The 119,380-nt window shown below is 41.8% G+C and overlaps 4 protein-coding genes across 18 annotated transcripts in view; 2 read left to right on the top strand and 2 right to left on the bottom strand.

Moving 5' to 3' along the window:
* The first annotated feature begins 8,915 nt into the window (after positions 1-8,915).
* Positions 8,916-29,616, top strand: TGS1 (trimethylguanosine synthase 1). Of its 2 annotated transcripts, XM_083451018.1 has the most exons (13): positions 8,916-9,389; positions 11,251-11,315; positions 13,152-13,336; positions 13,817-14,648; positions 16,383-16,503; positions 18,156-18,242; positions 19,636-19,810; positions 20,640-20,982; positions 21,913-22,083; positions 22,308-22,451; positions 23,059-23,277; positions 24,320-24,396; positions 29,315-29,616. In XM_083451018.1, exons 1-13 carry the CDS (start codon positions 9,271-9,273, stop codon positions 29,429-29,431), a joined length of 2,655 nt encoding a protein of 884 aa, XP_083307144.1. In that variant the 5' UTR covers positions 8,916-9,270; the 3' UTR covers positions 29,432-29,616. The 2 variants fall into 2 exon arrangements, with proteins under 2 accessions (XP_083307144.1, XP_083307143.1); XM_083451017.1 differs by lacking the exon at positions 8,916-9,389 and having other exon boundaries at positions 10,366-11,315.
* Positions 29,617-45,818: 16,202 nt separating this feature from the next.
* Positions 45,819-88,143, top strand: LYN (LYN proto-oncogene, Src family tyrosine kinase). 6 transcript variants are annotated; one of them, XM_083451169.1, is made up of 13 exons: positions 45,819-46,242; positions 63,080-63,208; positions 66,508-66,550; positions 66,647-66,755; positions 67,301-67,399; positions 67,497-67,600; positions 69,577-69,726; positions 71,161-71,313; positions 75,811-75,993; positions 79,159-79,235; positions 83,974-84,127; positions 84,838-84,969; positions 86,338-88,143. In XM_083451169.1, exons 2-13 carry the CDS (start codon positions 63,086-63,088, stop codon positions 86,538-86,540), a joined length of 1,530 nt encoding a protein of 509 aa, XP_083307295.1. In that variant the 5' UTR covers positions 45,819-46,242; positions 63,080-63,085; the 3' UTR covers positions 86,541-88,143. The 6 variants fall into 6 exon arrangements, with proteins under 6 accessions (XP_083307295.1, XP_083307297.1, XP_083307300.1 ...); XM_083451171.1 differs by having other exon boundaries at positions 45,948-46,242; positions 66,650-66,755; XM_083451174.1 differs by having other exon boundaries at positions 45,949-46,242; positions 63,080-63,145; positions 66,650-66,755.
* LOC310682348 (kinesin-like protein KIF20A) lies at positions 57,368-113,036 on the bottom strand. 9 transcript variants are annotated; one of them, XR_014513878.1, is made up of 20 exons: positions 112,064-112,368; positions 110,939-111,016; positions 109,800-109,919; positions 107,342-107,480; positions 107,076-107,260; positions 105,119-105,215; positions 104,230-104,403; positions 102,322-102,433; positions 99,665-99,736; positions 96,733-96,879; positions 95,324-95,489; positions 93,083-93,253; positions 92,188-92,327; positions 90,734-90,899; positions 90,073-90,178; positions 89,935-89,990; positions 89,473-89,592; positions 88,762-89,021; positions 82,009-82,093; positions 57,368-57,478 (listed from the first exon to the last, which is right to left on the bottom strand). XR_014513878.1 is itself a non-coding variant. In XM_083451030.1 (19 exons), the coding sequence occupies exons 1-18, from the start codon at positions 112,172-112,174 to the stop codon at positions 88,779-88,781; spliced, it is 2,403 nt and encodes an 800-aa protein (XP_083307156.1). In that variant the 5' UTR covers positions 112,175-112,368; the 3' UTR covers positions 67,978-68,346; positions 88,762-88,778. The 9 variants fall into 9 exon arrangements, 5 of the variants coding, with proteins under 5 accessions (XP_083307156.1, XP_083307155.1, XP_083307154.1 ...); XR_014513879.1 differs by lacking the exon at positions 57,368-57,478 and adding an exon at positions 67,978-68,346; XR_014513880.1 differs by lacking the exon at positions 57,368-57,478 and adding an exon at positions 80,062-81,192.
* A 4,701-nt stretch (positions 113,037-117,737) lies between these two features.
* RPS20 (ribosomal protein S20) overlaps positions 117,738-119,380 on the bottom strand; it is a 4,000-nt gene continuing 2,357 nt past the window's right edge. The window contains exons 3-4 of the mRNA XM_083451470.1: positions 118,823-118,896; positions 117,738-117,962 (exon numbers count right to left, since the gene is read on the bottom strand). Of these exons, the coding sequence (XP_083307596.1) occupies positions 117,780-117,962; positions 118,823-118,896 (257 nt within the window). The 3' untranslated portion in view covers positions 117,738-117,779. The remainder of the gene's footprint in view (positions 117,963-118,822; positions 118,897-119,380) is intronic.

The following is a 119,380-nucleotide window of genomic DNA, read 5'->3' as shown; positions in this document are numbered from 1 at the left end:
CCTTCTAATTCCTGGGATCAGCATAGGTTCAATTCCTGGAACAGCCTGGCTAGCTTCCTGATGAAATAATGGCTCTCTAAGTATGGGCCATACTTAGGGGACGCGGGTGGCGCTGTGGGTTAAAGCCTCAGCGCCTAGGACTTGCTGATCGCATGGTCGGCAGTTCGAATCCCCGCGGTGGGGTGCGCTCCCGTCGTTCGGTCCCAGCGCCTGCCAACCTAGCACTTCGAAAGCACCTCCGGGTGCAAGTAGATAAATAGGGACCACTTACCAGCGGGAAGGTAAACGGTGTTCCGTGTTCTGCGCTGGCTCGCCAGATGCAGCTTGTCACGCTGGCCACGTCACCCAGAAGTGTCTGCGGACAGCGCTGGCTCCCGGCCTATAGAGTGAGATGAGCACACAACCCTAGAGTCTGGCAAGACTGGCCCGAACGGGCAGGGGTACCTTTACCTTTACCTTAAGTATGGGCCATTAAGGTAACAAAGGGAGTGCCTCTGTGCCATAAGACAAATAGGATGGTGACAAAGGCCAAAGTTGCGCAGTTATGTGAGCTTAAAGGTAGAAGCTGGCAGGCTGTAGGTTGGGCAGCCGGGAGACTGAGCAATAAAAAGAGCCTGTTGAAATAGGAGAAGCAGAAGTGCTCTGGTCCATAGGGTCACGAAGAGTCACACACGACTAAACGACTAAACAATAAGGAGAAGCAAAACCCTCTTTGGGTCTTAATGATGTGAACCCCTTCATCATAGGTTCGGGTTGTGTGTGTGTGTGTGTGTGTGCGCGCGTGTGTGTGTGTGTGTGTGTGTGTGTGTGTGTGTGAATAAACCATATATCATAAAGACCCCACAGTCTCGACTGTCCCTCATTCTAAAGGAAACACATACCCTGGATAAGCACTCATGGAATCACACACCTCTCAGATATTGGAGTTGTGTGCAACAGAATTATAAAAAGAGCCTATCAGACTTCCGGAGGCGGCGCGACCGGTAATGGCTGCCTTCTCCGAGTAAGGAGAAGGGAGCTCCGCTGTAAACGGGTCGTCCGCTACGGCGAAGCGGAGACCCATTCAGGAAAACCACAGGTGGCAGAAGCCTGTGGTCTCGGGACCCGGCGGGCGCCAGAAGCAGCCCCCAAAACGCTGAAGGGACCCCGTAAGGGGCTCCGGATCGCGGAGGGGGTAGCGGCGCTGTGGGTCGTTGCGCAAACAGCGAAGTGAAGCCGCGTTGCTGTGGCCGGTCAGCGCTGTCCTTTCTTCCTGCAACTTTTCTGAACTTTGGAAACTACAACCCGTGAGTAAATTTGGATATTGAAAACTTTCTGAAACTTTTGTCAACTTTCTGAAACTTTTTGAGAACTCTCTGAAACTTTTAAAACTTTTTTAAAAAAAGTTGAAATCTGGCTGAAAACGGAGTGAGGATAAGCAGGAAGCCCATCTCCCGCTATACTGAACTTTAAGCAAAGAGCAGGAGGAGTGGAGACAAAAAGTTATGCGCTAACTAAATGCTGGCACCCTGTTAAAGCAGTTTTCTGAGTGAAAGACTTTGAGCTATTGACTTTTGCTGGTCATATTGGGGGTGCATTGATATCCTTCTTCTGTGGCACCAGTGGATTACAAAATAAATAAGAATCTCTGGTGCTGGAGCTGCCTGGATGAACACCAGTTTGCAACTTTGGATACATTGAATTCAGGTTTTGAAACATTCTGAGTTGGAACTGGATACTTTGAAACTGTTGCAGTCAAGGCACTGTAAGAAACACTGTTTTGCTTTAAGTTTTACTCTGCTAAAAATAATACATTGTGGAGGCGATGGACATGGATTTAAACTTATAAGTTTAACTTGGATTTGATCTTTTCCCTGAAGACGTATTGGATTTGATCTTTTCCCTGAAGACGTATTAAGCTCCCTCTAGAGGATTTTGGATTTACAGCAGTGACTTTGTTTTACTTTCCCTTTCCCGGCCTCTGTTTGACTATTGTATCTGGGACTCTGCTTTCTCATGGGAACAACTTGGATTGACCTTGGATTACAGATAACTTTGGAATGAGTGGCGCAAGGAGAAGAGGAAGGACCAAACAAACAACTCTAACTTTATCTGCAGCCTCACAGCGTAGATCTTCTGTGCCGGCCTTGCCTTCCACTTTGCCTCCAGACATAGAGGCGGCCTCCCTAATACAGGCAGGGGAGGGTGAGACAGAGGAGCTGCACCTGGGAGATATGGCTTCAGGGACAAGTAGCTCTGTCTTGGAGAAAATTTTGGAGAAACTGGAGGCTCTGGACAAGAAGGCTGATTTGCATACAGCTAAAATTGAACAGAACACAGAAAGCTTGAATAAGCTGACTGGACAAGTTGCACAGAATGCCCAGTCTATTGGAGAATTAAAGGAGGCTGTAGGTGAAAATCGTAAACTGGCTGAAGATACTAGTCAAAGACTGGAAGAACTTGAGAAAGAAGTAAGACCACTCAGCAAACAAGTTGGAGAACATCAGACTTACTTTTCGATGACAGAACTGCGAAACAGGGAGACCAACTTGAGGATACGGTCAATACCAGAGGTGGAAGAAGATAATTTTATTGAATTTCTAACTAAGGAATTTGCCAAGTTTTGGAAGTTAGAGGAAAAAGACTTTAAAATCGTATCTGCTTTCAGGCTTGGCAGAGTCAGAAGGACAGAGAAGCCCAGAGATTGTTTGATAACACTGAGATCAAAGGAGGAAAGGGACAAGATTTTGGGCCTGCACTACGAAAAGTCACTAGGCATTTTGGGCAAGAAAATTGAAATTTACAAGGACATTCCTAAGCAGTTGCTGGACCTTAGATCTAACTACACGGAATTGGCAAGACTGTTGAGAAGCAACGCAATTATCTTCAGGTGGGAGTTTCCACAAGGATTATCCTTTACCTACAGAGGGAGAAAGATCAAAATCAAAACAGTGGAAGATAGAGACAAGTTTTTGGGAGCACACGGAGAAGACCTCCACAAAGGACTTGGATTGCCAGCGCCAGAACCTCCAGGGGAGCCCGCCCCCTCGGATCCTCAAGGACCGGAGAACAAGGTACCACCCCAGAAAGAATAACCAGACCTATCCAGGATGTCTCTGCAGCTTTTGAGCTGGAACATAAATGGCTGTAACAGTCCTGAAAAAAGGTCTAAAATTTTTCATATTTTAAAAAAGGAACAATTGGACATTATATGCTTACAAGAAACACATGTGATTAGGCTCCATAGAAAGGTGTTAATAAATAAAAGGCTTGGTCAAGAATTTATATCATCGGATACAGTTAAAAAGAGAGGTGTAGTGATCTATGCAAAAGAGAGCCTTTCACCAAAATTTCTTTTTAAAGATGAAAGTGGAAGAATCCTCGCAATAGAAGTACAGTATCAAGGAGAAAAAATTTTGATATTAGGAATTTATGCTCCAAATGAAGGTAAATCGGATTTTTATAAGAAGTTGCACGAGACCATGCTGGATTATCTGGATTACAACAACGTCATCATGATGGGGGACATGAACGGGGTCGCATCAACAAATATGGATAAGTCACAGAACCAGAACATTACTAAAGAGGGAAGACTACCTAAGACCTTTTTTGAAATGACTGACAATATGGACTGGGTTGACATCTGGAGAGTTAGAAACCCCTTGGGAAGAGAAGGAACATTCTTTTCTGAAGCTCAACTGACTTGGACACGAATCGACCAAATATGGATAACTAGAAGTCTGGCACCTAAGGTGAGGAAGGTGAAAATCTGCCCTAAAACATGCTCCGACCATAACGCCTTGAGAATGGATATGACATTGATCCCAACCGGCTCCTTTAGATGGAAGATGAATGATGGCCTGTTTAGAGACCAAAGAATTGTAAAGAAGGCCCAAAAAACTTTAAAGGACTATTTTGAGATTAATTTGAACACTACGGTGGAAAAAAGAACTATCTGGGATGCAAGTAAAGCTGTGATGAGAGGGTTCTTGATTCAACAGAATTCTTTAAAGAAAAGACTGCAAAATGAAAAGAAAGATAAAATTCTGGAAAGTATCAAAGAGTTGGAGAAGAAGTTAAGATCTAACCCGAAGTCCCAACCGATTCTGAGAGAAATTAAACTTTATCAGGCACAATATTCCAAACTGATAAATCAGGAAATAGAATGGAAGATTAAAATAATGAAACAAAAAACTTTTGAATCGGCAAACAAATGTGGGAAACTGCTAGCCTGGCAGTTGAAAAGGAGACAAAGATTAAATACAGTAACAAACTTAGAGGTTGAAGGAAGGAACATTCAGAACCCGGGAGAGATTAGAAAGTGCTTCCAGAGGTATTTTAAAAAGTTATACACTCAAGGGCCACAAGATGAAATAGAGATTACACAATTTTTGGAGAGAAATGGATTAGCAAAGCTGTCAGAAGAAAATAGAATAATTTTGAATGGCAAAATAACACGACAAGAGATTGAACAGGCCATCCAGAGTCTGAAACAGGGCAAATCACCAGGGCCAGATGGACTGACCTCTAACTACTATAAGACATTGAAGGATTATTTGATACAACCTTTGTTGGAGGTCAGTAATGAAATAATGGAGGGGAAGAAGGCGCCTGAATCGTGGAAAGAAGCATTTATCACATTGATTCCAAAGTCAGAAACTGAAAAGACACAACTCAAGAACTACCGTCCCATCTCCCTTTTAAATGTGGATTACAAAATATTTGCAGATGTTTTGGCACGAAGATTTAAGAAAGTTTTAAGTGAGATAATCCATAAAGACCAGGCAGGCTTTCTCCCGGGCAGACATATGTTTACTAACACGAGGAACATTATAGACATATTGGAACTTTTACAAACAAACATAAACACTAAAGCAGTTTTAATTTTTATAGACGCGGAGAAAGCCTTCGACAACATATCTTGGAAATTTATGAAGGGGAATTTAAAAGAAATGGGAGTGGGACGGGGGTTTGAGAACGGGATTGAGGCAATATATTCAGAACAAAAGGCTAAACTGATAGTTAACAATGTGGTTACAGAAGAGTTTAAAATTGAAAAAGGTACACGACAAGGCTGCCCGATTTCCCCATTACTGTTTATTTCGGTTCTGGAAGTGCTCCTGAATATGATTAGGGGGGACCGGTTGGTGGAAGGGATTCAGGTCGGAGCGAAACAATATAAACTTAAAGCTTTTGCAGATGACCTAGTTCTGACATTACAGGAGCCGGAGTCTAGTTTGAAAAGAGTACTACAACTGATTCAAAACTTTGGTCGAGTGGCAGGATTTAAGTTAAACAAGCAAAAAACTAAAGTTTTGGGGAAAAACTTGACAGATACTGAGTTGGAACAGCTTCAGAAAGAGACAGAACTAAATGTGGTTAAAAAAGTTAAATACCTAGGGGTAAACATAACAGCAAAAAATCTGAGTTTATTTAAAGATAATTATGAAAAATGTTGGTCAGAGATTAAGAGAGACTTGGATAGTTGGTCAAGACTAAATCTTTCTTTGTTAGGCCGAATAGCTGCCATCAAGATGAATGTATTGCCAAAAATGTTATTTTTGTTTCAGACACTGCAGATTGTAGACAAGACAGAGTGCTTTCGGAAGTGGCAGAAAGATATTTCTAAATTTGTCTGGCAGGGCAAAAAGCCCAGAATCAAATTTAAAATATTAACAGATGCGAAAGAAAGAGGGGGCTTTGCCCTGCCAGATTTAAGGTTGTATTATGAAGCTGCAGCTTTCTGCTGGTTAAAAGATTGGTTACTTCTTGAAGATACGGATGTCTTGGATCTGGAAGGTTTTAATAATGCGTTTGGATGGCATGCATATCTATGGTATGATAAAGCTAAGATAAATAAGGCCTTCAAGAACCATATTGTCAGAAAATCAGTTTTTAATGTCTGGACAAAATATAAAGACTTACTGGAGAATAAAACTCCGAGGTGGCTGTCACCCCTGGAGGCTAAGGCTTGGAAAAGAGCCAATATGGAGGCCAACTGGCCAAAATATTGGGAGATAATAGAAAAGGATGGTGACAACTGGAAATTGCAGAGTTTAGAAAAGATGAGAGACAAAGTGCGAGACTGGTTACAATATGCTCAGATTAAAGAAGTGTTTAAAAATGACAAAAAGCTAGGATTCCAAGTGGAAAAGTCAAAGTTAGAAACTGAACTGTTAGAACCTAAGACTAAGGTACTTTCAAGAATGTATAACTTGCTGCTGAAATGGAACACACATGACGAAATGGTAAAATCAACAATGATAAAATGGGCGCAGGATATTGGGTATAATATTATGTTTGAAGATTGGGAAAGGTTGTGGACCTCTGGGCTGAACTTCACTGCATGTAATGCGTTGAAGGAAAATGTGATGAAAATGATGTATAGATGGTACATGACCCCTGTTAAACTGGCTAAAATATACCATTCGTCTGATAGCAAATGTTGGAAATGTAAGGAAAATGAAGGAACATTTTTTCACCTCTGGTGGACCTGCCCTAGAGTGAAGGCCTTTTGGGAGAAGATATATAATGAATTAAAAAAGGTGTTTAAATACACCTTTACTAAGAAACCAGAGGCCTTTCTCCTGGGTATTGTCGGCCAGAGTGTGTTAAAAAAGGACAGAACATTCTTTATGTACGCAACAACAGCAGCAAGAATATTAATTGCCAAGAATTGGAAAACTCAGGAGCTACCCACTGTGGAAGAATGGCAGATGCAACTGATGGACTATATGCAATTAGCCGAGATGACCGGCAGAATTCGAGACCAGGGAGAAGAAAGGATGGAAGAAGATTGGAGGGAATTTAAGATTTATTTACAAAAATATTGTAATTTGGCTGAGTGTTGAATTGGATGCCAGTGCAGATAATTGTCTACCATTAAATTAGATTTAAGGTTGAATTATATGTCAAACCAAATTAAGATTATTAATTAAGATGAGTTAAATGATAATTTGTTTGAAATTAATTTAATAATGATGTAAGTGTATGCGGGAGGTGTGGGGGAGTCCCATGTAACAATTGAGAGATGTTAAATGGACAATGACAAGTTGTGCTTATCTAATATATGCTTTATTTGAAAACTTCAATAAATATATTATAAAAAAAAAAAAATATATAAAAAGAGCCTATCAAACACAGTATTGAAAAGAGTACCCAACTTTTCAGTGTAATGGACTCTGCAGGAGGTAAGACACACTCTGATGGTCCAAGAGACCTTGGGCGGGTACAGGTTCTCATATGTCATGACTGTCTTTACAATTCTGAGATTCTGCTTTCTATGTGTCTATCATAGAATCATAGAGTTGAAAGGTATCCTGAAGGTCACCTAGCCCAACCCCCTGCAATGCCAGCAACCTCAACATTCAGTCCCCCATCCAGCTTGAAAGCATACCAGATCCTGTTAGCTTTGTACATGTGCTAGCAGTTTTATTGCTGTATCACTAGGAGGTTGTTAACATCCATGTGTATGGGAGAGTGGAGCCCTATTCTCACATTCATTAAACAGAGGGTGAGGGATTGAACTGATTGGTCCCACTCAATTACAGTGTGTTCAACAGAAGGTGTGAGCAGGGCATTAAATTCATACAGCTGTATACGTCTTTCACTTGAACTTGTGGAGGTCAATGATGAGGTCACTTGGCACAACCCCATTCCTGTTTTCCATGCGTCTGTGAATGCCATTCGAAGCTGAGAGCAGGGCTCTCTCTCTTGAAATATCCTCCTGAGCAGGCTCTCTATAGGTGCAAACTTAAATTTTTCAGATACATGTTCTAAGAATCGGAAATATTAACAGTGTTATTAGAGCAAGCGACAAACTGCGGTACTGTATAAGGATCACACTAGACATGATAGGAAACAAAGACCGCTATCACTCTTTGCTTCTTTGTAACGGCCACATTCCCTTGGTGTAATCAGGTGAATGTACATGGGTGGGACTGAAGTCAGTGGTAGACAAAGCTACATTTTCTCTTTCTGCCACCCCAGTTCCCTCACTCAATTCCTCCCCCTCCCCACATTCTCTCTGGGCTGCTAGCGGATAGACAAGATTAGACAGATTGTTCTTCCAGAGATCTGGCCTGTTTAGGCTTCCTATTTCCTCCCCCAGTTCCCCCCTCCTGCCCACTTTCTGTTTCACTGGGCTCCTCCAATCCGTATGAATTTGAGCCATGGGCTCCATGAAATTTGGACCCTCATGTTCCCCATCCCTGGTCTAAAAAGAACAATGGGTAACAACTGTGCATTGCACATTCTTCTTTCTTGACTGATCAATGTGACACAGTGTGGAGAAGAAGGGTTATGTGTCTTTGCTCATGCATTATTTTTATTAGACATGATGACAAGGATGCCCAAGTAGAGAGACAGGGGGCAACTGTGGTTCTGTCTTGGTTTTAAAGAGACCAAATGAGAGCCAACGTGTGTCTGGTATGGTAAAGAGATATGGGGTATTTGTAAGGGGAAAATAATTTCTGATAATGCTCTTAAGCACAACAACAACAAAATCCAGAAGACACCACGACATGAAACATGTTTTACTGCACAAGGGTTAATTTGATCTTTTCTAGAGATTAGCTTTGGGACATGTGAAATAATAGCAGCGCTTTTGAGCACGAGTACAATCTCCACGAACGCCTATTTTGCATCTTGGCGAAGCGCTTCCGTAACCGAGGATGTGGTTTCTAGGAAAACTAGTAGCCTGTGTGGCAGCTCACATTTTAAAAATAGAGCACTGTGGCTTTTGGAAATGGAGGGCGTGAATTTACACACAGAGAGAGAGGGAGGGAGGGAGAGGGAAAGAGAAAGTTCCTTGTAACATGGACAACATTAGAAAATGGGAGACGGGCTGTCGTTAAGGATTGATGTTGCGCCATCCAGCGGGATAAAGTTGCATTTCTTATGACACATCCCTTTTCTTGCCTCTGCCTTCCTGTGCCGGAGGCGGAGAGGGAGGGGTAAACCGGCCTCAAGAACACCTGGCAACAGCGCAAAACAACTGCACGGCTGAAACAGGACAAAATATTTTATTGTAATTGTAGTTCAAATGTCCGCAGAACAGGGAGGTGTTCCCCACCTCCTTCCAGCCTCGCCAAGCAAATTCTCTCTGCTCCTCAAAGCGGCCCCGCGCGCCATCGCCTTTTCCCCCCCGCCGGACTCTTATGGGGTGCAACACTCGCGGAGGCGCACTTCCGCCGGAAATACCCGTCCCCGTTTGGGTCCGCCACGCTCTTTCTCCCACGGGGTTCTGAGCCTTGCTTGCCTCGAGTCCTTTCGAGGGGCAGAAGTGGCGGCATGTTGCGCGAGGTGCCGCAGACCCTGGTGGTGGCCGAGCTGCTGCTCACGCTGCGGGGCGAAGGAGAGGCGGAGGCGGGAAGCGACATCCTCTGCCTGTGCACGCGAGCCTTCGTGGAGTGAGTCGGGGAGGGGGCGAGGGGGGGGGAGCCGGTGTGAGCGGCCAGCCTGAAGGTCTCACTCGCTTTTTTTGCTTGCTCGTTTATTTCCCGCCTTGTTCCCTGACAGGGATTCGAGGCGGCTTAATTGCGGGAGAAGTGGCGCCGAGGAGTGTCCTTTTGAATTCCCGCGGCGTCTGAGTAGTAGCAACCTGGTGGTGGTGGTGATGATGACAATGGGTTAGATCCACCAGTTCACTGTTTCCCACCAAACTTAGAACAATAACATGCCGCTTTGGAGAGCGCAACCTTTACTGGTGTAAAGATCTTCACAAGCGGAGATATATAGGGGGGCAAGGGTTAATAATACTTTTCTATCTTTGAATTGTTTTCTGCAGCACCCCAAAAAATCACATTGAAGTGGGGAGGGGGAGTCATGCACCCATTGATACCCCCAGGGGTATGCGTACCACACTTTGGGAAATCCTGTTCCTGTTTTAGTTGAACTTCAAGTACCACTGAAATAGATGGGACATGTTAGTCACAAGTAAGTCTCATGTACTTTAGTGGGGTTCCAAGTTCAGCTAATTTAGCCTGGATTTTAGTAATTATGAGGTTCTGCCACACTTTTGCTATCTAACAGTGGGGTGAAATGCAAGGGGTGCCCCCCCCCTGAGTAAAGTAAGGTAAAGCTGCTATGTGTTAGACTTCTCATGTTGTTGGCATTTGTCTGTCTCAGGATACAATGGAAGTGTGTGTCTTTGGGGGTAAAGTCAAACTTTTGGAGAGTCGCAGCACCTGCTGTGGCTGTAGAGACTGATATGGAACAGGCATGTTTTGTGGCAGATTAGGCCGTCTGGTTTTGTTGCTCCAAGTGCACCGTGGTGTTTCTTCTCTCTGTGCTCCTCCCAGTGGTCATTCCTCCATTGGTCCCTGGTGTGGATTCACCTGACTGTCCGTCTCCAGGCACCGTGATTGTCTGGAAAGGATTCCCATACTACGGGGTTAATGTTGCCAGCCTTCATGTCACGTTTGCAGGCATCTTTGTAATTTAGAGTTGGTCTGTCAACAGGCCTGCTGCCTGAAGGCAGCTCTCCATAGAGCACATCCTTGGGGATTCTGCCATCTTCCATTCTGTGTACATGAGCAAGCCAGCATAGATGCCACAGAGACAGAAGTGCAAACATGTTGGGAATGTGAGCTTGGGAGAAAACATCTTTGTTTGAGACTCTGCCCTGCCATGTGGTGCCCAAAACCTTCCTGACGCAGCACTTATGGAAGGCATTGAGGTATCACTCCTGGCGGGTGTAAGCTACCCATGACTTACTTCCATAAAACAGGATGTTGGTCCTTGTCAGGCTGCTGGTGAAGCCAAACTCCATGTAGGCTTGGGGTTGATGAGTAGGCTGGGGGGTTGATGAGTCTCTGCAGAGTTTCCTTGCGCTGTCAAGGTTGCATTATCTACAAACCACATCTAGTGGATAAGAACCCGTTGCATTTTTTGTCTTGGCATGGAGACGTGCCAGGTTGAACAGACCCCTGCCACTTCTTGAATGGAAATACACACCGTTTTCAGTCAAGCTGAAGGCATATGAGAGCAACAGAAAGAAGAATATGCCAAAGAGAGTTGGGCTATCTATACCTTGGGACAACATTTCATACATTTGATGAAATGGAATGTAGCCCAAGAAATAAATTCTTTAGTCTTTAAGGTGCCTCAAGACTCTTTGTTGTACATAATGACTAGTTTCAGGAAAACTAAAATTATAGCATGTTGCGTAAAGAAGGCCTTTTTTGCATGCTTTCTCTGTCATCTCCTATTTTACTTCCATATTTCATTGATGGCCTTAACAGTGACATGTATTTTTATTTTATTCCCTAGGGATCGAAAACTTTACAAACTAGGCTTGAAGGGATTTTATGTCAAAGATGAAGGTGACAGTATAGGTAAGATGTGCGCAAAATGTTGAATTAACATTGTGTGCATTGCAAAATAAGTTGTTTGCACACCTGTAAGGTAGAGAAACTTGAATTAACAAATTATAGTTGTATCCCTGCTGTAAATTTATCAACCCAATGCTCAGATACAGATTTTTCAAAGTCCATATAAGAAAATGTAGGTGAAGACTTTTGGAAAAGTGAAGAGAACGTATATATGGAAAGTGTTACAACAGTAGTTTTGCTTGAGTAAATATATTGTTCCAAACCACATATGAAATCTGCTTGAGAATCGGCAAGATAGGGTGTCTTTAAGTATGTGAACCAATGTAGTATTACTTATGAACTACATACACATCAACCTGGGAGTGAGCCTAGATTAACTTACTTCTGAGTGAACGTGCACAAAATTCCACTCTTAGTGTTACACATTTATGTGAATAAACATGGATTCAAATCACTGCTAAGCACTTCTACCCAAGGCTATCCAATACAGTGGTACATCAGGTTACATACGCTTCAGGTTACATACGCTTCAGGTTACAGACTCCGCTAACCCAGAAATAGTGCTTCAGGTTAAGAACTTTGCTTCAGGATGAGAACAGAAATCACGCTCCGGCGGCGCAGCAGCAGCAGGAGGCCCCATTAGCTAAAGTAGTGCTTCAGGTTAAGAACAGTTTCAGGTTAAGTACAGACCTCCGGAACGAATAAAGTACTTAACCCGAGGTACCACTGTATCTCGTAGCCTGATTCTAGTGATTCTTATTAGATGGTTACATCAGTACCTGAAAACAATTGTATCTCAGAACTCGCATCTAAAAGCCCGCAGCCATAAAACAGTAGGAGACTGACCAACAACCAGTTGGTAGGGCATCTCAGCAGTGCCCCTTTCCTGCTTTCCCCCCTATCCCAAGAAACTGCTGTACAAACTGCTGCATGTGAATTCTGTTTAGGTTTCTTGACTGGTTCCACAAATAATTATTCATTTTCATTAGTTTACTGTACAATTCATACTCCACCCGTCAATGAATTTTTGTAGTGATTGTAGTGCTGCCCTGATAGTATTCAGAGCAGCATTGCAATCGCTACAGAAGTTGAATGATAAAAACAGCAAGTTGGTAGCAAGAGCAAAGCAACAGAAAAAAACATAGCAGCAACAAGAACAGGCTAAAAATAATTTAGCTGATATTTGTAAAAGGCATGGGAGAATAAGGAGGACATGAGAATAGGTGCCTGTGAACCTCACATGGAGATAACATTTCACAAACAGGGACATGGACAAGGGAAACATGGTATGGCTGCTGGCTGCCTTCTTTGTTACATAGTTTTGCATTAAATAGAATTTCAGGCTTGAAATGTTTTGCAGCTGGGTTCTCATATAGACAGTTGTGTGCCTTTGGTATCTAATCTTCATGACTGTGAGATCCTCTGGTTCTTTCCCCCCTTGTATTTGTGCCTGTAGGAAGAAATCGTGTCTGCAGTAGGAAATTGTGCTTTTAATATTTTATTTAAATTCAAGCATTTTGGGAACTTTAGCTTTGGACTAACAGAGTTAATCTAAGCATGGAATCAATCACTGAATATACATTTGAATCGATTATTCACTTACATTTGGTATTTTCAAGAGAGCATCTTCTCAAACTTCAATAAACATCTAATGCAATTTGCTTTAAGGGAAATTAATCATTTTTCCTAAGGAACTTGGTGTTCTCTTTTGAAACGACTGCCACAGGATGCTTGTTGGGGAAAATAATTTGGTATTGTAATTCTTCTGCATTAGAAATCTATGACTGACACAAGTAAGAATGAAAATACAACTTTGTAACTTAGTATTGTGGCTTACAGGGGAAGATCAAGTAACCACCGAGGATGAAGAAAAAGACAAGAAACATAATTCCTTTGGGACTGCTGATTTATCTAACAGTCATGCTTCTGGAGTGGAAGACATTGAACTTGATTCAGAGGCTGAACTCATGAAACGCATGGGCTTACCTGTTCAATTTGGCAGTGCAGCAGCCCATAAGACATTGGTAATAAAACCCAATGTATTTTCTATTCCTTTGTGCTATTTAAAGTTATTGGAATGTAAAGTAAATTTAGTATGTTGCATTAACAAACCCCACAAAAGAATTTTCAGGAATACATTTCTTTTTCCTCCTGGCTCTAGAATTAAAAACCAAAGTTAAATGAGAGAGGGAATAGGAAAAATGGGCTTTTAAGAAGTGTGACAAAAGAAAAGTTGAGTTGGAAATAATAAATTGGAAGGCAAATGCATTCTTGGCTGTTAATCTAAGAGCACACCAAATAAGATAGCAGTTGAATATTATGGGGTAGAATCATAGAATTGTAGAGCTGGGTAGATGTGTCATTTCTGATTTTCTGGCTGGGTTACAACCAAGCTATAACATGAAAATTTGTGAAATGAATTAACTAGGTAACCATATTGAATCAGAATCTGTTGAACAAAGTACATAAAAATTGCATTTATGCTTTTTCATGCTGAATTTTAGGCACTTGAGAATATTAGTAAGAAAAGTAAGAAAGTGAAGAAGAAGAAAAAGAAGAAAAAGAAAATGCTGCAACAAGATATTTTCACAGTAATGCATGAATCATTGAAAGAAGATCTTGATGAAGATGACCTGTCTCTTTCCGATGATCACTCTTCAATTAAAAAGGGATCTGAGAATGACAAGAGCTGTGAAAATGGAGACCTTTTACTTGATGAGTTTCATATGAAAGAAAAATGGGAAAAGTATTGGAGTGAGTATGGAGAAGGACTTCTCTGGCAAAGTTGGCAAGAGAAAAATTTTGAACTTTTGTCTATTACTGAGCCTTGGAATAATCCTGAAGTAAAGGAAAAGTGGGAGCAGCACTATAATGAACTATACTGGTATTACTGGCAACAGTTTCACTACTGGGCAAGTCAAGGTTGGACTGTTGACACCACACATAATAGTGACCTGGAAAATAGTGCAGGGGAGCTGGAAACCAAGCAGCCAGCAGAAATGCAGAACATTGGTGTAGACAGTGTTTGTGTAGAAGTGCTACGCTCCAGCTTACATTCTCAACTCGCGTCCAGTGCCAGCTGCAAGGAAAATCCTTCTCCAAATGATAATCACTGTAATAGTGACATTCTTCCTGAAATTAGTAAAATAAATCTAAACTCTGAAGAAACAGAACGGATCAAATTGGAAAATGCGGATGATTGTAATGGTCAGAGAGGACTGAGAGTAACAAGCATTGAAAGGTGTTGTCCTTGTGATATTGCTCAGACTGTGAAATGTGATGAGGGAACAAGAGGAAGTAATGCGTCTTCTGAAAATGGATGTTCAGACAAGCCAGGTTGGTATACTAGGTTCCCTTTCCCAGAAGACATAAGACCCTGTGTTTGCAAATGCTAGGAAAGAAATTCCCTTGCAGCCACCCCATATTCTGTACTGTGCATTTCTCCATTGAGTGGCACATATAAAAGCTGCATTATTTTGGATGTTTTATTCCCCATTCTTTGCAATCCTGTTTCCCTTTCGCTCCCCTTTCCCCCAATCCTGCAACTCACATTCTCAGCTGAAGAAGTGTAGATGACACATTGAAGACTTTGTGTCTAGAGCTGATCACTTTGTCTTTCAAGCATCCTAGACTGCTTTGGAACACAGGTATAAAAAGACCCTCTCCCTGTGCTCTCCGTTGACACCACACATAATAGTGACCTGGAAAATAGTGCAGGGGAGCTGGAAACCAAACAGCCAGCAGAAATGCAGAACATTGGTGTAGACAGTGTTTGTGTAGAAGTGCTACGCTCCAGCTTACATTCTCAACTCGCTTCCAGAGCCAGCTCAGAGATATTGTCTGTCTACTACATTCCTGCACTGAATCCAGTAGAGAATAAATAAGTGTGCATAAGCATCTACTTCTGCAGCCTGGAATTCTACCTATCATTTCCAGGGCAGGTAGGGATTAGGCATTTCTTCTCAAAAGGGATGTGTTTTGGACTCGGAAGAGTCATTTGCAAAATGTGAATGGTCTTTAGAATATTGTTTACAAAGTGAGCCTCACATCCATATTGTGGTCTTGGGTTTCAAAGGTTATTTAGCACCCAGATGTCTCACTTTGAAAATATTAATCTAATAGAGTGATTGGTTCCATTTTGCAAGATGTACAGGTAATGACCTTTAGTCTGTGAGGTGGTAAAGGGGCAAAGGGTGTGTGTGTTCCATCCACATCCACATGAAGGGAAACTATTGTTCAATCTTCGCTTAAGACAAAGCCCAACCTTGCTTCTCTGAAACACCCCTAATATTCTACCCACAATTCCTCTGATCTTTCCACAGAAATGTTTGGTTTTCTTGCAAGGCATTTCTACCAATTTGAGGTGCTATCAGAACATACTGCAGTGCCCAGGCACCTCCCAGCCCTGTCACTATTTCAGGAACAGAAACCCAAACATTCCTGAGATGCTGATGTTTTCAATTCAGAGCTGGCTACTTGGACTTTGTTATACTGTTGTTTGGAAAGAGGCTCTGAAAGAATGGCTTTCTGGTAGTTTTGAATTTTAAATGCCTAGATCAGATACTTAATGAAGCAGAGGCTTTCAGATTGATGGTAGATTGATTTGTTTTGCCAAATGCACAGTCAACAGTTTTGTCTTAACACCAGATAGATTGATGAGTGCAGTTGGGTTCCTAATGAAAAGCAACTGGAAAACAGTATTCCCACTGTGAATTTGGTGAAAATGTAATTTTTTAAATTGAAATTGCTTTCCTCATACAGGAAATGAATGACAGCGTGAAGATTGCTGTTTTATTGTATTTTATTATATTTTGCTGTGTTTTGTATTATTGTTGGCCATCTTGAGCACCCTTGGTGGGATACAAATTAAGCAAGCAAACAAATAAAATTCATTAACACAGGGATGAGGAACTTGTGGCCTTCCAGATGTTGTTGGATTTCAACTCCCATCATCCCTGACTATTGACCATGAACGATGGAGCTGATGGAGTCTTAAAAACCTGGCGGAAAACAAATTTCCCACCAGTGTATCAAAGCAATGCTTTCTCCCCCCCCCCTTTTCCTTCTTAGTTTCACAGGGGTCATCTAGATCTTGTTCAGATGCCACAGGAGGCAGGGGATCGCATAGTGATGGTGATGATGGTGATGATGATGAGCCACCTGAACGCAAACAAGTCAGATTAAAGAGGAGGCAGGTTATCTATCATATCTTTCGCTTCTCCCATTCACATTTGCGTGCCTATATGGTTTAGTGTACAGTTGTACCTTGGAAGTTGAACGGAATCTGTTCCAGAAGTCCGTTTGACTTCCAAAACATTTAGAAACCAAAGTGCAACTTCTGATTGGCTGCAGGAAGCGCCTTCTGGGTCACTTCCAGGTTTGTGGCATTCGGGAACCAAAATGTTCACGAACTAAGCTGTTCAAAAACCAAGGTATGACTGTACTTAATAACCCTTACTGGCTGCTGCTGTATTGCCTTTTTCAAAATGTTGCTGCTTTCATGCTATTACTAGTGATTTGAATATTCTGTGAAATGTAAGGCTGTTCTCTTGGGTCTATTTCTATTGAAGAATGACTCACTATAGTTTAGATCAGGGGTCTGCAACCTTTTTCTGTTGGGGATCACGTATCAGTGTTGGAAGGTGCCAAAGCCAGCATGGCCAGGCATTTCCTTCTCTTCTCCCTTTCTGCTCTCACTTCTCTGTCTTTTCCCTGCCCTTCCTTGCTACTCAGCAGGCTGCTGATAGACAGACACGGTTGCTCTGGCCAGAGGGTTGAACAGATTACAGAACAGATTACTTGTACTTTTGAAAATGGGCCAAAGGCCACAGACAGTGGCCTTTGGAGCAGCAAAAAAAGCTAACACTATTCTAGGCTGCATCCACAGAAGTATAGTGTCCAGATCCAGGGAAGTAATAGTACCACTCTATTCTGCCTTGGTCAGACCACACCTGGAATACTGTGTCCAGCTCTGGGCACCACAATTTAAGAATGATGTTGACAAGCTGGAACATGTACAGAGGAGGGCAACCAAGATGATCAGGGATCTGGAAACGGAGCCTTATGAGGAGCGCTTGAAGGAGCTGGGCTTGTTTAGCCTGGAAAAGAGGAGACTGGGAGGAGATATGATAGCCATCTTCAGAGATCTTAAGGGTTGTCACATGGAAGAGGGAGCATGCTTGTTTTCTCCTGCACTGGAGAGTAGAACTCGAACCAATGGCTTCAAGTTACAAGAAAGGAGATTCCGACTAAACATTCAGAAAAACTTTCTGACAGTAAGAGCTGTTCGGCAGTGGAACAGACTCCCACGAGAGGTGGTGGACTCTCCTTCCTTGGAGGTTTTTAAGCAGAGGTTGGATGGCCATCTGTCATGGATGCTTTATCTGAGATTCCTGCATTGCAGGGGGTTGGACTAGGTGACCCTTGGGTCCCTTCCAACTCTAAGATTCTATGAGATCTATGAGTCCAAGGTTGTCCCCTCCCTTCCTGGTAGAGATAGCCAGACTAATAGTTTTGTACAGTTACTTTTTACCTTTCAAGCAAAAGGTCTTTATGACAGTTTCACTGAAGACCCTAAGTCTCAATTTGAAACAATATTGGGCACAAAACCTCGGGTAATGCTGAGAAGGCATTTATTAGGCATCATTGGGGAACCCGGCTGTGCGAATTTCTGACCTTGTAAACAAGTGAATTATTTGAATTCAGTGGACACTTGTTTCTTTTGCTTAGCTGCTTTATAATCATTTAGAAATCGACTTACCCTTCATTTGAAGTCAAAATAGGCAGCTGTTTTGTCTCAACTTACTGTGAACTGTAGTGACAAATATTTTTGTTCCTTTCTAGCCATGAATTGGATGCTGAAGAACATTCCCAGGCTGATCCAGAAAAGATTTGCTGTCTTTTGGGACTCAAACATGGCAGAGGACAAAAGTAATAAGTGTTCTAATGGTTTCCTTAAAGCAGGGGTGAGGAACCATTTCAGCCTGAGGACCACCTTGCCTCTTAGGCAACCTGCCAGGGGCTGCATGCCAGTGGTTGGCAAAAAGTGGGTGGAGCAACAGGTGTGGCTCTTGCCTTTTTACAGTAGGCTACATTCAACCCATGTAAAATCTAGAGGTTTCTACACACCTTTGCCATTCAAACAAGTAAGATGCAAAAGCACTTCAGGAGCAGGCAGAGCAGGGTCAGTGAGAGGTGTGACTTGGAAACTATCCTGCGGACCAGATAGAGAATTCTGGAGGTCCACATTTGGCCATCAGGCCTAAGGTTCCCCATCCCTTCCTAAACGTGATGCTGCTGTTGGTTGCTGGTTTTATGTGTAGAATATGTCCTTTTCCTAGGTTGCTGTTGAAATACTATGGGTGTTCACTTCCTGCATCTTCTTGATATACTAAAGTTGTCACAAATGACGGCTACTTAGCCTTGTTCATAATTACAAAAAAAAAACACAACCTAAGACCATCTGGAAGAATGTTGCTTGTTTATAGTAAATAGTTTTCTTTTTCCACTAACAGTTCCTACGTGATCCATTTAGATCAAAGGTAGAGAACTGGATCTGGCCAGTGGGCCAAATCATGATCTCCCTCGCTCTGGGAAGGCAATGTTGGGTAGCTTACTTGTCAATCACTTGGCTTCACATTGATGTTGGGTGACATTTATGCCCTCCATATGTCTTGCAGAGTGCTTTGCAAAGTGCTACTCGGTACCCTCTGGAGAAACCCCTTTCAAAGTACTGCACAAGTACTTTGTTCACTGTTGCTAAGTCCCTTTCAATCATCTGATCAAGGTCTTCTGGAGTGATTTGAAAAGGACTTCTAAGCTCCTTTCAAAGCACTTATACTTGCAGTACTTTGCATAAACTGATTGGTTGTGCCTGCAAATCACCTTTCAGCTGAGCCGGATTTTTACCTGTCCCATCCCCAACATTAATATATGACATCAGGTATAGGGCATGTGGGCATGGCTTGGCTGAAATGTCATTGCAGACCAAATGGGGAGACTTGATGGGCCTAATGAGCTAGGAGGCTTGAAGGTCCCCCAGGCCTTATTTAAATACTTGAGTGTTTCAACACAAGATATATTCGTACAAAATGCATTAAAGCCTTTTGGTAAGCTATAAATGTATCACAGTATGTATAAAAGCAAAGTTTACTGCTGTGACTCCATTAATTTTTTAGGCCTATTTATGTGGCAATGTTGGCATGCTTATAAAGGGGGCCTTCAGTTGAAGAAGGCACAGCTAATAAACACACTGTGAAGCTGAGCAAAACTTCTCCCCCCTCACTGAAAAGGTTGTTTTTAACTTTTATTCTGTTTTCTCCAGATACAGAGACATTCCTGACTTCAGTGAAAGAAGAGTGAGTCATCTCAATAAAAATATGAAGTTTAAATCAAAATTCTTGGACATGCACAGAACAGTCAAGACCAAAAGGAAACATATATTTTTTACAGAAGAACCTGAGACAGAGGCAGTTAAAAAGAGCAGCATTTTGATTAAGGTCAGTATTGTATATGGTATATTAATAGTCTTGAACTTGGGATTCTGATGTTAGAACCTGTGTGTCTGTTGGCTCTTAAAAATAGTGCAAGATTGTGTTCATAATTTAGAATGCTCTTAGTTGCTAGTGAGAGAAAGAAGGTAGGTACAATTTTACGTTTCTTACTGTATACTAGATTATGTAAGTAATTAAATTCATATTAGTCTAGTAAGGACTGTATCTTAAGAAGAGACTTCAATGTTTAGGAAGGACGCAGCCCCATTATACCATCTGGGATTGTTCCCAGGGCATATACAGGACCTGAGATTTTACCCTGTCAAAAGCTTCCTACATATAGATACCCTGCAACTGCCAAGGTCATCTGATGTGGTGGTGTGTCATGTGATGACTGCACTGCATGTCCATCCTAATGTTTTCATTGGTTTGCATATGTGCAGTGAAAGGAACTGCAACACAATGTACCCAAGGACCAATTTACGCAGATAAAACAGCTTGTTTCTCTCTGCAATGGCATTGTCCGCTTACATCAAGGTTCATTGTAGACATAACATGAAACTATCAGGATTAAGGCCATAATTTTTCAACAACTTGGATATCACAGTAAGCAGTGGTGGAGTGGAGGAAGAGCCCTTCCTGGGGGTGGGGGGAGTCTACAAGCCTGTGAGGTGAAATGCTCCCGAATGTCAAAACGTAGTGTTCCTTTGTAGGGTTCTGTTGACTTCTTTCTCCTTTTACTTAGACTGCTGAAGTAGTGATAATCTCCCTTCAGTAGCAAGTCACATTTCTGCAATTGTTTGAAATGTGGTTCTGTAACACATGGTCTTCCTAGGTAGAAAGCTTCTTGAAACAAGTGAATGAGCCTGCGGAAGAGATGTCTCAAGACAGAGTTCACCCTCCTTCTTCCAGTAGTGATTCAGAGGAACAGGAAAACATTGCTGGCTCACAAAATAATTTGGATTCTCCTAAAAGTGACCTGCCATTCTCCAGTTCAGATTCTGGTAAGCGTGGAGGAAACAGCACTGAGGAAAAAGGCAAAGAAAATCTGGTAGTAGCAACAAGTGACTGGAAGTTCCAGGAGCCTAAGGAAGAGGCAGGAAGAGAAGATGCACATCCTTCAGGAAGAGAGTTAGTTCCTGTGGATATTCCGGACTACCTGCAGGTGGAAGCAGAAGGTATGTGATAATTCTGAGTAAAAGCTTTAAAAAAGTGTGTGTCTGTGTGTATGAATGAGAAACTGTTGATAAGCCCCCAAAGCCTAAAAAAAACAAAATTAATCCCCTTTTTATTTGCAAGAGGAATTGTTTGGCATTGAACAGAGTGCTACTTCACCAGCTACTCCTTTGAATAAAAATCCAGCTAGCAACAACTTCTGCTGGAAATAAATGTAGCAGGCTGGTGGGGGAGCATGGAACTCTGCCTGCTTCTGTGAGTTTGCTTTACAAGAGAGCAGTTCCAACCTATAGTAGAGATCTTCTTGGTCCAATGAACAGTTTCTTTCTCAAGAAATGTTATAGGATAAGCAACATAGGTGTTAGGGGGAGTTTTGCGTAAAAGGTTTTGTTGGTTGGTTTAAGAGAATTTCTGTGTTCTCTTAAATTTCTGAAATCTCTGTGGGAGAAAAGAATGTTTTGGTTTTCATTGTAATAATTTTTGTTGAAATGTCTGTGTATGTTTTCAGATGCTTCTTTTGCTACTTTATTTTTTTTTATTTCTTATTCCCAGTGAATAAATTTGTAGTGAATTTCACATTTGATTACTACAGTAGATGTAGCAATAAAGCTGTGGCTTTTTTGTTTCCCTGTTGCAATATCAGCAGCTGAAGTGAACAATTACACTAATATTTATTTCAGTTTAATGGCTTTTATTGTATGCTATATTTTGCATGCTGTTGTCCCTGTAATCACTTTGGGATTCCTCCTGGCTCTCTGAAGCAATGCATAAATTGAACTGAAATGAGTAATAAAAGTAGTTTAGATTTTTCTTCGTGTTCCTAAATCCATTTGAGGGGAAATGAGCTAATTGCATGGTCCATGGAATCACGAAGAGTCAGACATGACTAAACGACTAAACAACAACAACAACAATGGTTTTCTTTGGTTTAGGTGAAGTTAAAACTACAAACAAGAGGAAAATCAAGATAATACCGAAGAAGACAAACAGGTGTGGGCAGCCCCTGCCTCCTGAAATAGTTGCTGATCCTGAGTTGGCTAAATACTGGGCACAGCGGTATAGACTGTTCTCTCGATTTGATGAAGGAATTCAGTTAGACAGAGGTAAATTCATAGTAATGATAGAGCTGAATATATTGCTTGGAAGCTACTTTGTTTTGAAGTGATTGGCAAGTTCTGTAATAGACCATTCTACATGTAGATCATCACTTGATACTTCAGTTGCTAAATGATGCTTGTGCATGTGTGAGCTATATACTTCACTGATTTTTATGTTCAAGCTTGTCCTTTTTAAGTACAGAAATATAACTAGTTCTTTCTTCCATTAGAGGGATGGTTTTCTGTTACGCCTGAGAAGATTGCAGAGCATATTGCGGATCGTGTAAGCCAATCCTTCAACTCTGACTTAATAGCAGATGCATTCTGTGGCGTAGGAGGAAATGCTATTCAGTTTGCCTTGGCAGGGAAAAAAGGTAAACATTTCTGTTTGCTTCTTTTCTCTTATCCACTGTGTGCGCATTAATAATGCTAGCGTTGTGGTAGATATATATAGAGAGAGAGAGATTGTGTATGTGTGTGTTCTAGTTAAAGCTAAAGATTCTTACTAGGGGACAGATCTAGTCTTTGCAATTGGCTAAATTCCTCCCTCCAGTTCCCAGTGTCACTTTCCATGTTGTCTTGGAAGGGTTGGATACTGCCTCCACCCTCCACTGTGTGGATGTAAGAGGAGGGAGGAATCTGCAGAAGTGCCTTTCCTGCTTTCACTAGTGAGATCCTCCAAGAGATGGAGTCTTTTTTCCCATGACGATCTGAGTTCAGCCTTACACTTTGCTTGCTTAGAAAAATTAAACCATTATCAGCTTAGTTTAGAGTTACACAATATACACCGGCCAAAAAAATTATACAAATGCAGAGAAAATATAGTGGCGTTATTCCAGCTAAGGTGATTGGTTGTTTATGTGGCACAAGTACTAATTCCCACTGCTTTCTTTCTTTTCAACATACATGACTGATTGATTTATTATTTTTTTTTAAAAAAAAACCCTGCATTTTGAAAAAGACCTTGCTCATTCTTTTTAGTAATTGCAATCGATATCGACCCTGTGAAGATCAGTCTTGCTCTCAACAACGCAGAAGTCTATGGAGTAGCAGATAAAATAGAATTCATCTGTGGAGACTTCATGAAGCTAGCATCCAGTTTAAAAGCAGATGTTGTGTTTCTGAGCCCTCCGTGGGGTGGGCCTGAATATGCTTCTGCAGAAATCTTTGATGTTCAAACTATGATTTCTCCCGATGGATATCCTTTTTCAAGTCACTTCTTCCACAAAAGTAAAACAAATGCTGTTTTTTCTTACAGGGTGACCGCATATCACATATTATGCTTTCTGCCATATATCATTTCATCTTATACGTTAAATTAATACCCCACCCTTCCTCCCAAAGAATTATTTCCAGAGAACAGGGTCCTTCCCCCTTACTTTGTAGTTGCAAAGGGCTCGGATGATCTGAAAAGTGTAGTCTTAGTATCAAGTTGCTTATATTAAGCTTAAGTTCTATTGTGGGGGGTTTTTTTCATGACACACCTTGGATAGGAATTCCTGGGTCATGATTTAAGATTTTTGTACTGTTGAATGATTGGTGATGACCTTCTTCAAAGCAGCTGATGACAGTGTTGCAAACTGATTCTTGTAAATCAAATGTTCATTGCTGTTTCTCTCAGGAGAGATTTGGGTACTCTGACTAACAAGAGATTTTATTTTTAAAAGTGACTTTCTTTTCAGAATTGGTCCTATTTAGGATGTTGCCTTTATAATGCTGACAACCAGATTTCTGAAACACCACCACATTTTGACAGTTCCTTGTTCTTAGTTTTGACTGTCTGTTAGACAAAAGATGTTAAATTGGTTCATAGACTCCTAGGGCTGAAAAGAATCAGATACTTATCAAATCTCGCTCTTGGTCCTGTGGCGAGATAACCGGGCGGCTTTCTCCCAGCACGGAGCTGCCCAGCGTATTAGATGACTGGACTTATAAGACGAACTCCCAAATTGCAGCTGCCAATTTGGGGGGTCGTCTGATACACCCAGTCACCTAATACGCCGGAACCTATGGTACTTAATCTGAGGTACCACTGTACCTATCTTGCATTCTGAAGTGGTACAATCCACTCTGCTACCTCATCCTGCTGCTTGTGTAGACTAGGGCCCTGATCAGAATATCACTCATAGTATTCTGTATATACCTGTGGAAGAATGTGTGTTACCTTAGTGGACTGTCTTACTAAAAGAGCCATCCCCATTGAAAGAGTATTTGCTTTTTCTTCCTTAACACATCTGTACATTTGAAATTTTCAAGCTGTCGCAAAAGATTACCAGCAAGATTGTGTACTTTCTTCCTCGTAATGCTAACATAGATCAGGTAAGTTTTAATTTGCAGGTTCAGGAGTAGTGCTGTACAGTTGCTAATCTAGAGACGTAGGGTAGAATTCAGTGTTGCGCATTTGCAGCATGCCAAAAGGAATGATCCCCCCCACACGCACACACTGTTCTGGGGACTCTCCCCATACCTACTCAAGCCATTTTGGGGGGCAGAGGTGGGGAAAGCCCTGTTGCACAAGTGAAAGTCCTTATGCAAGGCTTCTGCTGACTGACTTCTGCCCCTGAGCTGCGAACAGACATTTTATCTCTGCCCAATGGGCTTAAGTCTCTGTCTTTCACCTTCCATTTCTTCCCACCTCCATGTACAATATGGCGATAACACTGACCTACCTTACACGTTTGTTGTAAGGAGTACTGAGAGCCTATGTAGAATGTGTATGATTGAATATTATTGTTATCGAGCTTTCTCCTTGTAGAACAAGGATGGGGAATCAGGTGGCCTCTACATCTCCAATCATTCCCAACCTTGCCCATTACAGAGTGGAGCTGACGGGAGTTGGAGTCCAACACCTGGAGGGCTACGGGTCCTAGAATGCTAAATATGTATTTTTGTTGTAAAAAAAAGTAGGCTCTTTGACATTCAATAACCTTAGAAGTTTGGGCAGAAAGGACCAAAGGGAAACATGATAGAGGTTGAACAGCATACACAGTATGGATAGTGTTTATCATTCTCTGCTAGAAACTGAGGTCACTTTGTGAGATTGAGTGGCGGAGCAGACAGAAAGAAAAACATAATTTATATCAGTGAGTACACGAAAAGTTAGCAAGGACCGCTAGCTTAGATAGCATTTTTAAAGGGTTAGGCCAATCCATAGGGGCTAGGTCTGTTAATGACTACTATATAAATGGATTCTCTTTGTTCTGAGGCAACGTAACCCTAGATACTAGTTGATGCGGAGCAAAGAACTCAAGAGAACTGGACCAGGTGTAATTTTTTGGCAAAGACCATCACTAAATGTTTTGCTGTACTGGGCTGGTGCAGTTGCAACTTTTCCAATGCTAGTAATTATTTAAAAGTTGGAAATTGGATTATTAGCTTTCTCCCTTTGCACACAGATCTCCTCTTTTTACTTAAGGATTTTTGACTTAAGGATTTTTGACTTAAGGATTTAAGCATTCTAATGATGGTTAAGGGTGTTCCCAAGCCCTGGTCATTTAGCATTAAAACCTTGTTTTAGGAATGTCTTCAAGCACGGCTAGCAATGAAAGGCTTGCAGGCTGCACATCAGAGATCCTGAACTATACCTGTTACACTACCTTGTACTGGGGTCTGACATTACACTTCAAAAGTTTGGGCACCGTTACTTTGCATTTTCAGTTTTCTTACAACATTTACATTGCTGTAGATGTAGCAATATACAAAACCCCACAAAGTTTAATATAAGCAGTTAATAACCAAATCCAGCCTTAAAATGTTGAAGATATATAAACACTGCCTGAAGGGGCAAAGGTGATCAAACTTGAATTACTGTCAGTTTCTTTCTACTTCCTCTAGAGGGAGCAGTCATACCAAAAAGATACAGATAGCATAAGTAAATTATGCATGCTGTGCTTTTAAACTAAGCAAAGAATGAACTGTTTGGTGTTTGCTGCTGGCTTTCTTTATACACTTTTCAGGACAGAGTTTTCAGGTTGTGGGATACTTGGCATGAAAGTATTTTTGTTTAAAAAGCTCAGAACCACAAAAGCAAAGTGAAGGTAAACTAGGTCAACAAATGTTGCTTTTGTGGTGTTTGTTATTAGACATAATTATGTTTGCTCATGGGTGATGGGGACTTAATAGCAACTTGCTGTAAAAAGTACTACTTCAAAGGCAATTTATATGGATGTACACACCTACCCTGGAATAGGACAGACTTTTATTAAAAGTTCATTGTATGTATGTTTGCACACACACATCCAGACCACTATTCCCAGTGTGCTGTCATTTCTGGGACTGATCTTTCTAGAAGCTGAACATTTGGGCTTACAGTCTAAGCCATTGTCTGTTCTTCAGTTGCAGTTCTAGGTTTGTTGCAATAACAAAGTACATACAGAAAAGCAGATACTTATCCCCTCAGGATCATGAGCCTTTTCCCAAGTTTACATAAAAGTCTGCTGAGATATTGCAGATTCCAAAATTCCAAAAGTTTCCCAAAATGTCAGATCCTGCTAATGTTAACAGAGATAAAAAGTGGTAGCACATGAAAAAGCATAACTTAAAAATGTCAGTGATAGCTTGTACAATCAAATAGGAAAATGGTCCCAGATGGGCAGGTGTGTCAAGTTAGCGGGATGTAATCACAGGTAAATGTGCCTAGGATGGCATCTTTGTGGTGAGGGACCTGTCAAGTTTGGGATGCTCAGATATGGTTTTCCTAAGTAATCTTTGCTGCACAGACTAGACAGATCTCATCACTGATAGCATTATTTGCACAAGCATAATGGATAACCCTTTCAAATATCAACACAGCTTCCACATCCAATTCTATCCTAAGAAGCAGGAAGATGTTTTTGTGTGTGTGTGTGTGTGTGTGTGTGTGTGTGTGTGTGTGTGTTTCAGATATGTTAACTCAAATTTAAACCATTGGAGATGATCATGAACAAGTTTGACTGGGTTCAGTAATCTATAGGCAGGCACTCTGGAACTGTACATCTCCATGTCCTACAGATAGAGAACATGTACACTGAGAACAGAAAGAGTTGTGAAATTTATTCCATTAGGCACAGCCCAGGCCTTGCAGCAAATATGGGCATTTCACATCCAGATGCTCAAATTTGTGAGAAGGTCCCATTGAGCTTTACAGCTCAATGTCCATCTGAGGCTTTGAGATGAGGGTGTCCTCCAGACCATTTTGAAATTTCCATGTAGCACCTTGCCATAAGCAGCTGGTAACTGGAAGTGACGTATATTTGAATGACGATCCCTCCTTCTTTCAATTGATGGGGTGAACAGAAATTCATTTTCTCTAAGAATGTTTATTTTTGACAGTTGCATCTCTTAAATATAATCCAATATGTTTTTCCCTAAAAGCCTGCTGTGCTGCCTACATGCACGTGTGTTGTAACAAAACGAGTGCGCATAGGACAGGAACTGAGTAAATGCAGTTTCCAGAAGCAGTTAGATTGTATTGAGGGTCTTGTGTAATCCAGTTTTTCCCCTTAACTCTCAGGGTTCAATGAACTTTAGAGAAATCCACTTGCAGTAATATAACCAGTCCACACAAGTAGATCATGACTCCAGTCATTTGTACAAAAGCAAAAATGGAAACTGCTGAGATATTTTGGGGTGTCAAGATAAGTTAGTAATTCCTTAATGAATCACTGCACCACAGACAAGATTTTCCCTTATCTAGCAAGGAGGTCAGGAAGTAGCACTGGGAAATGGGAGGGTTTTAGTAAACGTAGGTTTGTCACTGGGAGGCTTTATATTCAGATATGCTTCCTTCCAGTTTACTCTTTTACTACTTAAGTGCTTATGCTGGCATGTCATGAATTGATATTCTATCCAAATACAGCCATGGGAGGAGGCATTAGCCACATTCACATGTCACATGGTTTGCAATGCACAAATGAGTCACAGCTGCTTTCCTTTTCCCTCTGAGTGTTGGGAGAAAACAAACCATCATTCTGGTTTGTGTTTCATTTGAACCAGGGTTTGTAGGTTTGTTTCACTCCCAAATGATCTGGCTACAGATTGTGGTTTGTTAGGGCTGAGACAAACCACAGTCCCTGATTTGGATGTAGCACTAGGCGAAGAATGTGATTTGCTTTCACCTAACCATAGGAGGGAGCAGGGTAGTAGGCGTGATTTTTGTATGCATGGTAAGCTATGGTTTGTGCTTCACAGTGACATGTGAATGTGGCCAATTGGTGATGGAATTGGCATTAATACAGGTGCCACATAATACAGATAGTCAGTTTAAAGATGCCAGTTTAAAGGACTTATCACCCTCTTTTTGCTATTAAAGAGGGCCATAGGTCACTGGTAAAGCATCTGCTTTGCATTCAGAAGCTCCCAGGCCCCATCCACAGCATCTCCAGGCAGGGCTGGGAGAGAACACTCTCTGAAACCCTGAAGAGCCGCTGCCAGTCAGTGTAGACAATGCTGAGCTAGATAGATCTATAGTCTGACACAGTAGAAGACTGAGCTTCCTGTATTTCTAAGTGTCAACAGTCTGGTTCCATTCTAGTTCAAATGGAACATATTCTCTTTGTACGGGCCTTGCTTGCCCCAAAATGTCCCCCACTTTTGAACAAAAAGAAACCTGTTTCCCCACACACCATGGCCTTATCAGTGAATAGAGCTCCTTAGCTATGCCTTCCTAGCTGTCCCTGTGTATGGAACAGGTAGCATTTATTTCAACTTCTTATGGACTTGATTATTTCCCCAGCAGAGGCTTATAGTCGCCTATCAAAGTTCTTGTGGTAGTGGGTTTTCTGAAACAGGTTGGGCTAGATGAGCCTTCCTGTTTATACTACTACTAATAATAATAATAACAATAATAACTTGTTCTTTATATGCCACCCATCTGACTGGGTTCCCCCAGCCACTCTGGACAGCTTCCAGCAAATTCAGACATCAAACACAGTAAGACATCAAGCATTAAAAACTTCCCTGAACAGGGATGTCTTCTAAAAGTCAGATGTTTATCTCCTTGACATCTGATGGGAGGGCGGGGACGACTACTGAGAAGGCCCTCTGACCAGTTCCCTGTAACCTCGCAGTGAGGGAACTGTCAGAAGACTCTCAGAGCTGGACCTCAGTGTCCAGGATAAATGATGGGGATAGAGACACCCCTTCAGGTATACAGGGCTGAGGATGTTTAGGGCTTTTAAGGTCCTGAATCTATTGCCATCTCGGTGTCACATTTTGAGTTAGTTAACAATTCTTGTTTTTCTTTCTTTTTACTTTTTAGGTAGCTTCCTTAGCTGGGCCAGGAGGAAAAGTTGAAATAGAACAAAACTTTCTGAACAACAAATTGAAAACCATAACTGCATACTTTGGTGATCTAATAAAAAAACATGCCCCTTGACTTATTTATGTGAGTGAACCTGCTTGTCAAGGCAAAATGTATTATCCCAAAGCTTTGAAGATTACTCCCTTTGCCTGTTATATCTTTTACAATCAGTGGCTCCTCTAAAATATTGTCATTTTGTTAATTAATGAAAAATGGTTTAGAATGCCTGTTGCAGTTATCAATAAAATATTTTACAATAAGTCTGAAGGATTTTCTAAGTGATTATCAAAGTAAAGTGTGAAGTGGATTAATAATTAGACTTCCATTTACATACACAGAGCAGTGAGGCCATTTCCCAAACATATTAGCTAGATTAGCCTCCAAGGATAGATAGACCATCTGAACTTCTTGCAGATGGGAATAGTTGCTGCAAATACAAAACTTCACCAGGAAGTAGTCAGACTATAACAGAGGGGCAATGTCTGCCCATATTTCTAGACCACCACACCTCCCTATTTGGAGCAAAGGCCAAATAAAGGGTGTATCCCACTCTTCCATGTGTCAGGCAGATAACCACTTGAGACAGCACATGATGAAATCCTAAACGGGGCCCAGAGCATGGATTTTGGTATGGATGCCAAAATCTTCCAGCACTATGCTGGAGACCACCTCAGTTTGGGAAGCTGTTGGGAAGCAGGGTCCCTAACCTGTCTGACCCAACACCAGATACAGGCCTTCTACTCCTGCTCCAAAGGGTTTCCTGGTGATGGAAAATGAACTCTGGTGGTCTACAGCAACTCCCCTTGCCAAATCTGAGTAGGTTAGCAGGCAGAGCTGCATCTGGCCCACCCAGGTCTTGATAAAAGGTCTGCTCATCCACAATTAAGGGGTCCACATGATCCTATGGCAAACAGACCCAGTCTTTTAACAGCACCACCCCCAGACTGTTGGTCACAGTGGTGGAGCATCCAGAGATACCAAGAATGGAGAGGAACTCAATAAGGGACCCACCATGCAAGCACCTGTAATCCCTCCTCTGGTGCACCCTACCCTGTGTCAGCATCGCCCTTGAGCCAGTGCCACCAACTGGACTCATACACTTCAGCCCCGACTGGGCTAGGTGAGCTGGGTCGCACTTCCAGAGACCTCCTTCTGCACAGGAACAGGTCAAAGTGCTGTGGACTTGCAGCTTAGAGTTGTGAGCACCGGATTCACTCCAACAAGAAGACAGTCGTTGCACAGCAGAGTATAGCAGAGCATAAACAACTCGGAGAGCAGCTCTGTAGAATATCTTTTATTTTATCTACAACTATAATACACAACTATGTACAGAGCTAAATGTGGTCTAAACGAAAATGCTGAACTGCACTGAGTGTTTGCAGCTGCTCTTAGCAGCAACCTTATCTATACACACGCTCTCTCTCTAACACTCAGTCTCTCTTTGATGTGAGGCTGGAGCGGAAGATGTAGAGAGCAGAAACCGCCCCCTCCTCTCTGGAGAATCAGCAGAGAACATCAGCAGATTCTTGGATATGGGAGGGGTGAAATCTCACCCTGGCCATGCTTGCCCCTCCCCCTGAACACTGAGTGTCAGGGACTGAAAGGGCTCTGAAGAGTGTGGTGGAGGTAGGGGACAAGGGGAGTGACCCAGGAGAGGGGACCAGTGATTTATGCGAGGTGGGGTGATGCTGCCTGCAAGGCAGGAGCTGAGGAGGAGGCAAAGTCAGGGCAGAGGAAGGTGTGCCAGATATGGAGGTGATTCAGCTGACAGTAGACTTCCACTTTTCCCCACCCCACTTCCTCCTAGAACCAGGGGGGGCTTGAAGTGGGAAGAGCAGCGGCACCTTCTGTGCAGGAGAAGCCTCAGGTTGCAGGCACGCAACCCATCAGGGTTGCAATGTAAGCTGGAGGGGAGGAGGGCCCCCACTGTTGCTGCAAGTGCTCCATAGGCTCCAAACCTGTGGACAGCTGCTTAGAGGCTAGAAATGTGTAGTATCCGGAGCACCTTGGAAGCTGCTGTGTTTCTCTTGCCAATAAACAGTTAATTATCAGGCATGTGCCTTCCTTCTCTGGGACAGGCCTGACACTGAGAGACTGCCCTAAGATTTACTCCCTGCAGGCACATTCCTCCTAAACTCCACCTCAAAAATAGTCACAGACAGCTATATACACTACCCACAGATGACAACCCAGCCACAGACGCACTACAGCCAGTTCACATTAAAAGGACATAGCATAATAATTTATAGCACCCATAATATAAATCCTGTTCACAGGCATTCCACTCTAACCTGTAGTATTGCAAACATGCATCATCTCCTAGCTCATGCCCAGTGGGTGCTAACTCGTAAATCACAACTGTTTTCCACACTGGGTATCCCAAGGATCACACTTAATCCTATGGATGGTCAAACAACCCACATACTGTACATTTCTCCAATTTCCTAATCCCATACAAGAATATTATTGTTGTTGTTCAGTCGTGTCCAACTCTTCATGACCCCATGGACCAGAACACGCCAGGCACTCCTGTCTTCCACTGCCTCCCGCAGTTTGGTCAAACTCATGTTAGTAGCTTCGAGAACACTGTCCAACCATCTCGTCCTCTGTCGTCCCCTTCTCCTTGTGCCCTTAATCTTTCCCAACATCAGGGTCTTTTCCAGGGAGTCTTCTCTTCTCATGAGGTGGCCAAAGTATTGGAGCCTCAGCTTCAGGATCTGTCCTTCCAGTGAGCACTCAGGGCTGATTTCTTTAAGAATGGAGAGGTTTGATCTTCTTGCAGTCCATGGGACTCTCAAGAGTCTCCTCCAGCACCATAATTCAAAAGCATCAATTCTATAAAGAAGGCGATCAGCCTTCTTTATATACTACCAGCAATATTACAGCAAAAATAAAAAGGGAACAAGGGATGAAATGAGGGACCCCCAGCCTTATTCCACAGTCAAAAGTAACAACCTCAAAGGAGCAACATCCTTTGGATTTGTCCTTTCCTGTTAAACATCATACTAGCAATAATAACTTTCTAATTGCTGCCAAATTCCTTTGGATTGCTGCACTGGGGCAAAGGAGTGACCAAGATGATCAGTACTAGATGCTCTCTTTCCAGAGAATTAGTGAAAACTGACAGGGGGCAAATTGAAACTGAACCATCTTTAACATGGAAAGATTCTGGGAGTGTTGTTTGTTAATAAATCAACAAAATTGTTGGTCCCCAATAGAGATCTCTGGTGGCAAGTGCTGCTAGGATTGTAGCCAAAACAGGGCCACTGAGAAATGAGAGAGGTAGGTATCCACATGTTCATGGGGATCACGTGACCTGCTACTAAAAGAGCAAGACAAACTCCGAAACTATGAAAACTGCATGCTCAGTAGCCTGGGAAAGTAGCTGGGAAAGGGAAAATCCAGTAGGGGGAGGGAAAGAAAGAAGAGTAGAACTCTTATTGGAGGCAATGACTGACCAGGTTCCTAAACTTTTAGGAGGGAGGACATTCTGCAAAATTTTGTTGCAGTCCTAGTTACAGAGTTTTGAACTGAACAGAATGAGCATTGCCATACTCCGCCATCATTTAATTCAGGGTGGATCTATGAAAGCTGCCTACATGTCTCATGCTCTCTTGTAGTCTAAGAACCAGTAGCACTTAGAAACAGAGCTGTTCTCCTCACACAGCCCTGTGTAAGACAGTATTTATGGTAGCTGCTCCTGCCGCTCTTCTCTCTGTGGCAGTGAAAAGAGAATTGTTACAAGTATCCAGCCGAGTGCTAAATTACTGAGCTGCATTAGATGATTATGATTTGCAGTTGAACTTAGAACCATAGAATGCATTGAGTCAGGCATCCAGCTGCTTTTTATTGCTCTATTGAAAACATTCAATCATTTGTCATGATTAGCAGCAATAAAACTAGGCTAGGCTGGCATCTTATTTGTAGAGCAGCTGAAAGCGTAAGACTATTAATGGCTCCTAGACACAGTGTCATATGTTCTACCTCCACCGTCAGAGGCAGTATGCTGGGAATCACAGGTGGGGAGGGTGCTGCTGTGCCCAGATCCTGCTTTTAGGCTTTCCATAGGTTGGCCGCTGTGAGAAATGGGATGCTGGACCAGATGGGCCATAGGCCTGAGCCAGCAGGCTCTTCTCATGCTGCTATGTGCTCACACACGTGACCCTAGAAAAACTCGCTTAAGGAAACTAGCAACTAAAGCAGCCAAGGCACAAGTGATTATCTCAATCTGTTGTGAATTCTCCAGGATTACAGTGGTACCTCGGGTTAAGTACTTAATTCGTTCTGGAGGTCTGTTCTTAACCTTAAACTGTTCTTAACCTGAAGCACCACTTTAGCTAAAGGGGCCTCCAGCTGCTGCCGCGCCGCCGGAGCACGATTTCTGTTCTCATCCTGAAGCAAAGTTCTTAACCCAAAGTACTATTTCTGGGTTAGTGGAGTCTGTAACCTGAAACGTATGTAACCCGAGGTACCGCTGTACTGGAAAGCTTACCTAAATGCAGTAGAATCTGCAGCACTTCTGACAGCTTCTTATGGTTATCTAGCACTGCAAGAAATAAAGATAACTATATTTGAGATATATTTGAGATGGGAAGCAGAGCCTCTATCTGCTCTGCTAGAAGACCAGCTCCAGGCCATCAGCTTCATCCTTTCCTCCCTCAATTGTCATGTGGCAGCAGCCATTCCACTTGGCTGCAGCTGGAAGAGATGCCCCTTCTGGCTCCTCCTTCCCATGACTTGCTTCTGTTCCAGAAGGTTGTATTAAACACACACACACACACACACACACACACACACTGAGAGAGGGAGGAGGGAGGGAGAGGGAGAGAGAGAGAGAGAGAGAGAGAGAGAGAGAGAGAGAGAGAGAGAAATTTTAAATGAGCAGAAAGCTGCCCAGTAGGGTCTGGTTATTAAACAGTTTGATGAGTCATGTATCTGACTTTGCTAGATAAACAGAGCAGGATATCCTGATATTGCTGCCCAGTTTTTCCTTTCACTTCTTTGCTCTCCCGTCTGATGAGCATGGATGGAAAACAAGCGGGGGAAGGAAGGAGAAAACCTTTCATACTTCAGACTCTCAGCACATCCCTGGAAGAAAGGAGAATATGTTTCAAAAACATCATAAAATGTTCACATTCATGTCTGCATTTGGACAGCTTTTTTCCCCCCAACAAAACGTTTTAATATAGTTTTAAAAAGGAGCCGGTCCAGAATATTGCACTTTAATCTTCTATCTCCCAAGCAAAGTGCTTAGTATTGTCAAAGATGATTGTACAATTTGTCATGATATGCCCACTCTCCCAGATTCAGAAGGGAAAGCAAATAGGCCTGGGCGTGACATCTGGGTCTCCATCAAAGGAGACTTCATGTGTACGCTCTGTGTGTACGAGTCCTATACATTGGGAGGCTCCACAAACTGAACTTAGCCCAAACGCCAGCCTTGCTAAGTCATGACAAGAGAATGTGGTCTAATTTGTTTGCTTGATTCTGAGTTTTATGGTATTGCATTTAAATATTTTGAATATAGGCGGGGAGGGGGTTTCATTAGTGTGAAAGCATCATATGCCTTATACTGAGTCAGAGAATAGATCCACTGAGCACAGTATTGTCAACACTGACTGTGTCTTTCCCCAGCCCTACCTAGAGAGATCATGGATTGAACCTGGGACTTTTTGTATGCGAAATGTGGACTCTCCCACTGAGCTGCAGTGTGGTGTAGTGGCTAAGAGCGGTAGACTCGTAATCTGGTGAACCGGGTTTGCTTCCCCGCTCCTCCACATGCAGCTGCTGGGTGACCTTGGGCTAGTCACACTTCTTTGAAGTCTCTCAGCCTCACTCACCTCACAGAATGTTTGTTGTGGGGGAGGAAGGGAAAGGACAATGTTAGCCGCTTTGAGACTCCTTCGGGTAGTGATAAAGCGGGATATCAAATCCAAACTCTTCTTCTTCCACATACATCTCTCTTACTGTGAGAACTCAACCTATTAAAGTGCATTTTCCTCCCTGGCCCTTCTCATTTTTCTGTACATGCTGTGTGAATTGTGTCCAGAAGTTCTATATTTTTGTACAAGACAGGTATGTGAAAGGGCAGTGCTTTGCTGATGGATCTGCTTTAGCGTCCCATACTGTTGGGAGCCTTTGAGCTCCATCCTGTGGTATAGGCTCACAGGATCTGGCTCATTCCTTTTCTGTTAATGGCCAGCATGTGGTCGAAAACAACTATTTCACACCAAAAGCTGTGGGGTCATTTGCAAGATTACTTTGCACCATCAAATTAGAAGTACAGATGAAATGATATCTAGCAAATTTTCAGCATCACAACTGTTATACAATTTCATCTTTAACGTTCAATTTATCAAAGAAAAACTCAAGATGATCAGATGGGGAGTAGGAGGAGGGAGAGGGCACGTAGGTTTTGAAGGGTGGTATCTTTATAATTTTATTTGTTAGGGGAAACACACACACAAAAGGAGTTTTTTTCAGCTTTTCTATGCTGAAACACATTGGTCATATTTAACAATCAAACACGCCATCATTTGTGGTATCTTTGAGACCTGTTTTCCAGCTGCTTTTGCTATGTGGAAGCAACTCTTCCCGCTAGAGGGGGTAGTTTATGGAAGAGTGCATTATAACTACAGTGGTACCTCGGGTTACAGACGCTTCAGGTTACAGACTCCGCTAACCGAGAAAGTACCTCGGATTAAGAACTTTGCTTCAGGATGAGAACAGAAATTGCGCTCTGGCAGTTTGGCGGCAGCGGGAGGCCCCATTAGCTAAAGTGGTACCTCAGGTTAAGAACAGTTTCAGGTTAAGAACGGACCTCCAGAACTAATTAAGTTCTTAACCTGAGGTACCACTTACGGGCTAGGAGAGCTTCTTGGGAGATTGCCCACACATTGTACCACACATTGTAGCTGGAGTGCTATTTTGTATCATGCAGCTTTTCAGACTGATGAAGCGTGTAGCAAAACCTGTAATATATTCGGAGAACAGGTCTCCATTTGCCCACTTGCGTTATTCTCACCAGGGTGGTGGCTTTGATTTGCCTTCCCATGATTGATCCATCATACGGCTTTGTGGTTCCAACTCAAGACCCATTGAAGAACATCTCATCCAGCCCAATCTTTGAAAAACAGCTTTGAAAAACTTTTTCTCATTCTCCAGTGTGCTACCTTTGCTGTTGTGGCGGCACGGGGTTGTCGTTCTGTGATTGGACTTACGCTACTTGTTGAACGATTCATTTATCCAGTCTGTATAACGTTTTCTGCACATGTAACTTGTTAAGATACAGTTGTACATTTATCCACTCCATGTTTACATTATCTCCAGGCTTTGTCTTGCACATGGCACCTTAGTATGTTTGTTGTTTGAATGGTTACAAGTCTATCTCTATTCTAGCTATTATTCTAGTAAATTTGGTTTTATACTTATAAGTCAGTTTGTGGTGGTGGTGGTGTTTTGTTGTATTATTATTACTGTGACCACATTTGATACTTTGTGTATATACATCAGTATGCAGATGATACCCAGCTCTACCTCTCTTTTAAATCAGAACCAGTGAAGACTGGGTAGGTCCTGTGTGAGTGCCTGGAGGCAGTTGGAGGATGGATGGCGGCTAACAGATTGAGGTTGAATCCTGACAAGACTGAAGTACTGTTTTGGGGGGACAGGGGGCGGGCGGGTGTCGGAGATCCAGCACCGAGGGCCTTCTGGCAGTTCCCTCATTGCGAGAAGTGAGGTTACAGGGAACCAGACAGAGGGCCTTCTCGATAGTGGCGCCCGCCCCATGGAACGCCCTCCCTTCAGATGTGAAGGAAATAAGCAGCTATCTTCTTTTTAAAAGACATCTGAAGGCAGCCCTGTTTAGGGAAGTTTTTTATATTTAAGGCTATATTGTTTTTAACACTTGATTGGAAGCCACCCAGAGTGGCTGGGGAAACTCAGCCAGATGGGCGGGGTATAAATAAATTATTATTATTATTATTATTATTATTATTATTATTATTATTATTATTCTGTGCATGCAACCTTACCAGAAGAGTTGTGGTGACATTTGAAGCAGGAAAAATATGAACGGTAAGCAGTGATAATGGGTTCAATGAATCAAAGAGGAAGTTCCCTTATGAACATGTTTTAAAATACAAAATACTAGCGTAAGGTTACGATTCCTCCAAAATTAAGCACAATGAAGTCCAATTTATTTGTATTTCTTTATTTTTTCCACACCCTCACTTATTTTGGGTGCGAGGTGGTTAAGCACAGAATTTTCCTATTACAGTAAAAGTGCTGGGACTCACAAATGGGTTGGACTCGATGGCCCTTGTGGTCTCTTCCAACTCTATGATTCTATGATTCTATGAAATACTTAACTTTGCCTGAGTCATTCCTTAACCATGTTAGTTTTGTAAAGGATTATGAACAACACTACTACTCCTTCAAAATACTGTAATCAATATGAGCTGGTTGTGGGGGTTTTTATTAGAGGCTTTAAAAAGCTGTTTGGTTACTTAGTGAGTTGGCTTCAAATGTTTGCTTTTGCTTCCTGTGATAGTAATCTTCTATTATGCTTTCATCACTTACCGTTGTCTACTTAACTGTAACAGTCCTTTGCTTCTTTCCTTATAATAGAATTCACCTCATGTAACCGGTTCAGGAATGTGTGATTATGAACAAAAGACTCTTGATAGCAACGGAGCTCACAAAAACAAAGTGCACTTCCTTCTTCCGTAGGAGAAAAGTGTTTAAGGTTGACTTCATGTCGTATAGTTTGATTCTATAACCTGATTTTTTAAATGCTTTAAAACAGTAACCATCATATTATCTCTCTCTTTCAGGAAAAAAAAATGTGTTTAGAATGTTGTAGTTTAAGAAGTTGGAAGTGCTTTGTTTAAATCTCAGGTCAGCTATGCACTCACTGTAAGTTCAGGTCTATAGTCTCCTAGCTTTACCCTTCTGACCTTCTATAATATGGGGATTATACTAGTCTAGTCTCTACAACCTGCCTGCCTTACCTGGCTGTATTACTGAGGTAATACATGTGAAGCCTTCTGAACATTTAGGAAAGCTCCTATGTAAATTTGCATTACATACTACATGTACAAAGTGAGGTCATACATTCCAGTCTGCAATCCAATCTGCAGGATATAATGCCTGCAGGACAGAGCATGGTTTTCTAGGTCAAAGAGAGGACATCTGTGTATACAACTGGAATATTTCAAGGCTGCCTTTTACCCATCTTGTTCTAGGATGGTGAGGGGAAAAAGAATGAACTGATGCTCCAGCCCACAATTTGTTGCTTGCATACATTACTTTGGATCCTATCTTTCCTTCCCTGAACAAAACATATTCACAGAATGGGGCTTTCTCACCAATCCCTTCCAATTGCATTCCCCTGAAAATCTGCTCCAGGGGCCTCTGTTTTGAATATGGAATGGGGTGTAGGCTGCAGATGGAACTAAAGCTGGCAGAAATAGGGCCTCCTTATAGAAACGAAGGACTAGCAAGGCGGTGGTCCAGGAGTTCGTGATCGACCATGTTGAAGGCTGCTGACAGGTCTAGAAAAATCAGCAGCCCCGACCCGCCTCAATCCAGCTGCCTGCGGAGATAATCTGTTAGGGCGACCAGAGCCGTCTCGGTCCCATGACCAGCACGGAAGCTGGACTGGAATGGATCCAGAGCTAATGTTTCATCCAGAAACCCACCAAGCTGTTCAGCAACCGCTCTCTCAATCACCTTACCCAGGAATGGAAGATTCGAAACCGGGCGGTAATTGGACAGATCAAAGGCATCTAATGATGTTTTCTTTAAGAGCAGGTGCACCACTGCCTCCTTCAGTTCCTCTGGAAATGTCCCGGTGCCATGGGACGAATTGATGATATCCCCTAGGGGGGCCCGCACCTCGTCTGGACACGCTCTAATCAGCCAAGATGGGCACGGGTCAAGAGGACAGGTGGTGGGCTTTCCAGCTCAAAGGAGTCTGTCCACATCGGCTGGGGATATCCCGTCAAAGTGGTCCTATACTGGGCCCGAGGACAGTCGAGGGGCCTCCAGTTCCTATGGACTATATGGCTATATGGAAAGCATTTTTTTCAGCAGCAACTACATCACTAAAGCACCCAGATTCATGCATCTTTGGCTGTGCAAATACCTGCAACCGGTTAAACCTGCGTCTGTTGCCTCTACATTTATGGACAGGGGTACTTTACAGAGTTTCACTGTTGAAAGATTGCTGTCTGCCGCATTATCCTGGATTATGCTCCTTTATTCTGCATTGATGAATTCAGAATTACTATTGGAGTGAGCCTGTAGCTTGATGGTAAAGCAGCTGAGGGTCCGAGGTTCAGTTCCTGATATCTCACAGGCTGGGAAAGTTCCTTGTACGAATCCCTTGGAGAACTGTTACCGAGAAGAGAAGACATTATCAAGCTAAAATGACGTATGCACTGCCCTGGTCTTAGGTAGCTTCATGCCCAATTCCACAGTAGCATGGATTACGACATATGGTACATTCCACCAACATGACTGAACAATGGAGAGCCATAACAGAAGGAGACTCTCTTTGGATTCACCTGAACTCTAAGCAGTGCATCCATCTGCTATTCAGCTTCACAAATAAGAGCTCGGTGATAGTCAATGGGCTGCTCCATCCTAGGAGTTTCTCAGGCTCAGTGCCTAAGAGCAGCAGGTTTCCTGCCCAATCATTCGCTGGATCTGATGGGCAACACTACAAAGCACAGTGACTTTGTAGTTTCTGATCCAGCTATCTGGTCCAACAGCCAGAAGGGGCACCCCAACCTTACAGGCAGCAGTGACTCTTTCTGTTCACCAGTCATATAAGAGGGAAAAGGTGCAATAATAATAATAATAATAATAATAATAATAATAATAATAATCCTATAGTAATCCATGTGTAATCAAAGCCTGATCTGAGGCATTCCAAAGCTGAATAGCTATTTTGTTTGTCAGTTAGAGAGTTGGCTATGTAATTAGATGTTTGCCATGGCATCCTTCACAAGCAGTACAGAACTGTTTTGAACAAATGTTTGGAGTTTGTGTTTGGAAGGCAGGAGGAAGGAGGGAGGAAATGACAGCCTGGGCAGTGTGGAGATTCTGTCAGTTGATAGTTAGAGGGAGAGGGAACAGGGTGGGGAGCAAGAGGGGATTAGCTGAGTGGGAAAGGGTTTAGGAGATGGTTAGTTATAATCACATTATTTCCAGACTTCAGTTTACTGTGCATTTGTTTTCATTGTTCCTCAAATGAATGCTTTGCCCATTGATCACCCTGGGCAATTGTCAGTGACACCCAGCCTTAAAGAATTTGAACATCTACCGGTACTCTGTTCCATGCATTTTGCTCTTAGCACAGTAAATCTATGATGTTTTTATTATTTTTCTTTACAAGGTTAGCCCATAGCAAACATTTTAACTCTGTCATTGAAGGGCATTCTTATCAGAAATCATACCTAAATGATGTATTTGAATATAAACATTTCACAGGACAGCTTTATGCAAAGCTTTATTTGTATTTCCCACCAAATTCTTACAGCTGATGTCTTTAGTAGGCCATATTAGTCAAGGAGTCAAATGTTATACTAACTGAAGTGCCATATTTTGCAATATTTAAAAAATGTTGTTGTTCATTTCTTTTTTCCTGTTGCTACCCTTTTTATCCCCCTCCCCAGTCCCCTGTAGTGGGAACCCCTGATGCTGGGTATTAATGAAGCACAAGTGCATTGACAAACATATTCAGTAAGATGTACTCATAAATCATTGCTGGCTCAGTTATTATACATATTGTTAGTGTGAGTGATATATACACGAATAGCTGGAGGATATTTGCATTTTCAAGTCAAGCAGGAAAAAAATAATGTGTGAAATAAATTACTGGTGCAATTAGCTCAGCAGATGACAACCGTTCAAACACACAATGGCTAGCAAGGCAAATACTGCCTCCATTTCTTCCCCGTCTATTTGCCAGGAGGTGATGGGACCAGTGGCCATGATCTTCGTTTTTTTGATGTTGAGCTTCAAACCATATTTTGCACTCTCCTCTTTCACCCTCAATAAAAGGTTCTTTAATTCCTCCTCACTTTCTGCCATCAAGGTTGTGTCATCTGCATATCTGAGGTTGTTATTTCTTCTGGCATTCTTAATTCTGGCTAGGGATTCATCCAGCCCAGCCTTTTGCATGATGAATTCTGCATATAAGTTAAATAAGCAGGGAGACAATATACAGCCTTGCCGTACTCCTTTCCTGATTTTGAACCAATCAGTTGTTCCATATCCAGTTCTAACTGTAGCTTCTTGTCCCACATAGAGATTTCTCAGGAGACAGATGAGGTGATCAGGCACTCCCATTTCTTTAAGAACTTGCCATAGTTTCCTGTGGTCGACACAGTCAAAGGCTTTTGCATAGTCAATGAAGCAGAAGTAGATGTCTTCTGAAGCTGAGACTCCAATACTTTGGCCACCTCGTGAGAAGAGAAGACTCCCTGGAAAAGACACTGATGCTGGGAAAGATGGAGGGCACAAGGAGAAAGGGACGACAGAAGACGAGATGGTTGGACAGTGTTCTCGAAGCTACCAGCATGAGTTTGACCAAACTGCAGGAGGCAGTGGAAGACAGAAGTGCCTGGCGTGCTCTGGTCCATGGGGTCACGAAGAGTCGGACACGACTAAACGACTAAACAACAACAAGAAGAAGCAAGCTCCTATAACTCAAAGGAGTTTTGGACAGCTGAGAAACATATCCACCTTTTCATCTGAAAGCCTAACCATTAAGTTGACCTATATGTGACTTACTGTACACAGCACAACCCTAAGCATGCATACTCAGAAGCAAGTTGTTTCTCTATATGAAATTATTTTTTCTTTGTATTGCTGATGTTTTTACAGTGAAATCAATTTGAGGTATCTTATGGGATGAGATTCATAAATAGACTCTAATATAAATAAGTAAGTTCCATTGAATTCAGTGGAATTTATTTTTATTTGAATTCATTGGGACTTACTCTCAAGTAATGTGCACAGGTTTGCCTTTTAAGACTGCAATTATTATGCAACATTACTTAAGAACAAGCACCATGGGACACAATGTGAATTATGTCAGAGTAAATATGCATGGGAGTGCCCTGTAAGGCATACAATCTATAACCACTTATCAGAGAGAAAACCCCACAGGTCAGCAGAACTTACCGTACTTCCAAATAGGCATAGAATTCCACTGTAAAGAGGCGTAAATGAAAACTCTCTTGTTTAGCTGTTTCCTAGCTGTTTCCTATTGAAGTCATATCAGAAGATTTCAGCACTCTACACCTCTCCAAGCATAGGAGCCAACTTCTGGGGGCCAAGGTTCCTTCAGCCGCCCCCCATAAAATATTTGAGGGGTTCGACCTCCCAAAAGTTGATGGGCATTGCCATTCAAATGGTGTGTGTGTGCCACATCTTGTGATCAATTGTGTGGGGCGGGGACCTGCCCTCCCCCAATATTTTGTTCAAGTTCCCACCCCTGTCTCCAAGCATATACAGCAACAATTTACCCAGTCATTAAAAACACAGACACACATGGAGAATGTATTAATTTTATTTTACATTAAACCTGTTTCCAGTGTAACGACTGAGCCCCAGAACTTTCTACACTAGACACAACTTAAGTGTGTTCTGGGGAAAACCTGGGTGGCCTCCTGCCTCTACTTTTCCTGCTGTTAAGTAATTGTTATTTATTAGCAGCATCAGCATCTCTGTAAGTATATATTATTGTCGAAACAAAATAATAATAATAATAATAATAATAATAATAATAATAATAATTCCTTCCAGTAGCACCTGCATGCACACGAAAGCTCATACCAATAACAAACTTAGTTGGTCTCTAAGGTGCTACTGGAAGGAATTTTGTTTGTTTTGACTACGGCAGACCAACACTGCTACTTACCTGTAACTATATATTATTGTGTTGTTTATTTATTTATTTATGGCTTATTTATCCCTCCCAGTCAACAGTGTCCTCTTGATAGTTCAGAATGAAACACACACACACACACACACACACAATCAAATAAAATGACAATCCAAAACCCTTGTTAATAATTCCTGGTTTTTCATACAGCAAAAAATTGGGAACAAATGGGATACCAGCAGGGAAAATATTCCTGCTGGTGCTGGATGCATGTCAAGCTGACACTTGTTTCCATAAAGGTATTTGCATGGCATGTTTAATATGGAAAGGAAAGAAGAACGTGAACAGCTCTTGCAGGATCAGAAGAGCAGGCTAAAGTTCTGCTTCACATATACAGCCTCCAACACTTGGGAAACAGATGCTCCTGTGATGCTCACAAGCAGCAGCAAAACTGAGAGAGCTTGTTCCTGACAAGTGATTATCAGGGGTACACTGTTCCTGGACATGGAGGCTCCATTTTTATCAAAACCAAAGGTTTTCAGTAGACTCTGCTTCTTGTCTAATCCATTTGAAGCGCCATCCCACCTAGTGACCATTTTTGCCATACATGAGCTACATGTTGCATGAAACAGTTTGTCTATCTTGAAATGACGGCCACTCAGCTGTATCCATACAATGGTTAATGCCTTCAGATTAGCAAGACTTCCATTAGCAGAAGTCATGCCGATTCATCCACAGCAAGGCTCCCCCGCCAGAGGTTTAACAGCTCTTAACTTCACAATCTTATTGTGCTTGCCTTTCTTGTAAGGTAAGCCTTGGTTTCCCTCATTTTATAGATAGAGGGATTACAAGCTGAAATGCTGAGAGCTGTCCAAGGCCGTGCAGTGCGCACAGCTGAATCAGGCTATGTACGCATTAAAACGTAGTGAAGGTATTTCCCCTCTATTTGCTCCTTGCTGTACACATCAGAGACGGGCAAAAGGGTGTCTTTACCCAATGCGTATTATCCTGTTTGGTTTCCCCCCATGCACCCTCCCCCACCGAACACCTCTCCACAAAGCTGACATTTGCACATGTGCAACAGATGCCTCAAATGTACACAACTGGCTGACCCCTGCAAAGTGAATGTGGCTTGTTTTCTGGCTGAAGCAAAGCTGCTTTGATGAAAAATGCAATAGACAGCACTTCTCAAGAACCTACAGAACCGATAGTTTAGATTGTGGCTAAACTGGGGTGGCACATCTCGTTTCGCCACTTGAGGCAAAATGGGAAGCGCTGCCTTGCCCTGCTGTTGCCACTTCTCTACCCACCTTGTCACCTCTGCTGCTGGCTTTAATCTTGAGTTAAGATCTTACTGAAATCACACACATTCGATCTTGCTGATATTGGCTCTGCTTCTGTGGCAGGGGAAAGGCACCCATAGGGCTGCTGCCTTGGGGGGGGTTTCTGCTGCCTGAGGTACCTGCCTCAGTATGCCTAAGGGTAGGGCCGGCTCTGGGTTAACCTCATGTGTATGTGGCTTCAAAAACTAGCAATGGGAGTGCACTGGATGCAAAATAAATGGTGATGTGTATACAGCCACAGAGTTGATCCTGTGTAGTAACTTGAAAGGCGTCAGTAAGTTTGGAAGGCGTCAGTCTGGATGGTACCCTAGGTCCCTTTCCAGTTCTCTGGATCCTGTATCTGTGGGGGTAGAATGTTTAAGAGCAAGCTTGCCAAACTAGTTCCTTTGTCAAGGCAATGGCTTAAATACCACAATTTAGCATAACCAAAGTTGCTCTGTGCCACAGAAGGGCCGGAAGGGTCTTACCCCCACTGCCTCACCTAGCTGCTATGTAGAACAATAGGCTAGTGTGTGTGTGTGTGTGTGTCAGTCAATTGGGTCCAGAATACTAGAAGCTGCTAGCATAACATGCGCTGGGCTTTGGGGGCTCCCCTGGAAACCTGAAGGAGAAGCAAGATCTGTTGGGGTGTCAATGCTGCCAGCCTCCCCATTTTTCATATACTCAGGTTGTATATGTGTGTAAATAAAACCGTATCTCCGAAAGACACCACCATCTCCACTGGCCCTAAGGAAGCGGAACCCTGGGGAAGCACCAGAACCCCTTGCATTTCTCATGGCTCAGAAACTGGGGTGGGGTAACGGAGCACTGGAGCATGTGGCCAGAGTATTGATCTTCAGAGGCCTTCCTTATGCACTCAAGGTTTCTTTCCCCCATTTCACTAGAGGGGGCTAAAGGCCGGAAGGCCCTGCTTTGCCCAGGACCACGCCAGCCAGACTTGGGCAGGCTTCTTGGGGGGAGACTAGGCCCCGCTGGAGGCTCGTTTCTGAGGCTGGCGACGGCGCAGAGCTAGAACCAGAGTCCACTTGGCTTAGCTATTTTTATCCCCTCACGCACCGGGTTGCTTCGGTCGCAATAATTACTCCCCACCCACAAGGAAGGCGCGCAGCTTTTTCTTGGGATGACCGAGCTCGGAGCCGAGTCCCCTCCCCTCCGCCCCCTTCGCGCCGTGGGGCCGGCTGCCCTCAAGAGCCCCGGCTGCGAGAGCGAGAAAGAGCGAGCGAGTTCTCCCGCTCTCGGAGCGGGTGTGTCCGCACTGCCCCTGCCCTTGGAGCGCCTCGTCGCCGTCCTGCCGGGACCCGCCTTTCGGTTTCCAAGAAAGATTCCCCCCCCCCCCGCCTGCCGGCCGGCCACCTTCCCGACCTGCTATGCAAATTTCCCGGGACCAGGAAGTGAGCGGCGAAGCCTCAGCCCCCGACAGGCTGCGAAAGCCGCCCAAGTTCCTCTCTGCGAGGGAGCAGGACGGGCGCTTGGCAGGAGGCGGCGGCGGCGGCTGGCTGGTTCCCCTCGGGCGCGCTCTCAGTTCCCCTGTGGCCGAGAAAGCGGCGCGGCTGCCGGCGAGGCGCTCCCGCCGGGCTCGGGCTCTATCCGGGCCATTGGGCTGAAGCAGCGAGCGTGGACTTCCCAAGCTCGGGACCCCGGGGAAAGTAAGTGGGCTCCCCTCACCCTCTCGGCAAAGCCCCGGTTGGGGGGCGGGAAGGAGCGGCTGGAAGGTGGCTTGGCTTCCCGAGGACGAAGCCTGGCCATTTGAACTTCTCCCGCCGCTTCCGAAGCATTTATGCCGCTTCCCCGCCGCGCTGCGGGCTAATAGCGTCGGTGCTGCTGCTGCTGCTGCTTTTAGCCACGTAGCAAAGTCCTGTTGCTCTGCAGAGAGAAAGCTGAATCTTCGCTGGTTGGTTCCTCATATTCCTCCATGAGGTAGATGCCCCCTGTCTAAAAATCTGTGGGTTGCTTTAGTGCAAGGCTGCGGCGTGCCTACTCAAGAGTAAGCCCCATTGAGTTCAGTGGACCTTACTCGCAGGTAAGCGTGCATAGGGTTGCAGCGACACTGATGGGCAGGAGCACCTGGGCTCGTGCTTGGCCAAACCTGTGCGAACAGTGGTGCAGCTCTTCGCCTTGCTGCTAGCCAAACATAACTTTCGCACATGCAAAGAGCACGGTCCTTTCTTTCGAGGGGGGAGAAAGGCTGCGCGAGATAAGTCCCGAAGAAGGGGAAAGAAGGCGTGGCCATAGATTCTTAGATCGATTACAGGAGTATTTCTCTATTGTGAAGTGGCGCGGGGGGTGGAGATCAGTGAGTAGAGAGCATTGCGGGAGATTGGGATTCCTATCAACCGTGAAGTTTCCTGGGAGGAGGGCTTTGATAAATCCCTTTCTCTCAGCTGCAGCCTTTCGGGCTTTTGTATCATTTTTAGATAACCACCTTGCATAATTCAGCTGCGGGAATATACCAAGGGAGCTTTTATTTTTCACCAATAAGCCCTGAAATCTGATTAATACTCCTTCCCTCTGTGCGCTCTCTTTTATTAAAATGAAAATTATTAAAGTCCTGTATCGTGAACCATATGCGGAGCAAATTTTCTAAAAAGAGGAAGTGTGGTACTAATCGGACAGTGCGCGCGCCTGACCCCTAGAGGAGCTTCTATCTGGACCCCAGATTAAAACATGTTACAGTAGTTTAGTTAAAAGGAAGTAGCGTTATTTTCGCAGTGGCTCGCTTTTCCTTTAGCCTGCGGGAAGGGGCGTTTATCCGGCCTATTCTCTCATGTGGTGCTGATGAATTCTTAAGGTCATCTGACTGGTTGTTGTAGTCCTTTGTAAGTACCGCTCACATTTTCCTGCCTTTTTGTTACGATCGGAGTTTGTTTGCTTAAGAAAAAAAACTTTGGGAACTCATCTGATATTGATGCATTATAATCTATTGTTCCCCATAGGCACTCTGATTACTTTTTTTTTGTTTTGTTGTTAAACTCTGTTAAGTAATCAAAAGGCTTAGTAAAAGTAAAGCTTGCAATGAATCACCAGTTGCTAGTGTTTTGTTTTGTTACCATTCATGATTAATTTGTCGGATTTGGAAATCTGAGCGGAACTAAAGTTAACAATTACATAAAAAGGAATCCTAAAGCAAACAGATATAATGCTAGATAAATTAAAGTTTTCAATTATTTTATTCTAAGCTTCCCCAATTGGTATTTCACAAAGTTGGTATTTTCTCCAAAACCGGAACAGCTGCAAAAATGGCTTCCTGTCTTCTTAGCCACGCAAAAGGGAACCAACCGAATATATGGTATATGTATTAAGCACTGGTGCCTTGGGAAGCAAAGGCAGGAAACTAAAGTGTTTGCTTTGTTTGTTTACCCCAGAGTAGAGAGCATTGTGATATTAAAGTCAATCAGTGATCAGGTCTACACATACTTAGCTGCAACAATGCTACATCTTAGGTATCCACAAACTGTTCTCTGAATAGTAAGTAGTTTGGTCCTTGGTTATATAAATGCAATGTCTGTTGTACCATTTGGGAGTCACATCTAGAAAATGTATTTGCAGAATGATCTGAAATAAACATTGAAGACAGTGGAAGCTGGTCTATTAGGGTAAATGGGACCCTGTCTTACTGACCAGCCTCAGCCAGGCCTTACCTACCTACTTTCTTAGTTATAATCAGCTTCTTCCTCCGTAGTCTCAGTTTTCCTCCTATAAAACTCAGCAGGGAAGGAAGCAGGATGGTGAGAAAACTAGAATGAGTTGCCTCTGCCTACCATTCTCCTGCCTCACCAGTTGCAGGAGGCATCAAGCTACTACTGGTTGAAGGATAGTCATGACAAGATGGGGACTCTGTACACACACTCCATAGAAGACAGAATGATAAAATGGACACAAAGATTGTGCCAAAAGCCCAAGCAGCATCTTGTGCTGTAGCTCCCCACGGGGTGCCCTCCATGCTACAGTGGCTGTTGTAGTATTCTGGTTTGAAGTAAAGTACTGAAGAAGAAATAGATTGCTGCTTTTGATAAAGTTTTGAATCATGCAGAGTTAATTTAAGTAAGGGATGGCAAACCTGTGTTGCTTTTGTTGGACACAGAGTGGAAAGTTAGTTTTATCCACATTTTAATAAAGAAAGGCTTTGCATATGCATAGCTGGTAGTGACCACACACTTCACCAGAAGAACAGACATTGTCAAAAGCTTTTCCGCTCCAGAAGGGACAACGTACTTAAAATGACATACTCTTTTGTGGCATCGCAGAAGTGTATCAAAATATATAGATCTGATTATTTTTCACCTAGGTCAAAATTAATTACTTTCTTTTTCCATGGCAGTTTTTGTGAGATAAATCATGACTAGCAGCACACTGTGCTTTAGAAAAGTGATTCTTTCAGCCAGCAAAGAGTTAAGAGGTTATGCATAATGGACTTCTAAATAGAAAGTGAGCGTGCTTCCTCAAAATAAAAGTCGGATGCTTGTTTAAAGGGTTGCATGTAGAACTAGAGGAATGAACATGGGTTCCCGTTACCTTTGCAAGTGAAATAATTCCTCAGGGGCTTCTGCCAGTGAACTTTTGGCTTCGAACTGGCTTTAATTACTCAGCTGTACTGCAGTGACTTCCCTTTTTTTGTATTTCTGTGGACATTTTTCGTTTCCAAATTTCAAATGATTGACACTTGAGAGGTTTCCGTGCAGCCGTGGTTTGTACAGTCACAGCTAAGGTGATTTCATCATGCTTGGAAAGAAACCCCAAGACAAGACAAGGCATCTTACAGTACTTTAAACCAGGAATTGAGAACCTGTGGTCCTTGGGACCTGATTGAACTACAGTTCCCATAATCCCTGTCCATGGATTTGCCTTGCTGGCTGGGACTATAATAACAGTTGGAGTCTTAACAACATCTGACTATCTACTGTTTAATGCGTGGCTGCACTGTTGAGTCAACTTATTTTGTCAAAAGAACCTTAAGCTATCATACATGGCTCATGGGACTTGATACAAAAGAAGTTTCCATGCTTTTAATTGCTGTGGAGCAGCTTTTAATAATATTTTTATATAACACAGGTATAGCCAACATGGTGACCTCCATTTGTTGGACTCCAGCTCCCATCATCCCTAGCCACTGGCCATGCTGGCTGGAGCTGGTGGGAATTGGAGTCCAATATCGCATGGAGGCTATATCTGACACAATGTGTCATATATAATTCCAGTGCTTTTTTCTGGGGGTACACAGGGATATGCATACCCCTAAACATTTTCTGAATCTAAGTTTGGCCTCATTGAGGGGCAGTATTTCAATATGAGCAGGAAAATGAGAGTACCCCTAAACATTTTTTCAGAACAAAAGCACTGTATAATTCTATATATTGAGGTACCTGCCAAAGTGACAACTTCTATACATCTTGCCTATCTTCCTTTCTATCTGTTTACCCAGGCAGCTGTTTACCATTTGTGTACCATTTGTGTACTTGCCATGCTCTAGTACTTTGGGACTGCAATCTTACACCTACGGAAGTGGAAGTAAACCCCACTGAACTCAATGTTCAATGTACTTCTGAGTAGACATGTGGCAGATGACACTTCTAATCCCATTCCACAGAGTGGCTTAGGCAACCCAGCCAGATGTGTGATGTATAAATAAAGTATTATTATAAAGTATTATTATTAAATTATTATTATTTTATTTTATTCTACTGCTTCAAACATCTGGTCAGTTGTTGTATCATCATCTGGTAGAGTGCATGTTCTTTTGAAGAGACCGTTCCACTAGCCAGTTGCTAAAGATGGTGCCACAGTTCCTTTTGTTGAGGTTTCATTATTTCATGCAGGAAGTCCGTTTTTTAAAAAGAATTTCTTTCAGATACATTGGCATTAGAAGGCTGAATAATTTTGAGGGAGTGCTATGAGCTCACTGTTCTCCAGTGGTTTCTCTTCCTCCTCCGCAGGGGATCGTTTCCCCAAAAAAAGACAAACGCAAAGAGAAAACAGAAACACTGCTCTGTTTTTCCAAGGCAGGGGTGAGGTTGGGAGAGTCTAGATCAGAATCAATAGAATTAATAATGAAATATATTGAATTTGCAACACACAGTTCCAAAAATACCATAAATGCCATTTAATTAAAGCTTACAGCGGCAGACTGCACAGGTGGTTTTTTTAATATCTATACCGGTATATATGAAATCACAGATCCGGTTCTTGCCAGAACTGCAGGAATGTTGATGCAAGGCATCAGTTGTCATGGGTCTTCATTTTTATTTTACATAGGATGATGACAAAACACCTAAGAAATGTGCTTTTCATGATAATGCACCAGGGGATGTCCTCTAGGGAACCGTTCTGCATACAGTCGCTGTGTTGGTGACTGCAGCACTATAATGACTCCTCTTCCTCTCCTTACTCCCTTTCTTCACTTTTCAGTGGTGATTGTTTCAGTTTGGGAATGGAATGGAAACTAGCTAGAGCTGCACGCATTCTTACGAGCTGATCCCAACTCTGATGATAACATGATACTATGCATGTACTTCTATTTTCATTCACAGGATGTCTGTCCTGCCTTTCTCCAGATAGTCTCAAAACAGCTTACATTGCAAAGCACTAAAATACAATAACCAACACACATGAAACAGCACATAAAAATAGATAAAATGTAGTCGGCAATTAAAAGCCCTAATAGAGACAGCACTAAAGGCGATTAAAAGGATCTCTGATCCACAGAAATCTATTAAATGTACAAGGGAACAGAATGAGCTTTACTTGGTACCTAAAAGCTAGCAAGCAAGAGATGTTGTAGCTTAAACCTTCCCACTGGAGTCGATGGAGATCCCAAAATGAAAGCTTCCCTGCACATCACCTTTTATATCTCTCCGTCCCCCATTCCCCTAGGATTTCATGTCAGCTAAACATTTTCTATTAAGCTACCACTTCACATAGTGGTACCACCCCATGCTGGCCGATGTGACTAGAATCCTTATATTTGACTACTAGTGGATAAAGTGGGAGGGAAGATGCTATGTTGTAGGCCTGGCCCCCCAGAGAGGCTCTAGGAGAGTTCCTTCTCTGGTCTGCTCCTGTGACTGTGATTATGGTATTCTCTAGTGTGGGAGGCCTGGTTTCAACTCCAAGCTTGTTTGCAGTAGGTTCCCCAAAAGGTAGGTTTTGCATTGTGGAGGCCCCAATTTTATCTACATAGGGTACAAATTGAGCCCAAACCTCTTATAACCCATTGCTTGCCTTTCTCTCCTGCCTCCAGCAACGATGTTGCTGAAGACTTCATTCTTGTACAAATGGCTTCCTTCCCTTTACTTTGCAAAAAGCTAGTTCTCCTCCCACAGGCACCCAGCATGTTCTATTTAGTATTGTTAGTGTTTACTGTGTGGAATCACTGGCACCGAAACAGGAATTGAACCCTTTTCCTGAGAAGCTTCTGGGTTCTACCTGTATTTGCCTTCTGCCTGCTGGGGCCTCTGGTGGAGGAAGCCGAGTTTTCTGTTCCTGGTTGGGTGGCAACTTAGAAATACTAGCTAACAGAAATAGATCTCAGCACAGCGGAGACGGCTATAACCAGATGACCTTTGTGCCTGCTCAGTCCAGGTGCTGTTGGAGGTCAACTTTGAGGATTCTGAGAAAAAGAACCTATCCAGTTGACGCCGACACAAAACCCTACATGTACACTGTAAAGAAATATAAATTTCACCACCACCTCTCCCCCACTATTCTTCTTGACCTTATACTTGACCTTATACTGTACTCCACACTAACGTCTCATAACAAATGCAACTGATCTATAGAAAACCTGAACTGTCCAACCTGAAAATGAGACAAGGCATGTACTTTTGTAAAAAAATCTTTAATAAAAAAAATATTATTATCTAGGATTCTGCTTTCCCTTCCCAATGTTCTTTATCTTTAAACTTGGTCCTTCACATAGAGGGCTGTGTTTTTTGCCAGCCCTTCAGATAAAGGGTTGTCACTTGTAAAGAAGGACACACACTGACCTTTACTTCTGGGAGCATAGTTGTGCACTGTGTGTGAGATGGGTGTGCTGCTATGGTACTTCTGTTATCACCATGTGCTGTTGACTGGTGGCATGCATGCATAGCTAATGTGCAGACGTCCTCAGCATGCAACGTTTTTAACAAGCTGCTGTCTTGCGGGGGTGTTGTTAGTTTTTGTTTCCACAGGTTTTGAGTTGTTTGTTCTGCTGCTCTAAGTTTGTACAACACTCTTCCCCACTCCCCCCCCCCCACGTCATGTATTGAGACAATAGCTTGCACACTGGAAAAAGCAAATTGGTGGCCATCAACTGCCAGTGGGTATTCATGGAAAGTGGGAAGAGGGAAGGCAGGCGTCATCATACTGGGGACCCCAGTAGCTTCCTAAAGATGCTGTGTGCTACTGCCAGACTTGTTTCTTTACCAACAATTAATTTCAAGGGTGGGGGACCTGTGGTTCTCCTGATGTTCCTGGATTATCACTTGCATCATTCCTGACCATTGGCTTTTGTGTCTGGGCCTTATGGAATTGGAGTCCAAACATCCAGTGGGACACCAGATTAGGTAGGGAAGGCTGATGTAGAGCAATGGAATGGACTTTCTCGAAAGATGGTGGGCTTTCCTTCATTGGAAATCTTAAAGCAGAAGTTGGTTGGTCATCTGCCATGGATTCTTTAGTTGAGATTCTTTCATTGCAGGGGATTGAACTTGATGACCCTTGGGGTCCCTTTCAACTCTATGATTCTGTGAATGGTGTTCTGAACAACTTCAGCTTTGTCAATGTATGCTAGCTATTACCAGTTTATTCTTTAAAATAGCCTGCGGCCATGCTGGACCCCATCCTCCAGTTGTAGTTCAAAACATTTGGAGGGCACCAGGTTGAACATAGGAAGTGCCTGCTGGATCAGGCCAATGGCCCATCTAGTCCAGCAACCTGTTCTCAGTGGCCAACCAGATGCCTGTGGGGACTTGCAAGTAGAAGACCTGGGCAGAAGAACACTCTTCCTTTCTGTGGTATCCAGAAGCTGGTATTCAGAAGCATCTGACAGTGGAGGTAAAACATACCTGATATAGCTAATAGTCATTGAAAAAGACTGCTGTCAAGTCTTAAATAGGGTTGGGGAATCAGGTATTACCAAATTCTATTTCCCCAGTGCTATTTTTCTAGAAAAAGCGGTGCCGGGACTCACCTTGTTCTTTTATAATGGCAATGGCACCCACCTGAGAGATGCTGGAACGGAGTTCTGGCTGAAAAAAGCCCTGCCCCTAGCCATTGTGGTTCAAATTTGAGGTGCAGGTGGGGCAGGGCTTGTAAGCTACCACATATCAACTCAAGGGAGGTGACTTCAATCCTGTTTTTTTTCAGGGATTGGCTGCTTGACGAAATTATCCAAGAGGGATTCAGTTGTGCAGCTGATCCAGCACTAGCTCATAGCCAGTGACTCAAGCCTGCTTTCTGCAGGGATCAACTGTGGGGAACTCATTTGTGCAGCTGAGTCACCCATGTCCAAACTGGGACCCATGCTGGGCTAAATTTGGTCTGCAGACTGGAGGTTTCCCACCCCTTTAGAATATTCTAAAAGAAAAGTGGAAGATACTATGATACATAGGGTGCTAAGGTGTGTGTGTGTGTGTTCACACAATAGCTCTGTTACTCTAGTAAAGCTTTGATAGCTTTCATAATGTACATCTCTGGTGATCTGAAGATTTAATGTATTAGTATTCCTGTTGTTATGCTTTTGTAAATGTCAAATCTGTGACAGTAGTTAAAGATGCTACTTCATGGGTGTAGCCAGGGGGTGCAGGCAGTGGGGCAGCTCCCCCCCCCATCAAGTAAATAAATAAAAATACTTAACTGACTAATTGAATTACAGATAACTTGGTTCTGCCCCCCAAAAAACAAAAAGCCTGCTCCCCTTAAAATTACCTTTATGTTTTAGGCTGTTTATTCTATGCACTTCACATCCATCAATCCTGCTCTTACACAGATATCCCATTAGAATTCTCTGTTGATCATCTGCTACCAGGCAAATATCTCGGCTTCCCCCACCTCCAATGATAGGGCTCAAAGCGTGACTCCAAACCACCTGACTCCACTACCTGTTTCAGGGATGGGGAATCTGTGGCTTCCACATGGGAACTGAAGTTTGTTAAGCATTCTGGTTTTGCCTGCAGAGTCTGGATTCAGAAAATCTCTCCCAGACTACCACTACACCTAAGTCCTCCTGGTTCTATGCAACTTAGACAACATTTTAAAAGAGAGTAAATGTTGAGCTTGGAAAGCCCTGTGAGTTAAATAAGAGGTGTGTAGACTTCTAGTCTGTGTACAATAAAACATATGGAAGGTGTGCATTGATTGGATCTTCTGAATGGAATCTACGTTCACATGTAACTTTTGGGCATGCAGCTTCTCATACTTATGAACCTATAGCTTTGTAGATATACAGGAGGTAGCACATCAATGTTTTCTTAGCACATAAGAATCTTATACTGGGTAGGAGCTTCAGTCGAACACAAGTCTTCTCTGCCTTGGGCTTACTGTACCTCTATTCCATTTCCCCCCAGGCTTGGTACCCAATGAATGTATTTTTAAATTGAGATATTGGCAACTGTACCTAAATGTTTCTAGTGCTGAGCTACAGTTCCTCCTGTGTGACTATTAATCCCATAATAATTTAAGAAGAGCTCTGCGGGATCACACCCGAAGCCCATCTGTTGCATCATCCTGTGCCTCATAGAGACTTACCACATTTTATCCATACCATCCATAATTATGTTCACCTGTACCACGTCCCTTTTTACTCTGCTCCCCCCCCCCAAAAAAAATAAAAAGCCCAAAACATTGAGAATGAACGTGTAGGATGACTTGTCCCATCCCCCTGATCATTTGGGTTGCCTTTTTATTCACGTTTTCTAGTTCTACATTATCCAGAGTTGTCATTCGTATTCCATGTGTAGTCACACTACAGGTTTAAGGAAAGGCCTTGGGCAGTTTTGTTTTTCATCCTTTTCATAATGGTTCCTAACATGGAATTAGCCTCCCCGCCCCCCAATAAAGCTCAGTCTGCCTTTGAGAAGTTTCTTGTTCAATCTATATCAGCCCTTGACAAGATTCTATATTGTTTTCTTCCTGCCTTCTCTTAGTCGCTGAGATTTATTACTGAGTGCAGACATGCGGATGTCATGTCATGTTTCCCATAACAACGTTATGTTGTTGCATTTCACTAAAACATTTGTTTTAGAGAAATGCAACAATAAATTGTTGCCATTGAATAGAGTTTAGCAATATATTGGGGCTAGAAAAATACATTTTCCTTGGAATCTCCAGCCATCTCTGATAACTGCAAGTTACAAGAGATGCCTTTTTGCTAAACCTTTTCCACCTCAGACTTTCTGTTTAAATGATTTATCTGCAAAATGAAGGTGGGAAGCATAGGTTGAGAGATGCTGGAGATTCAGATGAGGAGTGAAAGTTCTTGCCATGAACGGGAAGGAGGAAGTGAATAAATCTATATTTGGAGCTCAACCAAGCTGATGGGTGCAGAATTGGTAAAGCAGTAAGTGCAGTTGTGACCAGTTTAAATTGGTTTAAAAAGTATGCAGGCTTTAAGTAATAGAGAACATGAAGTCAGCCTTACATTACTCTATTTCATGGGTAGGCAAACTAAGGCCTGGCGGCCAGATCCAGCCCAATTGCCTTCTAAATCCAGCCTGCAGATGATCCTGGAATCAGCATGTTTTTACATGAGTGGAATGTGTCCTTTTATTTAAATGCATCTCTGGGTTATTTGTGGGGCATAGGAATTGGTTCTTTTTTTTTCTTCCCCAAAATATAGTCTGCCCCCCCCCCCAAGGTCCGAGGGACATTGGACCGGTCCCCTGCTGAAAAAGTTTGCTGACCCCTGCTCTACAGTGGTACCTCGGGTTAAGTACTTAATTTGTTCTGGAGGTCCGTTCTTAACCTGAAACTGTTCTTAACCTGAAGCACCACTTTAGCTAATGGGGCCTCCTGCTGCCGCCGCACCGCTGGAGCCTGATTTCTGTTCTTATCCTGAAGCAAAGTTCTTAACCTGAAGCACTATTTCTGGGTTAGTGGAGTGTGTAACCTGAAGCGTATGTAACCTGAAGCGTATGTAACCTGAAGCGTATGTAACCCGAGGTACCACTGTATTTCATAGTTGAATGTCCCAGGAAGTTGTCCCCGTGGACATTGACTGTTTATTGCAACGCTCAAAAGTCATCCAACTATAGATAGACAGGAAGTAGTTAACGGTTTCCATAGGCGTATCTGGTACTGCCCCAGACAGACATGTGAATCTCCTATGATGCTACTTTTGTCTTTCGTACCTCCAATGTACATTGGTTGCCTATAGTTGAACTTAGAAGCACATAAACCTCTTTGGCTCTCATCTGGCTTGATGTGTGATGCTAGTGAGCAAAGGGTTTAGAAAACGGTAGAAACTGAATGAACAATATTTATTAAAATATTTGTATACCACTGTGTGAGGGCAGCCACATGCTCCTCAGCCAAGCAGGTTAAAGGAAAGGAGTGAGGAACAAGTTGTCTTGGCGCCTGGCCCCCCTCCGTCATTTGATTAATGCACTTTTATCTACATCTGACTCCAGTCCAGTGTTGAAGGCAGGATGGAAGAGAAGTGTGGGGAACAACCAACTGCTGGGATGTAATGGTTGGGACAGATGTGAATGACAGACTCCATAATGTCTAGTTGTGCCTTCCATTTAATGAATAATGAACAGTCTCATGAGCAGCCTCTTGCCCCATTGCCTGCTGCCTCTTTTTTTCCTTCCTGTTGCTCCCATGCACACACCCAGCACATGCAGTTGTTTCATCTGTGTCTTTTGCTGCATTTGCAGATTCCAGTCTTTAGCAACTTTCACTTCACTCCTGCACAAGTACAAGAACAGAAAGCAGACTATGATATTCAAAGGCCTCCCCCTTTCTTTGTCTGCAATAAGCAGCTCACAAGAAATATTTCTGGGAAGAGTGGGAAAGCATCTACAAAAACACGAACAACTAAGTAAGCAGGCACCTTTTTTAACCCAGGCTTCCCACCTATAAGGCTACCTGAGAAGAATTCAACATGGAGCACCAGAGAGTGGCACTTCTCACAGTTGACCACAGGGCTGGCCCAAAACATTTTGGTACCTGAGGCAAACCACAAAATGGTGTCCCCCCCCTCCCCACCAAGGAATAAGGGGTGAGTGAAGATCTACATCAGGAACAAGGACAGACTGCATTGTGATCTGTGGCCCCTATGGATTCTGCCACCTGAGGCTTGCCTCACCTGATGTGTGGCCCTGGTTGACCAAGTTTATCACTTTTACTCAACTGTCATGCATGCAACACTTGCAAGCCCTTCCCCTTCAAGTGATGGTTTTAAATAGGAAAGCACTAAGAAGAAAAACAAGTTGCCTTATTGTTGTTGTTGTTGTTGTTGTTGTTGTTGTTGTTGTTGTTGTTGTTGTTGTTGTTAGCATATTACTCAGATACATAGTTTGTTTCACACACTAACTTCGTGACAAAATAAATAACCTGAATGAGAATGGGTTCTTTCATCAGGCCTGCCTTAGCCTGAACCCTCCAGACAAAAGGTGTCAGTTTCTTGTCCACCAATAGTTTTCTTCTTAAGCCTTATTTAATTTCCCTTCCCTGAACTACATTGTATAGCACCTATTTGTTGAGCTTTGCTTAGTGTTCTGCGAGGATAGGGCCCATTCAGGTGTCTTCTTTATTGTGCATTCATGATGATTTGTGCTCATGATCGTAATGTGGTGATTATAGATGTTCCTGCTTTTAATACTGTTTGCCCCTGCCAGTGTTAGAAACTAAGGTATGAAAGCTAGGAGGTAAATGGCACCTTAAACCTAGGTTATGGGTGCAGCAACGGAATGTCTAGGCGCGCATCGTGTATAACAGGAATACAAAGCTGAAAGTGTATGAACTGCAGTTAAAATATTATGTTCATTTTTCACATGGTCTAGTCCTTCCCCTCCCCACCGATATTCTTAAGATGGTCTCTTCTTCAGTCTTCAGAGAGTAGATGGAAGTGGGGGCAGAATAAGGCCCTCCTTTCCTTCCACTCTGCAGTTTTAATCTGAAATCTTTGGCGCAGTACTGTGCCCAGAGTTCATAAACTGCTTGTGCTAATAAAAATGCACCTAGAACAATGGGAGTTTCGAACACTGGCCCCTGCAACCACTTTGAGATGTCACACTTCTTCATCTCCAAACAGTGCATGCCTCATAGCTTCCTGCTGAAATCCAGTTGCTTTTCTATACCACAAATGTTTCGGGGGTTTGTTTTTGTCCATATTTTGTTGTGGTATAGCACTAAGGTGCCCCTCCAGACAGCAGTAATGTAATATTGAGAAAGCACCTTAGAACACTTAATAAAGCAGAATTATGTGTGGAGCATCTGGTATAAATTCACCCCTAGTGCACTACTGTATTATTACTTCAAGGACATATTACAGAATACACTCACCAAAAAACCACCAGGCTGGAGGGCAGTGGTGTAGCGTGGGGGGTGCAGGGGGGGCCGGCCGCACCAGGCGCAACATCTGGGGGTTAGGGTTAGGGGGCGCAAATCCACGGGTTAGGGGGCGCAAATCCACGGGTTAGGGGGCGCAAATCCACGGGTTAGGGGGCGCAAATTACTTGCCTTGCCCCGGGTGCTGACAACCCACGCTACGCCACTGCTGGAGGGGCCCATATGTGCAAAGATAGCTTCATACCCCACCCCCACTTGAACACAGAGTACACCGTACTGTATTCTTCTACTGGAAAAAAGAAGCAGAGTGATGACAGATCTGTTGGCTTTAAGAAACAGGGGCAAATTACTCCTCTTGCCCTGGGCTAGGAGATCAGATAAGCTGAAGAGTATTACTGAGAGGGTCAATTGGTTATGCGGGCAGTTAAGTGGTGCATGCAAGTACACCATGCATTTGTTGCAATCTTTGCTATTGCAACAGGGTAATTAGTGCTCGCTAACTATGCCTTTAGGGAAGGGAGTCAGTCTTAAAAGGAAATGACACAAAAAATGTTAGTTCTTGAAATAGGGAAGTACACAGCTTTTAGGAGCCTCAGGCCTTTAGAGCCTATTCCCCCACCATCTTCCACCCAGACAAAAACGTCAGATGCCTTTTCGAGTTGTGAAACTCAAACTACAGTAGTACTATATTAATGGGCTGGTAAAGGACTCCTGTCTGAAATCCTGGAGAACCGTGGCTAGTCACCAGTGGTCTCAGTACCTGGTCCTACAGCTTGACTTGCTATAAGGCAGCTTCTTGTCTTCTTATGAAATGCATGATCAACTTTGGTGATAACATAACCTACAGCATAAGCCTGTTCAGTATCTGATGAGAGAACACTTGCCGTGTTGACCTACCACTTTGTGGCTTAGCACAGGAATTATATCATTTAATTACGCATATAGACGTGACAGACTCCTGAAACATCTATTTCTGGATCATGGTTGAAATATTTTTCCTATTCCACTTTCTGTTTCACTTAAAAAACCCCCCAACAGATTCCCCTTTTCACAGAATTGTTCAGTCCAATGATCTGTTAAAAATGAACAGTAAATGACGACCCTTCCTTATTAGTGCAAACTCCAATGTGAAATCATCACACTTATATACTGAGTATTTTTCCATCCTCCACACTTCATTAAGTTGTATTTAATGGCTTCCATCCCCTAAGAAACTACAAGAGAAGAGGAACAGAAATTATTGATGTTACAAATTCACACTTGCCTCTGAAACTGAGGATTAGGAAGTGGTCATTTTTACAGCTGCATACAGATCAGTGAAAGATTCAGTGGGATTCTTGTGATTTTGACAGGATATCTGAAAGACTACTTACTCCCTTTATGGGTTGCTTGTAGGCTACATTAATATTCAGAGACCTGCTTTTTAGCTAAATATGTTTGGTTGGTGGGAACATGAGGCAGGGCCTTCTCTGCAGCAGTCCCTGGTTACTGGTTTCATTAGCCCCATCCCTACTGGTTTTTAGGTGAGCAGTAAAAAAAAAATGTATTGTAAGCCCCAAAAGTAATATAAATATATTCTCATTATTAAATAAAAATGTCACTGCCCAGGGTAAGTGACCCTGTACATTGCAAGAAAAAGGGGGATAATTCAACATGGGAATGCCATTGAAAGCATCGTTCTGTCAGACATCTGTAGTCTTGGTTCTGATACATTGGCTCCTACCCATTGACAAAAGGGGAATACTTTTTAGTGCAACCAACTAAAATTTCACAAATTAGTATGTGAGCTTTTTAGTTTATAGAACTCTTCTTCATACGAAAAGGGAGATAAAGCACTCCATGATGTAGATGCCTCAAAGTCTTCCAGTTGTAAAAGTCTTGAGGGGTGAGTGGAGATGGAAATACTTAATTTGGGGTGGATAATTAATTTTGGTTACTCCATGTGTAGCCTCCTGCTTACAACTTCCAAGTCTTCAGCTTTCTCCCACAGCTGCTTCAGATTTGAAGTATTTCCTCCTTGAATTTCATTGGTGGGGCATTCCATTCACTTTATGCTCATTTATGTAAGAATAAGCAGATCTTGTGAGCAAATAAACTCTGTGCTGGAAACTGGTGCACTGTCACCACAGCCAATCACAAACAAACAACCACACCCTAGGCCAACCCCAACCTCTCTCACCACCAAAGGAACACAAGCAAATAATAAAGAGAACCCGCACAAGCGATGCTGACACAAAACCCCACACATACATTAAGTAGAATAGAAACATCACCACCCGACCCCACCCCCACTCATCATGCCCCCCTCAACCTCTTTTGCCCTTTTCTTCCTAAGGTAACACTAATGTCTCAACAAATGAAACTGATCTGTAGAAAATGTAACTTGAAAAAAGAGACATTTCACATACTTTTGTAGACCAAGAAATCGTTAATAAAAAATATGGTTTTTAAAAAAAGAATCTGGTGCACTGTTGCTTACCACCACGTTTTGCCAATTTGGTTCATTCCAGATCAGCACTGGAACATGATTTCTCTGGCAAACTTTGTACCTGGCAGAAATAAATGTTACACAGCAGAAATAACCCTAGCTGTATCATGTCCTCATTTGAGAATTTTAATAGACTTTGCTGCAAAATGGCCTAGAAAAATTGTCAGCCAGTGCATAGGAAGAATTTGTAGATAAACCAGCATGTCAGAGGAAATAGGAAACACTTATTGTGTTAGAGATAAGGCCATTAATAGCTCAGTTTGTATTTATGTCTGAACTATCCAAGATGAGTCAGCATTTTAGCCTATTTATTTTTTAAAAAAATTAAAGCTTAATCTTGCTGGCCGAAGTCTTTCTTTCTAAAATCATTTCTTTGCTTTAAAAACAACATTAAAATGTCCAAAGGAGGGCAACCAAAATGGTCAAAGGCCTGGAAACGATGCCTTATGAGGAACGGCTAAGGGAGCTGGGCATGTTTAGCCTGGAGAAGAGGAGGTTAAGGGGTGATATGATAGCCATGTTCAAATATATAAAAGGATGTCACATAGAGGAGGGAGAAAGGTTGTTTTCTGCTGCTCCAGAGAAGTGGACACGGAGCAATGGATCCAAACTACAAGAAAGAAGATTCCACCTAAACATTAGGAAGAACTTCCTGACATTAAGAGCTGTTCAACAGTGGAATTTGCTGCCAAGGAGTGTGGTGGAGTCTCCTTCTTTGGAGGTCTTTAAGCAGAGGCTTGACAACCATATGTCAGGAGTGCTCTGATGGTGTTTCCTGCTTGGCAGCGGGTTGGACTTGATGGCCCTTGTGGTCTCTTCCAACTCTATGATTCTATGAAAATATATTGCTTTTCTTTTTCTTGTGAAGGAATACAATCCTATCTTAGGTAAATATGCACTTATCTATATACATTCATACATACAGAGAGAGAAACTTGGCTCATGGTAAGAATTGTTTAAGCCCAGCCCTTTATCCTCCTCTTTAAATCCAGTTGGTCAAAATCAACAATGTGAAGATATGTACACCCAATTTCTAGAAGTTGTGCAATACATCTTAGTGTGGGAACAATTTTATGTATTCATTCTATCTTGTGCTGCCCTCAAATCTGATATGATGAAGACGACATAGAACATAAGACCAATACAACGAAAAACAAAATTGCATAGTATACTGCATCAAGGATTTTAAACACTGCTGGTTTAGAAATGCTTTTAAACAAAGAAACAAAGTCGCAGATAAACTAATGAATGAAACAAATGTAAGATTTGTTCATACCAGATCAGTTTAAATGGTCCAGCAAACGAAAGCGTTCCTTGCCTGCCACTACAACATAGTGAACTTGTTTGAGGAGCAGATTCCGGAACCAAGGAACAGAGGAAATCCCCATCCTTTCTAGATAATTGCTGCAGCTCTGATAGAAGAGAGATTGAGAGAAAGGCCTTGGAAGATTTTTGCTACATAACCTAGACAACATTGATTTTTGCTTAATTCTTCTTTATTCCAACAGGAAAATATGGGATGTATAAAATCCAAACGAAAAGACAATCTGCAGGGAGATGTGAAGACTGAACCAGTACGTAAATCTGAACGAACTATTTATGTGAGGGATCCAACGTCCAATAAACAGCAAAGGCCAGTAAGTAGATTAGTTTCAGGGAAGAATTCCCAAGAGTGAGATCACAGCACGACTGGCATAATTTAAATTTTTATTTAAAACTAGGGGCTGCCTCCCTGCTTGCACCATTCGCCAGCCTCCTGCCGTTTTCCCCACATTAACCCCACAGAGCTTCCCTTCCCACCCTATGCAAGCTTGCTTTCCACCTTCGCAACCTCATTTCTGAAGCCAATTCCATTCTGCAGCCCCCTATTTTCACCTTCATGCTCATGTCAATGCCTCTCCACTTCTTTTAGGCATCTCCTGTTGCACACAAAGTACCCCCATGGTAACCTCTTATGTCTTCCTCCTCCCACATATTACATCTACATATTGCACCATCTACCCACTTATGAAACCACCTTTCTGCAAACCCTTTCATGCCCCTGCTTTCATCTATAACCCCATCCCCATGCCTCATATGCCCTTTTTTGCAACTGCCTTTTTTCCTCTCCCCTTCCTTTTCTTAACTCTCCCTTGTACACAAATCATGCCCCTATCTCCACATTTTCTCCTTTCTATCATATTGTTCAGCCAACTTTGCACACAAACACCATTCTCACCTACACTCCCCTTTTCCTTGCCTCCTCCTCCTCCCTTTCTTTTTTCAGCCGTCCCTTGCACACAAACCACCATTCCACACTTCATCCTCTCTCCTATTCTACAGCCCCCTTTGTGCACACACTCCATGATGGTATATGTTACTGTATCTGTAAGATCTGTAAGATAACTAGAACAAGCCTGTCAGTTAGCTTGTTCAGTTATAGAAGTTCAGTTCAGTTGATGGATGTTTTAAATATATAGATGCTTGCTTGTTAATAAGATACATATTCTAAATTACTGCAGTTGAATCTGAAACTTAAGGCAACACAGAGTACCAGAAGTATTATACATTGTGTACTATGAGTATTTGAGGATTCATCACCCTTTATCTCTCTCAGATGAGGAATGGAAGAGAGAGACACTGAGTACAGTGAGAAGGGAGTAACACTGAAAGGAAAAATATCTGTTTTAAAGAATGGCATAGGTGTGAACAAAGCAGAGATGGAGATGCACTGAGGGGTTGTTCTTTAAACAAACAAACAAACAAACAAGTTTTTAATAAAGAAGAATAGCAGAGATGGCTGCAGCACAGAAACTAACACCCAAAACTGCTTTGAGACCCTCTTCCCAGGGATGATGGGAGCTGTAACCCAGTAGCATCACTTGAGTGCTATGCTGCCTACTCCTTTTTAAAGAAAGTCACAAAAGTGATTGAACAACGTATCTTAAATGCTTCCAAGGCATCACTATTTCAAAGGCGCATTGTACTTTATGAGCCCAGGGAACTTGTGTCTATAAAAGAGGCTCTGTGTCTGTTAAGAAGATTTTGTGCACACCCATAATCACATGGAAAAATACTAAAACATACAAGTATAAGTGCCTGGTACATTTTTATGAAATAGCAGGAACATTTTTTTTCCAGTTGCCAGAAGCACAGGACTCTGTGTGACTGGATCTATATGCATCTTGCTTCACGGTAAACTGAATCTGAGTGATGGAGTTGCAACCATAGATCCACTGACATTAACAGAGGATTTTTCTTCCTGACAGGCCTGGAGTCAGTGCATGGTATCTTTAGGCAGCTATTGGAGCCCCACTTCCAGGGCTGGACTCACTGTTGACAGCTGCCCTGGTCTCTTCCTTAAAAAAATAATTAAATAAAAGTAGGTAGCTGTGTTGGTCTGATGCAGTCGAAATAAAAATAGAAAAATAAAAAATCATCTAGTAGCACCTTATAGACCAACTAATTTATTTAAATAAAAATGTTAGTGCTCTCCAGTGAACACTGGGCACCTTATCTGAGGACCTTGTCCCTTTAAATTTCCCACTGTTCTCCAGAATGATGGTACATCAGGGTCATTTTAGGAAATTTAAACAGTGGTTCCTCCTGACCCAAGTGCCAGGGTCTTATTGGAGCACTACTGCAGCTGTCTGCTAGGTAAGCCCACAGCATCACTGACCTATCAGAAGGCCCATCAGAGGTTTCTCCACCACTTTTTGTAGACCATTGGAAAATTAACTAGCAATTTTCTGTCTTAAATTTATGAAGAGGGTTGTTTTAAAAGTAAAAGCAGTTTTGTGTCCTTTTGTGCAGCTGTTTTGTTTTTTGTTTTTTTAAAAAAACCCTCTCAAGCATTTATTAAGCATCAGCATACTTTCAACATTCAGTGGTACCTTGAGTTACAAATGCCTCAGGTTACAAACTCCGCTAACCTGGAAGAGTTACCTCGAGTTGAGAACTTTGCCCCAGGATGAGAACGGAAAGTGTGTGCCGGCAGCACAGCAGCAAGTGGCCCCATTAGCAAAAGCTAATGAACGGACCTCCGGAACGAATTAAGTTTGTAACTAGAGGTACCACTGTACAGTGGTGCCCCGCAAGACGGAAAACCCACAAGACGAAAGGGTTTTCCGTTTGCAGAGGCGCTTCGCAAGACGAATTTCCCTATGGGCTTGCTTCACAAGACGAAAATTTTCGGGGGGGGGGTTCACTCCAAAACCCCTTTTTCTGAATCGCTAAGCTGCTAAAAGCATTTTAGCAGCAAAACCGCTAATCCCCCAAGCCTTAAAAAGCCGTTTTTAGCCCTTAAAATGTCAATAGCGCTAATAGCGCTACTCCGTCAATGGGCTTGCTTCGCAAGACGAAAAAACCGCAAGACGAAAAGACTCGCGGAACGGATTCTTTTCGTCTTGCGAGGCACCACTGTATTCAGTTTTTGTTCCATGCTTGCGACAAGTCTTTTTCAACAGTTAATGGTCTAACTGCTGCTAGGTTGCCCAAAGGCTGGTTTCAGACAATCTAGAATCCTGTGAGCAGCTGTCTGCAAGGGAGTCCCATTCAGCACAGTGGAACTTGAGTCCAAGCACAGATAGGATCAGGCTGCAAGTCACCCCTTTCAAGAAGCAACTCTGGATTAGGCATATTAATAAAGCACTTGTCCCTTGATAAACATAGAGCAGTTTCCCAATTAGCTGTATTTCAGAGCATGTGCCTCTTCTCCTGTAAGCTGCAAAGGTGTTGACTGCCGAAGGCGTGTAAACCGTTACACTTTGTCTTCTAAGAATCTCAGTGTAAACGCTATAAATCATATCTAAAAGCTGCCAGAGATAACAGAGTCATCATTAAAAAAAATAGTATAGTTATGTTTTAAACATGTTCTAATTTTATAAGTGTGCATTTATATAAATATGATAGTGTTATAAAACAATTTTTTTAACTCTTCTTGTTGTTGTTTTTCAAGGCAACTGATGATATCCTTCTGCCAGGTCAGAGGTTTATAGAAGGTATGTTTCTAAAAGGCTGCTGGTTACTACTACAAGTTGCTGTTTTGATAGACTTGAAAAATGAGTAAGAATATCTTGCTTGAATTTCTGTATTAGCAGCGGAAAAGGAACACCAGGACCTTGTGGTAGCCTTGTATCCTTATGATGGCATTCATGAAGATGACCTGTCCTTCAAAAAAGGAGAAAAAATGAAAATTCTGGAGGAGTAAGTATCAAAATAGTCACTGCTCTGTTTGTTGCTCCTAGATCATGTTTATGTGTGTGTTGCCACCTAATAACTAGCATTGTGCTAGTTACTTATACATATGCACACAAGCTTTCTATTTTGAAGTTCCCTGCTTGTCCCAAGCCCCAAAAAGCCTGCCTTGATAAAAACTACTTATTGGCTAGCAGTGGAGAGTTTTGTGGCACCCTATCTTAAGACTTGTGTTAGTTTTTGCTGCAACAGACTAATATAACTGCCTCTCCAGAAAATACTAATCAAAATGCGGACAAGTTGATGCACAGCAGAATGGGCTGAACCTCCTTGTATTTCTCTGCTCTGAATCATCGGAAATTTATTTTTATAATTGCATGATCTAGAATTCAACTTGCAGCCTTCAGCAATATGGGCATGTTCTTGGAGGAGTTGATTCCAGAAATGTTTGGTGGGAAGCAACATATTTCTCCCTCCAGTGAAGTCTAAGCCTTTTTGGATGGCACTGAAGATGATCAATACCTCTTTACAAAAGATTCTTTTCTTTTTCTTAGACATGGAGAATGGTGGAGAGCCAAGTCCCTTTTGACCAAGAGAGAAGGCTTTATCCCAAGCAACTATGTCGCAAAAGTTAACACCTTAGAAACAGAAGAGTAGGTTCATATATTGTAAATACTTGATTTTCTACTTTGCACTGTGCACTTGAGAAAGACAAAGAAGGTGTAACTTTTCCCCCATAATACTTTACAGATGGTTCTTTAAAGACATAACCAGGAAAGATGCAGAAAGGCAACTTCTAGCACCTGGGAATGCTCCTGGGTCATTCCTTATCAGAGAGAGTGAAACACTGAAAGGTGAGCTTTCTGTATTTCATTTGAATTAAAAGGAAACTCAGCCTTCTGCCTTGATGAGCTCAAATTTTTTCAGTAAGTTCTCTTGTCTGTTTATGTATGAGTGAATTTACTAATTATCTGTCACCAAAGAATGATTATAGCATTTTCAATTTACATTTAGCTTCACTCCCATTACTAAAAAAATCTATTAGCCTGATAAATGTGGCTAATAGCACCAAATTATTATAGAGGAACGGGCAGACAAAGAGGGAAGATAACTGTAGACCAAGTATTTGCCTTAAGCCGTGTTATTCTTTTTTTATATATAATTTTTATTGGTTTTTACACATATTTTCCAGCATATCATCCTTTTAAAAACATCATTTCACAACCTTTGGCTATCTCAGCCTAAGACTTCCTTCAACCTCAACTGATGGTTTTCTAAAATCCTTTCTAATTATGCATTTTGTTACTACAGTTATTGCTATAAATTCAAATCTTAATACCGATTCTTAATTCTTTTCACAATAATTTATATATTACTCCTTACAAAAGTTCTTTTAACCCTACAAACGATGTCAATTGGTTACAGTTGCTTTCCAAATACGTCGAAATCTTCTTCCATTCCTTTAGGAAAGTCTGGTCCTCCTGGTTCCAAATTTTCCCGATTAATCTCGCCATCTCAGCATAGTTCCTCAATTTGTCTTGCCACTCTTCTTTAGCTGGCATTTCTTCTTGCTTCCATCTTTGGGCTAACAATATCCTTGCTGCAGTTATCGCATATAAAAACATTTTTTTATCATTCATATGAATTTCTGTACTCACAATACCCAGTAGAAGGGCTTCTGGTTTTTTAACAAATGTATATTTCAACATTTTTTTAAAATTTATTATAAATTATTTCCCAGAAGTCCTTCACTTTCTTACATTCCCACCACATATGGTAGAAAGTACCCTCCTTTTCTTTACATTTCCAACATGTGTTATCTGTTTTGTACATTTTAGCTAAATTCACTGGTGTTATATACCACCTGTACATCATTTTCATAATGTTTTCTTTCAATGCACTGCAAGTAGTAAATTTTATTCCCACTTTCCATAATTTTTCACAATCCTCTATTTGTATATTATGACCAATATCTTTGGCCCAATGAATCATAACCTATTTAACTTCCTCATCTTTCAAATGCCATTCCAATAGTAATTTATACATTTTAGATAATATTTTAACTCTGTTATTTAGTAACTCCAATTCAAATCTTGATTTTGTATATCCAAATCCATTTTTGTTTTTGTGTTATTCTTAAATATATGCAGAAACTGGGATATGATGCCTGTGTAGCTTTTGTAAATAGAGAATAGCTATGGGAGAATCTCTTGTACAAATATTGATGAGACATTGGGCACTGGTGAAGGGATTATATACTAACATGGATCTATGTGTTTGCACGGGGTTAATTTAGACTTTATAGCATAGTATAAAAAGTACTTATACATAGTATGAAAAGAAACTTGTTCTGGTGTTAGCTAGACCTCTTTTTCACATCAAAACCTTGTTGAATCATTTATGGAGTGCCCAATTCAATAATCATACAGCCAGATATATTACAATGTTAATGTGACCAGTACCTGCAGTATTGCAATATGGAGCAATCGGGCACTGACACAGTGGCTGCATCCAGATACCATGGTAAACAATGGTTTGTCATAACCAGTTGTTTATCATGATGGGAATGAGGCTGTCCACCCCTGTGCTTCCCCTTTCACCTCTCCTCCAGGACATCCGCAAGGAGAAGGTCAGACTATTTCACTTGCAACTTCACTTCAACCAGTTTGGAATTGGGCTTGTTTCAAACAAATCATAGTTATGATTAACCACATTTTGTTGGATTCTGATAATACAGCAACATGAAAGCAAAACTCAGATTTGATGCGGCTAGTTCAAACTCCGATTTAACCTGTGGTTATGATTATTATTTTTCTTTTTTTGTACACAGGTAGCTACTCTCTGTCCATGAGGGACTATGACAGACAACATGGTGATGTCGTCAAGCACTACAAAATCAGAAGTCTAGACAATGGAGGATATTACATCTCTCCAAGAATTACTTTTCCCTGTATCAGTGACATGATCAAACATTACCAAAGTAAGCCAGTACCTTTACTGGACTATTATTAAAATGCAAGTTGTTATCAAATAATTATATAAAAAAACCTACTGCTGTATTTCAGATCACTCAAGTCAAATGCATTCTAACTTATAGTGCAGATTGTGTAAAGGTGGGCATTGATGAAAGTTCTACACAACTCTCTCAAGGGTGGGAACTAAAAGTATGTCAGTTTGGTCACAGGATTTTACATCAGCCTGAAACCGAGTTGATTGTATGAGGAATATCAGCTCAGTGTAAATGGGAACACTTTGCTTCCTGAGTATAAGCAATATTTAAACACTAGTATGGACATAGTGATAAGCTGAGAAGTTATCGGCATTGTAATTATTGTGTGCCAACACAGTGGCAATCTTGTGAACATATTTGATGTGGGAAAGTAAAACCACCAGTGACATTTAAAAAGAACATGTAGCTCATGCATAGTAATGCATTATACAGAAGTTTGTTGAAAAACAACAACCCATGAAACTGTTTTCATCAGCTGGGAAAACCATACTTAACCTGATTGCAGATCTTAAATACTTCAGGGCATGACTTTTAATATATGGCATTTGGCAAAATAATGATCCTTGGTTTAAAACTATGAGCCTTAACTTCATATGAGTGTATTTTCTGAGGTTAAAACAGGTGACAGCTATACTTAAGAAATTCCTTTTAATTTAGATCCCACCATTTGTCCTAAGAGTTCTGGGTGGGTTACAACAACACATGTATAAAGCAAACTCATTAAAACAAAAATAATGACACAATCTATGAATTCCTGGGATCTTGGCATGCTCTATATTCAGAAGCCTAAACAATATTTACTTACCCCAGTGACCAAAATAGGTTTTCATAGGACACATATCTGACTAAAATATATCAACTGTTGATAGTTGTCAGCAATCCATGTAGGATGCAAACTGCAGCATCTACTGGTGTAGTTAAAGTTATCCTTCTGTTCATGGCAAAAGGAGGCAAATATGCATTTAAAACTGAGAATCATGAAGGGTAAGCCTCCCACCAGTACTTGTTGCCATATACCAGCCTTCGTCAACATGGTGCCCTCCAGACTGCAACTCAGACCACTAGCCATGCTTTCTGTGGTTGATTGGAATTCTAGTCCAAAACATCTGGAGGACAACCAGGTTGGGGAAGGCTGCCACATACCAAAGTGAGAGAATATTTTGTCCCAGTAGCATGTATGGTGCTTCAAGGTCAGAGGGAGAAATCCAGTGCAGCAAAACCTATGGCACATGTTGCGTTGTTTACCAGCAACGAAGAAAATAGTTTTGTTCCTGTTGGGTTTTCAAAAAATTATTGCAAGCAGGATTCAAAAGAAAAACTAAATCTCTGCATGTATGTTGTCCTTTGTTATGCGCTTTGGTGTTGCTTAAGGTACAAATGTAAGGATGTTTGTCTCTTAAACAGAGCAGCCAGATGGATTATGCAGGAAGTTGGAGAAGGCATGCCTCAGTCCCAAACCACAGAAACCGTGGGATAAAGATGCCTGGGAGATTCCGCGGGACTCAATCAAATTAGTAAAAAAGCTTGGAGCTGGTCAATTTGGAGAAGTCTGGATGGGTAAGATATTTGATCATGTGGATAATTCAGATACTTAGCAACATGTGGGACACCACAGTACTGACATGCTAGGTTGTTAACTATGTTCATGTTCAGTGATGTAACATAAGAAATGAACTAGGTTCATTCATTTGTAAAAATGCCCCATTTTGTTTGAGCTCCTAGAATGGGGAAGCGCCATATGTGTGCATTCACATAAAGATTTATTCCCCTTCCCCACTCTGTGCCCCCACAGATTGGCTCTGGGAGGTGTCAGCTCCCAGAGCTCACAAATGCTACAGAAGGTGATCTACACTGCGCCTTAGTTTGAAGCTCAATTCCAATGTCATACTAACTCATTGCAACTTTCATCATCCCTGACTGTTGACCATGCAGACTTGAGTGATGGGAGTTGGACTCCAACAACATTTAGTGTGCCATAATTTAGCCATTTCTGGTTTAAAATGTTGTGCATTAAATTATTGTTGTTAAATGTTTTGTGAATCCCACGCTGTGGGACAGAAAAAGTGGGATATCATCAGATAAACTGGGTGGGTAGGGATAATATCCAAATGGTCGAAAATGCTTTCGATTTTGCTGTAAACCAAAATGTGAACTGACCATTTGAAGAGGGCTTGCAAATAATTATTTGTATGAACAATGGCATCTGCTGTTGCTCTTTCTCCAGGCTCTTGTCCACCATAGTGATGGGAGTGCTCAGTGGACAGAAGCTGGAAGCAGAAAAGTAGCCTTTTCATCTGTTGTTCCCTAGGCATATATCCGATGTTGTGGGGACAGATAGAGTTGCACCAGGGAGTGCACGAATAGTAACTGCATCCCTAGTTTGATTCCCATTTGACAGCATGAAGCTGGGGTCCATGTTGTACTTGGTGGATACTGTTGGGACAGGAGCAAAATCTGTTCCCTGGCACAAGGAGTCTTGGTGCCCACTAGCATTTCACTTGAGCTGCACCGCCTGTGCTTCCTTAAGTAATGCAGCTTGGTATGCTTTGGTGATCCCATCTCCATGAGTTCCTCCCTTCTCTACCCACCATGTTGGTTGGCCACTTTTGTTAGTGTAATAGAAAACGTCCCTTCATTTTCTGGGGATGACATCATCAGGGCATTTGCTGTTTAATGAGCCCATATGAAAACAGTTTGCCTACTGAGCTAATATGCAGGGGTTATTGAAGCACTGTCAGCTGCAGAAGAAAGAACTAATTTCAGGAAGTTATGTTCCTGCGTATGTGCTCACAAAGGGTAGAGGGGGAGTGTTCAAGATGTTCTGGTTCAAGATGTTTCCTCTTGTTTATGTGAGCTTCTTTGACGTCTAAATTTGGCTTGGTCCTCTGTGGGTTACTTTTACGTTATGGGTAAAATTACTGCACTGTGAAGCCTGACTACATTCTTCCTTTCCCTGCTACAAGTATGAAAAGCTGATTTGCATGATGGCAGACCTTTTTTGATTGGAACTAAACTGCATGCTTTGGTAGAGCTCCAGTTGCCTTTTTCCCTGGAGGGCCTAAGAGTTCCATCAGCTCTCAAGGATTGCATTTACTTAGCACTGCTTGTTTCAGAATGAGTTCAGGATGGCAAAGGAATGAAAAGAAATATAATGGTAAAAAACTAGGCTGTTCTCACATTACATTGCAGTGAAGTTACTGTTTTCCCCACAATGGATTTCCCAGCTCTTTCCCCTTAGCTGTTCACATTGGCATAGCTTCATTAGCGTTCTGTTTATTTCTGCTTGTGTATGGACCAGGGGGCACACCTTGGCTGGAGACGAACTAGAAATGGCTTAACAACTCCAGTGGTGTGAGCTGGTTTGAGAAACAACACATTGGACAGTAGTATTTTATAACAAACTACTGGATGCATATGCATTTTGGATCACATTGTGTGAACATGGATTAAAAACTCAGCTCTGGAAGCACAGTGAGTGCACAGAAAATAAGAGTGTGATAAGAGAAGGTTTATGTTTGTTTTTGTTTTGTTTTAGGAAAACATTTTAGAATAGTGGTTGTGTTTGTACATAGTACTAAACCAGCAGTGTTGTGGGGCACTTTATTATGCTTAATTTTATTTATATCCTGAGTTTCAGGATGCAGATATTTTCATGGTGGCTTATAACTCTATCGTGTTATGAGCTTCCATGGGCAAGAGCATACTTCGACAGACACAGGAAATGACAGGGATGGAACTGTTTGCAAGAGGAGATTAACAATGAAATTGGAGAGGTGATTTCAGTTGATCAACTGGAATCAACACCCCACCCTGCCCCAGTCTGTGTCTTCCGCCCTTTTAACAGCATAGGCAATATTTCAGATCCAAATTCTATCATCCACAGTATAATAGTTCATAGACCTACACTTTTTCTAGTTTAATATACACCATTAGCTTGGCATAATTCTTGCTGTCTCCCTTCAGTCCCTAATATGGCAAGATTTGTTTCTGGTCATCTGTTGCCATAATTCTAGACCAATGCTTCCCAAACTTGGGTCTCTAGTAGCTGTTTTTGGACTACAATTAGCATCATCCCTGACCACTGGTCTTGCTTAGCTAGGGATGATGGGAGTTGTAGTCCAAAAACAGCTGGAGACATAAGTTTGGGAAGCACTGTTTTAGACCAACCAGTAGTGCAATGTGAGTCTATTCACCATCTCTCATAGTGTGCCTGAGGCAGCAGGGGACTGAAAGGTCCTCAAAGAGCAAAGAGTTCTACAAGCTTCAAGTAAGCTAAGTAATATTGCTCTAGGGAAAGGTACAGATCAGCCAGATAATGCTAATTATGTCATGTGTCCTCTGCATCTTACCATGTGGACAGGGAACTTTTATCCTGCTCTTTGGGTTAAAAAGTTCCCAGATCAGCTTACAGGATCGGTCAGAGGTCAGTATATGCTTTGGGGCTTACAGTCTGAAAGACATCGTTTATACACAATGAGAAGGAGATGTGGAGGGAAAGGGGGGGAAACAAGTTTATGCACCAGTTCCTAAAGTTACAGTTTTAGAATGACCAGCTGAGAAGGAAGCCTGATGGAATGGCTCCTGCCAGGTGACAGTTGAAGCAGCTGATCTCTCAGCAGGGGTGATGACATGGCCCTGCTTCTCTAAAAATGAAAATGCCCAGGAGAATAAAAACTTCTTTGGTGCACAGATGACATCAGATTAAGTGATAGCCAAGGCTCCCTTGGGAAAGAATCCCACTTGAAAAGGAGATAACATGTTTTTGCAGGTACACGGTGGGCACTCATTGGGGAAACAGCCAACTGAGGCCTCCTGACACATGTCAACCCATATTATGTCCACCATGAAAACATTGGGATTTGAAGTCCTCTTCTTTGTAGCAGCTTATTCTTCTGCAATCATCACAGAATATTAAGCTTGCAGGAAGTTGGCAACCATCTAGTTTATATTGGTTAACGACTGTGAAAATATTTCTCCCACTTCTGCCATGGTCTGCATTCTTCATTGACATGATTAAATCTCAAAGTTTAATTCCTGCCATCAAAATGTATTTGTGTATTTATTTTTTTACAAAATATTATTGAAGTAAATGTGCGGTGGGGGAAATGGAAAATGAAGTCATGTGTGTCAGGCTGTTCTGTACATACAGTATTCAGCCTTCTTCAACCTGGTGCTCAGTGGCTGGTGGGACTTGTAGTCCAAAACATCTGGAAGGCACCAGGTTGGCAAAGACTGAAGTACAGTTTTCTAGGCCAGTACAGTCATACCTTGGATCCAGAACGGCTTGTGAGTCGAACATTTTGGGTCCCAAATGTCGCAAACCTGTAAGTGTTCCGGTTTCTGAACGTTCTTTGGAAGCTGAATGTCCGACGCGGCTTCTGCTTGAGTGCAGGAAGCTCCTGCAGCCAATCAGAAGTCATGCCTTGGTTATCAAACGTTTTTGGAAATTGAATGGACTTCCAGAACAGATTCCGTTCGACAACTAAGGTATAATAATAATAATAATTTATACCCCGCCCATCTGGCTGAGTTTCCCCAGCCACTCTGGGCGGCTTCCAACAAAATATTAAAATACAATAGTCTATTAAACATTAAAAGCTTCCTTAAACAGGGCTGCCTTCAGATGTCTTCTAAAAGTCTGGTAGTTGTTTTTCTCTTTGACATCTGGTGGGAGGGCGTTCCACAGGGCGGGTGCCACTACCGAGAAGGCCCTCTGCCTGGTTCCCTGTAACTTGGCTTCTTGCAGTGAAGGAACTGCGAGAAGGCCCTCAGTGCTGGGCAGAACAATGGGGGTGGAGACACTCCTTCAGGTATACTAGGCCGAGGCCATTTAGGGCTTTAAAGGTCAGCACCAACACTTTGAATTGTGCTCGGAAACGAACTGGGAGCCAATGTCGGTCTTTCAAGGTACGACTGTAGTAGCATTTGTTGGTGCCTGCTTGTAAATACATCATTTATAAATTTATTGTTAACGATCTTTAATGGCAAGACATTTGACCAGCACATTCAGCGCTCTGGATGTCTCTTCTCCTATAACTATCCCTTTTGTTCTAGGTTACTACAATAACAATACCAAAGTAGCAGTGAAAACTCTGAAGCCAGGCACCATGTCTGCGCAGGCATTCATGGAAGAAGCCAACCTTATGAAATCACTTCAGCATGACAGGCTGGTCAGACTCTACGCTGTAGTTACCAAAGAAGAACCAATTTATATCATAACTGAATTCATGGCAAAAGGTAGGTATTACTGAATTCATTAACCATGGGACTGTAGTAACTTGAGTATTGGTTAGCAGTGTCTCGTACCCTGGACAAAAAATATTACACATTAAATTAAGTATCATAAGAGGAATAGGCTTATAGAAACAAATAGGTCAAAGTTTCATCTGTTCTGCAAATAGCCAAAGTTGTGCCCTCCAGACGTTGTTGGATTCCAACTCCCAGCATCTCCATCCAGCATGGCCAGGAATGATGAGGGTTGCCATCCAGAAACATCCTTTCTTTGCACTAGAGCTCCAAGGGGCCACGGTCTGCTGTATTGCCTTCTGCCATCATCATGAGGAATTGGTGGGGTGAACCTGTTCTATGGATTATAATTAGAAAATCATGCAGCAGGTTACATTTGACCTTTGCAGTGTGTAGGAGATGAAAGCTTGAGGGGGCGGTTCATGCCAAATTTGGGATAGAATAGGTAAGTGGCTTATTTTGAACCAATTAACATTTGTTTGTTTGTTTTTATTTCATAAAATTTATAAACCACTTGATTTTAAAAACCACCACCACCCTCAAAGTGGTTTACAAAAGACAAAATAAGAAAAAAAAATGCATACTTTAAAATGCTAAAGCAGATTAAAATTAGCTTAACCTTCTAATAACCTGGGTAGGCTTGTCTAGACAAGGATGTTTTTAAGCAGGTACTGAAAAGAATATAGTGAAGGTACCTGCTTGATGTCAACAGGCAAGGAATTCCAAAGCGTAGGCCCTGCCATGCTAAATGACTTAGTTCTTACAAATACAGAACTGGTATACATACCATACCACATGGTATGTCCCATACTGCGTATGGGACGCGGGTGGCGCTGTGGGTTAAAGCCTCAGCGCCTAGGGCTTGCCGATCGAAAGGTCGGCGGTTCGAATCCCCGCGGCGGGGTGCGCTCCCGTTGTTTGGTCCCAGCGCCTGCCAACCTAGCAGTTCGAAAGCACTCTCGGGTACAAGTAGATAAATAGGGACCGCTTACTAGCGGGAAGGTAAACGGCGTTTCCATGTGTGGCTCTGGCTTGCCAGAGCAGCTTCGTCACGCTGGCCACGTGACCCGGAAGTGTCTTCGGACAGCGCTGGCCCCCGGCCTATAGAGTGAGATGGGCGCACAACCCTAGAGTCTGTCAAGACTGGCCTGTACGGGCAGGGGTACCTTTACCTTTACCTTATGTGGCACCTATAGCCACATAGTGGTACCTCGGGTTAAGAACTTAATTCATTCCAGAGGTCTGTTCTTAACCTGAGGCATACTTTTGTTAATGGGGCCTCCTATTGCCGCTGCGCCGCTGGCGTGCGATTTCCACTTATCATGGGGCAAAGTTCTTAACCTGAAGCAACCACTGGTTAGCGGAGTTTGTAACCTGAAGCGTCTGTAACCCGAGGTACCACTGCCAATTGAAGCAACTGAGTGGGCACATGCAGGGTAAATATTTGAATGGCTGGCATTTTGACAGGTGCTGTAGATTTCCCCCATCTCTCTAGATTTTGTTGAGCTGAAGCATAGGAGACTATTTCTCTGTTCTGCATGTTGCATTAGGTCAAAGGAAACTTTAGTATGTACTGTTACTTTGGCAGAAGCGGAAGTGTCTGTAGTTTTTACTGAAAATGCAGTTCCCCAACCATTTCAGCCTACGGAGAAAATTTGAAAATTCATACGTGTGCTGAGTATAAGCCACTGCTTATACTCACTTGAGAGGGAATTCAGGCCTCTATATAGCCTTTTGTTGGAATGATGCCAGGGGAAGCAGATAAGAGGTTGCCCCTCCGCTGACTGGAAAGGGCTAGAACAGGTGTTGAAGAAAATTAGGAAGAGAGAGAAACCGTCATTTAAAAGTAACAACAAATTAAAGTGAAGGAGGGATGAGAAAAAGTGGCAGTTTATGAGAAGTAGATAAGTTAGGTATGGAAGGGGGGGGGGGAGAGAAATTACAATGAGTAAAAACAGTTCTGAGAAGCTTGGTGCGGGGAGATGAAAATATAAAATAGGAAGCCCTCTCTGCTTAGAGTCTTTGGATCAACATCTTCTTCCTAAAGTGGAAAGCTGAGTCAGAATGCCCCCATACCTAATGTCTGTATTTAACTCAAGGAAAGCTGGACTGTGGAGCTGCTTGCTAGAAAGAAAACAGTGTGGTGAGAGACTAAAAGCAATTTCCGAAGAGTGATCATAAATCAAACGAAAACAATGTCAGTGTCAGCTGCTCATGCTGGACACTGCTTTGATAAGGCACCATTTTGTGACTGGAGGGTCTCAATAATTTCCAGCCATCTCAAGAGGGCCTTTTGAGTATAAAGTTTGGGAACGCCTAGATGAAGCAGCTAAAGACATTATAGTCTTGCATATTCCTCTCACTTTTAAGTTAGGCTCCCTGAACCCACACTCTTTCAGTTTAGCAGTGGATATACAGTAGAGGGTGTATAATGTGTCCAGCAAATAATTTAGCGGTCACAACTTTTCCAACACCTAATACACACCTAATAATTTCTGCCTCATGCAACAAACTGCACTGTGCTCCCTCAGCACAGCAAGTTGTAGTGAACAGCCAGGCACACAATTCTAAAGGCACCACTTTCCCAGACACTTGCTGTACATGCATCTGATGAATTTTTCCTGGACACCCCCCACACCACACACCATGCACATTAAGCCCTATGTCAAACTGAAGGACCAATATATTTCTGTAACCTTTGAAAAGTTACTGTGTTTTGTGAGTTCCTAGCAGGATATGGCAAGTCCTCAGCTATTTGCAGTGGTAGAGTTCTCATGGCCTGCTTGTTTGGCTGCTTCATTTAAAATAATAACAATGGGTGCAAAGTGAGTGCAAATTTGTCATGTGCTACTGAGATCTCTTCCACTGCACATAAGCCTGATGTGTACACACTATGAATCTCTTGCCAATTTCTTAAAGCAGCTTTTAAACTAATCTCATAAAATCAATCACCCTTGGCATGGTTTTGCAGAGCCGAAAGCTAAAATGTATTAGTGTTGTTAAAAGGTAAGTTCCCCCATCCATTTAAATAGAGATGAATGCTTTCAAAAATCTCATTCACTCACAAGATCCCCAGAAATATTTTTATGCCATTCACTCCCATCTGAGTTTGACTTGTTTCTTACCACCTTGTCTTGCCCTTCCTTTACCACACAGGGAGCTTGCTGGATTTCCTGAAGAGTCAAGATGGTGGGAAATTACTACTTCCAAAGCTCATTGACTTCTCAGCTCAGGTAAATAATTTTTTATTTTTGATACTGGGCTGTCTTGGCACTGGCTATGCTTCATTTTCACCGTTGTCTGGAAACCAGGTTTACTGAGACAGGTTTTGGATGCTGAAAGTTTGGTTTAAAGTGGTTTTCTCCTGCAGATGTGGCAAGAGAAAATTGCTCTCTGAATTGCTGGGGCCCCAGGCACATTGTGTTATCCCCTACCATTTGTGGCTTAGTCAAGTCACATCTGGGTCCGTTTTGAGGAGGAAGTGGCAGGTCAACTATAGGTGGAATAATAGATAATGTGCCTGGGTTGAACTATATAAATATAGCTACCCCAGTGCACAGCATGGGGAGATGTAACTGGCCTCATCCTGACCCTAGGTGTGTAGCCCTAACTGCAGTTTATGTACAATGCTACCTTTACTGTGTAAACTTTGCTTAGTTACGAAAGTGTAATTAATTGTATTTAGAGGGCTGCTGCCTGTTTGTCTCTCCTAATGTTGCCTGAGTTGCTGTGATGTCATGGAATATTCACAAATATTCTAATTAGCAGGGGGAATTGGCAAGAGAAGAAAGAGATTATTCTTGTGCTGTCTGGAAGAAGGCTGTCACTGTGTTTAGTAAAATAAATTGCTGCTTGCTACTGCCAAGGAGAATACAATGAATGTTGCCCAGGCCAAGGTGCAGCACTGGCTTAGTACGGTGGCAGGGTTGTCTAAGAGGCTGATGTACAACCTCTGATGAGGATTGCTCCTAACCAGGAAGAAATGGGAGTGAATGAAATTTCCAGCGACAGATACTACTTCCTGTCAATGATGGGCAGCCCCAAAGAGTGTGCAGCACATTCAGAAGTATTGCTCCTTATTCAGAAGTGACACGTTGTGAGGGATGGGCATCCACTGGCTCAATGCATCCTGGATCGCCTTGCTGGTGCTTGGAGCTGTGTGAAACTGTAACAGGCTCCAAAATTCCACAAACCTTGGAAGACATATAACAGAGCAGGAACCCATGCAGAATGGTGTTCGTAGTCCCTTCCATCAGTTTAGAGAGTGCTTCCAAGTAACTTGCACCCTTATTTTCCCCAAAGCAGTAAAAGGAGCTACAAAAGTCCCTGTAGAAACAGACCCCATGACTATGGAATGGCTTCATCTGCACCATGCAATTAAAGCACTATTACACCACTTTAAACAGTCATGGCTTCCACCACAAAATCCTGAAAACCGTAGTTTGTTAAGGGATCTGAGGATTGTTAGGAACCCCCTATTCCCTTTTACAGACCCACAATTCTCAGAAAGAGGAATTGATTGTTTAAGCACTCTGGGAGTTGTAGCACCGTGAATGGAATAGGGCTCTCCTAACAACTCCCAGCATCCTTAACAAACTACTGTTTGTCTAAAGTAGTAGAATGGTGCTTTAAATGGCTGGTGTGGATGTGGCCAGAGACAGAAGCAGGGAAGGCAAATCAGATGAGAGTCAGAGCAAGCACGTTGCATTCTGGTGAAGGTTGCACAATAGCTTGCTCTTGGTTTCGTCTTCCTTATTTTTGCAAATGGCTTTCATTCTCTTTAGAACAAATAGCAGCTGGTTGGAATATACTATGCTGTATTCATTGCTCATCTTCAAAACAATGGCAATGAAAAGAAAAAGTCTATGTGGAAAAGGACCCACAGTGCTTGGGTAGATTTTAAACAAAAACATTTAAATCCTCTTAAATCAATATTTACCAGAGGGCACAACACTACAGAGCAACATGTCCTGTACCAAATATCCTTTGAACATGACCTTAATTTCCTGTTGCAAAAGTTGGCCTCAGTCTGGCTGAAAATGGTTGTAATAGTAACAGACGCCTCATATCAACATCTTTATCTATGTCACATGCCATACTAGCAACGATTAATATCTATCTTCAGACTGTGTTACAGTTGCTTTCTTTTTCGTGGTGATTTCTTTACTAACACTTGTATATTCCACATTTCTGTTTTAAAACAACCATTTGTTGGGATTGCAAGTTGTGTTTAGAAGTTCATTCTTGGAGAACATCTGGAATGCATTGCTAGCTATTAAACGTCTGGGGGTGGGGGGGTCATATCTGGCATGGAAGGGGAATCTGTCACAATTTTTTTCCTGCACTAAATTGTAAACTATGTACCTGAACTTCTTGGACATGTGGAGTTAAAATGTGATTTTGTGGGTGGCTTCCTAAAATGGACTGGAGCAGGTGCTGCTGACACACCTTCACTAATTCCTCCTCACGGATAGCAGACCACATGCTTCCCTTGAGTTTAAGTTTCAAATTTATCTGATCAGGGTTTGCACCTGTGTGCTGCACTCTTTTGCCTATGTTAAAGAGTTATGTTCTAACTGGGATTTTGGTTAGTTGATTGGTGGGAAGGGACCTAGAGAGGCCTTTTAAAATAACAAGAAGTCTTTGCACATACCTTGGAAGTTCCCACTGCTGCTTCCTCTTCTCTAGACCCACCCAAGGACTGAAATTTGGTCTAAATTTGCTGCAGTCAGCTCATCTACTTGTTCATTTTCTCTCTCTCCAGGATACAATACAATAATTGTTTCCTTGCAGGGGGAGAAATATCTGCAAGGTACAAATCCTTTGCACTAGGGCCAATCTATGCTTGGTGTCAGGAAGCATGATCCTTCATTTTTCTCCTCCTGGCATTATTTGTACCAACTTTATTGTGGTTTTCAATGCTGTTCCAATCTGTAATGGGTTTGTTTGTCCTATCCAGCCTTTTGTGCCCCCATTTCATCTCAGTATTTTTTTAAAAAAACTGACCTGTTGTAGGATTCTTATCTTTATAAATCCCTTCAGTCAACAGGCTTCTTATCACACTTCGACAGATATTTTAGCCTTAGCCCTCCTAGTAGAAAAATTATATATATAAAAATAAGAGGAAACAACAACAGATCCTGGGGACGGGAAATATTTGCCACTAAGGGAGTAGCTACATCCTCTGGTTACAAGAAGCCCTACTTTCTGAGCCTTCTGCACTAGAGAGAAACTGCTGGTCCTCTTCAAGGGCTTAGCTTTTGTGCAATATTTCTCTTCACAAAAACTGTGTTCAGCACTTGTGACAGTGCGGTGGGAAGTACCACCATGGGTATTTTTCCATTGCCTGGCCCACAAAAAGAGGAACAAAGCGAGTGTTCAGTTCCTTTTTTTAAATAGATGCTGATCTGCATATTGCAAGAGGACTGCTACCCGAGACATTTTAAAGAGAGTGCAGACATTTATGGTATCTATTAATAGCTCTACAGTCCCTTGAACAGCCAAAACTATTTAAGCCAAATAAGTCCAACTGACTTTAAAAAGAATGAAATCTGGTTTGCGTGTGAAAACTTAAGACAAAAGTGAGTTGCTCATCAGGCTTGGTTGGGCTGCGTGTTGACAAACTTGCTCAACAAAACTAGGAAGAACTGATACTTTTTACATGTTGCATTGTTTTAGAAAATGTAAAATTAATATATAGCTGGGAACTGAGCTGAAAACGTTTAGCTAATGCAGCCCTGAAAAACAATGATTAGAAGCTTTTCCAGTCTGCATCTGTCCTGGTCTCTCTGGATTAGGGACCCCTATGTTTGTATCATAACAAAGAGACATGTGGTATGTTCTGGAACTGTGTTACAAAGGGACAGAATTGGCTGCACCCTGACAGATGTACTAGAAGTTGAGGAACAGAAGGGGGGCAACTATGATCTGAGCTGTGTTGTCTGTCTTCTGACATCTTTACCTTGCCAGGCAGAGACATTACATTACACCAAGAGTTGTCAACTGGGTGTCTCCATGCCCACCAGTGCCTTTGATGGTGCCTAGGATAGGTTTCAGTAACCATCACCTCAGAAATCCGCAATGCAATTGGGGGGAAGCATGCCTGAACCATTTTGTGTTCCTGCCTCTTCTCTTTTGGCTGTGGCCACCATTTTGTGTTATGTGACCTGCACCGTGGTAGCCATTTTGTGATTGGCACTCACAGCCATTTCTCAAAATTCCAAATGTTCTCACTGGCCTTAAAAACTTGGCAACCCCTGTCCTACACAGTCCTCTGCCCCTACCGGTTGAGGTGCAACAGAGAAAGGAGGGAGGCAACCTGCCATCAACTTGGGGTGTGAGTGAGCTGCAGGGAGCGGAAAGGAGCTAGAAATATTATTAATAATAATTATTTCAAGCAAAGCATATTTATAGATGGGAGCTGATTAACAGAAAGCTAAATATTTGTGCTAGCAGAAGGATTAACACAACACAAGGAGTAACATAACAGAAATTGCCCCCTTTCCCCCCACTGTGTGCACCTCAGAACAGATTTAAGGAACCCACAAGGGGAATGTTCCATGCACAAGAAAAAGCCTAAATAGTTAACAAACCATATGGCAAGCCTATACCAAATGCTGTCCTTGGCTGTATGTAAAGGTACTTTATGGCACTTCTGTAAATTGAAAATGAGGAAAACCTATGAATGTTGACCAACCCACTCCCCTCCTCTCCCCTCCATTTGTAGATACAATCTACCATTGAGCAATGAATGATATATAATGTAAGCAAAGGGGTGTTATCTGTACCCAAGTGCATCCCTATTTTCATTTCTTAAATACTGGAGGCTGTGCATATCATGGCTAATGTGTAAAAATGATATGTTAAAAAAGGAGTTTCCTTGACTGTTTACAAATATTATTTGTGTGCGTATAAAAGTGCTTACAAAAAAGAACAGTACAAAAGTTGAAGATATTTTATTTGTTGTTGCAGATTGCAGAAGGGATGGCATATATAGAAAGAAAAAACTACATCCATCGTGATCTGAGAGCAGCTAATGTTCTCGTTTCAGAGTCTCTAATGTGCAAAATTGCTGATTTTGGACTTGCTAGAGTAATTGAAGATAATGAATATACAGCCAGGGAAGGTTTGTATCACATTGTAATTTTAAGTCCTATAAGAATAATTCTGTTAATGGCCACTTGTTTCACTAGAAATATCTAAATGTCAACACACACTGTTCTATCTCTGCTCTCTGCCCCTGGGATTTCCTACCTTGCTACTTGGTTTGCACTTACATTTCTACAGAGAGACATAGCAGACCTCCACATTTTTCTCACTGGCTCCTGTCATAAAATCATAGAATTGGAGGAAACCTTGTAGGCCATAGGGGCTAACCCCTTGCTTGATGCCAGAAATCCAGAGCTAGAACATCTCCAGAAGATGGCTTTAAGACCTCCAGAACAGTGTCTGTTGCAGATGTCCAATGAGGGGCAGCCTTCTAGGCAATTAGTTCCATTGATCTTGAAACCAAGAAGGTTCTCCTAACATTAAACCAAATTCTACTCTTCAGTAACTTACACCCTCTGGGGCAGCAGAGAACAACTCTTCAGGTATTTGAAGAGTGCAAATTCGTTTTTCCCCCACCCCAGTCTTCCTTCCCAGGCTGAACACCAGTTCCTTCAACATTTTGTCAGAGTTTATTTTCCATACTATTGAAGAATCTTCATTGTCACTTCCAATTTTTCAGTCACTTTCCCCTTATGAATCACCATCTGAATCACCTTACGAATAGTTTTTAATGGTTACATGAATGAAACTAGATTTAAAATGGTGCTGTTGTTTTCCTCTCCGTAGGTGCAAAATTCCCTATCAAATGGACAGCACCAGAAGCCATTAATTTTGGCTCATTTACTATTAAGTCTGACGTGTGGTCCTTTGGAGTGCTTCTGTATGAAATAATTACTTATGGGAAAATTCCTTATCCAGGTATGTACTTTTTATTTACTGCTTATTTGCCCTCAGTTTATACAGGTACCAGAGTTAATAGAATAGGTGCAAACATGCAACAAGAGACATTTTGATAATTAGAAAACGTGTATTGGTTGCTGTACTTAAGAAAGTGTCTTCAAAGTACTCCGTTACAGGAGGAATGTGGGTTGAAACCATGCGAGTCTTTGGCCTCCCTACAGCATTTTTTAAAAAAATGAATTAATGAATGAATGCCTTGGCTTCATTCAATGTAAGAAATATATTCTGCAACAACAGCAGCACGTTGTGTGATGATAGTCTTTGCTACAAAAGCAGGTGTGTTTGCTGTACAGTGGTACCTTGGTTTATGAACTTAATCCATTTCGGAAGTCCGTTCTTAAACCGAAAATGTTATTAAACCGAGGCACACTTTCCCTAATGAGGCCTCCCACCGCCGGTGTCCTTCCACTGTTCAGATTCCGTTCTTTGTTGTTGTTTAGTCATTTAGTCATGTCCGACTCTTCGTGACCCCATGGACCAGAGCACGCCAGGCACTCCTGTCTTCCACTGCCTCCAGCAGTAAAGTTCTCAAACCGGGACACTATTTCCGAATCATTGTAAACCGAATCATTCTTAAACCAAGTTACCACTGTATCATAACTGGAGTTGAAAGTTGAAAGCAGGCCCTGGGGTCAGAGCTGAATGTTACAGGTGATGAAACTCTGAGGATGGACTACAGATCCTTAGTACCTTTGGGGGGAAATTGTGCAGATCTCATATAAGATTGTCTGCTGCTGATGCAATGGCAGGTGATTACCTCTCTAGGGAAGGTCACTGAAAGGCCAAAATGCAAACATACAGTCTGTGAGAACACAGGTGACCAGTTTGGCTTTCTACTAGGTAATCATTGGGTCCTAGCTGCCCAGCACCCTCTTTGATACCACCCACTTTTTAACCCAGCTAACATTGGGGCTCTGGCATTGGAGGGCAAGGGCATCTTGAGGTTTTGTGGCAGCAGGTATGGAGATCCAACCTAAGGTCTTCCTCTCTGACATCAGAGAGGGGGTTCTGATGTATCCTACCAGGGGTGTAGTGTAGGGAGGCCTTGGATCAACTGACATTCAATTTACAGTGCAATCAAATACATGTTTACTCAGAAGTAAGTCCCACTGCAGTACTTCATTGGAGCTGACTCCATAAATTATCTTAATTTCCTACAATTGACTTTCTCCAGTAACAAAAGCTTAACTATTCAATGAATGAATTTGATAAAAGTATTAGAAATGCAGGGGTGGAGGAAGGTTTAGAATTGTTTGGGTTGTGTGTTTTTTTAGACTGACATAGCCAAATTTGCTAGTGGAAGAAATATGTTTTTTATTGTTTCAGGGATGAGTAATTCTGATGTCATGATAGCTCTTCAACGTGGGTATCGCATGCCACGCATGGAGGCCTGTCCAGCTGAGCTCTATGATATTATGAAAACATGCTGGAAAGATAAAGCAGAAGAGAGACCAACTTTTGAATATTTACAGAGTGTCCTTGATGACTTCTACACTGCTACAGAAGGACAATATCAACAGCAGCCCTAACAGGAAAAAGGAGCAGCTCCTGCCTCCAAATTGGTGTAGACCTCTTAATGGGACATTGTGGTTGCGCCAGTTACTTTTATGCATTAGGATATCCTAACTGCTTGTGGATCCTGAAACTGAAGCTCAAGAAAACGTTGCAGGTGACCACTATCCAGCTTAAGGCTTTAATGTCCTCTACTGCTGGCACTTTCTTTCTATTTTTCTTAAGTATCCAGATTCTTTTGACACAACAGAAGATCAAAATCAAACTGGAGACAGCTGCAAATGTAATGAAGAGAAACAGCAACAACAACAGTTCATGACAGCAACCAAAACTTAGCCCCACATGTTCCAGTCATAACATGCATCTCAAAAAAAAAAAGGTCTGTTTTAGGGCCCATCTATATGCTATAGTGATGTATATGAGCTCTCGCCACCCGTTTATTTTAACTGAAAAGCTTTTGAGGCTGTGGGAGGGGAGGCGGGAGGACTGCAGAGCCATCATTTATTTCCTCAGAATTGCATCTTTTGGAATGGCTTGCCCACCTGCAGCGTAAAAAACACAGGAATGGCATCTTTCTTAGCTTGGAGAGACAACTTTGACTGAATAAACAGTGGCAGAGAAAATGTTTAATCAGTCTGCCCACTCATCTCTTCCCTGGTCACCACTGAGGAGCTCATGCTAGAAGCCTGCTGCAATTGCTTTTTATGTTAAAAAGACAGCTCTTTTGTGTTTTGCCTTGTAAAAGTGGATTGGATGAAGGGGCTTAAACAGTAAAAGCAGCTGTAGTGTCTATACCTATGTAAAGAGTAAGGTGGAATTGGCATAGTTGAAATGAAGTGAACGAGACATCATAATAGAGTGGTTCCCCCCAACCCCAAGAAGCTAACCATGATTTTAAGCAAGAAACAGTCTTTCTGGCTCACATTACCTCCCTTCAAAGGACCTACCTGTAGAATCTGAAATGCAGTACATTGATCCATGATGATCTAAAGTATATTGTATATGGATTTATAGTTCGTTTTCAAGTAGGAATCTGATAGGGATTAAATGAAGTGTAACCTAGAGTCATGGAAGAAACCTTTCTACCAGTGTGGCTCATAAAGGCAGCACTTTAGTTCTAACACTGGGCAATTTAATGTTTAAATTTAAAAAGCACAACTAACACAACATTCTCATTAGAAAGTACAGCCAGCTACTATTATAACCAAAGTCTATATTATTTGTTGCACATATTACGTAAGTAGGATGCGGAAGTGGGGGCAGGGAGACACTTGAAAATCAGGTTTAAGGTCACTAGTTGTATAAAGTCAGGATTGGATTGAAGTTATGAACAGGATGCGATCTCACTACTCTGTGCCTCAGCTTTCTCCAAAAGGGTTGTTTTTTTCTCTATCATGCTGAGACTTTTCCAAAATACTTATTCACAACTTGGTTACTATAGGAACATTGTGATTCTAACTATGTTCAGTTGCACAAACCAATATTTTTGTAGTACACATGATATTTACTCTTTTTAAATGAAGGAATCCAGTTGACAAACTGGCAACCAGGCTGTCAACCTGTAAATACTGTTTTCATTTTATTGTGATTTTAATAAATAAGCATTCTTGAAATTTCAAACCTGGCAGATTTTGAGTATTTTCTAAGTTGTTATCCCCTCATAAGGAGACAACCACAGTATATGGCAGCAACTATATTAAGTCTATGCTTCTGTAGACAATTGTGTTTAGTTCATTCGCTGCTACTTGTCAAGTATTGGTAAACATTTTTATTAGCAAATGTATAAAATGGCTGCTTTACACATTTCCATCCAATTTCTTTATACAAGGAAAGCAATTCAATCACAGAATTCATGTAGCTTCATTCTACACATTTTTACAATGGTCCTGAAGCTGAGATGATGGATATTGTCATCTGAACATTAAGTATATTTCTTAAAACAAGGGAACTTCCAAAATTTATCCTAGTACAAGAAAAACATAAGCAATGGTGTGTTTAATGTGTTCTGGCATTATTGATGCAGATAGTAGCACTATACAGCAACAAGAACATCTGAGGCCACATTTAAGCCATGCTGATATGTTAACTTAACTTTTTGTTCAGCAAAGCATTTTATTTTCAAAGTAGAAATTGCCTCCAGTGCTTTTGCCTTCTCTGATTAACCACCAATTCAGTACCTGTACTAATTCAGTAGCTGCATTAAACCCTCCCCAAGAAGGATGCTAATTACTCTCTTACTTTGCGTGTTGCTGAGGTCACTTGTGAGAGCTTGTAGAAGATGCCTCAGGTTTTTCTGAGTCTTTGTCACCAAGTGTTTTAGGAACATCTGCTAGGGTATGTTTCAGATTTGCAAAGAAGCCCTTCTTGGATTTCTGATGCTTCGAATCTGTGCTTAGGGGTTTTTTGCTTTCACGTAGCTCCTCTTGTAGAAGAGGCACTGTGGCTTCAAGCTCATTGCCACGCTTAGCCCGGTTTTGAAGACCCTTGACTTCTTCTTCCTGTTAAGCCATGGAAGGATGCATTAGAGGTAGAATGAGTCCTGGCATTTACTGATTTTAATAGATCTCACTGGCATCTTCTGAAGGTGAGGAGCCAAAATGAATACATAGTTAAACATTTTCTAATAGGTTAGAGGCCATCTTGAAATCGCCAGTTCTCAGTCAAGACGATACCTCTGTTGCTTAGCTGGTATGTACAGCAGTCTACTTCAAATATAATGAAATGCATTGTAAGACCTCATATTTTCTATTATTTGCTCACCAAAAGCTTGAATAGGAAGAGAGCAGAAAATTGCATTTTCAAGTTAATCTTCTTATCCTGATAAATTTGAAATATAGAGAGTTTCAAGTCATGCAGGAGGTTAAGACTAACAGGTATAGCAGTCATAAGCAGGAGAAATAGCTGAGAGAGAGAACAGTCAAATGCAGCTTTAGTAGCCATGTGACCAACCTTATGCATCATCACTTGCTTAAGTCTATGATTTTCTTCCATTGCTTGTCTGTAGAGTTCATTGGCATCTTGCAACATTTCATTTAATTTCTCTATTTTTAAGTTCAAGGATCTTATTTGCTGCAAAAGAATCTTATTGTTACGATTAGTGTTTAAAGGAAGAGTCATGTTGGTGTAACTCTCTGCTGCAACCTTTGACTGACCATGATTTTGCTCTATTGTAGGGTCAGGGTTTAGGAATCCAGTAGCCCCCAACCCTGATACTGTTGGACTCCCAACTCCCATCAGTCCCATCCAGTGGTCAGGAATTGTGGGGGTTATGGTCCAGCAACAACCGAACTACCACTGGTTCCCCATCCCCACCTTACTTATTTTACCAGCCCTTGATCAAAGAGCTCTAAGAAATATTTTGATAATGAAGCAGAGAATCGGGAGGGACCACGGAAGGAATCAGGAAGTTACCTTGTCTCTCTCATCACATTGTCCCTGCGAAGCATCTGAAGCATTGCATTTAAGATCTGTGAAGCAAAACAAGGCTAAGAATATTTGGACCACTTTTCAGGGGGAAAAACCTTAAGCTCAAGAATGCAGGTTGCTTACCTGGATCAATATTCCCTTCTGCAGAGTCTAAATTAGGACTTTCTGAAGGCAAGGTATTGAGTTTACCAAGTTTTGCTTTCAATTCTAGTATTTTCATTTCTCTGTCCTGAGCAACAAGATGAATTATAATAATTTTGAATCATAATAATTTACTCAAATGGTACTCAAATGGCTTTAGTAACAGCATGTGCTTTTTTTTAAAAAAAGCTTAGCTGTTCTTCTCCCCTGCCCTCCCCCCATCACTTTAAGCAACAATTAAGATAACTTTTAGCACCTATTTCCTTATCCAATATGACGAGCTTTGGAAAACAAACATATTAGTGTCACATCCCACTTTGGTCTAATATTTTCTGCATTAAATATATTTAGGAACCCTTTCATGTCTAAAACTTTATTGGTATACCACCAGACAATGTGCTTTTGGCTGACACCTGTCAAAATATTTTGGGGGCACACATTTCAAAATACATAGGCACATCCAAAGTCACGAGGATTAATTAACATCACTCTCTCCCACAAAAAACCACAGCCCAATATAACCCCTACCTTTTCAGAGCTTTCATTTAACAACTTAACCTTTTAACAGAATTCCTGCAGATACCTTGGAAAGAATGCCAGCGTGTGCAATGGACAAAGATAACAAGTTTTAGAGAATAAGTACCTCGACCTTTGCTTGTTCAGCAATGAACTCCTCTACTGGCACATAGTGGTTTTCAATTTGATCCATTGCACACATGTATGCATGCTTCTTTATGGCCTCCTTGTACATTTCAAATTTACTCTCCATTTTTTCTTCATACCTTTCTTTCAGATCTTCTAAGCGTTTACTGGATAGTATTAGCAATGAGAGACAGACAAAATACTTTTAATTACTAATTATCTATACTAATGATTCAATTAACAAGCCTACATAGGGGTGGGTACAAAATGCATCCGTCTCCAATCCCAGCACCCTTTCCCTATCCTGCACCTGAGGTCAGAAGATCTTCCCTCTGAGCAGTAGCACAGAGGAATTGTCAAAATATGTCTCTTATCTCATTTCTATTATATAGAAGCCCTCGTTTCATTTAATGGGAAGAACTCCAGTTCCAACCCATAGCTAGAAATCACAAATTATGTCCCATGCATGTTTCCTGGAGGTTTCCTGTACAAATAAGGACTAACCTCATAGTAACTGACATCTGGCCAACCCCTCCTCCCTTTACCCCTCCCTCCTTTGCCTATGCCCTCACAGGCTGCCCAAGCCTTCCCTCACAGCTATGCCACCTCCCTTTCCTTATAGCTCAGCCCCTCCTACTTTAAAGGAGGGTAGGAACACTTCAGAGAGCAGTTTGCAAAATTACTCTCTGAAGTTCCTCCGGATCTCCTTTAAACAGCTTCCCTGGTCATCAGCCTGCCTGCTGGTCTGCCATCATGCTGGAGTTGCTGTGGCCACGTGAACTGCAGCATGAAGACAGGCTTATACTTTTATTACATAGTAAGAAGTAAAATCAATTTACTACAATATACCTTACTTCCTAGTAAACGTGCACTGGATCGAACAGTGAAACTCAGATTTCCATTCAGAAAGAAACTAGAAATGTGAATGCCCACCATTTTCAACAGAATTAAACCCACTATTTATTATTAATTATTGTTATTATATCCTATCACTCTAGTAGTACAGTCCCATTGCTGTTGGCCTGATATAAACATTGAATTAAGCTGAAGGGTGGCTAATAGAATTTCTTATATTGGCCATCCACTGTATTGTGCAAGACACATGGTTCTTGGTTCCATACAAGTATAGTAGTACAAAATCATTTTAGCTAAGAGGACTTGAGACAGTAGCAGATGTCTCTAACACTTGGATGTTATCACAGAATATATTTAAATGATTGCTAGAAAGCTATTGCACAAATATTTGGAAAAGCAAGGCATTTTCAAACCAACTGCTTTGAAATAGTCCAGCATGCAACACAAAACAAAAGATCATGGTACATCAGTGGTCTGTCATAGAATAAGGCATCCGTAAATATGCCTTATTCTAGAACTGATGATGTGCTAAGCCATGCTTGGAGTGGTGGGTGCCTGGGGCCTTTCAGTTCCTCACAGCTACAAAGTCTTAAGGCTCACCTCCAGGCTTCTTCTGTTTCCATCAGTTGCTGAAACATTGCTTCGGCCATCTCCTTGCGTATTTGCACCTCAAGGAGCAGCTTGCCTTGCCTCTCTGCAATCAGCTTGCTCTTCAAGATCTCTGTCATTTTCAAGAGATCCTGCAGGAATGAAGTCAAATTAAGAACATGGAATCAAGAGCAGAAGACAGCATGAGGTGCCTGAGCTAACATTTGCCATTCATTAGAGTAGGACTGGGAGACCATTCCCCCCCCCCTCCTGTCAAGGGCCTCCCTTCCCCAACCTTGTGCTCTCCAGATGTTTTGGACTATGCCTCCAATCAGCCCCAGCCAGCACAGACTTGTAGTCCAAGCATCTGGAGGGCACAAGGTTGGAGAACATTGCCCTAAGGGGTAATCAGCCAAGGGTCACATGCTGGTTGGTAGGGCTAAGAAACCCATTACACAACTGGGAAAATACTTAGTGTTTTCTATCTGCTGCTAGGGATGGAAGGAACTGCCAGTTATGGTTCTCTCAGTTTCTCATTTTTCCAATCTTAAATTTAGTTCTCCATATTTCTGCAGAAATTTGTAAAACCTTGTTTGTTTGGAGAACCGCATCAAAAAATTGAGATAAGTGGAAAAACTGAAGGAATGTGCTTTAGTTCTCATTTTGTTTCAGAAAGTGTGGATTTGATAAATTCAGCTTTAAATGCAAACTGAATTTAAATTATTCCCCGTCCCTAACCGCTATAGTCTGTTAAGGATTTAGGCTAGGTAACACTACTCAAAACAGTCCAAACAAAGTATTATATTGATTTAAGAATCACTCCATTAATTTTTAACACTATTAAGATGATTTATCTCCTACTGAGTAAGCATGCACCAGATCGTCTGAAAACAGTTTTAAAAATTACCTCATGGCTCATGATAGTTATATCTATTTCCTCTTCTTCAGAGGAGATACAAGAATCCTCTGGAAGCTGCTCTGCAGATATGTCATCAAAGTGCACTGTAGGCCTATCATCCCTTCCAATGTATTTTTTGGGAAAATAATCAAATATTTTGTGTTGGAATGTTTGAATAACCTGAAAAAGAATACTGTGTCAGTGGTTTAAGTTACAAATAAGAGCACAATTTCACAATAAATTGTAGTTTTGTGTTATTTGCCCTGGAAGGCCACAAAGGGAATTTTTAGAATTTTGGGAAGTACACTGCAATGATTATAATTGAGAAGCAAGTTGAAAAGTTCAGTTGTCTAAGGAACCAAGCTTTAAATGCATTTGTCATGGCATATCTGTTCACAGTTTACACTGCAGCTCATATACACACATAGAACTCAAGAATGTGCATGCTTTTGCTGAAGCCTTCTAACATGCATGTCTTCGCCATTTACACAAAGAGGAGGTAAGGTTAAGATTTAAGAGACAGAGAGCAGTAAGGTATGCTCTTTTGTTTCTTAAATTTGGACTCTCCACCCCTCTATCCTCCTTTCGGAGTCTGAAAGCTCCAACAAGTGCAAATGCAGCAGGTAGGTGGCTGATGTGTGCAGGCAGCCAACAACATAAAGCATCCCCGCTAAAATGTCTACACTGCCTGCTCATAGGTTACTGGGCCAGGTTCTGTGTCCCTATATTAATATGTCAAGCCCTGTACAACTCGGGTTCAGGATACCTTGAGCCATTTTATCCCAACTCAGTCTCTGGGATCATCCAGTGGGGTCCTGTAGTTGCTGCCTGTGTTTTAAAAGCCTGGCCAGCTCCAACTATAAGCCAGGCATTTAGTGTCGTTGGCCCCATGATGTGGAACACACCAGCAGCAGCCATTTGGCAAGCAGCTTCCCTGCTAACTTTCAGACTCCTCTTGAAGCCAAACAGGCCCATTCAATTGTTTCAACATTTTTTCCAAGATGAGCCAATTACACTTACAATTATTTTGTGCTGTTTTATGGTATATTATATTTTATTGCATTTGTATACGCTGTTGTATACAACCCTGGTATTTTGTATGAGTGGGTGGTATGCCAATAATAATAATAATAATAATAATAATAATAATAATAATAATAATAATAATAATAATAATTTATTATTTGTACCCCATCCATCAGGCTGGGTTTCCCCAGCCACTCTGGGCGGCTTCCAAGATTAAAAAGACATTAAAATCTCACACATTAAAAACTTCCCTAAACAAGGCTGCCTTAAAACTACAAAAACACCACACACACATATTTGCTGCTGTGAGCTGAAGACTCAGAACATCGACAGAAGACATGAGAGTCTTGATATATATCAGGCATGTTATATTTGAGGTTGTAAGACTAGCTGCTACATTTTTTTATGTTGTTGTGCATTACAGTTAGATCGCCCAAGCAAGTAAGTGTTCCTAGTAAAGAGGTCAGGATCCTACAGGCTACTTGGCATGGAGACACCTCAGCCATGAAGCATTGGCTCATAAAGAAGATAATTTCCAAACGGTTGTCTCCACCCCCATCGTTCAGCATGGACACTGAGGTCCAGCTCCAAGGGCCTTCTGGTAGTTCCCCCACTATGAGAAGTGAGGTTACAGGGAACCAGGCAGAGGGCCTTTTCAGTAGTGGTGCCCACCCTGTGGAACACCCTTCAGATGTCAAGGAAATAAACATCTACCAGACTTTTAGAAGACATCTGAAAGCAGCCCTGTTTAGGGAAATTTTTAATGTTTGATTTTTTTATCCTATTTTTAATAATTCTGTTGGGAGCCATCCAGAGTACAGTGGTGCCTCGCAAGACGAAATTAATTCGTTCTGCGAGTATTTTCGTCTTGTGAATTTTTTCGTCTTGCGAAGCACCACTGTGCATTGACGGTTTCCCATAGGAATGCATTGACGGTTTTAAAAAAAAGGCGCAAGACATTTTCGTCTTGCAAAGCAAGCCCATAGGGAAATTCGTCTTGCGAAGCAACTCAAAAAACGAAAAACTCTTTCGTCCTGCGAGTTTTTCGTCTTGCGAGGCATTCATTTTGCGAGGTAGCACTGTAGTTGGGGAAACCCAACCAGATGGGCGGGGTATAAATAATAAATTATTATTATAAATTATTATTAGTAGTAGTATTCACCCAGGAAAAAACAAGGTAATGGTGCTTGGGGTATGTTGTGAAGGGCACAGCCTTTTACTTACTTGCTTTGCTACAGCAGAAAACTTCATTACATGCAATGTCTCATCATAGGTAGAAGCACACTGGTTAATATTGACAATCATGCAAGCTTTGCCTTTACCACAGAAGAATGGCTGGAAGAGGCGGGTCAGCTTACTCTCTCGGAAGGGAATGTATGCTGGCCTTAATCTTAAGGGAAAGTTTTATTAACATTAATTTCAACATGTGCATGATTTGTAAAAGCAAGCATGGATTCAGACATGTGTGATTGCTATCTGCCCTTTATCTGCACATCAAATACTTATTAGGACATAGCTGTTTTCACATTCAACAGATTGGTCCCATATTCATTCATTCATTCATTTTAATTATTGCCAACAGACTATTCCATCTACTTATTTTTTTAAAACTAAAGAAAAGAATAGTGCTATAACACTATATTGCAAAAATGCTAAACAGTTGTACCTTGGTTTTTGAACAGCTTATTTACCAAATGTTTTGGCTCCTGAACGTTGCAGACCTGGAAGCGACTGTTCCAGTTTGCAAACTATATTTGTAAGCCGAAAGTCCGATGGGGCTTTTGCGACTTCTGGCTGGCTGCAGGAGCTTCCTGTTGCCAATCAGAAGCCTCGATTTGGTTTTCAAACATTTTAAAAGTCGAACAGACTTCTGGAACGGATGCTGTTCAACTTCCAAGGTATGACTGTAGTACTATAATGTTATAGCATTATGGTGTTACAGCACTATACCTCTTTCATTTAAAATACGGTAATTATAGCCATGAAATCATTTAGCAATAACTAAAACAAAGATTAAAACAAAACAAAATTGAGTCATAAAATAGCAAGGGTCATAGTGAATGCCTGCTGAGAAGTACTAGGCTGATTTTCATAATATGTTTTGACCATGTCAAAACCCCCAAAAGACAGAAAAGGTGTGCTAACGGCATCTATACCCAGTGTTTTTTTTCGGGGGGGGGGGGACGCAGGAGTACACATGCCCCTAAACATTTTGTAAATCTAAATTTGGCCTCATTGAGGGTCAAAACATATTATGAAAATCAATATGAGTAGAAAAATGAGAGTACCCCTAAACATTTTTTTAAGAAAAAAAGCACTGTCTGTATCTATGAAGGCTGTGTTACTTTTCCTTTCTTCTGAAAAAACACAGAGAGATTTTTTGAAAACAGAGAAATGGCATAAGCAGCACAGAAAAAATGCAGGCTGTTAATGACTGGAGGACAGCATAATGTGGCTGCCTCATAAAAAGCGTGCATACAAAAAACCGAAAATAATAATGTTAAAATATGTTTTCAGCACTCTTAACCAATGAAACAGACACCTTGCTTCTTGGGGAATATAAACGTAGAGCAATAGGTTAGTCTAAACAGTTTTATGTGAAACTGGTGTGAAGATTTACTTTTGTCACTTACTTAGGGTTTTGATTTTGCTTTAGAGCTGCAATGCATTTTCCAAGAATAAGAAGAGAATTATTAATATTGCCTGCTTCTTTCAGTCTGTCTCCAAAGGTTTGTGCTTTATGGCATCGTTCTGATCCAGCCAAGTCACAGAGAGAGAGTCTGTACAAAGAATGCAGCTGATTTTAATATCATTCTTTCTTTTGGAATTAATTTTTATTCATGTTTTTACATACAGTTCAAAAAGATTAAGTAAAGAATAAATGGAGAAAATGAAAACAAAATCACAACAAACAAAAGACACAACACAAAACATCTAAGGACTTCCTATCAATCTTTCAATCCATCAATTAATATTTGAATTTTAGGTAGCCTGGTACAACACAGACTCATAGTATTTTTAACAAGTAAAATACACACTGTCAAGTACAGTAGTGCCTCGCAAGATGTAATTAATTCGTTCTGCGAGTTTTTTCGTCTTCTGAATTTTTTCGTCTTGCGAAGCACCACTGTGCATTGACGGTTTCCCATAGGAATGCATTGACAGTTTTTTAAAAAAGGCGCAAGACGTTTTCGTCTTGCGAAGCAAGCCCATAGGAAAATTTGTCTTGCGAAGCAACTCAAAAAATGAAAAACTCTTTCGTCTTGCGAGTTTTTCATCTTGCGAGGCATTCGTCTTGCGAGGTACCACTGTAATAACTTTTATTATTGACCCTGTATTTTTACTGTGTCTTGGGGTAAGTGTGTTCCAGTGGCCACCTTCAGCTGTTGATAAGCATGTCACAAAGTTATGGATTACTGTGACAGTAAGAAGCTGCACTGAACTGCCCCATCCTGCCGGGAGGAGGAGTTTCTAAGCTTTTACTGTCATTTTGTCCTGGAACGATAGACTGTGATCAAGACTTACAATTAATTTGAAGCAAATCAACTTCAAACTACAGGTGATCAAATTGGCTTGGTTTTTAAAAAAATTAAAATCTCAATAAAATGCATATGTATATCAATTACGAAAACAGAACAAGTAAACATGCAATACAGATTGATGCGATATTTACAGTAAGCCTGCAACTTATGCAGGGGTTACGTTCTGGGGATCGTCCCTAAAGCCAAAATTGTGTATGGTCAAAATACATTGGGTTCAATGGTGGGTGGGATTGCCAAGCTCATTTCCCTCCAAATCCTGTCCCGTTTCAAAGAAAAAGAATTAATTAATTAATTAATAAAATAAAAATATTATTTTGCCATGCACATAAAGTTGAATACACACAAGTCAATTGCATGTAAGTTGTGGGTTTATTGTATATTAATATCCCTTGACACCTTAAGACAGTTTCCCTTTTGTAGCACTGTTAATCTGTTACTTAACTGAATAGTTAATGTTGACTGCAATTCCACAAACAGAGAAAACAGCAAATTGTAGCTAACTAGAATTTGAAGTGAATGCTTCTGATTTCCCAGCTGCATGGGAAAGAAGGTATGCTCAGGGACTTAGCTCACTTCAGCTTGTTCCTGGCACTAGAAACCAAGGTGGGGAACCTTTTCGGCTCTGTGGGCCAGACCCTTATAAAATTCTAGGCTTGTAGACAAAACGTGATACAGGAGGCTGCCCACCTGTCAATCAGCTGATATCATAATGATGTCGGGTGGTTGGGTTCCAAAATCAGGACTTCAAAGTACTACACAGCTCTTGCAAAAAAACCCAACCATGTGATGCTTTAAATGCCCAAGGCTTTGACTATTCCACCCATCTGTTGATGAACGGTGAAGCCAAAGTGTCAGAGACCAGACTGAGGATTACAGCTTTGATGAGGAATTGTGGGAACTTCCCCCTCTTCCTGCTCCTAACCAGGATCCTGAAGCTACCCAGGAACAGTGGAGCAGTATAGATATAGAGATATGGTTTGCAGAGGGACATAGTTCAGAAAACAACAGCTGGGCAGAGCTGAATGGGGAACAGCTAGGAGAAGCAGAACAGGAAGAGAGAGAGAGAGAGAGAGATAACCGATTCTTCTTCACTGGAAAGTGTCCAGCCTCTCTCTCCAAGGGCAAGGAGAGCTGATAAGGTTGCTACACAGAAGGCTCCAGTGGTTGCGAGATCAGGTTGCAAGAAGGGGGAAGTGACGGAGATGACTTGGGGGGAAGTAGGAGGAAAACTTAATTGGGAGCACCTTTACTCCCAGAATGGCTGCATTGTTCTTTTGCTGTGATCATTAAACACTTTTAAACTGGCAAGGTAATTGCTTTGTTCTGCTGATGCACGGCTAAAGGGGGGGGGGGAGCCATTTCTTCGAAGCCTGACACAAAGCCTGCTTTCTGCAAACATTGGAACTCGCTAGTGCAGCCAGTTCAGCAGGCTTGAAGTTTGCTTTCTCTTGCCAAAGCTTGTGCACTAGTAGGTGTGTTCTCTACCTGCCTCACACCTGACACCACATATGATGGTTTGGAGAACACAGGTGGTTTGGTGAAAAACAGCCTTGTAGGCCAAATATGAACTAATGGCAGGCCTGGCCTGGCCTGCAGGCTGAAGGTTCTCTACCTGCTATAAACCTTGGCTTATCATGACATTCCCATACCATCAGTTTGTGTACAGAGTTACCCTGTTCACCTTGATAGATGAAGCTACACAAACACAAGGACAAAAAGATCTACATACTGCAAAATCAAAACCCACTGTGGCATTTGTACAAGCACATTTACAAAGAAGAAGATTTTGTCTTCACTCAACTTTCTCTGCACCAGGAAAGCAGTGAGACGTACAAAGCAAAGTCTCAACATTGTTCCAGTGCCAAAGACAGGAGCTCCAACCATAGGCCAGTAAAAAAATGCTTGCACTTTAGCATAGTTTAAAACTGAGAACACTAGTTTGTCCTCAACAACTTTGCTATAACTCCACACAAAGGAAGATTCACTGTAGTACATATTTAGCAGAAGCAAAAAAACCACTTACTCAGAGACTCCAAGAACTCGTGGCACACTCTCATCACTCAAGCTGAGCAGTCGAATAGAAAAGATACTGTGACTGGAGGAAAAGAGACACAAGTTCAATTTTTTAATCATGTCATTATTTAATTACTTTGTATTATGCTCTATAGGGACGCGGGTGGTGCTGTGGGTAAAACCTCAGTGCCTAGGACTTGCCGATCGCAAGGTCAGCAGTTCGAATCCCCGCGGCGGGGTGAGCTCCGGTTGTTTGGTCCCAGCTCCTGCCCACCTAGCAGTTCGAAAGCACTCTTAAGTGCAAGTAGATAAATAGGTACCGCTTTATAGCGGGAAGGTAAACGGCGTTTCCGTGTGCTGCACTGGTGCTGGCTCACCAGAGCAGCTTCGTCACGCTGGCCACGTGACCCGGAAGTGTCTCCGGACAGTGCTGGCTCCTGGCCTCTTGAGCGAGATGGGTGCGCAACCCTAGAGTCGGACACGACTGGCCCGTACGGGCAGGGGTACCTTTACCTTTACTTTATGCTCTATATTGTGCTTCTTTACTTTCTCCTGTGGGGTTTAACTGATGTAGTGCTTGAATAATCAATTCACATATATATTTGTTTGACATCTGTCTGGAAGTATTAATATTATTTAGAGTTTTTTATTCCTTTTATATTACAAAGTACATAGCTTTAAAAAAGTAGAAGGTATAAAGAGACGGTATCTCAAAATGGGATGGGGTGGGGTGTTTAAAAAAAGAGAGAAGAAAAGAGAAGGTATCTTACAATTAGTCATATTGAGATAATGCATATAAACTTTACTTAACTGAAATTTTGGCATACAGCACACAAGCAACTTACGAACATTTAACTTTACAGGCTTGGCCAAAATGTGTTATACAAAATTTGAAAAGGGTCAGAAAAGGGGTGGGCATCCAGAGGTGTAAACTTTGGCAATCCCACCCACCATTGAACCCAATGTGTTTTGACTATACATAATTTTGGCTTTAGGCGTGATCCCCAGAACATAAGCCCCATGAAAGTTGTGGGCTTACTGTTTAATAATACAGCAAGCTACTCATAGAAAAATAGATTTCTTTCTATCAAAACATCAAGACTCCATAATGTGCACTGGATAACGTATCTCCTATAATGATCAATAAAACATTTTTGCCTGAAAATATCCCAACTTTAATTTTGTCCTTTGAGTCTGATAAAGGAGGTCAATTTAGCCATTAAAGCAGAGTCCCAAATATTACCATACCATTCTATAATTGATGATACACCTCTGCCTAGAATTATATTCAGATGTCAAAGCTTCATAATACTCTTAACGTGCTGTTCTTCAATGTGCACAGTTTTTAACATGCAAAAGCATTCATCAGAAAAACGTTAGCTATGTCTAAGTTCCATGCAGATCAATGGGACAAATTCAGAAGTCCCATCATTTCCCCTAAGATGGGAAAAGTCCCATATTTTCCAAACTTTCCCTGGGTTGGAGGAAATATTTGGAAATTAACTTGGCATGTGGGTATATCCCATATGCTTATTTTTTAAGCTAATTATAGAGAGGTTAAGGGGCTACGGTTAAGGCAATATATTACCTTTTCCTTAAATTAGATTATGTAAAAATAAAAATAAGAACCAACACCCCAAATACAAAGTAACCTTGAAAATTGGCAGCTAGATTCCAGAATAAATCTAGTGCCAGTAGAAAGGATAAAGGGCAATAGTCAAGAATACAGTGTTTAGGATATCCACACTCTCTCTCCAAAACCAAAAATGCTGGACTCTGGGTGTGAATGGCCATGCTCTAGTCTTGTTTATCTGTCAGGGCTAGACAGGCCCCTTCTGCAATTAAGAAGGGCTAAGTCTCCTTCTCTAAGTCTCCTAGGAAACACCGCAACACAAACTAGTTGCAGCCGAGTGATCATTAACGAACAGATAGTTCTCAACATTAATCATTGATTTTTCCACAAGCAGAGATCCCTCTAGCCAGGAAGTCCAAGATAGCATATCCTTCTCGTAACAAGAAAGGGGCATTGCTGTCGCAGGATATGAACCAATTCATCCTCATTTGGGTTCTGCCAGTGACTTGCACACATCAAGCAGGTTTTAAGATTTTGATCTAAACAGCAGCCCCTAGTGCTGTATAAAAAACAGGAACATCCAGGTGTGCAACTTGCCACGGGCACAGAGAGCTGCTATTTGAAGAATGCTGTCATCACCCAGTAGCATCAGCTGGTGGACAGGTGTGCATGCTGTCGGGGAAATGGCCTTATGGGCCCAAACTGGCTTGTGAGCCCATAAATCATAGAATCAGAGTTGGAAGGGACCCTGAGGATCATCTAGTCCAACCCCCCACAGTGCAGGAATATGCAGCTGCCCCATACGGAGATCAAACCTGCAACCAGCATATCAGCACTATGCTCTCACCAACAGAGCTATCTACCCTTGGTTTAAAACCCTACATAGTTAATTGTGGTCTTAGTAATGCCATTAGCCTAAATTTTTTATTACTATTTATTGAATTTATAGAGCGGCCTATACTAGGAGGTCTCAGGGCAGTTCACAAAATAAAATCAAAATATAAAACCAAAAACACAATCAAAACCAAAACAACAACCCAATAACCACCACCACCTCCTTAAGGAACAAGAACATCTAAAATGAGACTGCAAACCTTCTGCTTGATTGTTGGTTCATCCTGGTGCATGCCAAACTTCTGTTCTTATTTCCTACTTTAAGAATTTTGCAAGCCTCATCTGTACTCTTTATACTGATCCACTTTAGGTCTGGGGAAATAACAGTAGTATGTAAACATTTTGGCATGTTTACAGCATACAGCACTTTTCTACTTGCTTACACAAGAAACCAGACCCACTGAGTTCAAAAAGTTTTACTTATATACATGAATGGGTGTAAGGTTACAACCTAAGTGTGAGAACATAATGGAGATCAAGATAGATTTGAAACAGCGGCAGCCTAAAGCAAGGGTGGCTAACCTGTGTGACCTTCCAGATGTTCTTGGACTCCAACTTCCATCAGCCCCAGCCAGGGATGATGGGAAATGTAGTCCAACAACATATGGAAGGTCACAGGATAGCCACACCTAATGTAAAAAAGCAATAAATATTATTGTTTTTAAAATTATACTAAACTGGAATCAAACCAGAATTTGAAGGACCACAGATATAAAGTATGGATTTTTGGATTTTTGAATAAAAACAGTAATACATAAACAAAATGGCATATTTTTAAATACATGTCTGTCTTCACGAGTTGGGGAGGCACAGAACTATTATTTTTAGATGCAAGATGAACAAGATTTTGGTGATCAATAACTGATCTCGCACCTCTTAATTTGCTTTAAAAGCAGCTGGCAGGGAACAGGGGAGGGAAGAAAACGGATGTGTGTTGGCTTTGAATTCAGAAACTCCTTCACCAGCACTACAGATGCCCCTAGGTTCTCCTTAACAGCACAAATAGCCATGATATAAAATTGGTGGGGGAAGGTTAACCATTCTCAAGCACATGGAGCCATAACTGGCCATCTGTATTCGGTGACTATAACCAAACAGCTCAAAGCAATCCATCCGTGGAACCTTTTCAAGATAAAACATAACAAAAACATGGGCGAACTTCATTACACCTTAGATTATTTACAATGGAAATCAAGGCTTATAAGTGCATTCTATACATTTATTTGGTCTTGCAACTACAGTACTTGCAAAATTTGGCTCAGAGTGGGAAAGCTGCGCCCCCTGGTGTCAAGAGCTTCCTCATGCAGCTGAAGCCGTCCACTGTCCAAGAAATAGTTCAGTGGTACCTCGGGTTACATACGCTTCAGGTTACATACGCTTCAGGTTACAGACTCTGCTAACCCAGAAATAGTACCTCGGGTTAAGAACTTTGCTTCAGGATGTGAACAGAAATCGTGCTCCGGCGGTGCAGCAGCAGCAAGAGGCCCCATTAGCTAAAGTGGTGCTTCAGGTTAAGAACAGTTTCAGGTTAAGAACGGACCTCCAGAACGAATTAAGTACTTAACCCGAGGTACCACTGTATTTGGCTAGATCAGTGGTTTTCAACCAGCGTGCCTTGAATGATGGTCAGGGATGCCATGAGCAACACTGTCCCTCTCTCCTTACCTGCCTCCTCTGACACCCTCTTGCATCTATGCCTCCCAAAGGCTTGCACAGCTGTTTATTGCATCAGCCCTGGCTGTAAGCTCTGCAGGCAAATGGTGCCTCTGAGAGACAACTCTATTTGGGGCGATGGGGGGGGGGAAGCAGCTCAGAGACCAGGGATGGCAGTAGCTGCTGCCCATAGGAGTCCCAAGGAGAGGGGAGAGGAGGCTGAGGGAACCTCCACAAGGGAGGGTGTTTGACAAGGGTGAGAGGCTGCCAGCTCTGGAGGCAAGGGGGGACATAACTGGGCTCCTGAACACCACAGGGGTGGCGCAGAAAGAAATGTAGTTGGTCAAGGGAGCCGTGGACTCAAAAAGGTTGAAAACATCTGGGCTAGATGGATTCTTGAGACCCAAAAGAGTAATTATTCCTTTGAAGCAGTACCACCAAAGTTGCAGCATTACCTTTTACGTAAGAGTTTCCTCCCTGATCTTCGCATATCCTTAAAACTTTGCGCTTCTGATTTTTCGATGCAGGCACTACATCCAGTAGGTCATAGATGTACTCATTGTAGATTTCAAAGAAAGAAACCCAAACAGATGCTAGGGTCCTGGGGCACTTGCTATAAACCTCAGAATCTAAACATTCAAGGACGGTGAATAAAGGGAGTGTTGTTTAATGTAAGGTTAAATTTATTTAACTGCCCTTTGCCCTAAGGTCGCTTTCCAACATTAAAACACAGTATCAGAAACAGTTTAAAACAACTTACAGCAGCAGAAGGTATGTGCTATTTTTGTTCTCATTTATGGATACTTCCTCCCAGGACAGCTATTGCACTGTTCTTGTTTTAGCATTTGGTGCAAGGCACATACTTTTGCATTACTACACATTATTGCACTAAAATCATTGGATGAGGTCTCCTGGTTGCATTGTGATTCACTTAGTGGTAACCAGGAGGGGGGGTCTTTTCAACAGCAATGCCCTTCCTGTGGAACCACCTCCCCCTCTGACAACTGTGGCACATGCTGGAAACACATTTATTAGAATCATAGAATCATAGAACCATGGAGTTGGAAGAGACCACAAGGGCCATCGAGTCCAACCCCCTGCCTTTGCTAAACATCAGTACCAGCTGGATTCTTTTAAATGCCTGCTCTGAATTTAATCATTTTATTTTGTGATATTACATATGAAAGTCAATATACAAATATTTTAATAAATAAACATAGGGATATTCTTTCCCCAGTATCCTACAAAAATTAATCCTGTTTTTATACGATTAGTAAGCAGTGCTATAGCGACCATTTCACACAATTCTATATGCATTTTTAACCACAAATATTCACCCATTACCTGATTCATTCAAAACAAAACTTGGTGAGCTACAGCTACTAGAAGTTGAGCCTGATGCACTTGAAGATGTGATAGACTTTGAAGTATTTTCAGTATCCTTGATGAAATACAAAAATGTCAATCTTACGTTGCTGACTCTGTATTCACATCTTTTAATTTCTACAGGAGGCAAGCTATCCACCAATTAAGTTTTTGAAAAACAAAGCAACTGGTATAGTTTCTAATTAAATCAATTTTGAATGGGATATTCCGAATAATTCAAGGTAAGTGCATTTTTTGAGATTATTATTATTATTAATAATTAAATCTGTATACCACCCTTCACCCAAATATCCCAGAGAGGTTCACAACAGGAAAATACAAAATGAGAATACAAAATATATAATAAAACAAAAACAAACCAATAACCTCCCTCCCACAAACACATTTTTAAAACTATAGAATGTTAAACAGCCAAATGCCTGGTTGAAGAGAAACACTTTCATCCCCACGAAGAATTCAAGATGAAAGTCAGACTTTGGTTGAGACTGAAAAAGATATGTAAGAAAGGGAAAGTATGTTGTGGCCCTCCAGATGTTGCTTGAACTACAACTTCCATAATTCCTGACTATGCTGACTTGGCTGATGGGTACAGGAGTCCCGGAACATCTGGAGGGCCACAGATTCCCCACCCCTGATCTAAGGGGTTGAGAAAAAATCCATAGTGGTATTTATCTTATTTCTTCCTTCCTTCCATAGACCTCCAGGCCAAACAGGAAAACGCTTTGAGAAGTCCCCGCGGATGCTCTGCTGCATTATCATAATAGCTAAAGATTCCTCCTGAAGTGAACAGCATGATTCAGCACTCAGAACTACCACACCTTAGAAATGCCTAAGACTAGGAGAATAAAGCCAACTTGTTACACACAACATGCACAGCAGTGGCATGAGTTCATAAATGCACAAGAAGCTAAAAACACCAGTCATGCATGTTTCCTGCTTTTGGAAGTGGTCTCAAATGAAAAAAAGAAATTTATTTATAAATTACTTTCATTCCAACCTTTCAGAAGCATCTTACAGAACAATCACTTTAAAACAAGCACGCAAGCCTTCTCTGTGGCTGTTTTTTGTTGTGGAGGGAGGGGGTAATTAAAAAACACCAATCCTCCTATCAAACTGGGAATATCTCCTCACTCACACAGTACAGGATATTCCACCATTCTTCATCAGAGTTTCTTTTCTTTCAGTATAGTAAGCGGCTCATGTATACGTCAAAGTTTTAATAATAAAGAAAATTGTAACACAATAACATACTGTCTGAGAGAAATTAAAACAACACCCTGAGGCAAGAATGACAGTTGGTTTCTCTACCTCAGTGATGGCCAAACTTGGCCCTCCATCTAACTGAACTGAACACCCAAAGGGAGGGGCCAATTCCAGAGCACAACACTTAAAGCCCTCCCACCAGATGACAGACATTCTACTAATCAAATTACGCCCCAGCGCCTTTCTTACAGTTATGAGAAGCAAGGCCACCACCTCATTTGCATTCGGAAGCTTGAGAACCTGCTCTCCATCAGCATAATGTGGCAATGGTGGAGCCAACAGCTCCCATAAAGCCCCATAACCAGTGGTGACAACCTCCTTTCCAAAACATTTTAATCTCACCCACATTTTTCAAAGATGTCCCAGTGTTTCAAAGAGCAGTGCAAGGTTAGGTGGCTATCTCAGGATCCAGAGGAATTCTGGGGAAATTAAGATGGCTGTAAACCAGTGCCCATCCTTGCCACTGTTTTCTGCGGTGTTTCCACCCCACATAATCTAACCCAAAGAACTACAGCAGTGCTATAGTCCAGAACCCACTTAAACCAGGCCCCTTGAGAGGCTGTATGAATTTGTTGTTGGGGTTTCCAAGGAATGTGTAGTTCTACATGGTGTGGATTTTAACGCGGAATCTGGAAGGGTGCTTGCCACTAACCTCTTTCAGAGAAGCAAGAAGGGCAGCTTTGATGGATTCTTCTTGCTTAACCTGCATATCATTTAGCTTCTTGGTAAGATTGCTGAAGCATGGTTTTATGTTCATCTTTGGATACTGTCTTCCCCTTACATGGTTAAATATGAGATCAAGAGAGCGGGGAAGGATACCACCGTCTTTTGAGCAGCCTGCAGAAACAATGAGCCTCTTTTCAATACATGCCATTGTTAGATCGTTTGTATTTGACCCCATGAAGAATAATTGGATACCTTGAACAGTGAAACTTTTGCCTGCGTTAGTCACACCATAGGTAAACACAAGTCCATTCACTCCGTTGATACAAGTTTTTACTATGTCATTCATTGTGCCTTCAAAAAATTCACTTTGAGAAGTCTCTGGTCCAAACACCTAAGTAGAGAATAGGAAAAAGTTTTACAGGGACAGTGAGGAGCAAACTGTACACATGAGGTGTGAGTGGGATCTCCGACTAACCGAAGTGTTAATAGCAGCATCCATAGGGGCCTACTTCAAGCTGGGACCATGGAGCTTAACGTTTTCTCACCACCAGTCCTTCCCTCTCCTACAGAGTTGCCATTTGCCTCATGAAGTCAAATGATACCTATATGGTTTTCCCCATGAGGCAGATAGCAAATTTGGGGAAAGGGTGATTAGAATGGGGAACGACTTGGAGAGGAAGGGTTAACCCCCAAATCCAAGTGTAATTATTCTGATCCAAATTAGAACTTTCAGCAGCTAGTGATGATGTTTTTAAAAAAACCCATAAAATATGTTATTTATAGATTCATGTTGCATCCAGTTTGGCACAGAAAAGCAGTTTAATTGCTTTGCTTATGACAAGTCATACCATGCCACAGCCAATTTGATCCTCAGAGCAATGCACCACTGAATCCTCTTAAAAGTATTATTTTATTTTGAAATATTTTTTATTAACAGGCCAATCACATTTCATTATCCAAATCACATTAATTCCAAATTATACAGCCAAATTTTAAATTTTGTTGGGGGTACCCATACATCAAGCTCCGCACGAGTCCAAACATCACTTATATTGCTGCTTTAATTAAACAATTCTATCCAGTTCAATCCAGATAGTCCTTTATTACTTTCTTCATCTTCTTGTTGTTATCGTATATTCCTTTCTTTGCAATCTCTGATAATCTTCACAAGCAGATTAAAAACAGGCATCCTCTGTGTGGGTTTTGTGTTCTCCAAAGATCATATCACTCAGGGACATCCGCCATTCCACACTTCCATAAAAAATTAATCTTTGGTATGTCGTTTATTTTTCTCAGGCTTGCCAAATATTTCAGGAGGCTCTGTCAGGTTAAAATCACATTCCTTCTCATTCCAATGATCCTGATTCTCCTCCCCCTGTCTTTTTTTCTCAGGCAAGCCTGTCTTAGCGAGACGCCATTTTACACTGCGTCATAAAAATTTCCTCCGTTCTCATTGTTTACCATTCATCTCTTTAGCTATAATCCATTCCACACAGCTCTTGAATTGCTGCTTGCAATTAGTAAAATGTAACGATCTTATCTCTTTCTGTGGTGGAGGGTTATTAATATCACATAATGCAAAGAAAAAAAAGTTTTTTTCCTCCACCCCACCCCCCTTCATTCCAAACATACAGTCTCTTAATGATGATTCATCAGAAGATTTACTTATCCGTCCGTCACTCCTGGTCACAGAGATCCATTAATCAGCAGTCTTATCTCTCAAGCGTTGCTTGATGTATGTGCTTCAGCTTCATTCCAATCATATGTTTCCAATTATAATTCCGAGCTGAAGCTAACCAGCACGCGCTGATTGGAATCGGTGTCAGGAAGAGCTGACCTCAGCGAGGGCTCGTGCCAAGTGACTGGCACCCCCATCTCACGGATCCGGGGATGCATTGTGGACACCGCTGGCAAGGCAGCCCCCCCACATCCTTGGGGGGAGGGTAGGAAGACTGCATACTTCCCATAGTAGCCTCTTAATTACCTCGTATGGGTCAGAGAGATGTTATTGTCGGCCATCTTCCAATGCGCCACCTGGTGCCCCCCCCCCTCTTAAAAGTATTATTGATGTTTTATTAGAAGAATTTCATTTATTGAAAAGTGGTGAGAAGGGAGAAAAAGAAAAAAGTGAATGAAATTCAAATTAAAGAAAAATATTCCATTACATTTCCACAAATATACAAATGTGTATAGTCTTATTATCCTAGCACAAATTTCTTTAACAACCACCTCATATATTCTGTATAAAGTTGTTACAAATATCATTATATTTATCCCAAGAAAGTCTGTGTCCATAGACAGTCTGCTCATATGTTGCTAATGTTGTCATGTTTGTCAAGCCACTGATTAAGGGGAATCATATTTCTATTCTTCCAGTTCAACAGTATTGGTCTCTTAGCCACCATTTGCATACGTAGAATCCATTTTCACTGTTCCACTGTCACTTTCCATACAACTGGTATAAAGTTCAAAAGAATAAACACCTTTAAGAACTTTACTATACAGTACAGGAAAGCGGCATGCAATTAACGTAATGATGCACTTTAAGGCTGAAGTCCTGTGCATCTGTTTGAGAGTTAGCTATATTTTGCTCTGAGTTCTCACTACTTACAGAAACAGGAGCAGCCTACACCAAGTGTTCTAATGCAGTCTGCTTTATGCACTTTTATTTATTTATTTTCACCGAAATTGGCCCTGGAGGAGAACTCACCTGTGTAAAGGTGAACTGATGTGCCGATTGTCCAATTCCCTTTTCACTGTTCTTCATAGCAGTAGAGTATTTAGGTGCGTGAAGAGTCACTGTTTCTTGATTTTCAATAATCAAACAGTCCTTAAGAGAACACAAGTTATTTAAACCAGTTTCCTAAAACATTCTTTGCTTACTAAATTGCATGCTACAAACCTGTTTTACACTTACTGACATGGTTTCATCTGTGAGCTTTTGGTGCATGCGATTCTGCCGCTGTGTAAACACTGTACTTTCAAGTGCATTTAAAGCAAGTGACTTCTCCCAAAGAATCCTGGGACCTGTAGTTCACCACTCACAGAGCTACAATTCTCAGCACGAGGACCAGCAAAAAAACTTGGCACTAAAATGGCGTCCCCCTCCTCACCAGATTAGAAGGGGCGAGGGAAAATCTACATCAAGAACAAGGTGATCTGTTACCCCATGCAGCCTGAAGCTGCCGCTACACCTTGCCTCCTGAGTGGGCCGGCCCTGCTCAGCACCCTTAAACTATAGTTCCCAGGATTATTTAGGGGCAGTCATGTGCTTTAAATGTGTGGTATGCATGCAGCGTCAGTGTGCAAGCTGCACTTTGACGTAGTGTAGTTAAATGCAAAGTTTCAAACATTACTGTAGATCAGGGGTATGGTGTTCCCTAGATGGCATTGGACTATAGCTCCTATCATCACTGACTATGCTGGCTGGGGCTGATGGGAGTGGGACTCCCAACAAACTCTGAAGGTTACCACATTGCCTACCCATGCTCTGGTGCAAGAGAGCCAGTTTTCTAACAATCTCATTGGAGCATTTCAGTGGTACAGTTATCTAAGCATCATCATCTAAAAACCTAGACTGCTATATATGTCATGCTTATCCAGCTGTTTTAGTGTCCAAATCTTGTGAAGGGTGACTCACAGCAAGTATAAGCAAACTAACTATACTATATGCATACTAAGGCAATGTAACCTCGTTGTAACGATGGAGTTTGGAGAAGGGTAGGTAAGGACCACCAAACAGCATATTACAGACAAAAAATAGGTAAAAGATTTCTATTTCCCAAACTGTTTTTGAATCAAAGTGACCACAAAAGATTTTAAAAAATGATGCCATATTTCACAACTAACCTGGTTTTCATTGTTTTCAAGCTCTGCCTTAGAAAACGGCCGCACTCTCAAGTATACTTTCAGTGGCTGATACATCACCTTAAAAAAAAGAATAATAAATTAAGGCTGAAATTGTGAAAATATTAAAGATGGTTCTTAAAGTTCTACATCACTACTTTATACTTCAGTATTATCAGTCGTCAACATCCTGTCATTTGTCTTCATGCTTTGCCTAAGCTTTGACTTCTGCTGAAAAAGATTACTTCTCCACCTTAAAACTTTCCTTCTCTTTAACCCTCAGATAGTCTCCACCCCTCCCGCCCCTGAGAATACAATTATAGAACTGCATTTTTAACCAAGAGTGGCACAGCGAGGGTATTATATGTCTTGCAAATCCTATTTGAACTCAGTGAAAACGCCAATAAAATGCACATATCCAACACCCGACTGCCTCCCCTACTTAGTTCACTGCAAAGTTAAAACTGAGTGGAAGTTTTATATTTCAAAAGCTGTAAAGTCTTAATAGCTGCGTCTTCATTTGATAAATTTCTAGCATTTAATATAAAGGTAAAGGTAAAGGTACCCCTGCCCGTACGGGCCAGTCTTGACAGACTCTAGGGTTGTGCGCCCATCTCACTCAAAGAGGCCGGGGGCCAGCGCTGTCCGCAGACACTTCCGGGTCACGTGGCCAGCGTGACATCGCTGCTCTGGCGAGCCAGAGCCGCACACGGAAACGCCGTTTACCTTCCCGCTAGTAAGCGGTCCCTATTTATCTACTTGCACCCGAGAGTGCTTTCGAACTGCTAGGTTGGCAGGCGCTGGGACCGAACAGCGGGAGCGCACCCCGCCACGGGGATTCGAACCGCCGACCTTTCGATCGGCAAGCCCTAGGCGCTGAGGCTTTAACCCACAGCGCCACCCGCATTTAATATAGTACATTTTAAATACAACTGCCCCCGTTTGCCCTAGTCAGCTTGTCCATGTTGGTATTGATAAGTCAATGGCTATGCCGAAGTCTATTGCAGATTGGTTTTTAGTCTTTGAAATATATGTCTAAAGGAACAGAGTTTTCATACTAAGTATTTGCTATGCACAACCAATAGAAAACCACGCAAATGTTTGTGAAATTAATAGCAAGCAGCCCACCTCCTCTTCCTGCTCATCTCTGGTATTGGATACTTCTGACGAGTCCATAGACATCAATTCTGCCATACCCTCAGCAGTGGATGTTATTCTTTGTCTTTCCTGACAATTCATTCTTTTACCGTATAAGATGGGGAAAAGAAATAGCAGGTCTGTACACTATCCAACTTTTAAACAAGACACAAGTGTATATATACATATTTTACGGACAATAGATCACTTCCTGGTGAAGTCAATGGGTTGTATCTACAGCAACTAAGTTCTACTTCGGCTGCACTGAAATCAGCACGAGAAGTTAGGTGTAACTAAGGGATGTCCCATTGATATAAATGACTAATTCACTCTGGATCCAACTCAATATTACAATTCTCGATGTTTGCTATGTGAAGGAAATCCACCCACGTGGATTTTAACCAAAAAGTAATAGTAGGTGACAAGGAATTTAGTTCTCGGAGCCTTTCCAAACGAGAAAAAACCACAGCCAGGACAAGGCACCAAAGGAAGATCACTATAGTGGTACCTTGGGTTAAGAACTTAATTCGTTCTGGAGATCCGTTCTTAACCTGAAACTATGCTTAACCTGAGGTACCACTTTAGCTAATGGGGCCTCCCGCTGCTGCCGCATGATTTCTGTTCTCATCCTGAGGTAAAGTTCTTAATCCAAGGTACTATTTCTGGGTTAGCAGAGTCTGTAACCTGAAGCGTCTGTAACCCAAGGTACCACTGTATTAGCAACGACTGCTCCTTCCCCACTCATTTGTCAAGGTTTAAAAAATGAGTACAGGTGTATGGCAGATCTGGAATTCAAGTCCAGGTTCCTAGTTCCACCTTCCGCACTTTGCTATTGTTCCAAGAAATTAAGCGTTTTCTTGTTGTTTTGTTTTTGCTCACCAGAACATGAACAGGCTATAAGTAGCCATGTTCACGAAGCACAGCGGCAGCAACCAAGTCTCAACAGGTCCACTATTAAGGCAGGCAGCATTGGAACATGAGGGAGGGCCTTTTAGTGGGTCAGATCATTGGTCCACCTAGCTCAGCACTGTCTACACTGACTGACATTAGCTCTCCAATTGGTCTCAAAAAGAGAACAATTCCCAGTCTTCCCCAGAGTTGTCAGAAATTGAACCTAAGACATTCTGCATGCAATACAGATGCTCTGCTCCTGAGCTACAGTCTTTTCCCCAGCCTCTGATGTTGAGCAAGAATCTCTTAATTTTACAGATCCAGAATGACTAAAGACATATCATTGAAGCCTACAAAATGAGTACATGACGTCAGAAAATGAATCTGGACCCACCATCAGTGTCTATTCAGCATGTAGAAGAGTAGTTCAGTGCATGCACAGAGTTAACGGCACCTGTACTAACAAACCTATTCTTTTCTCAAGCAGGAAGATAAAGGCATGGTAAACAGCACTTCTGAGCTGGCAAAAAACTGCATTTCAATTGCCTCCCATAAAAAACACAAATTCCCAGAATGTGAGATAAAAAGAATTAGCTCCTGGTTCTGAAAACTTACTTAATTACTAACTAAACTTGCATATGCACAACACTTTACACCTATCAATACATTATTTCAAAAAGAAAATGCCTTTGTTCCATTATTGCTTCCTCTTTTCACTCATATACCTAGTTTTACTTGCAGCTTGATCCTGAAAGGAGAGCTTAGGCCCATTGATTCCAATGTTCTCAGGCTTACGTAACATTGAACAGGATCAAGCTAAATTGCTGCAATCTTCTGCACACTTACTTGGGAGAAAGCTCCATTGAACAAAACAAACTTACTTCTAAAAGAAGGGCATGCATGGAATTGGGCTGTTAGACCCTTCCTATACCTGCATTCAGACTTTTCCTTATTCTTAGTCTTTATGCACATACTTGTTTTTCTTTACCAAATTAACTTTTTTCTATCATGAACTTTACATTTTCATCATACATACCTGTTTTAATACTCCTACAAACACCGCTAGCTTCTTATGTCTTTGCTAACACAGACAAATTGTGCTTTCTACTATTGCTTCAGTCAGACCTACTATGCCCTTCCCCCAGGTTTTATAGAGAGGCTGTTGACCAATGAGGAAGAGACAAACAAACTGCTACACAGGCCCCTCAATTAACTCATAATTCCATTTTCCAAATGACTCAAGAGCAACAGGTGGACATACCAGCGATCTGTAGCACACCTGAGAGTAGAGAATTTTTTTGGTTTTTGGTTTTAAATGGAACAAAACGGCATTGGAGGCAGGCAGAGTGACTCACCTCTCCATTGAAAACAATAATAAACACAGGGTTGTAATCCTGTGGATACTCACTTGGTTGGGAGTAAAGCCCCATTAAACTCAGAGGCACTTCCTTCTGAATAAACACAAATAGGACTGGGCTGCACAGCTGCTATATCATTCACTCTTAACTGGAAGCAACTCCCATTGAGCAAAGTGGTACTTACTTCTGAGAATCCAAATGTGAGCATGGAATGGGACAAGTCCACAAACCTGAGAAGTCCTATGCTTAGGAAGGAGCAAAAATGAGTCTGTGTTGGCTTGAAACCAAACAGCTGCATAAGATAAGCCATTAAGGCAGGGGTGGGGAACCTGTGGTTCTTCAGATGTTACTGGACTACAACTCCCATCACCCCAGACTACAGCCATATTGGCTGGGGTTGATGGGAATTAGAGTCCAAGAGCGTTTGGTGGGTCGCATGTTCCACGTCCCTGCCCTAAAGCTTGCACACACAGAGAGAAGCTCTCAGATTTGAGCTAACAGGATTTCATAAAGCAGGAGGGTCGGAGAAACACTAGAATAAAATAAAGATGATCTCTGACCCGCAGAGCAGGGGTAGCCTACATGTTTTCCCATCAGCCCCAGCCAGCATGTCCAATGGTCAGGGATGATGGGAGTTGTACTCCAACAGTATCTGGAGAGCTCCAGCTTCCTCTGTCATAGAGGAACCTATGAACAAGCTCTGCTATCTGCTGCTCACCCCTGTTCAGATGAACAGTGTTGGGAGGGCAGACTGTATAATAAATATAAAAGGAAATGTGGTGTATTGGCTTGAGGGGGTGAAGCAGTAGCAAATAAAGCAACTTTGCCACTCCTCCTGCCCTCACCAGATCTAAGGAATCCAGCTCAGCATTGCCACTTATGCCCACTTTACTGACTTTCCAAAGGCATTTCCGAACACCTCTAGCTGTCTGTGCCTATCCCAGCCTCTCATGAAGAGAGAAACACTCTCCCTGATTCACTCAGGACTTGGCATGACACACACGTGTCGTCTGCGGCAGGCAGCATGCTTGCTCTCAACAACCTTTCTCAGTTTGTTTTGTAACTTGAGAAAATCTTTAATAAAAAATAATTAAAAATAAAAACAACCTTTCTCAAATTTCCGTTGGCAGATGCTGGGGCTCAGGACAGGAGGACTATAGTGAGGCATTGAAGAATAGAACTGTATTATTTTAATTTAATTTCAAAAAAAGTATATACCACTTGACTGGGGGGGGGTGACCCTCAAAGCAGTTTACATGCTACCCTCCACCCTCTAAGCTAGCCAGTGGTCACCATCATGTCAGTGATGAATTAAGGTTCAGCTGGATGTGGAACGGAGGAGACACCTTCTTGACCTTTGACTCAGGAAGGAAAATGCCCTAGGCTGTCCATACCAGACTACAGTTAAAGAATGCAGTGGTGAAATTCTGTTTCTTCTCCATCCTCACTGCCAGAGAGTAAGCTTGATAATGGTTGTATTCAGTTTTCTGACACCTGTGTTTCAGCCAGGAGTCAGCAATCTTATTAGGCCTATAGGATTTTTGATCAAGTTATGGGGCTGCCACCCACTCTGGTCTACATGTTATTGGACTCCAGTTCCCATCAGCTGTGTCTGCTAGAATCTTACTACTATATTTACAAAATATCTCAAGATCAGGTACTGTCAATGTGCCCTTCATATGCTATAGGTCTGCCATCAGCTAAGCCCCAACTAGCATTTTCCAATAGTAAGCAATAAGGGTAGTTGCAGTCCAGCAACATCTGGAAGGCCACAGATTTTTTGCCCATTTAAAGTTATGCAGGGAACTCCCATATGCCAAGCAGATTATATCCACACAGAAACCTCAACAACCTTGAACAGGCATTAGAATCACACATCCCCATTTACTACTGGGAAACTTTTCTCCTGGCCTTCTCAGGGCTTCAATCTGTAACCCACCCACCCACCCATTGAATTCCTCATCCATAATACTTAACCCATCTACATGCAATTCTCGACCTGTCCAGGAGCTGCAGGACCATCCAGCAGAATGCTTAATGTATACACACAGATGCCCAAGTTTTAAAAGAATCACAAAGGATACTTTTCAGTAGCTTCCACCACAAAACTATCTTGATAACTTTTCAGAAGTGCTTAATGCTACATTTTGTGTGTTTACAATGGTGCATAACTGCTTGCAAATAAGCAAGAGTAAAATATATATTCCAATATGGAGAGAAACCCTAAAGCACCACCTTTACATAAAGTTATAACTTCTGGATAGCAAAATATCCTTTTGAACTTTTATCCACACACTAGGTGCATGTTTTGCATCTTAAGTGCAGGCTAACCAAGGTATGTATCCAGTGTGGATTACTGGAAGTTAAAATCACCCTAAATGTAGCTAGCTGACTTACCTGGATTTGAGTCTTTCATTGCTGCCATTCCAAGTGTTCTTGTATAAAATAAAAAAAACTTTAGAACTTCTCTTGTTGGATAAAAAACACAAATGCTACTTCTAAACTGAATGCACACCCTTGGTGTTTCACCTTATACTTACAAATGCACACAAAAATACAGTGCTTTTACAATTGCAGCTGTTCTCCAGCAGAGGGCATTAGCAAATGCCTTCTCCCTCATTATCAATCAAACGTTAAGTTAAATGTAGCCTTCTATTTTTCAGACTCCTACATAGCCATGATTTATCATAACTCCTTACAAGCAGTGGTCCGGGCCTAAAATTCCATTTAGCATTCTTGTATATTTTGAATAAAAATACTTCAGTGACTTTTTACGTCAAATGTGCTATGTGGACACTGTGTATTGAAGGATGTTTAATTTCATGTTAATGTTACTGATTTCCACTTGTCACATGTAATGAAGTCCGATAAACAAACATTAGATTTGGGAAAGATGGAGGGCACAAGGAGAAGGGGACGACAGAGGACGAGGTGGTTGAACAGTGTTCTCGAAGCTACCAGCATGAGTTTGACCAAACTGTGGGAGGCAGTGGAAGACAGGAGTGCCTGGCGTGCTCTGGTCCATGGGGTCACGAAGAGTCAGACACGACTAAACAACAACAGATTTGGCTCCTGGAGGCAAGAATGCAACTCCCAAACTAGCCAGATATACAAACAAACTTCTTGTGATACAAGACTTTGGCTCAAGTGCTACATAGTTAACGTTGACTATATATACATGATCAACAGGAGGAATCTAGCACATAATTACATACAAAAAACAAGAACAAACCAATAACCCCCTCCCTTAACCCTACCTAGTCTACTCACACTGGTACGCTTCATTTGTTGAATGAGTTCTCGTACCTACCTGATAATTACATACTGTGTAGGCTTTTTAATTGTGGACAAGTAGAGGCTTTTGATACTATTCATAATTAAAGCAGGAACACTGCCATAAAGCACACAACAAAAAGTAAAAGTTGATATTAACTTTTATTGAAGCAGATGACAATCATTTAGGCATCAGCAATGGTAACCTCAACTTCTACTCCAGGCTCAATACTGATAGAAGTTATCTGCTTGACAATCTCCGAAGGACTGTGCAAGTCAATGAGACGCTTGTGAATGCGCATCTGGAAACGATCCCAGGTCTTGGAACCTTCACCACATGGTGTTTTCCTTGTGGTGATTCGCAGAGTCTAAAATGTGAGTAAAATGTTTTTTTTATATATTTAGCAAGGTTAATAAAAAAATGAGGTATTTACATAAAATATTCATTCAAAATAGAAATAAACAGACATTAAAACATTAGGTGTAATAAAATTATCAAAATATACATAAAACCAAGTTATAAAAAACAAATATACATATTAAAGGCCTGCCTTTGAGAAAAATGGGGTGGGGTTGCAAGCATAAAAAACAATACAACCAAGTACCTTCCCTAATATCAATAGACAAGGCATTTCAGAGATTAGTTGCTGTCACACCAAAATATTCCTTAAACTCAAGGAATGAACATGATGCGACACTTGCTTAATGCTATGTTAGATGTCTATAGAGCTTTGCAGAAACTTGTATCCCTGGGGAAATCAAGGAGATAACAGAGCAGTTGATCAACGTTACCTCAGCAAATAGCCCCATTATGAAGGACTGAAGACTTTACAAGCACCATATTGCTATGTTGACTTACCAGTAACTACAGACTCATATATACCACACTACCGTAGCATCTTTGGTTAAAGACAGGTACCATAGGTGCTTACTAGATAGTTCCCAGTTCAGGTACTATGTTGTATGTACCTTCTAATGTTTATACATCTCTAACTTATTTTTAAAAAATCTATTCAATACTATACTACACATTACTATACTAGTTCTATCTCCTTCTCCATCCCTAACCAATATATTCACTACAAAGCAAGTAAAATATGATGCAATGATAGGCCTTATTAAGAGGATCTTCCATCTGTAAAAGCTATGAAGCAAAGGAAGAAGTGATGTCAAGAAAGAATTTAAACTTAAAAACATTCAGGATAAGAACGTGCATGCAGTTACATACCTTGGTGGGCATGCGGACAGGTCCTTTCACTTTTAGGTTCTTTTCCTTAGCACCTCTGATCAGATCTGCACAGACTATAAAAATGAAAATTGAGTTTTTAAAAAGTTGTGTGTTCATCAGTAAAATAAAATTAAAAAGCACTATGTGTTGGCTCAGAATAGCGTATAAATTAATCAAAGTAGTTCAGTGCACTTTTGTCCTCATAGCCAACAAATGTAGATAAAAGTTTCCTCCTGTGAATTGCCAATGCAACAACTGACTAGAAGTGACGACAATTTAGGATAACTAATTTCATTGCTCTCTTTTCTATATATTTTAAAAGGCAACATTCTCAAATTTCATAAACATGCCCACTGCAAACATTTTAACTTATGCAACATAAAAATTACCTCAATCAACCTAGACTTTATCCCCACCCCTGCACTTAAAATATGGAAGCAAACCGGATGGTACAAACATGCAAATCTACCTCAATAAGAAAGATAGCTAACTTCAACAGACCACAACTAATGAGTCTATAGAAGAGTCCTTAATCCCCCAATTTCAACTGAAATCGTC

This window comes from Podarcis tiliguerta (genome assembly GCF_965153285.1).
Source record: "Podarcis tiliguerta genome assembly, chromosome: 7".
In the NCBI taxonomy this organism is placed as follows: Eukaryota; Metazoa; Chordata; class Lepidosauria; order Squamata; family Lacertidae; genus Podarcis; species Podarcis tiliguerta.
This window is presented reverse-complemented; position numbering and strand designations above follow the sequence as displayed.

Excerpts from the sequence above, each read along its gene's own strand:
- LYN (XM_083451169.1), top strand. The coding sequence starts at position 63,086 with ATGGGATGTATAAAATCCAAACGAAAAGACAATCTGCAGGGAGATGTG. Across the intron at positions 71,314-75,810 it reads ATTTGGAGAAGTCTGGATGG|GTTACTACAATAACAATACC; the intron begins GTAAGATATTTG and ends CTTTTGTTCTAG. Across the intron at positions 79,236-83,973 it reads TCATTGACTTCTCAGCTCAG|ATTGCAGAAGGGATGGCATA; the intron begins GTAAATAATTTT and ends TTGTTGTTGCAG.
- LOC310682348 (XM_083451028.1), bottom strand. The coding sequence starts at position 112,174 with ATGAATTGTCAGGAAAGACAAAGAATAACATCCACTGCTGAGGGTATG. Across the intron at positions 99,737-102,321 it reads AACCAACAATCAAGCAGAAG|TCACAGTATCTTTTCTATTC; the intron begins GTTTGCAGTCTC and ends CTTTTCCTCCAG. Across the intron at positions 89,593-89,934 it reads AATGTGATGAGAGAGACAAG|CAAATAAGATCCTTGAACTT; the intron begins GTAACTTCCTGA and ends ATTCTTTTGCAG.
- TGS1 (XM_083451017.1), top strand. The coding sequence starts at position 11,036 with ATGAAATGGAATGTAGCCCAAGAAATAAATTCTTTAGTCTTTAAGGTG. Across the intron at positions 19,811-20,639 it reads AGAGCAGCATTTTGATTAAG|GTAGAAAGCTTCTTGAAACA; the intron begins GTCAGTATTGTA and ends TGGTCTTCCTAG. Across the intron at positions 22,084-22,307 it reads AGGAATTCAGTTAGACAGAG|AGGGATGGTTTTCTGTTACG; the intron begins GTAAATTCATAG and ends TTCTTCCATTAG.